The sequence below is a fragment of the Eleutherodactylus coqui genome, chromosome 10, assembly GCF_035609145.1.
Source record: "Eleutherodactylus coqui strain aEleCoq1 chromosome 10, aEleCoq1.hap1, whole genome shotgun sequence".
In the NCBI taxonomy this organism is placed as follows: domain Eukaryota; kingdom Metazoa; phylum Chordata; class Amphibia; order Anura; family Eleutherodactylidae; genus Eleutherodactylus; species Eleutherodactylus coqui.
The window spans coordinates 67657873-67802051 of NC_089846.1; the positions used below are offsets into that span (position 1 = coordinate 67657873).

Below are 144179 nucleotides of genomic sequence, written 5' to 3' on the forward strand. Positions count from 1 at the left end.
CACTCATTGCTTTCAAAGGCAGCAAAAAAAAGGGGGGTGGGTTGGGGGGGAGAAATATCTCTATACAGCAATTTTCCAGTGAAACAACAGATACAGCAATCAAGGATCTGTGGAAAGAAAAAAATAAAATCAATATACTATTACAGACAGGAATTCTCGTACAAAAGGCAATGGATTATATTCCAAGTTTAAACCCTTCGGTTGTAGCGTATCCAGCTCAAAGATCCAGCGTGCTTCTCTAATCTTCAACCTCCTTTCTCCATCCCCACCACGTATATTCAAAGGTTCACAATTAGAGATGAGCGAACGTACTCGTCCGAGCTTGATGCTCGTTCGAGTATTAGCGTGTTCGAGATGCTCGTTACTAGAGGCGAGCACCCACGCGATGTTCGAGTTACTTTCACTTTCATCTCTGAGACGTTAGCGCGCTTTTCTGGCCAATAGAAAGACAGGGAAGGCTTACAACTTCCTCCTGTGATGTTCCAGCCCTATACCACCCCCCTGCAGTGAGTGGCTGGCGAGATCAGGTGTCACCCGAGTATATAAATCGGCCCCTCCCATGGCTTGCCACAGATGCATTCTGACATAGCTCAGGGAAAGTGCTGCTGATGCTGGAGCTGCTATAGGGAGAGTGTTAGGAGTGATTTTAGGCTTCAAGAACCCCAACGGTCCTTCTTAGGGCCACATCTGACCGTGTGCAGTACTGTTGAGGCTGCTTTTTGCAGTGTTGCACTTTTTTTTTTTTTGTATATCGGCCATGCAGAGCATTGCGTCCTCAGTCTGCAGTAATTTTACATAGTATAGGGCCAGTAATGCTGAGGCAGGGACAGTAAAAAACATGAAAGACATATACTGTCTATATAGGCAGTGGGCTTTTCCCAAAAAATTTGGGACAAAAAAATATATTTGGGCTGCCTGTGACCGTCCTGACTGCACTGCGTCTCTGCTGGGGGTAGTAGTCCTAATTAATATGCAGCCAGCTAAGTGTTACAGCAGGCTTGCCCAAAATTCTTTCCTGGCTCTGCGTTGCCCGTTACATCATTGCTGTCATCCTGTCCAGAGGGAAACAGTCTGCACTGCAGTAATTTTACATAGTATAGGGCCAGTAGTGCTGAGGCAGGGACAGTGAAAAACGTGAAAGACATATACTGCCTATATAGGCAGTGGGCTTTTCCAAAAAAATTTGGGACAAAAAAATATATTTGGGATGCCTGTGACCATCCTGACTGTACTGCATCTCTGCTGGGGGTAGTAGTCCTAATTAATACGCAGCCAGCTAAGTGTTACAGCGGGCTTGCACAAAATTCTTTCCTGGCTCCGCTGTGCGTTCCATAAGCGAAGTCAGCCTCCAACCACAGGCCAATAAGCGGCACATTTAATTACAGCGTTCTGTTTCTGCACTACTGGTAATACACCATGCTTAGGGGTAGGAGTAGGCCTAGAGGACGTGGACGCGGGCGAGGACGCGGAGGCCCAAGTCAGGGTGTGGGCACCGGCCGAGCTCCTGATCCAGGTGTATCACAGCCGACTGCTGCGGGATTAGGAGAAAGGCACGTTTCTGGCGTCCCCACATTCATCTCACAATTAATGGGTCCACGCGGTAGACCTTTATTAGAAAATGAGCAGCGTGAGCAGGTCCTGTCGTGGATGGCAGAAAGTGCATCCAGCAATCTATCGACCACCCAGAGTTCTGCGCCGTCCACTGCTGCAACTCTGAATCCTCTGGCTGCTGCTCCTCCTTCCTCCCAGCCTCCTCACTCCATTACAATGAGACATTCCGAGGAGCAGGCAGACTCCCAGGAACTGTACCCGGGCCCCTACCCAGAATGGGCAGCAATGGTTCCTGTCAGCGTGAAAGTGTATGCAAATAATTCCAAAATTATTTACACCGGTCTGTGTCTGCAGTGAATTATACACACAGCGTAGGGCCAACACAGCCACTTATAGCGGGAAAGTGATATACAGTATACAGCCTGCATTCTTTAAAAACAAAACAAAAAAAAAAAAGCTTCTTCGTTGGGCTTGACAAAGACCGAATGTTGAGGTCGAAACGTCGCTACCTGTGAGATGATGCGGTAACTATTCTGCATCCCTATGGAGCCATAAAGTTTATTCGTTTGCACCAAAAATTTGCTGCCTGTTTCATCTATATTCTGATGAGCAGGCAGACTCCCAGGAACTGTTCTCGGGTCCCTGCCTTGAGTGGGAAAAAATGGTTCCTCTCTCACCTGAGGAGTTTGTCATGACCGATGCCCAACCTTTGGAAAGTTCCCGGGGTCCGGGGGATGAGGCTGGGGACTTCCGGCAACTGTCTCAAGAGCTTTCAGTGGGTGAGGAGGACGATGACGATGAGGCACAGTTGTCTATCACTCAGGTAGTAGTAATTGGAGTAAGTCCGAAGGAGGAGCGCACAGAGGATTCGGAGGAAGAGCAGCAGGACGATGAGGTGACTGAACCCACCTGGTTTGCTAAGCCTACTGAGGACAGGTCTTCAGAGGGGGAGGCAAGTGCAGCAGCAGGGCAGGTTGGAAGAGCCAGTGTGGTGGCCAGGGGTAGAGGCAGATCGAATAATCCACCAACTGTTTCCCAAAACCACCCTGCAGAGGCCGAGGTGCTCAAAGGTCTGGCAGTTTTTCACTGAGAGTGCAGACGACCGACGAACATGGGTGTGCAACCTTTGTCGCGCCAAGATCAGTCGGGGAGCCACCACCACCAGCCTCACCACCACCAGCATGCGCAGACATATGATGGCCAAGCACCCCACAAGGTGGGACGAAGGCCGTTCACCGCCTCCGGTTTGCACCACTGCCTCTCCCCCTGTGCCCCAACTTGCCACTGAGATCCAACCTCCCTCTCACGACACAGGCACTACCGTCTCCTGGCCTGCACCCACATCCTCACCTCCACTGTCCTCGGCCTCATCCACCAATGTCTCTCAGCGCAGCGTCCAGCCGTCGCTAGCGCAAGTGTTTGAGCGCAAGCGCAAATACGCCGCCACGCACCCGCACGCTCAAGCGTTAAACGTGCACATAGCCAAATTGATCAGCCTGGAGATGCTGCCGTATAGGCTTGTGGAAACGGAGACTTTCAAAAGCATGATGGCGGCGGCGGTGGCCCCGCGCTACTCGGTTCCCAGTCGCCACTACTTTTCCCGATGTGCCATCCCAGCCCTGCACGACCACGTCTCCCGCAACATTGTACGCGCCCTCACCAACGCGGTTACTGCCAAGGTTCACTTAACAACGGACACGTGGACAAGCACAGGCGGGCAGGCCCACTATATCTCCCTGACGGCACATTGGGTGAATTTAGTGGAGGCTGGGACAGAGTCAGAGCCTGGGACCGCTCACGTCCTACCCACCCCCAGAATTGCGGGCCCCAGCTCGGTGGTGGTATCTGCGGTGGTGTATGCTTCCTCCACTAAACCACCCTCCTCCTACGCAACCTCTGTCTCGCAATCAAGATGTGTCAGCAGCAGCACGTCGCCAGCAGTCGGTGTCGTGCGGCGTGGCAGCACAGCGGTGGGCAAGCGTCAGCAGGCCGTGCTGAAACTACTCAGCTTAGGAGAGAAGAGGCACACGGCCCACGAACTGCTGCAGGGTCTGACAGAGCAGACCATCCGCTGGCTTGCGCCGCTGAGCCTCCAACCGGGCATGGTCGTGTGTGACAACGGCCGTAACCTGGTTGCGGCTCTGCAGCTCGGCAGCCTCACACGTGCCATTCCTGGCCCACGTCTTTAATTTGGTGGTTCAGCGCTTTCTGAAAAGCTACCCACGCTTGTCAGACCTGCTCGGAAAGGTGCGCCGGATCTGCGCACATTTCCGCAAGTCCCACACAGACGCTGCCACCCTGCGCACCCTGCAACATCGGTTTAATCTACCAGTGCACCGACTGCTGTGCGACGTGCCCACACGGTGGAACTCTACGCTCCACATGTTGGCCAGGCTCTATGAGCAGCGTAGAGCTATAGTGGAATACCAACTCCAACATGGGCGGCGCAGTGGGAGTCAGCCTCCTCAATTCTTTACAGAAGAGTGGGCCTGGATGGCAGACATCTGCCAGGTCCTTGGAAACTTTGAGGAGTCTACCCAGATGGTGATCGGCGATGCTGCAATCATTAGCGTCACCATTCCTCTGCTATGCCTCTTGAGAAGTTCCCTGCAAAGCATAAAGGCAGACGCTTTGCGCTCGGAAACGGAGGAGGGGGAAGACAGTATGTCGCTGGATAGTCAGAGCACCCTCATGTCTATATCTCAGCGCGTTGAGGAGGAGGAGGAGCATGAGGAGGAGGGGGAAGAGAGCTTGGCCCACTGCTGAGGGTACCCATGCTGCTTGCCTGTCATCCTTTCAGCGTGTATGGCCTGAGGAGGAGGGGGAGGATCCTGAAAGTGATCTTCCTAGTGAGGACAGCCATGTGTTGCGTACAGGTACCCTGGCACACATGGCTGACTTCATGTTAGGATGCCTTTCTCGTGACCCTCGCGTTACACGCATTCTGGCCACTACGGATTACTGGGTGTACACACTGCTCGACCCACGGTATAAGGAGAACCTTTCCACTCTCATACCCGAAGAGGAAAGGGGTTCGAGAGTGATGCTATACCACAGGACCCTGGCGGACAAGCTGATGGTAAAATTCCCATCCGACAGCGCTAGTGGCAGAAGGCGCAGTTCCGAGGGCCAGGTAGCAGGGGAGGCGCGGAGATCAGGCAGCATGTACAGCACAGGCATGGGAACACTCTCTAACGCCTTTGCCAGCTTTCTGGCTCCCCAGCAAGACTGTGTCACCGCTCCCCAGTCAAGGCTGAGTCGGCGGGAGCACTGTAAAAGGATGGTGAGGGAGTACGTAGCCGATCGCACGACCGTCCTCCGTGACGCCTCTGCCCCCTACAACTACTGGGTGTCGAAGCTGGACACGTGGCCTGAACTTGGGCTCTATGCCCTGGAGGTGCTTGCTTGTCCTGCGGCTAGCGTCTTGTCAGAGAGGGTGTTTAGTGCGGCTGGGGGAATCATCACGGATAAGCGTACCCGCCTGTCAACCGACAGTGCCGACAGGCTTACACTCATAAAGATGAACAAAAGCCTGGATTTCGCCAGACTTTTCTTCTCCACCAGCGGACAGCAGCGATACCTAAACAATACGTAGGCTGCACCCGTGGATGGAAGCATCGTTCTCTCTCTATCACCATCAAAAACGGGGACCTTTTAGCTTCATCAATCTGTGTATTATATTCATCCTCCTCCTCCTGCTCCTCCTCCTGAAACCTCACGTAATCACGCCGAACGGGCAATTTTTCTTAGGCCCACAAGGCTCAGTCATATAACTTTTGTAAACAATGTTTATACGTTTCAATTCTCAATTGAATAAAGCATTGAAACTTGCACCTGAACCAATTTTTATTTTAACTGGGCTGCCTACAGGCCTAGTTACAAATTAAGCCACATTAACCAAAGCGATTAATGGGTTTCACCTGCCCTCTTCGTTGGGCATGGGCAATTTTTCTGAAGTACATTTGTACTGTTGGTACACCAATGTTTTGGGGCCCTCGCCTACATTGTAATCCTAGTAATTTTTAGCCCACCTGCATTAAAGCTGACGTTACCTCAGCTGTGCTGGGCACTGCAGTGGGATATATTTATGTACCGCCAGTGGGTTCCAGGGAGCCACCCATGCTGTGTGTCCACAGGGACTTCACATTAGGGATTTGTACCTGCCAGCGTCTATGTATTAAAAACCCCGGTCAACCTGGGGCATGCAGTGTGGGCCGAAGACCACCTGCATTTAATCGGTCGTTACCTCAGCTGTGATGGGCAATGCAATGGGATATATTTATGTACTGCTGGTGGCTTCCTGGGACCCACCCATGCTGTCGGTCCACACGGAGTTGTAACTGCATGTGTCCACTTCTAAAGAATCCCAGTCTGACTGGGGCATGCAGTGTGGGCCGAAGCCCACCTGCATTTAACATGACATTACCTCAGCTGTGATGGGCAATGCAATGGGATATATTTATGTACCGCCGGTGGCTTCCTGGGACCCACCCATGCTGTCGGTCACCACGGAGTTGTAACTGCATGTGTCCACTTCTAAAGAACCCCAGTCTGACTGGGGCATGCAGTGTGGGCCGAAGCCCACCTGCATTTAACATGACATTACCTCAGCTGTGATGGGCAATGCAATGGGATATATTTATGTACCGCCGGTGGGTTCCAGGGAGCCACCCATGCTGTGGGTCCACAGGGAGTTGTAACTGCATGTGTCCACTTCTAAGGAACCCCAGTCTGACTGGGGCATGCAGTGTGGGCCGAAGCCACTTGCATTTAACATGACATTACCTCAGCTGTGATGGGCAATGCAATGGGATATATTTATGTACCGCCGGTGGGTTCCAGGGAGCCACCCATGCTGTGGGTGCACACGGAATTCCCATTGCGGAGTTGTACCTGCCTGTGACTATTTATAAAAAAACGCGGTCTGACTGGGGCATACAGACACCTTGACAGAATGAATATTGTGTGGCACATAGGTTCCCCATTGCTATGCCCACGTGTGCAGCTCCAGATGGAGGTGGCACAGGATTGGATTTCTCATTGCTTCTGTACAGCATTGTGGGCTATCGCCCCGCCCCTTTTAAAGAGGGTTGCTGCCTAGCCGTGCCAACCCTCTGCAGTGTGTGGCTGCGGTTCCTCCTCATGGCAGACGCACTTATAAATAGACATGAGGGTGGTGTGGCATGAGGGCAGCTGAAGGCTGCGCAGGGACAATTTGGTGTGCGCTCTGGACACTGGGTTGTGCAGGGGGGGGGGGAGCATGTAACCCAGGAGAAGTGGCAGCGGAGTGTCTTGCAGGCAGTGATTGTGCTTTGTTGGAGGTAGTGTGGTGCTTAGCTAAGGTATGCATTGCTAATGAGGGCTTTTCAGAAGTAAAAATTGTTGGGAGGGGGGGCACTCTTGCCGGTATTGTGGCTTAATAGTGGGACCTGGGAACTTGAGATGCAGCCCAACATGTAGTCCCTCGCCTGCCCTATCCGTTTCTGCGTCGTTCCCATCACTTTCTTGAATTGCCCAGATTTTCACAAATGGAAACCTTAGCGAGCATCGGCGATATACAAAAATGCTCAGGTCGCCCATTGACTTCAATGGGGTTCGTTATTCGAAACGAACCCTCGAGCATCGTGAAAATTTCGTCCCGAGTAACAAGCACCCGAGCATTTTGGTGCTCGCTCATCTCTATTCACAATCTATTCTTTGAAATCTAAACTGGCTGATAGTATGGTGGTGTTCCAGGAAACGCTTAGCTACTGGTACATCCCTCCTCTCTTTGCGATTCGTACTCTTATGCTTCGATATATGACTCCTACATTCAGTCAATGTCTCACCAACGTATAACAACTCCTTCTGCTACTCTGTGAATTCTGATGACAATTGAGATAGGACACTTTTTTTTAGATTTGAGAATTTAGGGTTGAATTTCCCCTTGTCCTCTCGCCTTTACACTCCAGCTTTTCTTCTCTGGCCTTGACTATTCAGACTAACCTGTTCCTTGCTTGCTAATTTGTACTAACCTCTTGCGGCTGTTTCCATTTGGCTGAACTTCTTCCTTCCTTTCTATCTCTAACTTTCCACAATAACTTAGCTTGGTACTCACAGTTCTTGTTCCAGCTTCCAACTGCACTGTCTGATCTTAGATGTTCTTTCTATCTTGCCCTGCACCAGACAGACTTGGCTCCTTCCCCACTACCTTTTATACCCTCTCTCACCCAATCTGTGTAAAGGGAATATCCTCCAATCACAGGGGTCCTGGAACCTGGTTATCTAACTAGCCAATCCCTGAGCTAGCTCGGGATAATTGACAAGCATAGCAGAAGGTTAGGGTGTAATCTGCAAAGTCATGCAGGGCTAAGTTGCATGAACACATAAGTTTAATACATTATTGACCATTTAAAGGCATATACACACAATTGAATGAAGTGGCCATAAAATGCTGTAGTACTCAACTCTGCACATAATAGACTTTTGTGGGGACCTTTAGTACGCAAATATGCACAATGTACTGTGTGTTGCATTATTTTCCATACACGTAAAAAAATGGATGAGAGCACATCAATTAAAGTTAATGAGTTCTAACCTCTGTATTGCGCACCAAAATTTTGCACATGCAAAAACACCTGCAAATACATCCGTGTAAAGGAGCCCTCAAGCTGTATTCAGATGATTATGAGTTCCGCCTGAGTAGCTTAAAGGGGTTCTGACATGAATAATTTTTTTATGCTTTAGCAGCCATTGTTCCCTGGTCTGCCTAATGGACCCATGGAACCCATGGGTTAATGGCTGCTAAAGCATAAAAATCTTATACTTACCTTGTCTCCTGTTGTTGTTGACATCGGGGGGTCATCTCCCGGCAGCATATTAGCACTTTCTGCTTAGGTTAAGCAGCCTGACTAGAGCCACCTGATTGGTGCACGCTGTGCAGTCACGTGGTGCCGAAGAGCCAATCAGGTGGCTCTAATCAGCAGCGCTGCTTAACCTAAGCAGAAAGTGCTAGTATGCCTCCCGGCATGCAGTCTTCTTCCTCCAGCAGCCGCGCTGCTCCGGGATCGCGCGCATGCGCAGTGGAGAGGTGCCCTCTGACAGGAGTCAGGACGGGCTGCGTCTCCACTGCGCATGCGCAGCACTCCGGAGTTCAGCCGGACGGACGGGCCGCCCACAGCAAGCACTGCTTGTGACGTGCTCGCTGTGGCGGTCCGTCCATTGACCTCGGAAGTGCCTGACGGACGGACCAGAGCAGGAAGCGGTCTTTTTGACCGCTCCTGCTCTGCTTTAAAGGCACAGAAGAAGATGCCGGCTGGAGGGGACATGCCTGGCGATCGGGCCAGGCCAGGCAAGGTGAGTACAAATTTTTTTTTTTCATGTCAGAACCCCTTTAAGCACAACTCACATCAGACACAATAGACTCCTGTCTGTGTGCGGCTAATATTCCCAGACCCTGCACATTGCATGTGCTAGTCTTGTCCATGGAAATAGGCAAGAATAGAAGAAAACAGGACCCTACAGTAAGATGATGGATCACTATAAAGTCTGGTTTTCTCCACCCACCAAACACATTGCTTTGCCTCACTGGTCTCTCATAGAGCCGAATGTCTGTTTTTTCTTTTTTACTTGAGATTAGGAAAATAATGAAGATTGAGAAACTCAAATTACAAATAAGAACTGATGCATACAAGTCAGATGTCAAATCTTTGGCTTAACACTTTTTTGGGTGTTTGTGTCCCGGCCAAGTGTTTCTGGCTCTGAGCACGAATATATAAATTCACTAGCTGATATACCCGGCTTCGCCCGAGTTAATTTGGTACTGGTGTTTATCTGGTGTTCACACAGAAAATCTTATAAAGTCGTGGTTACTTTAGAGATATTGAGGAAAAACATATGTTCACCATTTTGCATAGTTCTCTGCGTTACCCAGGAAACACCACGTGGAGGCAACCATGCGACGTTTCCTTTATATAAAACTAGCTTACCCATCGCACGTTGCTGCGAAGACAGACAGACATTCATTCGTTTTTGTGTATCTAGATAACAACCAATCACAGCGCAGCTTTCATGTTACCTCAGTGGTATAATATATAACAACCAATCACAGCGCAGCTTTCATGTTACCTTAGCAGTATAAAATATAACAACCAATCACAGTGCAGCTTTCATGTTACCTCAGCAGTAAGAGAAATAACAACCAATCACAGCGCAACTTTTATTCTGCCTCAGCAATATAAAAAATAGCAACCAATCACAGCGCAGCTTTCATGTTACCTCTGCGGTATTATGTATAGCAACCAATCACAGCGCAGCTTTCATGTTACCTCAGTGGTATAATATATAACAACGAATCGCAGCACAGCTTTCATGCAACCTCAGTAGTATAAGAAGTAGCCACCAATCACAGCACAGCTTTCATGTTACCTCAGCAGTATAAGAAATAGCAACCAATCACAGCACAGCTTTCATTTTACCTCAGCATTCTCAATATCCAGCAATTGTCTTGCGAAACGTTCGGCGGATGCATCATTTTGTAGTTGAACACTCATCCCGTTGCTCGTAATGCCTTTTGCTTTCGTGCTTGAGATGGAAATCTAATGATCTTTGTCTGGGGGGCATAACTGTCGACGATGCTTGCACGCGCGCCACCTATCGTAGTATAGATGTACTATGCCTATAATCTTCCCAGGAGTGTACTCAGCAACTTCCCAAAGTCTCATGGCAATTGGATGAATGGTGTAGTAATGCATAAAGGACAGACAGACAGACAGACATTCATTTATATATATCAGGAAGTGAGAGAATTAGATTCCGTACGTAAAATTTGGACGCTAATTCTTTGGCGCTTAGAATTGAATAATCGACTTGGGACCCATTAACTTTTCCTATTTATGACATAATCAATGCTTGTGCCAAATTTCAAGTTTCCATGACATTGGGAAGCGAGAAAATTACATTCCGTACGTAAAATTTGGACACTAATTCTTTGGCGCATAGAATTGAATAATCGAGTTGGGACCCATTAGCGTTTCCTATTTATGACATATTCAATGCCCGTGCCAAATTTCAAGTTTCTATGTGAGAAAATTACATTCCATACGTAAAATTTGGACGCTAATTCTTTGGCGCATAGAATTGAATAATTGAGTTGAGACCCATTAGCTTTTCCTATTTATGACATAATCAATGCTTGTGCCAAATTTCAAGTTTCTATGACATTGGGAAGCAAGAAAATTAGATTCTGTACGTAAAATTTGGACGCTAATTCTTTGGCGCTTACAATTGAATAATTGAGTTGGGACCCATTAACTTTTCCTATTTATGACATAATCAATGCTCGTGCCAAATTTCATGTTTCTACAACATCGGGAAGTGAGAGAATTAGTGGCAATGATGGAAATCGAACGATCTACGTGAGGGGGGTCGTAACTGTCGACGACGCTCGCGCATGCGCCATTTATCATAGAATATTTGTACTATGCCTATAATCTTCCCAGGAGTGTACTCAACAACTTCCCAAAGTTTCATGGTGATCGGATGACTGGTGTAGTAGCGCATAAAGGACAAACAGACTCGCACACAGACAGACAGACAGACACGCATACATTCAATTTTATATATATAGATGACATCAGGAAGTGAGAGAATTAGATTACGTACATAAAATTTGGACACTAATTCTTTTGCGCTTAGAATTGAATAATCGAGTTGGGACCTATTAACCTTTCATATTTATGACGCAATCAATGCTTGTGCCAAATTTCATGTTTCTATGACATTGGGAAGTGAGAGATTTAGATTATGTACATAAAATTTGGACGCTAATTCTTTTGCGCATAGAATTGAATAATAGAGTTGGGACCCATTAGCTTTTCTTATTTATGACATAATCAATGCTCGTGCCAAATTTCCTGTTTCTATGACACCGGAAAGTGAGAAAATTAGATTCCGTACGTAAAATTTGGATGCTAATTCTTTTGCGCATAGAATTGAATAATGGAGTTGGGACCCATTAGCTTTTCCTATTCATGACATAATCAATGCTCGTGCCAAATTTCCCGTTTCTATGACACCGGAAAGTGAGAAAATTACATTCCGCACGTAAAATTTGGACGCTAATTCTTTTGCGCATAGAATTGAATAATAGATTTGGGACCGATTAGCTTTTCCTATTTATGACATAATCAATGCTCGTGCCAAATTTCCCGTTTCTAGGACACCGGAAAGTGAGAAAATTACATTCCGCACGTAAAATTTGGACGCTAATTCTTTTGCGCATAAAATTGAATAATGGAGTTGGGACCCATTAGCTTTTACTATTTATGACATAATCAATGCTCGTGCCAAATTTCCCGTTTCTATGACAACGGAAAGTGAAAAAATTACATTACACACGTAAAATTTCGACGCCAATTCTTTTGCGCTAGAATTGAATAATCGACTTGGGACCTAAGAACTTTCCTATTTATGACATAATCAATGCTTGTGCCAAATTTCTCGTTTCTATCACACCGGAAAGTGTGAAAATTAGATTCCGTACGTAAAATTTGGACGCCAATTCTTTTGTGCATAGAATTGAATAATGGAGTTGGGACCCATTAGCTTTTCCTATTTATGACATAATCAATGCTCGTGCCAAATTTTAAGTTTCTATGACATTGGGAAGTGAGAGATTTAGATTATGTACGTTAAATTTCGACGCCAATTCTTTTGCGCTAGAATTGAATAATCGATTTGGGACCCAATTACTTTTCCTATTTTGGAGATAATCTATGCTTGTGCCAAAATTCATGTTTCTACGACATTGGGAAGTTGGAGAACTTTTGGCGAGTCAGTCAGTCAGTCAGTGAGTCAGTCAGTCAGTCAGTGAGTCAGTGAGGGCTTTCGTCTTTATACATCTAGATGATCTGCAGATTAGTTAAATCTCACTCCTGTGTGCTGAGTCTTCTGACAAGAAAGGAATCGCACACTGCAGCGTAAAGTAAGTGATTTGTAATTATCCCTGGATGGTTTCTGCAGTTTTTACATATTAAGGCTAATTCCACATGGGCGACTGCGATTTTGCTGCGAGAAAATCACGACAAAATCACATCTTTATTCACTGCGATTTGTTAACGTCAGCGATGGTTTTGAGGAATAATCTCGCAGCGCTGCCACCCACGATGAAATCGCATGAGAAAATTATGCAATTTCTTTTATCGCAAAAGTCAATGGGACATTGTAATGTTAGAATCGCATCGCAACGAGCGTTTGCAACGTTGCAATCCAATAAAAGAGGCCTCCATAGGAATACACGTGAGCTAAATAGCACATCGCAGAAAGATACAACAAGCCGCGACTGTTTCTCCTCAAGAACTTATTAGTAAAAACATTGCAGATGGGAATGAAACCATTTTAAATCATTGGTTTCATATTCTGCTTTTTTACGGACTATCATAGCAGGTGAAATTTCCGCAATTTTCATGCCTGTGTGAAACCACCATTAGTGCTCAGCAATTTCATTGCACTTGCATTATGTTAATTGTGTAGGTACGCCACAATATCTACATCTGTACTTTTATTGAAAGGATTTACTTTGTGATGATATTATGGTAATATATTTATCTTGCTTTGCTCATTATTAGAGATGAGCGAGCACCAAAATGCTCGGGTGCTCGTTACTCGGGACGAACTTTTCGCGATGCTCGAGGGTTCGTTTCGAATAACGAACCCCATTGAAGTCAATGGGCGACCCGAGCATTTTTGTATTTCGCCGATGCTCGCTAAGGTTTTCATGTGTGAAAATCTGGGCAATTCAAGAAAGTGATGGGAACGACACAGCAACGGATAGGGCAGGCGAGGGGCTACGTGTTGGGCTGCATCTCAAGTTCACAGGTCCCACTATTAAACCACAATAGCGGCAAGAGTGGGGCCACCCCCCTCCCAAAAACTTTTACTTCTGAAAAGCCCTCATTAGCATGGCATACCTTTGCTAAGCACCACACTAGCTACAACAAAGCACAATCACTGCCTGGATGACACTCCGCTGCCACTTCTCCTGGGTTACATGCTGCCCAACCCCCCGCACGACGCAGTGTCCACAGCGCACAACAAACTGTCCCTGCGCAGCCTTCAGCTGCCCTCATGCCACACCACCCTCATGTCTATTTATAAGTGCGTCTGCCATGAGGAGGAACCGCAGGCACACACTGCAGAGGGGTTGGCACGGCTAGGTAGCGACCCTCTTTAAAAGTGGTGGGGCGATAGCCCACAATGCTGTACAGAAGCAATGAGAAATAGAATCCTGTGCCACCTCCATCTGGAGCTGCACACGTGGGCATAGCAATGGGGAATCTATGTGCCACACACTATTCATTCTGTCAAGGTGTCTGCATGCCCCAGTCAGACTGGTAATATGTACCTTAACAGTAACCGCGTTGGTGGTAATGTGGTGGTGACTGCGGACCTAGTAGCGCGGTTTTATTTTGTTGGTTTTCGGAATGTGGCCAGGATTAAGTGGGCCGTGGCGGGGGGATGTTTTTGAGGCACTACGTGTCCTCTCCACATGTCCGTGGTTATATGCAGCTTAACAGTAACCGCGTTGGTGGTAATGTGGTGGTGACTGCGGACCTAGTAGCGCGTTTTTATTTTGTTGGTTTTCGGAATGTGGCCAGGATTAAGTGGGCCGTGGCGGGGGGATGGTGGGGGGGCTCTCTTGTAGTGTCGGTAAAGGTGAAATTCTTGGACTGCCACCAGACGAACCAATGCAAAGGCATTTGCCAAGAATGTTTTCCCTGTTGGAGGAGGAGGGGGATGTTTTTGAGGCACTACGTGTCCTCTCCACGTGTCCGTGGTTATATGCACCTTAACAGTAACCGCGTTGGTGGGAAATGGCCTCGCCGCCATCATGTCTTTGGGAAGCCTCTGTTTCCACACCCCAGAGACATACCATTAGCAGCGGTATAGGCAGAGCCCATAATTCGTAACATTTCAGCCGTAGCATTAGGACAGGCCCCACTAACATATCACTAGCAGCATTATAGGCGGAGCGCAGTCTTCGTTCAATGTCAGCAATAGTAGCACTCAAGACAGGCCCCAGTAACAATTCCGAAGCAGCAGTATAGCGGGAGCGCAGTCTTCGTTCCATGTCAGCAATAGTAGCACTCAAGACAGGCCCCAGTAACAATTCCGAAGCAGCAGTATAGTGGGAGCGGAGTCTTCGTTCCATGTCAGTAATAGTAGCACTCAAGACAGGCCCCAGTAACAATTCCGAAGCAGCAGTATAGCGGGAGCGCAGTCTTCGTTCCATGTCAGCAATAGTAGCACTCAAGACAGGCCCCAGTAACAATTCCGAAGCAGCAGTATAGCGGGAGCGCAGTCTTCGTTCCATGTCAGTAATAGTAGCACTCAAGACAGGCCCCAGTAACAATTTCGAAGCAGCAGTATAGTGGGAGCGCAGTTTTAGTTCCATTTCAGTAGCTGCAGTATAGCCAAGGCCCAAGTTACATTTATGTAGCTAAAGTGTAGGCCAACCCCACACACACTTCTGTACCATGAGTGCAGGCGAAGAACATACAAATTGCTATGATTACACTGTAGGTGAGGGCCCCAAAAAATTGGTGTACCAACAGTACTAATGTACCTCAGTAAAAATTGGCCATGCCCAACCAAGATGGCAGGTGAAACCCATTAATCGCTTTGGTTAATGTGGCTTAAGTGGTAACTAGGCCTGGAGGCAGCCCAGTTTAACGAAAAATTGGTTCAAGTTAAAGTTTCAACGCTTTTAAGAGCATTGAAACATATAAAAATTGTTTAGAAAAATTAGATGAGTGAGCCTTGTGGCCCTAAGAAAAATTGCCCGTTCAGCGTGATTACGTGAGGTTTCAGGAGCAGGAGCAGGAGGAGGAGGAATATTAGACACAGATTGATGAAGCAGAAATGTCCCCGTTTTGGATGGTGAGAGAGAACGTAGCTTCCATCCGCGGGTGCAGCCTACGTATTGCTTACGTATCGCTGCTGTCCGCTGGTGGAGAAGAGAAGTCTGGGGAAATCCAGGCTTTGTTCATCTTGATGAGTGTTAGCCTGTCGGCACTGTCGGTTGACAGGCGGGTACGCTTATCTGTGATGATTCCCCCAGCCGCACTAAACACCCTTTCCGACAAGACGCTAGCCGCAGGACAAGCAAGCACCTCCAGGACATACAGCGCGAGTTCAGGCCACGTGTCCAGCTTCGACACCCAGTAGTTGTAGGGGGCAGAGGCGTCACGGAGGACGGTCGTGCGATCGGCTACGTACTCCCTCACCATCCTTTTACAGTGCTCCCGCCGACTCAGCCTTGACTGGGGAGCGGTGACACAGTCTTGCTGGGGAGCCATAAAGCTGGCCAGGCCCTTAAAGACTGTTGCACTGCCTGGGCTGTACATGCTGCTCGATCTACGCACCTCCCCTGCTACCTGGCCCTTGGAACTGCGCCTTCTGCCACTACCGCTGTCGGATGGGAATTTTACCATCAGCTTGTCCGCCAGGGTCCTGTGGTATAGCAACACTCTCGAACCCCTTTCCTCTTCGGGAATGAGAGTGGGAAGGTTCTCCTTATAGCGTGGGTCGAGCAGTGTGTACACCCAGTAATCCGTAGTGGCCAGAATGCGTTGAATGCGAGGGTCACGAGAAAGGCATCCTAACATGAAGTCAGCCATGTGTGCCAGGGTACCTGTATGCAACACATGGCTGTCCGCACTAGGAAGATCACTTTCAGGATCCTCCTCCTCCTCCTCCTCCTCCTCAGGCCATACACGCTGAAATGATGACAGGCAAGCAGCATGGGTACCGTCAGCAGTGGGCCAAGCTGTCTCTTCCCCCTCCTCCTCATCCTCCTCATGCTCCTCCTCCTCCTCCTGAACGCGCTGAGATATAGTCAGGAGGGTGCTCTGACTATCCAGCGACATACTGTCTTCCCCCGGCTCGGTTTCCGAGCGCAAAGCGGCTGCCGTTATGGTTTGCAGGGAACTTCTCAAGATGCATAGCAGAGGAATGGTGACGCTAATGATTGCAGCATCGCCGCTCACCACCTGGGTAGACTGCTCAAAGTTTCGAAGGACCTGGCAGATGTCTGCCAACCAGGCCCACTCTTCTGAAAAGAATTGAGGAGGCTGACTCCCACTGCGCCGCCCATGTTGGAGTTGGTATTCCACTATAGCTCTACGCTGCTCATAGCGCCTAGCCAACATGTGGAGCGTAGAGTTCCACCGTGTGGGCACGTCGCACAGCAGCCGGTGCACTGGCAGATTAAAGCGATGTTGCAGGGTGCGCAGGGTGGCAGCGTCCGTGTGGGACTTGCGGAAATGTGCGCAGAGCCAGCGCACCTTTACGAGCAGGTCTGACAAGCGTGGGTAGCTTTTCAGAAAGCGCTGAACCATCAAATTAAAGACGTGGGCCAGGCATGGCACGTGCGTGAGGCTGCCGAGCTGCAGAGCCGCCACCAGGTTACGGCCGTTGTCACACACGACCATGCCCACTTGGAGGCTCAGCGGCGCAAGCCAACGGTCGGTCTGCTCTGTCAGACCCTGCAGCAGTTCGTGGGCCGTGTGCCTCCTATCTCCTAAGCTGAGTAGTTACAGCACGGCCTGCTGATGCTTGCCCACCTCTGTGCTGCCACGCCGCGCGACACCGACTGCTGGCGACGTCCTGCTGCTGCTGACACATCTAGATTGCGAGACAGAGGTTGAGGAGGAGGAGGAGGGTGCTTTAGTGGAAGAAGCATACACCGCCGAACATACCACCACCGAGCTGGGGCCCGCAATTCTGGGGGTGGGTAGGACGTGAGCGGTCCCAGGCTCTGACTCTGTCCCAGCCTCCACTAAATTCACCCAATGTGCCGTCAGGGAGATGTAGTGGCCCTGCCCGCCTGTGCTTGTCCACGTGTCCGTAGTAAAGTGGACCTTGCCACTAACCGCATTGGTGAGGGCGCGTACAATGTTGCGGGAGACGTGGTCGTGCAGGGCTGGGACGGCACATCGGGAAAAGTAGTGGCGACTGGGAACTGAGTAGCGTGGGGCCGCCGCCGCCATCATAGCTTTGAAGGACTCCGTTTCCACAACCCTATACGGCAGCATCTCAAGGCTGATAAATTTGGCTATGTGGACGGTTAACGATTGAGCGTGTGGGTGCGTGGTGGCGTACTTGCGCTCCAACACTTGCGCTAGCGACGGCTGGACTGTGCGGTGCGAGACATTGGTGGATGGGGCCGAGGACAGCGGAGGTGAGGGTGTGGGTGCAGGCCATGAGACAGTCGTGCCTGTGTCCTGAGAGGGGGGTTGGATCTCAGTGGCAGGTTGGGGCACAGGGGGAGAGGCAGCGGTGCAAACCGGAGGCGGTGAACGGCCTTCGTCCCACCTTGTGGGGTGCTTGGCCATCATATGTCTGCGCATGCTGGTGGTGGTCAGGCTGTTGGTGGTGGCTCCCCGGCTGATCTTGGCGCGACAAAGGTTGCACACCACTGTTCGTCGGTTGTCAGGTGTCTCAGTGAAAAACTGCCAGACCTTAGAGCACCTCGGCCTCTGCAGGGTGGCATGGCGCGAGGGTGCGCTTTGGGAAACACTTGGTGGATTATTCGGTTTGGCCCTGCCTCTACCCCTGGCCACCACACTGCCTCTTGCAACCTGCCCTGCTGCTGCCCGTGCCTCCCCCTCTGAAGACCTGTCCTGTGTAGGCGTTGCACACCAGGTGGGGTCAGTCACCTCATCGTCCTGCTGCTCTTCCTCCGAATCCTCTGTGCGCTGCTCCCTCGGACTTACTGCCCTTACTACTACCTCACTGCAAGACAACTGTGTCTCATGGTCATCGTCCTCCTCACCCACTGAAAGGTCTTGAGACAGTTGGCGGAAGTCCCCAGCCTCATCCCCCGGACCCCGGGAACTTTCCAATGGTTGGGCATCAGTGACGATAAACTCCTCTGGTGGTAGAGGAACCACTGCTGCCCAATCTGAGCAGGGGCCCGAGAAAAGTTCCTGGGAGTGTTCCCGCTCCTGAGCATGTGTCATTGTAGTGGAGTGAGGAGGCTGGGAGGAAGGAGGAGCAGCAGACAGAGGATTCGGATTTGCAGCAGTGGACGGCGCAGAACTGTGGCTGGACGATAGGCTGCTCGAAGCACTTTCTGCCATCCAGGACAGGACCTGCTCACACTGCTCATTTTCTAATAAAGGTCTCCCGCGTGGACCCATTAATTGGGCGATGAATGTGGGGACGCCAGAAACTTGCCTCTCTCCTAATCGCGCAGCAGGCGGCTGCGACACACCTGGATCAGGAGCTCGGCCTGTGCCCACACCCTCACTTGGCCCTCCGCGTCCTCGGCCGCGTCCACGTCCTCTAGGCCTACCCCTACCCCTCAGCATGCTGTATTACCAGTGATTTGATTTCCCAGGCAGGAAAGAAATTGGTGCAAGGCTGCACTGAACCGTAGCTGGTTGCGTCTGATTTTTTTACGTTCTCCACGCAGCACACACGTACCCAGAGCCCTTAGGACTGACAGAGGCAGGGCAAATATACTTTCTTCCCTTTTGTTTAAAAGGATAGGCCCACTGCGTCTATTCACTGAATAATAAGTTTAATAACTGACACTGTGTTGCGGCCCTGCAAAAGTGTCACAGAACTTTACTGTTGCAGAGTTATTAACTGTGGCAGAGCAGGTATTTCCCAGGCAGGAAAGAAATTGGCGCAAGGCTGCATTCAACCGTAGCTGACTGCGTCTGATTTTTTCTGAACGTTCAGCGCACAGCACACACGTACACAGAGCCCCGAGTACTGTAAGAGGCAGGCCAAATAGAATTTTTTCCCTGCTTTTTACAAGGAACACCCACACTGCGTGTATTCAATGAATACTAAGTTTAATAACTGTGTTGTGGCCCTGCCAATTTGTCCCAGAACTGCAGTGATGCAAAGTAATTCGCTACCTACAGCAGATCAGGGATTTCCCATGCAGGAAAAAAATTGCCGCACGCCTGCGGTAAAACGTAGCTGACTGCGTCTGATTTTTTCTGAATGTTCAGCGCACAGCACACACGTACACAGAGCCCTGAGTACTGTAAGAGACAGGCCAAATAGAATTTTTTCCCTGCTTTTTACAAGGAACACCCACACTGCGTGTATTCAATGAATACTAAGTTTAATAACTGTGTTGTGGCCCTGCCAATTTGTCCCAGAACTGCAGTGATGCAAAGTAATTCGCTACCTACAGCAGATCAGGGATTTCCCATGCAGGAAAAAAATTGCCGCACGCCTGCGGTAAAACGTAGCTGACTGCGTCTGATTTTTTCTGAACGTTCAGCGCACAGCACACACGTACACAGAGCCCTGAGTACTGTAAGAGGCAGGCCAAATAGAATTTTTTCCCTGCTTTTTACAAGGAACACCCACACTGCGTGTATTCAATGAATACTAAGTTTAATAACTGTGTTGTGGCCCTGCCAATTTGTCCCAGAACTGCAGTGATGCAAAGTAATTCGCTACCTACAGCAGATCAGGGATTTCCCATGCAGGAAAAAAATTGCCGCACGCCTGCGGTAAAACGTAGCTGACTGCGTCTGATTTTTTCTGAATGTTCAGCGCACAGCACACACGTACACAGAGCCCTGAGTACTGTAAGAGACAGGCCAAATAGAATTTTTTCCCTGCTTTTTACAAGGAACACCCACACTGCGTGTATTCAATGAATACTAAGTTTAATAACCGTGTTGTGGCCCTGCCAATTTGTCCCAGAACTGCAGTGATGCAAAGTAATTCGCTACCTACAGCAGATCAGGGATTTCCCATGCAGGAAAAAAATTGCCGCACGCCTGCGGTAAAACGTAGCTGACTGCGTCTGATTTTTTCTGAACGTTCAGTGCACAGCACACACGTACACAGAGCCCTGAGTACTGTAAGAGGCAGGCCAAATAGAATTTTTTCCCTGCTTTTTACAAGGAACACCCACACTGCGTGTATTCAATGAATACTAAGTTTAATAACTGTGTTGTGGCCCTGCCAATTTGTCCCAGAACTGCAGTGATGCAAAGTAATTCGCTACCTACAGCAGATCAGGGATTTCCCATGCAGGAAAAAAATTGCCGCACGCCTGCGGTAAAACGTAGCTGACTGCGTCTGATTTTTTCTGAACGTTCAGCGCACAGCACACACGTACACAGAGCCCTGAGTACTGTAAGAGGCAGGCCAAATAGAATTTTTTCCCTGCTTTTTACAAGGAACACCCACACTGCGTGTATTCAATGAATAATGTATGTCTTCTGGCCCTGCCTACACAATTCTATCCCTGTAGTATTAATGCCGGGTGCAATGCTCTGCACAGCCGGTTTTGAGAAAAAAAAAAAAGAAATGCAACACTGCTAACAGCAGCCTGGACAGTACTGCACACGGATAGATGTGGCCCTAGAAAGGACCGTTGGGGTTCTTGAAGCCTACACTAACTCCTAACACTCTCCCTGCCTAACCCCCACTTCTGTCCCTATTGCAGGGCGCAATGCTCTGCAGATCCAATTTTGGAAAAAAAAAATAAAAATTCTGTGCTAACACAGTACTGCACACTAGTAGATGTGGCCCTAAGAAGGGCCGTTGGGGTTCTTGAAGCCTACACTAACTCCTAACGCTCTCCCTACAGCAGCTCCAGCACGATAGTACTTTCCCTCAGCTAAGTCACAAGGCATGTGTGGCGAGCCGCGGGAGGGGCCGATTTTTATACTCGGGTGACATCTGATCTTTCCAGCCACTCACAGCAGGGGGGTGGTATAGGGCTTGAACGTCACAGGGGGAAGTTGTAATGCCTTCCCTGTCTTTCAATTGGCCAGAAAAGCGCGCTAACGTCTCAGAGAGGAAACTGAAAGTAACCGGAACATCGCGTGGTACTCGTTACGAGTAACGAGCATCCCGAACACCCTAATATTCGCATGAATATCAAGCTCGGACGAGTACGTTCGCTCATCTCTACTCATTATATAATATGTGTTTTTGGTGAGGTTTTATAGCAAATGGGCAACAAACAAAATTGGTCCCCCTGTTTGCCACTTTAAACAGTTTTCCCAGTTTTAGGGCGCGGTCACACGAGCGTAGGCGTATTTACGTTCGCACGTGCGCAGCGTTTAATCGCCGGAAAGAACATTTTTCGGCGATCATGACCAGAGCTAGAAAGCGTATTATCGTTTGTTCCTACTTTGCAAACTATCTTTTCGGCCATCGAATATGCGTTGGCGCGTATTTCGGTCGCATATGTTCCGTTTTTTTTCGGGTTGCCTTTTACGCGCCGTAAAGTCGCCCGTGCGAACGAATACATTGGAAACCAATGCCTCAGATGGTCACGTTTATACGCTTGGGCGCAAAAACGCGCCGTTTATGCGCTCGTGTGAACGCACCCTTAAACTGGTTTTCTGTGAGCCTCTAAAAAAATCTTGCCTCCTTCAGTTGATCCCCATCCTTTTTATTGTGCTTATGCATTTTTTTTTTTTTTGCAATATTGAGATTTTTACCTACTTTCTCCATTATCAGGTACAGGCAGTCATGTACATGATTAATTACTGAACTTTTTGAAATATTTTTCATTTGAAATTGTTGTCCCAAGCTTTTTTTATGCTTGGTGTCTATACATGTGTTGTGCTGCATGCTTTTGCTTTTCCCTCAAAGAGAACCTGTCACCAGGTTAATCATTTGCTGCCTGTACTACAGGCAGGATGAACCTGGATCAGATATGCCCATTTTCTCTATGTATGTTGTATTCTGCAACGCTGCAGCATTTCAGAAAAAAACAATTTAGAAATTGGACATTGAGTTTGGCTCTAGAGTCAAAAAAGTGGGCCATGTCGGGCTCTACCTGCCTGCAGCATGTTGACTGATAGCTATTTCCCTGCAGAGAATCAAGGAAAGAAGCTTCAGTCTTGATGACGCAGGCGGGGAGAACCAGGTACGTCTTACCTCTTTGACTTGAAAACGCATGAAAATGAAACCAATGATTTTCAATGGTTTAATTCTCATTTGCGATGCCTTCACTACACATTCGCAGCGCTAAGAAAAAGCAGTGCCATCGCCCATTGTTTTCAATGGGGCCGGCGGCAGCAGCGCTATCCCTTTTGAAAACATAGGCAGTACATCGCGCTCCCCTCACACAGTTGTGACAGCTATGGCAGGAGACTCCTTTATCCCCGTGGGGACCGCGGGGATGAAGGAACCCTTTGCCATAACTGTGACAGATGTGGCAGAGGTCCGCAAAGCTATGCATTGCTTTCTATGGGGCTAGCGCTGCTGCAGCCCCATTGAAAGCAATGGCTTGCAGGCAAGATCCGCAGCAATAATTTTCGGGGAAGGGCCTAAAATATAACCCCTTTCCCTGTAAATCCTTCCTCAAGCTGTAAAGAAAAAAAAAAAGTAACATACCTAGAAGAGCCATTCGGCTCTTCTCTCCGGCCCCAACAGGCGTCTTCTGGAGGCTAGGGATTGAAAAATCCCTGCCCCCAGAAAGCACTGCCCCTGATTGGCTGAGTGCTGTAACCAATCAGGGGCAGTACCCAGCCATCATTGACAGGTAAGCGCTGCCTGTGATTAGCGATCAGCCAATCACAGGCAGCCCTCAGCAATAAATGAAAAATGTCCTGCACCAGGCTGTTTGAAGTAATAACACAATGTAAATGTATCTTTGATAAGGCCTTTCAGAATTGACAGAGTCCTTATTATACAACATAGCATGTTGATGCGGCTCTTTAAATTTGAATGTGATTACAAAGTCTAATAAATTCATTTTATTTGGCATGGTGTTGTGCAAGTCCTTTTTTTTTTTTATTCAAACATGGAGGAGCACAACATAAAAAAAAGAACATAAGAACTAAACAATACTCATGGGACTTATCAAAGTTCAGCCCATAAAAGGTTAAAGGGGTTGTCCCGCGCCGAAACGGGTTTTTTTTTTTTTCAACCCCCCCCCCGTTCGGCGCGAGACAACCCCGATGCAGGGAGGTAAAGAAAGCTCACCGGAGCGCTTACCTTAATCCCCGCGCTCCGGTGACTTCTCTACTCACCGCTGAAGATGGCCTCTTCCTCCGTGGACCGCAGCTCTTCTGTGCGGTCCACTGCCGATTCCAGCCTCCTGATTGGCTGGAATCGGCACGTGACGGGGCGGAGCTACACGGAGCTACACGGAGCCCCATAGAAGACTGCAGAAGACCCGGACTGCGCAAGCGCGGCTAATTTGGCCATCGGAGGCCAAAAATTAGTCGGCTCCATGGAGACGAGGACGCTAGCAACGGAGCAGGTAAGTATAAAACTTTTTATAACTTCTGTATGGCTCATAATTAATGCACAATGTACATTACAAAGTGCATTATTATGGCCATACAGAAGTGTATAACCCCACTTGCTGCCTCGGGACATCTCCTTTAAATAAATGTACATGTTTAAGGTAGGGTGAGTCTTTCTCACAAAAGTAAGGGTCTCGTGTCCTTTTCCCTCCTTGTTCATACCTCAGACTGAGGTTTGTAGTGACATGGTAGGCCCTAACACTCTCATTCAGGGGTCCTTTGAGAAAATTTGGATACAGGGGCCACTAATGGATTCATTTCGATAGGCATCTGGATGGGAGTTGCAGTGGCTCCTACTGTAGTAGTCCCAGGTATTGGAGGGTGGTATAGTGTGTAGCATAGTGTGGATGTTTCTAGTGGGAAGGAGCTCCAGAAGATGAGCTAACAGTGAAATCAGTATGACTTGCGTTTTATTTGACGTTCCAGACAAAACAAAGCAACGTCCAATACAGTACAATTTTCTTTTACATCAGATTTCAGAGTCTTAGTGACTGGAGATACCACCGTGTAGGTATAGAGTCCAGCAGCACTGACTTGTATAGTAAAGTCCAATTAAGATGGGGAGGAAAAGAAAATGCACAGCCGTATTGGGGTCAATGAACCAAAAAACACCCCAAAGTAATTATTACTAGAGATGAGCGAACGTACTCGGATAAGCACTACTCGTCCGAGTAATGTGCTTTATCCGAGTACCGCTGTTCTTGTCTTGAAAGATTCGGGGAGCGCCGCGGAGCGGGGAGCTGCAGGGGAGAGCCGGGAGGAACGGAGGGGAGATCTTTCTCTCCTTCTCTCCCGTCCGCTCTCCCCTGCTCCCCGCCGCAACTCACCTGTCAGCAGCGGCGCTCCCTGAATCTTTCAAGACGAGCACAGCGGTACTCGGATAAAGCACATTACTCGGACGAGTAGTGCTTATCCGAGTGCGTTTGCTCATCTCTAATTATTACCACTGGAGATACCACCTCACCTCTCTTGTAAATTTTCCCACAACACTCATGCTTCATATCTCGCACCTTTCTCCTTTCCTTGGAATCAGGGAATACACTGTTTCTGGCTGTTCTTTAACCAGCTTTCTGGTACTTTTAGCTTTCTAACTCTTTTAGTTTCTTACTATTCCACCTCTGCTTCACCACTGCACACTCTCTTCAGATCTCTGTACTCCTTAGACTCGCTCAAACTATATCTCAACTGAACTCTCTAGAACTATGCACATGTAATTATAGACTCTGGTTTGGACTTGATGGTTCTCCAGTTACCAATCCGATTTTAGCAGTTTTCAACAAGTTAAACATAATTACACCACACAACAATTATTCTATACCATCTCTGAAACTATGCCAAACTTTTTGCAGTGACAACTTCAGATCACTTCATTTCTGATGCCTTTTCCCGCTGGATGAGGCTCGCAGCGGGATTGCAGACATTAGGAGAGCATTTTTTTTGGGGGGGGGGTTGGAAATACAGATGCTGGACTGGAGAGAACCAATACAACCCTTAAGAGCTAATGGTTTTGCTGCAACATTTTGTAAAAGGTCATGTTCTGGTTCCCGTGTGGTACCAACTTAGTATCTGTTCGCTCTGCAATAATGGGGAGGCATGGGTTCTGGGGCAGGTGCTACAGGTTACAGAAGTGTCTCAGACACTGGCCTGAGGAGTGGGAAGTGATCCTGTGTGGGTGGGCTGAGGATTCGGCTTGAACTGTTTGCCGTCCATGGCTTGGTTTGCCACGTTTTGGGGACATGGCAACAGTCAAACTGGTAAGCACTATTCTTTATATAAACTTGATATGACTGTTGCTTAGCAATGCTTGGCTCTCCCTAGCGGCACTGTTGGCTGAAGCACAGCAACACTGGTAGACTTAACATAGGGACTTTGACCTGGTCTGACAGGTCACTTAATGTATCAAACTCAAATTTTATGATTTTATGGCAATGGTGTAGATGTAACAAATCTAATGGCACAAATCATTCACTGAATTACATGTGAGGCCTGACAAGTGCCTTATATAGTGGGAGGATAATGTTCTTGTTCCTCGCTCCTATACCTCTTTTTATGCACCCCAAGACTTTATTAGCTTTTGCAGCAGCTGACTGGCATTGGTTACTCCAGTTTAGTCTATAATCCACTAGTAGAATCACAGGGGCAGAGCTTTGTCTGACTAAATCAAATTGGAGCCCTTCACAGTGACAGACAGACTAAAATATAACTTTTATTAAAGACTAACATAAAATAATGACTTGGGCTAAGAACAAGACAAACATAAAGACAGAGAATATTACAGTTCGGTGGGTATATGGAGTTATTAGAATCACCCCACCTAGGCTATGATAAAGACGAGACTGAAGAGTCGCTAGTGATGCAACAGATAGTCCGTAATTTAATGAGTAGAATTACGGGTATCAGATATAAGTCTAGGGACACTTTGGTACTGGAGCAAAATTGCTCAAAAAACGTATGGAGATCGCACTGGTTTAATCATCACTTGCGATTAATCAATCCAATGGTCACTAAAGCGGGGCCGCAGTACCTATAAACTATAAGAAGAGTGTCACGCATCAGTGTAGCGACCGTCTGTAACAAAGTGGTCACATTCGGATAGGTTGATGATCACAGGATTTGATAGTTACTTAGCCAATAATATGATTTGAGGAAACCATAAAAGTACCTCAAGTATTTGGCTCAGAGTAGTATCAGTCCATATCATTTGAAAAGAACGGTAAGCTCTCTTTAGTATAAGTATAGCTCAATATGCAACTCATATAACTCAAGAGAGAAGAATGGAAGAACTCTCTTTATGTGAAAGGGTGATTACTGCTCAAGAATAATTACTGCTCGTAGAAATATGATTACTTGCTCAGGAATAATTACTGCTCAACGCGTTTCCCTACTAGGATTGTTGGTAGTTCATCAGGAGCAATTGTATGAGTTATGCCATACGATATGACAGGTTCATTGAGTTGAAGACTGAAGAGAAAGAGAGAGAGAGAAAGTGCCACAATCGTGTCTTGAGACACGAAGGGTTAAATACTTTCTGTCCAATTTTGAGAAAGTGCCACAATCTTGTTTTGGGACACAAAGAGTTAAGAGAAAGTGCCACAATCGTGTTTTGGGACACGAAGGGTTAAATAGTTTCTGTCAGATTTTGAGAAAGTACCACAGTCGTGTTTTGGGACACGAAGGGTTTAAATACTTTCTGTCAGATTTTGAGAAAGTACCACAATCGTGTTTTGGGACATAGAGGGTTATATAATCTCTGTCAAATTTTTGTTGGTGTGGTCATGCAGGCTAGTTAGGAGATGTGCAGGAGATATACTGATTTATAGAGAAATACTGCACATCAACTAACCTCAAAGAATTGAAATGGGATCAGAACTAGAAAGTAGGGGATTATTCAAGACCCATACTTAGTTCATCATCCAATAATCTTTGAACAAGGTCGCTAAATAGCGAAATAATAGCGGTCTGCAACTTGTTCATATAATAAGCTCTATAGATATATAGTAGCCTGGGACTAGTCTATCAAAAAAGAGAGATAGAGTTCCAGGCTACATAGAGCTTTTTTTCAGATCCCTTTCATTCTATCAAGGTCTCTAGGCAGCGCATAGTAGCATAAGCAGAGCAGTGTCTTTGCTGCCTAGATATGAGACCTACATCCAACACACACACATTCAGATAAAATAACAAAAGTGGTAGAGCCTGGAGCTCTGATGGTGAGCTCAGGCATTATGTTTGTGAGCCCAGAGTGCTGCTACTGATATACCAAGAAGCCCTACCCTAAAGGGGGTTGGTGTGGAGAATCAGCCAATCAGATGTTATAGTGGGAGGGGTTAGGACGACTCCACTGATCTAAGGGAAAACAGGGAGAAGAAGTCAGTTTATAATCTGCTGTTTGGCTCAAACTGGGTGTATTAGTGAGGACAAATGTTGCAGCAGCCTCCCTCATAGTCTGATCGACCGTATGTACACATGGATCTTTAAATTTTACTTTAGAAAGATCGCTAACGGCGATCCGTTACTGCGCACGCACGTGCAGCGCTGTGACGTCATCACGTCGGTCATGTGATATGGCACGTCCTGACATTCTGTTGTGTCACATGATCGGCTTCATTCAAAGAAATAGCTTATTAAAAGCAATGTAGATTGCCATGGCAATAGCGGTCATGTGATCTGCACTGCCCAGAAGACACATAAGTGAGACTGGGATGTATATAGTGCAGATTAATTAGATGCTACAGCATAGAATACAGTATACAGAATGCGTTTAGTGAGGATTTATTGGTTGTTAGTTATAAGACACAGAAAGAAATTTATTTAAGTATATATATATATATATATATATATATATATATATATGTACTGTGTGTCGGTAATGGTTATTTTAAGGCTACGTAATGTAGAAAGAGTCATGCATATACTGCATAAATCTAATAATTAGATGGTTTAAAGAACAACCGATGAACGTAGCGTCTTAGATATTGCTCACTTAGCGCAATGACAAGGAAGAATCACATAACATAATAATGGGCTGATTTTTGAATTCCTTTGTAAAACAGCACTCTAAATGCATGATAAAATCAAAATATTGGTATTCTCATAATAGAGCCAATGACTGATAGATGCCGGCTGTATAATCAAAGAGAAGAAAGATTAGCTATAGAGGGATTACAAAAAACAGTTGAAATACATATTCTCATTTAAGCCACTAGGATTAACTGTATTGCTGCCTCTTTGCATAGGAGTTTTTTGTCCGTATCACCGCGACGCCCATGAGTCCTGATAATTTCAATCCCTTGAAATTTCAGTTGTTTTGTTCAGGAATTTCCACATATGGTCTGCTAGGGGGGTCGACTCATGGCGTCTGATGTTCCCTAGGTGATCGAGAATTCTGCGATGAAATTGTCGAATTGTCTTGCCCACATAGTTCATGGGGCAAGAACATGTGGCAAGATAGACTATGTTTTGTGTTCGACAGTTAATGAAGTCTCTGCATGAGTAAACTGTATTAGTAGATGATGACTTAAAAGTATTACCGCGCAGGATAAAAGGGCAAGCGAGGCAGCCCTGGCATGGAAAGCTACCTTGGGGCTTGCTGGAACCAAGCCAAGTAATTTGCCTTTCATTGGGAGAGAGGTGACTTTTCACTAGATGGTCTTTTAAATTATGGCCACGGCGGAATGTTATAGATGGTCTTTCGGGAAGAAAATCATTAAAGGGGTTGTCCCGCGCCGAAACGGGTTTTTTTTTTTTTCAATAGCCCCCCCGTTCGGCGGGAGACAAACCCGATGCAGGGGTTTAAAAAAAACAAAACGGATAGTACTTACCCGAATCCCCGCGCTCTGGTGACTTCTTACTTACCTTGCGAAGATGGCCGCCGGGATCTTCACCCACGGTGGACCGCAGGTCTTCTCCCATGGTGCACCGCGGGCTCTGTGCGTTCCATTGCTGATTCCAGCCTCCTGATTGGCTGGAATCGGCACATGTGACGGGGCGGAGCTACGAGGAGCAGATCTCCGGCACGAGCGGCCCCATTCAGAAGGGAGAAGACCGGACTGCACAAGCGCGTCTAATCGGGCGATTAGACGCTGAAATTAGACGGCACCATGGAGACGGGGACGCTAGCAACGGAACAGGTAAGTGAATAACTTCTGTATGGCTCATAATTAATGCACGATGTACATTACAAAGTGCATTAATATGGCCATACAGAAGTGGATAACCCCACTTGCTTTCGCGGGACAACCCCTTTAAGGTCTTTGTCGCGTTTCAGGATATCCCAATAGTAGTTGAGGATATTCCTTATTTGTATCAAGCAAGTGTCGTAAGTGCCAATAATTCTGGCTTTATTGTCCAAGGAACGGATCTTAGGTTGAAGGAGAGTAGTCCTTTCTTGAGATGATGCAAAGATAAATGCTTGGTCGATGACATTTTTGGGATAATTGCGATTTTTAAAGCGATCATACAATTTTTTACTTTCCATTTCAAAACTCGAATTATCCGAACAATTGCGTCGGAGTCGCAGAAACTGACCTTTTGGTATGCCACGTTTTAATGGTGCAGGATGGAAACTGTCCCAGGTAAGTAAGCTGTTTGTCGCCGTGGACTTACGGAAAAGAGAGGATGTTATCTGTCCCGATGGATCTTTTTTAATTTGGAGATCCAGAAGGGGGAAGCGTAGTGGTATTAATTTCCGAAGTAATCCGAAGATTCAGATCATTATGGTTTAGATGATCAATGAATACCTCAAGGGACGACCGATCGCCATTCCAGAACAGGAGTACATCGTCAATATAACGTATCCACAATGAGATGTTATCTGACCCCATGATGTTATCACTGTTGAAGATCCGTTCCTCCCACCAGCCCAGGTACAGGTTGGCATACGATGGGGCACAAGGAGTCCCCATCGCGGTGCCCCTGAGCTGGTGGAAGTACTTGGCTTCAAACAGGAAAAAATTGTGGTTTAGGATAAATTCAAGGAATTCCAGGACACATTTGTTATGCATATTATATAAAGGTCCTCTTTGATTCAGAAAGAACTCCATCGCCTTAAGACCACCTTGGTGGGGGATGGAGCTATACAACGATTCAATGTCCAGTGAGGCCATAATTGTGTCTGGATTAACAGTAAGGCCATCTAGGGTGCGTAGGACGTCCATAGTGTCCTGGACAAATGATCGTAAAGATGATACAAAGGGTCTAAGTATCCTGTCAACGTATGTGCTCAAGTTCTGGGTAAGGTTATCAACCCCCGAGATGATCGGCCGTCCCCTGAGTGGGTTGAGGCCCTTATGCACTTTAGGAAGTGCGTAAAAGGTAGCTGTAGTCGGTTTTTTGGGATACAGAAATTGATATTCAGTGTTGTCTATGCATCCCAGCTCTAGGGCTTTTTAAAATATTTTTTGTAAGTCACGTGAAAAGCTGTCTGTCGGGTCGTGGGACAACATGCCGTAAGTAGATGTATCACTCAACAGATGTTGGCACATGCCTACGTATTGTTCCCGATCCATTATAACAATATTCCCGCCTTTATCGGCAGCTTTTATGATTATTGCCTTATTGTTTTCAAGATTTTTTAGAGCAAGAGATTCTCCTTTTGTAAGATTAGGGCGGGTAAATTTTGAAGGGTTCAATGCTTTTAATTCTTTAAGGACTAATTTTTCGAATATGTCTATTTCTGGACTATTTAAAGATGGTGGATTCGCTCGACTGGTCGGTTTGAGATTTGTAAAGGGTCCAGTTCCAATAGGTCTTAGATTTTCATCTTCCAGGGCTTCTAGAGCTTGAATAGCTGGCAAGTCAACAAGATCCAAACCAAGCTCTTTCATTTCCTCTCTTTCTTTGATAATAAAGTGTTTCCTCCAACGTAATTTTCGAGTGAAGAGGGAAATGTCCTTCGTCCACACGAACGGATCAAAGCGGGTCGTGGGGATGAAGGACAGCCCCCACTCCAATAGTTCTGTCTCTTGTTTATTAAGATGATATCCTGACAGATTGACAATTTGTAACTTGTCCTCAATTGGAGGACCATTGGAGTTAGAAAGATCTAAACCTAAAGAACTTCCTTGATTGGCCGAGATCGGAATATCAGAGAGAACTGAGGGATGATGGGTCACAGTATTACTTATAGTCATTGTTGGCCTGTTATATCTCGTCTCCCCCGTAAAAAATAGTGGGAAATTGAAGGTTCGGAGAAATTCCCCTCTGCTGCTCTTCTGCCTCTACCCCTACCTCTAATGCGTGGGGTGAATCGGTTTCGATTCTTTCGTTGGTATGGGTGATTGGAGGACGTATAGTCGCTTTCTGATAGTTCTTGTTCGTAAGAACTGATATCAGTCTCCGATCTGGAGTTTTGTTCAGTATATGCGCGATTCTCCTTGAAATCCAGGAGATCATGGCTAAATTGAAGGTGTTTTCTTTCTTTTATCTGATTCGTGAATTTTTCGATATTTGAATGCAGAATTTTTTCTTTGTTTGTAAATTCCGGATCAGACTGAAAGCGTTTTACAGACTCTATCTGGTCCTTCAACCGTTTTTGGTTATGTGCTAGGGTGGATTTTTCCTCCTCCAATAGGAGATTAATCAGGCGTAATGACGACTGCGTAGATTCCAATTCCCATTTCTTTAAGAATTCGGGATTTTGGAGTCTTTTAGGAGGTCGTATGGGGTTACGTAGACCTCTCGGAACGATTTGGGTTTCTGCGTACTTCTGAAGTCCCTGAACCTCCCACCAGTTACGAACGTATTCTCTATAATAGGTGGTTAGATCCTTAAAGCTTTTTTGCATTGAACTATCCTTTGATTGTGCCCTATATTCTCCCTCTGAGAATACAGAACCGGCATCGGTGAGCCAAAGTGCAGAATTTAGATCTTTCGATAGAAAACCTGCCATAGAAACAGACTAGAGAATCACAGGGGCAGAGCTTTGTCTGACTAAATCAAATTGGAGCCCTTCACAGTGACAGACAGACTAAAAGTAAAATTTAAAGATCCATGTGTACATACGGGCGATCAGACTATGAGGGAGGCTGCTGCAACATTTGTCCTCACTAATACACCCAGTTTGAGCCAAACAGCAGATTATAAACTGACTTCTTTTCCCTGTTTTCCCTTAGATCAGTGGAGTCGTCCTAACCCCTCCCACTATAACATCTGATTGGCTGATTCTCCACACCAACCCCCTTTAGGGTAGGGCTTCTTGGTATATCAGTAGCAGCACTCTGGGCTCACAAACATAATGCCTGAGCTCACCATCAGAGCTCCAGGCTCTACCACTTTTGTTATTTTATCTGAATGTGTGTGTGTTGGATCTAGGTCTCATATCTAGGCAGCAAAGACACTGCTCTGCTTATGCTACTATGCGCTGCCTAGAGACCTTGATAGAATGAAAGGGATCTGAAAAAAAGCTCTATGTAGCCTGGAACTCTATCTCTCTTTTTTGATAGACTAGTCCCAGGCTACTATATATCTATAGAGCTTATTATATGAACAAGTTGCAGACCGCTATTATTTCGCTATTTAGCGACCTTGTTCAAAGATTATTGGATGATGAACTAAGTATGGGTCTTGAATAATCCCCTACTTTCTAGTTCTGATCCCATTTCAATTCTTTGAGGTTAGTTGATGTGCAGTATTTCTCTATAAATCAATATATCTCCTGCACATCTCCTAACTAGCCTGCATGACCACACCAACAAAAATTTGACAGAGATTATATAACCCTCTATGTCCCAAAACACGATTGTGGTACTTTCTCAAAATCTGACAGAAAGTATTTAACCCTTCGTGTCCCAAAACACGATTGTGGCACTTTCTCTTAACTCTTTGTGTCCCAAAACAAGATTGTGGCACTTTCTCAAAATTGGACAGAAAGTATTTAACCCTTCGTGTCTCAAAACACGATTGTGGCACTTTCTCTCTCTCTCTTTCTCTTGAGTCTTCAACTCAATGAACCTGTCATATCGTATGGCATAACTCATACAATTGCTCCTGATGAACTACCAACAATCCTAGTAGGGAAACGCGTTGAGCAGTAATTATTCCTGAGCAAGTAATCATATTTCTACGAGCAGTAATTATTCTTGAGCAGTAATCACCCTTTCACATAATGAGAGTTCTTTCATTCTTCTCTCTTGAGTTATATGAGTTACATATTGAGCTATACTTATACTAAAGAGAGCTTACCGTTCTTTCCAAATGATATGGACTGATACTACTCTGAGCCAAATACTTGAGGTACTTTTATGGTTTCCTCAAATCATATTATTGGCTAAGTAACTATCAAATCCTGTAATCATCAACCTATCCGAATGTGACCACTTTGTTATAGACGGTCGCTACACTGATGCGTAACACTTTTCTTATAGTTTATAGGTACTGCGGCCCCGCTTTAGTGACCATTGGATTGATTAATCGCAAGTGATGATTAAACCAGTGCGATCTCCATACGTTTTTTGAGCAATTTTGCTCCAGTACCAAAGTGTCCCTAGACTTATATCTGATACCCGTAATTCTACTCATTAAATTACGGACTATCTGTTGCATCACTAGCGACTCTTCAGTCTCGTCTTTATCATAGCCTAGGTGGGGTGATTCTAATAACTCCATATACCCACCGAACTGTAATATTCTCTGTCTTTATGTTTGTCTTGTTCTTAGCCCAAGTCATTATTTTATGTTAGTCTTGAATAAAAGTTATATTTTAGTCTGTCTGTCACTGTGAAATAATCCACTAGTACCCCCAGGTCTTTTTCCATATCACTTTTCCCTAGCAGTACCCCATTTAGTGTATATTGGTGACATCTGTTTCTCCTGCCCATGTGCATAACCTTACATTTATCAACATTGAACTTCATTTGCCATTTTTCTGCCCAAGCTCCCAGCTTATCTTGGTCTGTTTGTAGCCGTACATTGTCCTCCGTTGCATTGATTATATTGTATAATTTTGTGTCATCTGCAAATATTGATATTTTGGTGTGCAGTCCCTCTATCAGGTCGTTAATAAATATATTGAACAGAATGGGGCCTAATACTGAACCCTGTGGCACCCCGCTAGAGACAGTGGCCCAATCAGAGTACGAACCATTTATTACCACCCTCTGCTTTCTATCATTGAGCCAATTCTTTACCCAGATACACACGTTTTCACCCAATCCGAGCTGTCATTTTATATCAGCCTATTATGCGGCATGGTGTCAAATGCTTTAGAGAAGTCCAGATATACGAGATCAATAGACTCTCCCAGGTCCAGCCTAGAGCTTACTTCGTTTTTCAGTAACAGTTTGCCACAGGATCTAGTAAGAAGGGGTAGGAACTTGTAATCTCCTGCAGTGTGTAAAAAGTTGGGATGTCGTCTTTAGCACATAATTTCATGCGGTTATGGTGCACAACTTTAGAAACCCTGGTTTTCTGGACTTCATATACATCTGTATCTGGATAGGGTATAGCTGTGATGGTATAGTGTTCTGGATCCCATAAAGAATCAAGTTTTCCTGAGCGCTGGAACTTTTTAAACCATACTTTGTCTCCAACTTGAAAGGGTTTGGCTTGTGCATGAAGATGGTAATCATTCTGTTGTCTCTGACGAACTTCATCCATATGCTGACCTACGTATCTGACAATTAAATTCCATACATCTGCAGTTGGAGCTGTTAAGTCCTGCCATCTATTCAGGTTTCTCTTCTATGTAATAATGCAGATGAGTGTGTAGAAATAACGGGTAGCCTCTTTATATAAACATCTACATGTAACTTCTTGATTGCAGGTTGGATTGCTATTCCCTAGCTACAGTTCTCTTGGTGATTCTCATAACCAGCATCTTGGTGAAGTATAGAAAGATGTTGATACAGAGGTCGGAGCTTCCTCCTGGACCAACTCCTCTTCCCATCATTGGTAGTCTACACAAGATGAACTTCAATGATATAGTGAAGTCCTTCCAGAATGTGAGTAAAGCGGGAAGCACATAGTAACTAGAGATGAGCGAGCACCAAAATGCTCGGGTGCTCGTTACTCGGGACGAAATTATCGCGATGCTCGAGGGTTAATTTCGAGTAACGAACCCCATTGAAGTCAATGGGCGACCCGAGCATTTTTGTATATCGCCGATGCTCGCTAAGGTTTTCATTTGTGAAAATCGGGGCAATTCAAGAAAGTGATGGGAACGACACAGCACGGATAGGGCAGGCGAGAAGCTACATGTTGGGCTGCATCTCACATTCACAGGTCCCACTATTAAGCCACAATACCGGCAAGAGTAGGGCCCCCCTCCCAACAACTGTTACTTCTGAAAAGCCCTTATTAGCAATGCATACCTTAGCTAAGCACCACACTACCTCCAACAAAGCACAATCACTGCCTGCATGACACTCCGCTGCCACTTCTCCTGGGTTACATGCTGCCCCCCCCCGCGCACAACGCAGTGTCCACAGCGCACACCAAAGTGTCCCTGCGCAGCCTTCAGCTGCCCTCATGCCACACCACCCTCATGTCTATTTATTAGTGCGTCTGCCAGAGGAACCGCAGGCACACACTGCAGAGGGTTGGCACGGCTAGGCAGCGACCCTCTTTAAAAGGGGCGGGGCGATAGCCCACAATGCTGTGCAGAAGCAATGAGAAATCCAATCCTGTGCCACCTCCATCTGGAGCTGCACATGTGGGCATAGCAATGGGGAACCTATGTGCCACACACTATTCATTCTGTCAAGGTGTCTGCATGCCCCAGTCAGACCGCGTTTTTTTATAAATAGTCACAGGCAGGTATAACTCCGCAATGGGAATTCCGTGTGCACCCACAGCATGGGTGGCTCCCTGGAACCCACCGGCGGTACATAAATATATCCCATTGCATTGCCCATCACAGCTGAGGTAACGTCGTGCTTAATGCAGGTGGGCTTCGGCCCACACTGCATGCCCCAGTCAGACTGGGGTTCTTTAGAAGTGGACACATGCAGTTACAACTCCGTGTGGACCGACAGCATGGGTGGGTGCCAGGAAGCCACCGGCGGTACATAAATATATCCCATTGCATTGCCCAACACAGCTGATGTAACGTCAGCTGTAATGCAGGTGGGCTAAAAAGTAATTGGATTACACTGTAGGCGAGGGCCCCCAAAAATTGGTGTACCAACAGTACTAATGTACCTGAGAAAAATTGCCCATGTCCAACCAAGAGGGCAGGTGAAACCCATTAATCGCTTTGGTTAATGTGGCTTAATTGGTAACTAGGCCTGGAGGCAGCCCAGTTAGAATAAAAATTGGTTGAGGTGAAAGTTTCAACGCTTTAATGAGCATTGAAACGTATAAAAATTGTTTACAAAAATTATATGACTGAGCCTTGTGGGCCTAAGAAAAATTGCCCGTTCGGCGTGATTATCTGAGGTTTCAGGAGGAGGAGCAGGAGGAGGAGGAGGAATATTATACACAGATTGATGAAGCAAAAAGGTCCCCGTTTTTGATCGTGATAAAGAACGATGCTTCCATCCGCGGGTGCAGCCTACGTATTGCTTAGGTATCGCTGCTGTCTGCTGGTGAAGAAGAGAAATCTGGGGAAATCCAGGCTTTGTTCATATTGATGAGTGTAAGCCTGTCGGCACTGTCGGTTGACAGGCGGGTACGCTTATCCGTGATGATTCCCCCAGCCGCACTAAACCCCCTCTCTGACAAGACGCTAGCCGCAGGACAAGCAAGCACCTCCAGGGCATACAGCGCGAGTTCAGGCCACGTGTCCAGCTTCGACACCCAGTAGTTGTAGGGGGCAGAGGCGTCACCGAGGACGGTCGTGCGATCGGCTACATACTCCCTCACCATCCTTTTACAGTGCTCCCGACAACTCAGCCTTGACTGGGGAGCGGTGACACAGTCTTGCTGGGGAGCCAGAAAGCTGGCAAAGGCCTTGGATAATGGTCCCCTGCCTGTGCTGTACATGCTGCCTGATCTCTGCGCCTCCCCTGCTACCTGGCCCTCGGAACTGCGCCTTCGGCCACTAGCGCTGTCGGATGGGAAGTTTACCATCAGTTTGTCCACCAGCGCCCTGTGGTATAGCATCATTCTGGAACCCCTTTCCTCTTCGGGAATGAGAGTGGAAAGGTTCTCCTTATACCGTGGGTCGAGCAGTGTGTACACCCAGTAATCCGTAGTGGCCAGAATGCGTGTAACGCGAGGGTCACGAGAAAGGCATCCTAACATGAAGTCAGCCATGTGTGCCAGGGTACCAGTACGCAACACATTGCTGTCCTCACTAGGAAGATCACTTTCAGGATCCTCCTCCTCCTCCTCCTGCCATACACGCTGAAAGGATGACAGGCAAGCAGCATGTGTACCCTCAGCAGTGGGCCAAGCTGTCTCTTCCCCCTCCTCCTCATGCTCCTCCCCCTCCTCCTCCTCCTCCTCAACGCGCTGAGATATAGACAGGAGGATGCTGTGACTATCCAGCGACATACTGTCTTCCCCCGCCTCCGTTTCCGAGTGCAAAGCGTCTGCCTTTATGCTTTGCAGAGAACTTCTCAAGAGGCATAGCAGAGGAATGGTGACGCTAATGATTGCAGCATCCCCGCTCAGCATCTGGGTAGACTCCTCAAAGTTTCCAAGGACCTGACAGATGTCTGCCAACCAGGCCCACTCTTCTGTAAAGAATTGAGGAGGCTGACTCCCACTACGCCGCCCATGTTGGAGTTGGTATTCCACAATAGCTCTACGCTGCTCATAGAGCCTGGCCAACATGTGGAGCGTAGAGTTCCACCGTGTGGGCACGTCGCACAGCAATCGGTGCACTGGCAGATTAAACCGATGTTGCAGGGTCCGCAGGGTGGCAGCGTGCGTGTGGAATTTGCGGAAATGTGCGCAGAGCTGGCGCACCTTTCCGAGCAGGTATGACAAGTGGGGGTAGCTTTTCAGAAAGCGCTGAACCACCAAATTAAAGACATGGGCCAGGCATGGCACGTGCGTGAGGCTGCCGAGCTGCAGAGCCGCCACCAGGTTACGGCCGTTGTCACACACGACCATGCCCGGTTGGAGGCTCAGCGGCGCAAGCCAGCGGTCGGTCTGCTCTGTCAGACCCTACAGCAGTTCGTGGGCCGTGTGGCTCTTCTCTCCTAAGCTGAGTAGTTTCAGCACGGCCTGCTGACGCTTGCCCACCGCTGTGCTGCCACGCCGCGTGACACCGACTGCTGGCGACATGCTGCTGCTGACACATCTTGATTGCGAGACAGAGGTTGCGTAGGAGGAGGGTGGTTTAGTGGAGGAAGCATACACCCCGCAGATACCACCACCGAGCTGGGGCACGCAATTCGGGGGGTGGGTAGGACGTGAGCGGTCCCAGGCTCTGACTCTGTCCCAGCCTCCACTAAATTCACCCAATGTGCCGTCAGGGAGATATAGTGGCCCTGCCCGCCTGTGCTTGTCCACGTGTCTGTTGTTAAGTGGACCTTGGCAGTAACCGCGTTGGTGAGGGCACGTACAATGTTGCGGGAGATCTGGTCGTGCAGGCCTGGGACGGCACATCCGGAAAAGTAGTGGCGACTGGGAACCGAGTAGCGCGGGGCCGCCGCCGCCATCATGCTTTTGAAAGCCTCCGTTTCCACAAGCCTATACGGCAGCATCTCTAGGCTGATCAATTTTGCAATGTGCACGTTTAACGCTTGAGCGTGCGGGTGCGTGGCGTCGTATTTGCGCTTGCGCTCAAACTGTGGTGCTAGCGATGTCTGGACGCTACGCTGAGAGACATTGCTGGATGGGGCCGAGGACAGCGGAGGTGAGGGTGTGGGTGCAGGCCAGGAGACGGTACTGCCTGTGTCCTGAGAGGGGGGTTGGATCTCAGTGGCAGGTTGGGGCACAGGGGGAGAGGCAGTGGTGCAAACCGGAGGTGGTGAACGGGCATCGTCCCACCTTGTGGGGTGCTTGGCCATCATATGCCTGCGCATGCTGGTGGTGGTGCCTCCCCAGCTGATCTTGGCGCGACAAAGGTTGCACACCACTGTTCGTCTGTCGTCAGGCGTCTCTGTGAAAAACTGCCACACCGTAGAGCACCTTGACCTCTGCAGGGTGGCAAGGCGCGAGGGGCCGCTTTGGGAACCAGTTGGTGGATTATTCGGTCTGGCCCTGCCTCTACCCCTGGCCACCGCATTGGCTCGGCCTGTGCCCACACCCTGACTTGGGCCTCCGCGTCCTCGCCCGCCTCCACGTCCTATAGGCCTACCCCTACCCCTCAGCATGGTGTATTAGCAGTAGTGCAGAAACAGAACGCTGTAATTAAATGTGCCGCTTATTGGCCTGTGGTTGGAGGCTGACTTCGTTTACGGAACCCCAGGAAATAATTTGGCGCGCGCCTGCTGTAACACTTAGCTGGCTGCATATTTATTTGGAGAACTACTACCCCCAGCAGACACGGACCCAGAACACTGAGCACAGTGACAGGCAGGCCAAATAGATTTTTTTCAAATATTTTTTTGAAAAGGACCACTGCGTATATTCAATCTATAATATATGTCTTCTGGCCCTGCCTACACAATTCTGTTCCTGGACTGTGTCACGGAACTGCAGTGTTGCACTGTTATTAACTGCAACAGACCGGTGATTTCAGAGCCAGGAAATAATTTGGCGCAAGCCTGCTGTAACACTTAGCTGGCTGCGTATTTATTTGGAGAACTACTACCCCCAGCAGACACGGACCCAGAACACTGAGCACAGTGACAGGCAGGCCAAATAGATTTTTTTTCAATATTTTTTTGAAAAGGACCACTGCGTATATTCAATCTATAATATATGTCTTCTGGCCCTGCCTACACAATTCTGTTCCTGGACTGTGTCACGGAACTGCAGTGTTGCACTGTTATTAACTGCAACAGACCGGTGATTTCAGAGCCAGGAAATAATTTGGCGCAAGCCTGCTGTAACACTTAGCTGGCTGCGTATTTATTTGGAGAACTACTACCCCCAGCAGACACGGACCCAGAACACTGCGCACAGTGACAGGCAGGCCAAATAGATTTTTTTTTCAATATTTTTTTCAAAAGGACCACTGCGTATATTCAATCTATAATATATGTCTTCTGGCCCTGCCTACACAATTCTGTCCCTGGAGTATTACTGCAGGGCGCAATGCTCTGCAAGGCCGATATACCAAAAAAAAAAAAAAAAAAGTGCAACACTGCTAAAAGCAGCCTCCACACTACTGCACACGGTTAGATGTGGCCCTAAGAAGGACCGTTGGGGTTCTTGAAGCCTACAATAACTCCTAACACTCTCCCTGCCTCCACACTTCTGTCCCTGGACTATTACTGCAGGGCGCAATGCTCTGCACGGCCGATATACCAAAAAAAAAAAATGTGCAACACTGCTAAAAGCAGCCTCCATACTACTGCACATGGTTAGATGTGGCCCTAAGAAGGACTGTTGGGGTTCTTGAAGCCTACACTAACTCCTAACACTCTCCCCACAGCAGCTCCAACACGATACCACTGTCCCTCAGCTATGTCACAACGCATCTGAGGCGAGCCGTGGGAGGGGCCGATTTTTATACTCGGGTGACACCTGATCTCCCCAGCCACTCACTGCAGGGGGGTGGTATAGGGCTTGAACGTCGCAGGGGGAAGTTGTAATGCCTTCCCTGTCTTTCAATTGGCCAGAAAAGCGCGCTAACGTCTCAGAGATAAAAGTGAAAGTAACCCGAACATCACATGGTACTCGTTACGAGTAACGAGCATCCCGAACACGCTAATACTCGAACGAGTATCAACCTCGGACGAGTACGTTCGCTCATCTCTAGTCGTGCAGGGCTGGGACGGCACATCGGGAAAAGTAGTGGCAACTGGGAACCGAGTAGCGCGGGGCCGCCGCCGCCATCATGCTTTTGAAAGCCTCTGTTTCCACAAGCCTATACGGCAGCATCTCCAGGCTGATCAATTTGGCAATGTGCACGTTTAACGCTTGAGCGTGCGGGTGCGTGGCGGCGTATTTGCACTCGCGCTCAAACAGTGGCGCTAGCGACGTCTGGATGCTGCGCTGAGAGACATTGCTGGATGGGGCCGAGGACAGCGGAGGTGAGGGTGTGGGTGCAGGCCAGGAGATGGTAGTGCCTGTGTCCTCAGAGGGGGGTTGGATCTCAGTGGCAGGTTGGGGCACAGGGGGAGAGGCAGTGGTGCAAACCGAAGGTGGTGAACGGCCTTCGTCCTACCTTGTGGGGTGCTTGGCCATCATATGCCTGCACATGCTGGTCGTGGTGGCTCCCCAGCTGATCTTGGCGCGACAAAGGTTGCACACCACAGTTCGTCGGTCGTCAGGCGTCTCTGTGAAAAACTGCCACACCGTAGAGCACCTTGACCTCTGCAGGGTGGCATGGCGCGAGGGGGCGCTTTGGGAAACAGTTGGTGGATTATTCGGTCTGGCCCTGCCTCTATCCCTGGCCACCGCACTGGCTCGGCCTGTGCCCACACCCTGACTTGGGCCTCCGCGTCCTCGCCTGCGTCCACGTCCTCTAGGCCTACCCCTACCCCTCAGCATGGTGTATTACCAGTAGTGCAGAAACAGAACGCTGTAATTAAATGTGCCGCTTATTGGCCTGTGGTTGGAGGCTGACTTCGCTTACGGAACGCCAGGAAATAATTTTGCGCAAGCCTGCTGTAACACTTAGCTGCCTACGTATGAATTAGGAGGACAACTACACCCAGCACAGACCCAGTACGCTGAGGACAGTCACAGGCAGCCCAAATAGATTTTTTTTCCCCAAATGTTTTTGCTAAGGCCCACTGCCTATATACACTGTATATGTCTTCTGTCCCTGCGTCACCACTACTGGCCCTGGAGTATGTCAAATAACTGCAGAGTGTTGCACTGTGGACTGGAATACAGCGGTGATTTAACAGCCAACACAGAGCCAGGAAATAATTTTGCGCAAGCCTGCTGTAACACTTAGCTGGCTGCGTATGAATTAGGAGGACAACTACACCCAGCACAGACCCAGTACACTGAGGACAGTCACAGGCAGCCCAAATAGATTTTTTTCCACAAATGTTTTTGCTAAGGCTCACTGCCTATCTATATATATAAAATTGAATGTATGTCTGTATGCGTGCGTGCGTGTCTGTCTGTCTGTTTGTCCTTTATGCGCTACTACACCATTCATCCGATCGCCATGAAACTTTGGGAAGTTGTTAAGTACACTCCTGGGAAGATTATAGGCATAGTACAACTATCTTACGATAAACGGCGCGCGCGGGCGCGCGAGCGTCGTCGAAAGTTACGCCCCCCCCCCACGTAGATCGTTTGATTTCCATCACTGGATGTCTGACAGCTAAAGCTGCATTGTGATGTCATTAAGGCTCTATTATAACACGTACAGAGCCACGTAGATCGTTCGATTTCCATCATTGCCACTAATTCTCTCACTTCCCGATGTCGTAGAAACATGAAATTTGGCACGAGCATTGACTATGTCATAAATAGGAAAAGGTAATGGGTCCCAACTCGATTATTCAATTCTATGCGCAAAAGAATTAGCGTCCAAATTTTACGTACGGAATCTAATTTTCTCGCTTCCCAAGGTCATAAAAACTCGAAATTTGGCGTGAGCATTGATTATGTCATAAATAGTAAAAGCTAATGGGTCCCAACTCCATTATTCAATTCTATGCGCCAAAGAATTGGCGTCCAAATTTTACGTGCGGAATCTAATTTTCTCGCTTCCCAATGTCATAGAAACTCAAAATTTGGTGTGAGCATTGATTATGTCATAAATAGTAAAAGCTAATGGGTCCCAACTCCATTATTCAATTCTATGCGCAAAAGAATTAGCGTCCAAATTTTACGTACGGAATGTAATTTTCTCACTTTCCGGTGTCATAGAAACGTGAAATTTGGCACGAGCATTGATTATGTCATAAATAGGAAAAGCTAATGGGTCCCAACTCGATTATTCAATTCTATGCGCAAAAGAATTAGCGTCCAAATTTTACGTACGGAATCTAATTTTCTCACATAGAAACTTGAAATTTGGCACGGGCATTGAATATGTCACAAATAGGAAACGCTAATGGGTCCCAACTCGATTATTCAATTCTATGCGCAAAAGAATTAGCGTCCAAATTTTACGTACGGAATCTAATTTTCTCGCTTCCCAATGTCATAGAAACTCGAAATTTGGCACGAGCATTGAATATGTCATAAATAGGAAAAGCTAATGGGTCCCAACTCGATTATTCAATTCTATGCGCAAAAGAATTAGCGTCCAAATTTTACGTACGGAATCTAATTTTCTCACATAGAAACTTGAAATTTGGCACGGGCATTGAATATGTCACAAATAGGAAACGCTAATGGGTCCCAACTCGATTATTCAATTCTATGCGCAAAAGAATTAGCGTCCAAATTTTACGTACGGAATCTAATTTTCTCGCTTCCCAATGTCATAGAAACTCGAAATTTGGCACGAGCATTGAATATGTCATAAATAGGAAATGCTAATGGGTCCCAACTCGATTATTTAATTCTAGGCGCAAAAGAATTGGCGTCCAAATTTTACGTACGGAATCTAATTTTCTCACTTCCCGATGTAATAGAAACTTGAAATTTGGCACGAGCATTGATTATGTCATAAATAGGAAAAGTTAATGGGAAGTTGTTGCGTACACTCCTAGGAAGATTACTGGCATAGTACAACTATCCTGCGATGGGTGGCGCGCGTGCGAGCGTCGTCGACAGTTATGCCCCCCCAGACAAAGATCGTTTGATTTCCATCTCAAGCACAAAAGCAAAAGGCATTACGAGCAACGGGATGCGTGTTCAACTACAAAATGATGCATCCACCGAACATATCACAAGACAATTCTAGGATATTGAGAATGCTGAGGTAAAATAAAAGCTGTGCTGTGATTGGTTGCTATATATTATACCGCTGAGGTAAAATGAATGCTGCGCTGTGATTTGTTGCTATTTTTTATATTGTTGAGGCAGAATAAAAGTTTCACTGTGATTGGTTGTTATTAGAGATGAGCGAACGTACTCGTCCGAGCTTGATATTCGTGCGAATATTACGGTGTTCGGGATGCTCGTTACTCGTAACGAATACCATGCGGTGTTCCGGTTACTTTAAGTTTCCTCTCTGAGACGTTAGCGCGCTTTTCTGGCCAATTGAAAGACAGGGAAGGCATTGCAACTTCCCCCTGTGACCTTCAAGCCCTATACCACCCCCCTGCTGTGAGTGGCTGGGGCGATCAGATGTCACCCGAGTATAAAAGTCGGCCCCTCCCGCGGCTCGCCTCAGATGTCTTGTGAGTTAGCTGAGGGAAAGTGCTGTTCTATTGGAGTTGCTGTAGGGAGAGTATTTGTAGTGAGTGTAGGCTTCAAGAACCCCAACGGTCCTTCTTAGGGCCACATCTACGTGTGTGCAGGCTGCTGTTAGCAGTGGAGAAATTTATTTTTTTCCTCAAAATCGGCAGTGCAGAGCATTGCACCCGGTATTAGGGACAGAAGTGGTGCTTAGGCAGGGAGAGTGTTAGGAGTGAGTGTAGCCTTCAAGAACCTCAACGGTCCTTTCTAGGGCCACATTTAACTGTGTGGAGTACTGTGCAGGCTGCTGTTAGCTGTGTTGCTTTTTTTTTCTTCTCAAAATCGGCGGTGCAGAGCATTGCACCCTCCATTGATACTACAGGCACAGAATTGTGTAGGCAGGGCCACAACACAGTTATTAGTCATTGAATAGACGCAGTGGGCCTTTTCTTTTTTAACAAAAGGGAAAAAAGTATATTTGCCCTGCCTCTGTCAGTCCTAAGGTCTCTGGGTACGTGTGTGCTTCGTGGAGAACGTAAAAAAATCAGACGCAACCAGCTACGGTTGAGTGCAGCCTTGCGCCAATTTCTTTCCTGCCTGGGAAATACCTGCTCTGCCACAGTTAATAACTCTGCAACAGTAAAGTTCTGTGACACTTTTACAGGGCCGCAACACAGTTATATTAGTCATTGAATAGACGCAGTGGGCCTTTTCTTTTTTAACAAAAGGGAAAAAAGTATATTTGCCCTGCCTCTGTCAGTCCTAAGGGTTCTGGGTACGTGTGTGCTGCGTGGAGAACGTAAAAAAATCAGACGCAACCAGCTACGGTTGAGTGCAGCCTTGCGCCAATTTCTTTCCTGCCTGGGAAATACCTGCTCTGCCACAGTTAATAACTCTGCAACAGTAAAGTTCTGTGACACTTTTGCAGGGCCGCAACACAGTTATTAAACTTATTATTCATTCACTAGAGGCAGTGGGCCTTTCCTTTTTAAAAAAAGTTAAAAAATTATATTTGGCCTGCAGGCTTGCGCCAATTTCTTTCCTGCCTGTGAAATCAAATCACTGGTAATACAGCATGCTGAGGGGTAGGGGTAGGCCTAGAGGACGTGGACGCGGCCGATGACGCGGAGGGCCAAGTGAGGGTGTGGGCACAGGCCGAGCCAGTGCAGTGGCCAGGGGTAGAGGCAGGGCCAGACCGAATAATCCACCAACTGTTTCCCAAAGCGCCCCCTCGCGCCTTACCACCCTGCACCGGTCAAGGTGCTCTACGGTGTGGCAGTTTTTCACAGAGACGCCTGACGACCGACGAACAGTGGTGTGCAACCTTTGTCGCGCCAAGATCAGCTGGGGAGGCACCACCAACAGCATGCGCAGGCATATGATGGCCAAGCACCCCACAAGGTGGGACGATGCCCGTTCACCGCCTCCGGTTTGCACCACTACCTCTCCCCCTGTGCCCCAACCTGCCACTGAGATCCAACCCCCCTCTCAGGACACAGGCACTACCGTCTCCTGGCCTGCACCCACACCCTCACCTCCGCTGTCCTCGGCCCCATCCAGCAATGTCTCTCAGCGTAGCGTCCAGACGTCGCTAGTGCCACTGTTTGAGTGCAAGCGCATGTACGACGCCACGCACCCGCACGCTCAAGCGTTAAACGTGCACATTGCAAAATTGATCAGCCTAGAGATGCTGCCGTATAGGCTTGTGGAAACGGAGGCTTTCAAAAGCATGATGGCGGCGGCTGCCCTGCGCTACTCGGTTCCCAGTCGCCACTACTTTTCCCGATGTGCCGTCCCAGGCCTGCACGACCATGTCTCCCGCATCATTGTACGCGCCCTCACCAACGCGGTTACTGCCAAGGTCCACTTAACAACAGACACGTGGACAAGCACAGGCGGGCAGGGCCACTATATCTCCCTGACGGCACATTGGGTGAATTTAGTGGAGGCTGGGACAGAGTCAGAGCCTGGGACCGCTCACGTCCTACCCACCCCCAGAATTGCGGGCCACAGCTCGGTGGTGGTATCTGCGGCGGTGTATGTTTCCTCCACTAAAGCACCTTCCTCCTCCTCCTCCTCCAACGCAACCTCTGTCTCGCAATCAAGATGTGTCAGCAGCACGTCGCCAGCAGTCGGTGTCACGCGGCGTGGCAGCACAGCGGTGGGCAAGCGTCAGCAGGCCGTGCTGAAACTACTCAGCTTAGGAGAGAAGAGGCACACGGCCCACGAACTGCTGCAGGGTCTGACAGAGCAGACCGACCACTGGCTTGCGCCGCTGAACCTCCAACCGGGCATGGTCGTGTGTGACAACGGCCGTAAGCTGGTGGCGGCTCTGCAGCTCGGCAGCCTCACGCACGTGCCATGCCTGACCCATGTCTTTAATTTGGTGGTTCAGCGCTTTCTGAAAAGCTACCCCCACTTGTCATACCTGCTCGGAAAGGTGCGCCAGCTCTGCGCACATTTCCGCAAATCCCACACGCACGCTGCCACCCTGTGGACACTGCAACATAGGTTTAATCTGCCAGTGCACCGACTGCTGTGCGACGTGCCCACACAGTGGAACTCTACGCTCCACATGTTGGCCAGACTCTATGAGCAGCGTAGAGCTATAGTGGAATACCAACTCCAACTTGCGCGGCGCAGTGGGAGTCAGCCTCCTCAATTATTTACAGAAGAGTGGCCCTGGTTGGCAGCCATCTGCCAGGTCCTTGGAAAATTTGAGGAGTCTACCCAGGTGGTGAGCGGCGATGCTGCAATCATTAGCGTCACCATTCCTCTGCTATGCATCTTGAGAAGTTCCCTGCAAAGCATAAAGGCAGACGCTTTGCGCTCGGAAACAGAGCCGGGGGAAGACAGTATGTCGCTGGATAGTCAGAGCACCCTCCTGTCTATATCTCAGCGCGTTCAGGAGGAGGAGGAGGAGCATGAGGAGCTTGGCCCACTGCTGACGGTACCCATGCTGCTTGCCTGTCATCCTTTCAGTGTGTATGGCCTGTATGGCGTGTATGGCCTGAGGAGGAGGAGGAGGAGGAGGAGGATCCTGAAAGTGATCTTCCTAGTGCGGATAGCCATGTGTTGCGTACAGGTACCCTGGCACACATGGCTGACTTCATGTTAGGATGCCTTTCTCGTGACCCTCGCGTTACACACATTCTGGCCACTACGGATTACTGGGTGTACACACTGCTCGACCCACGCTATAAGGAGAGCCTTTGCACTCTCATTCCCGAAGAGGAAAGGGGTTCGAGAATGATGCTATACCACAGGGCGCTGGTGGACAAACTGATGGTAAACTTCCCATCCGACAGCGCTAGTGGCAGAAGGCGCACTTCCGAGGGCCAGGTAGCAGGGGAGGCGCAGAGATCAGGCAGCATGTACAGCGCAGGCAGGGGAACATTCTCCAAGGCTTTTGCCAGCTTTATGGCTCCCCAGCAAGACTGTGTCACCGCTCCCCAGTCAAGGCTGAGTCGGCGGGAGCACTGTAAAAGGATGGTGAGGGAGTACGTAGCCGATCGCACGACTGTCCTCCGTGACGCCTCTGCCCCCTACAACTACTGGGTGTCGAAGCTGGACACGTGGCCTGAACTCGCGCTGTATGCCCTGGAGGTGCTTGCTTGTCCTGCGGCTAGCATCTTGTCAGAGAGTGTGTTTAGTGTGGCTGGGGGAATCATCACGGATAAGCGTACCCACCTGTCAACCGACAGTGCCGACAGGCTTACACTCATCAAGATGAACAAAGCCTGGATTTCCCCAGACTTCTCTTCTCCACCAGCGGACAGCAGCGATACCTAAGCAATACGTAGGCTGCACCCGCGGATGGAAGCATCGTTCTCTCTCACCATCCAAAACGGGGACATTTCTGCTTCATCAATCTGTGTATAATATTCCTCCTCCTCCTCCTCCTCCTCCTCCTGCTCCTCCCCTGAAACCTCACGTAATCACGCCGAACGGGCAATTTTTCTTAGGGCCACAAGGCTCACTCATATAATTTTTCTAAACAATTTTTATACGCTTCAATGCTCTTAAAAGCGTTGAAACTTTAACTTGAACCAATTTTTCGTTAAACTCGGCTGCCTCCCGGCCTAGTTACCACTTAAGCCACATTAACCAAAGCGATTAATGGGTTTCACCTGCCATCTTGGTTGGGCATGGCCAATTTTTACTGAGGTACATTAGTACTGTTGGTACACCAATGTTTTGGGGCCCTCACCTACAGTGTAATCATAGCAATTTGTATGTTCTTCGCCTGCACTCATGGTACAGAAGTGTGTGTGGGGTTGGCCTACACTTTAGCTACATAAATGTAACTTGGGCCTTGGCTATACTGCAGCTACTGAAATGGAACTAAGACTGCGCTCCCACTATACTGCTGCTTCGGAATTGTTACTGAGGCCTGTGTAGGCTGCTACTATTACTGAAATGGAACTAAGACTGTGCTCCCCCTATAATGCTGCTAGTGATATGTTAGTGGGGCCTGTCGCTAATGCTACGGCTGAAATGTTACTAATTCTGGGCTCTGCCTATACCGCTGCTAATGGTATGTCTCTGTGTGGAAACAGAGGCTTCCCAAAGACATGATGGCGGCGAGGCCATTTCCCACCAACGCTGTTACTGTTAAGGTGCATATAACCACGGACACGTGGAGAGGACACGTAGTGCCTCCAAAACATCCCCCGCCACGGCCCACTTAATCCTGGCCACATTCCGAAAACCAACAAAATAAAACCGCGCTACTAGGTCCGCAGTCACCACCACATTACCACCAACGCGGTTACTGTTAAGGTACATATTACCAGTCTGACTGGGGCATGCAGTGTTGGCCGGAGCCCACCTGCATTAAGCACGACATTACTACCTCAGCTGTGTTGGGCAATGCAATGGGATATTTCTATGTACCGCCGGTGGCTTCCTGGCACCCACCCATGCTGTGGGTCCACAGGGAATTATAAATGCATCTGTTTCCACTTGTAAAGAACCCCTTGTCTGACTGGGGCATGCAGTGTGGGCCGAAGCCCACCTGCATTAAGCACGACATTACTACCTCAGCTGTGTTGGGCAATGCAATGGGATATTTCTATGTACCGCCGGTGGCTTCCTGGCACCCACCCATGCTGTGGGTCCACAGGGAATTATAAATGCATCTGTTTCCACTTGTAAAGAACCCCTGTCTGACTGGGGCATGCAGTGTGGGCCGAAGCCCACCTGCATTAAGCACGACATTACTACCTCAGCTGTGTTGGGCAATGCAATGGGATATTTTTGTGTATCGCTGGTGGGTTCCAGGGAGCCACCCATGCTGTAGGTGCACACGGAGTTTAACCTACATGTGTCCACTTGTAAAGAACCCCAGTCAGACTGGGGCATGCAGTGTGGGCTGAAGCCCACCTGCATTAAGCACGACATTACTACCTCAGCTGTGTTGGGCAATGCAATGGGATATTTCTATGTACCGCCGGTGGCTTCCTGGCACCCACCCATGCTGTGGGTCCACAGGGAATTATAAATGCATCTGTTTCCACTTGTAAAGAACCCCAGTCAGACTGGGGCATGCAGTGTGGGCCGAAGCCCACCTGCATTAAGCACGACATTACTACCTCAGCTGTGTTGGGCAATGCAATGGGATATTTTTATGTACCGCCGGTGGGTTCCAGGGAGCCAACCATGCTGTCGGTCGACAGGGACTTCACAATAGGGACCTGCCTGTGTCTATGAATTAAAAAGCCCGGTCTGACTGGGGCATGCAGAGACACCTTGACAGAATGAATAGTGTGTGGCACATAGGTTCCCCATTGCTATGCCCACGTGTGCAGCTCCTGATGGCGGTGGCACAGGATTATATTTCTCATTGCTTCTGTACAGCATTGTGGGCTATCGCCCCGCCCCTTTTAAAGAGGGTCGCTGCCTAGCCGTGCCAACCCTCTGCAGTGTGTGCCTGCAGTTCCTCGTCATGGCAGACGCACTTCTAAATAGACATGAGGGTGGTGTGGCATGAGGGCAGCTGAAGGCTGCGCAGGGACACTTTGGTGTGCGCTGTGGGGGGGAGGGGGGTGGTTGGGCAGCATGTAACCCTGGAGAAGTGGCAGTGGAGTGTCATGCAGGCAGTGATTGTGCTTTGTTGGAGGTAGTGTGGTGCTTAGCAAAGGTATGCCATGCTAATGAGGGCTTTTCAGAAGTAAAAGTTTTTGGGAGGGTGGGGGGCCCACTCTTGCCGCTATTGTGGCTTAATAGTGGGACCTGTGAACTTGAGATGCAGACCAACATGTAGCCCCTCGCCTGCCCTATCCGTTGCTGTGTCGTTCCCATCACTTTCTTGAATTGCCTAGATTTTCACACAAGGAAACCTTAGCGAGCATCGGCGAAATACAAAAATGCTCGGGTCGCCCATTGACTTCAATGGGGTTCGTTATTCGAAACGAACCCTCGAGCATCGCGAAAAGTTCGTCCCGAGTAACGAGCACCCGAGCATTTTGGTGCTCGCTCTTCTCTAGTTGTTATTTCTCTTACTGCTGACGTAACATGAAAGCTGCAGTGTGATTGGTTGCCATATATTATACCGCTGAGGTAACATGAAAGCTGTGCTGTGATTGGTTGCTATATATTATACTGCTGAGGTAACATGAAAGCTGCTGTGCTGTGATTGGTTGTTATATATTATACCGCTGAGGTAACTTGAAAGCTGCGCTGTGATTGGTTGTTATCTAGATATATAAAAACGAATGTATGTATGTCTATCTTCGCAGCAGCGCGCGACGTGTACGCTAGTATTCATTAAATATGTCTTCTGTCCCTGCCTAACCACCACTTCTGGCCCTGGAGTATGAATAATTACTGCAGGGCGCAATGCTCTGCACGGCCGATATACAAAAAAAAAAAATGTGCAACACTGCAAAAAGCAGCCTCCACAGTACTGCACACGGTTAGATGTGGCCCTAAGAAGGACCGTTGGGGTTCTTGAAGCCTAAAATACTCCTAACACTCTCCCTATAGCAGCTCCAGCACCAACAGCACTTTCCCTCCTCTATGTTAGAACGCATCTGTGGCGAGCCGCGGGAGGGGCCGATTTATATACTCGGGTGACACCTGATCTCGCCAGCCACTCACTGCAGGGGGGTGGTATAGGGCTTGAACGTCGCAGGGGGTCGTTGTAATGCCTTCCCTGTCTTTCTATTGGCCAGAAAAGCGCACTAACGTCTCAGAGATGAAAGTGAAAGCAACTCGAACATCGCGTGGTATGCGTCACGAGTAACGAGCATCTCGAACACGCTAATACTCGAACGAGTATCAAGCTCGGACGAGTACGTTCGCTCATCTCTAATAGTAACGCTTCTTAAAGAAAGTTAGTAGATAAGTGGAAGAAATTAAGGTAGCACTCATGTAATGTCAGAACTGAAGTGACTCATTCATTAATGTACTATTTCTGCTCTTTCAGTCTTTCTGAAGAAGACAATCGCACAGTCAGACCTTGCCTTAAAAATTACTTGAGGACCACCTTATAGGGGTTATCTGTGGCTTTTTTTTTTTATTGATGTCCTTTTCTTAGGATAACTCTGTTTGCCAGAGCTGCTGTGCATTGAACCTAGAACAGTTCTGTATATTGTGCAGTGGCCTGAAAAAATACTGCAAGCTCACTCCCATTTACTGAGTAGTTTATCCATAGCTATAAAAATGCATATATGACAAAATGCCATTATAGTTTACTCAATAGAACTTCCCAGGGAAAAGAATTCTCCATGGTTATCTATGGAACATTATCAAAGTATCCAATCAGATCATAACTTGTCATGTAGAATTAATTCTGTTTTCTCTCCTAGTTGTCAAAAATATATGGTGACATATTTACAGTTTATGAAAGGAGTCAACCAGTTATCGTGTTATGTAGTTATAAGGCCATCAAAGAGACTTTCATTGATAAATCAGATGAATTCTGTGGCTTATCCTACATTCACGGACTTTACCAAAGGAGGGGGTGAGTAATGAATCAGGCATAGATTACATTTATTGGATCCTGGTATATCAGTTACTTTTTCTTTCATCACACTTGAAGGATGGTTAGACACTTCCCTCTTATTAGGGTTCCAGCAGAATCAAACAAATAGGGATAGTGATGAACATAAACCAATGATCTGCATTTAAAGGGGTTGTCTACTTTTCCACTTTGAACAATTTATTTACACCAGCAAGCTGATCACTAGATGTTTCACTCCTTGAATGCTGAGCCATCAACTGCAATCTGTGGGAAAACCTGATACCAACTGTTCAGCTCCCCCGCAGCAGCACAACCGCAGAGGAAATTAAGTATTGTACATCAAATCAATGGGCTGTCCATTGTACAGTTTTGATGGGTCCTTCAAAGCAAAATACACTCTTGCTAATTGAGGAGGTTCTGAAAGGGACTTCCTCTCTCTTCACTAAGCATTCCTTAATAGGGTATTTTGTCTAATGGCCATAGGAAGGTTTTAAGCAGATAATTTCGACCACAGTAAATAGATTTTTATATAAATCAAAGTTAATAAGCAGGAATGTTTTTCAGAAATCCCACATTTTGATTGAAAAAATAATTATTTTGAGGATGCAGCAGTTTATTTGGCATTGTCAGTGATATTCTTGACTATTCCTTCATCACTGTGGGTACATGAGGTCTATATGTATTATAATAAAGACTTATTGGTGACTTTCATATAACTAAGAAAGGATTTACTTTTACATTAACTTTTTTATTGTATCACAGAGTTTGTATTCAGTAATGGTGAAAAATGGAAGGAACTGAGACGTTTTTCCACGCAAACACTGGGTAATTTTGGAGTTGGAAAACGTAGCTTTGAGGAGAGGATACAGGAGCAGGCCCAATATCTGACTGATGTGCTGAGAAAAGCAAATGGTAAAGTTTAATTATTAATATACCTCATGTACTTGTTTCCCCTGACCTTAGGCATTCCAGATTTCAAGATAAGACTTATATTTTCAAATTATTTACTTAATATAATAATTACTAACATTTACATTCCAAGATGATTGCTGATGATTTTTATTCCTTGAAAAAAATGGATGTTGAACACCGGGCCAGCATGATACTAAATTGTGCTTTATGTGGAACCTTTTGTCGGCAGTCGGCACTCTTTATATAATGTTATCATACACTGTACAAATAGTGCCAGGTAAACTGTACACAGCACGGTGTCAAATAATAGTGCTATACACTGAGCTACCACTGCATTAGAAACATCTACTCAATAACGGGTTGGTCCATCTTTTAGGGCAATCAAGACTTTCAGATGTTGGGGAAAAGATTCCAAAAATCGTGTTCCGCCAATCATTCGCTATAGATCCAAGCTTATCATAGAATCATGGAATAGTAGAGTTAGAAGGGACCTCCAGGCTCATCTGGTCCAACCCCCTGCTCAGTGAAGGATCACTAAATCATCCCAGATGACAGATATTTGTCCAACCTTTGTTTGAACACTTCCATTGAAGGAGAACTCGCCACCTCCCGTGGTAACCTGTTCCACTCATTGATTACCCTCACTGTCAGAGGGTGTTTGCTAATATCTAATTTGTGTCTCCTCCCTTACAATTTCATCCATTTGCTACTAGTTTTTCCTTGTGCAAATGAGAATAGAGCTGATCCCTCTGTACTGTGACAGCCCTTCGGATATTTGTAGACAGCTATTAAGTCTCTGCTTAGATTTTTTTTGTAAGCTAAATATTCCCAGATCCTTTAACTGTTTCTCGTAGGACATGATTTGCAGACCGCTCACCATCTTGGTAACTCTTTTCGGAACTTGCTCCAGTTTGTCTATGTCTATTTTAAAGTGGTCTGACTAAGGAAGAGTAGAGGGGAATAATTACCTCACGTGATCTATGCTTCTCTTAATACATCCTAGAATTGAGCTTGCCTTTTTAGCTGCTGCATCACATTGTTGACTCATGTTCAGTTTATGATCTATTAGTATACCCAAGTCTTTTTCACATGTGTTGCTGTTTGGACCAATTCCTCCCATTCTGTATGTGCTTTTTTCATTTTTCTTGCCCAGATGTAGGACTTTGCATTTCTCCTTGTTAAATACTATTCTGTTAGTTGCTGCCCACTGTTCAAGCTTTTCTAGATCTTTTTGAATACTCTCTCTCTCTCTTTCCTAGTGTTAGCTATCCCTCCTAGCTTTGTGTCGTCTGCAAATTTGATCAGTTTCCCCTCAATTCTCTCCTCCAGATCATTTATGCAAATGTTGAACAACACTGGGCCTAGGACAGAGCGTTGTGGTACCCCACTTGATACATTCTTCCACTTAAATGTGAAGCCATTTATGATCACTCTTTGAGTATGATCACTCAGCCAGTTGTGAATCCACCTAACAGTTGCCTTGTCAATCACATATTTGGTCATTTTTTCAATAAGTATGGTATGAGATACTTTGTCAATTGCTTTACTAAAGTTAAGATATACTATATCCACCACATTTTCCTGATCAACTCAGTCGGTGATCCTGTCATAGAAGGAAATTAGATTTGTATGGCATGACTTGTTTGTTACAAACTCATGCTGCCTCTGGTTAATTACTCCATTTTTATCTAAGTACTTGCATACAGGCTGTTTACTTTGTTTAAAGATCTTTCCCGCTATAGAAGTCAGGCTCACAGGTCTGTAGTTTCCAGGATCCACCTTCTTCCCTTTTTGAAGATAGCGACAACATTCGCCCCTTTCCAATCTTCTGGGACTTCTCCTGTTCTCCAGGAATTTTCAAAGATTATGGCGAGTGGTTCAGCAATAACCTCCACTGCTTCCTTTTAGTATCCTAGGATGTAATTTATCTGGACCTTGAGACTTGAATTCATTTAAGTTAGCTAAGTGTTTCCTCACCATCTCTCTGCTTGTAGATAGCCTGCATTCTTTTATTCCCTCAATAGCACAGGGAAGATCAGTTGATGTTCCATCTACTTTCTGAGAGAAAACAGATACAAAATAGGAATTTAAAAGTTCAGCCTTCAGAAGATCATTCTTAACCAATAACCATTTTCATCTTCAAAGCATCCAATAACCTCTTTAAATTTTCTTTTGCTTTTGGCATACCCCCAAATCCTTTTTTATTGCTTTTGGCCTCTGTTTCAAGCCTCAATTCATTAGGTTTAGCTGTTCTGACACTTGCCCTACAGTTTCAGTAGACCACATTATATTCTTCTTTAGATATTCCCTTCTCTTTCAATTTGATCAATATATTTTTCTGTTTTTAACATATGTGCACGTTCTGTGTTCATCCATCCTGGTCTCTTTAAATGCTTCCCATTCTTGCTTCCTTTAGGGATTGTTAATGATTGTGCTTTAAGAATCTCATTTTGCAATATTTCCCAACCTTCTTGGATATTTATGTTCATAAGAACATCCAGCCATTGGATTCTTCCTACCCTCTTTATGATTTCATTAAAATCTGCCTTTCTGAAATCCAACTTTGAGGTCTGAGTTTTCTCAGGTCTTACTCTACTTTTTATCCAAAATTCAAGGATAGCATGATCACTGCCTCCTAAGATCCCAGCCACCCTTATTTTCTCATCCATTTCCTCCCTGTTGGTAAGAATTAGGTCCAAGATAGCAGATACCCTTGTTTTCTCCTCTATCTTTTGGAAGATAAAGTTGTCAGCAAGAGCAGATAAGAATTTGTTGGATCCATTACTTTTACCTGAGAGAGATTTCCAACAAATGTCTGGATAGTTAAAATCTCCCATAATCATTATGTCATGCTTTTTTGAGAGCTTGGCCATTTGATGTAGAAAGATTTGATCAATATCTTCTACTTGTCGAGGTGACCTATAGGAAATACCTACAATGGTGTCCTTTCTGTTCTCTCCTTGTATTCTTACCCAAACAGTTTCTACAGCACTACAATGCTCTGAAGCTTGAGTCACTGTGGAGATTAATGTTTTCCTAACATACAACACAATACCTCTTCCCCTTTTTTAGGTCTGTTTCTTATAAATAAGTTGTATCCTTCAAGCCTTGTATTCCAATCATTTGTATCATTCCACCAAGTTTCCGTGATGCCCATGACATCATATTTCTCTTCCTGCGAAATTTAATTTTTTGTTAGCCATTAAAAGGTATCATATCTACAAGCCATGATAAGACTCTGCTTCTGTGAACCTTGAGCTATTGATTTGCTTATTTTTATTTGTGGTTTTAGGATCCCCAATAGATCCCAATTACCCTTTACTATGTTCTGTGTCCAATGGAATCTGCTCTATTTTGTTTAGCAACCGGTTTAAATATGAAGATGAAAATTTCCAAAAAGTTGTGAAATATATTTAAGACAATCTCCGACTCATGAGTTCATGCTGGGGAGCAGTAAGTATAACCTTAGATTTCAAAGGAATATCCAAATTGTTGCATTTCAGGTTTCTGCCCATGCAGTTGCCATAGTCCTGTGCATGAAGCCTATGGTTTGCCATATGTAGCCTCCATGAGAACGCTTACTTTATTATTATTTTATCTTGACGCCACCAGGAAGTCCTGGTGGAGCCAAGATTGACGGGGGTGATGCCCCCTGATGCTGATTGGATACACAGCAGGGTGGCCTGTAGGTCCTGGAAGCCATTATAATTTGCTGAAAAAGGCATACAGCAGCACCAGCTCCAACTCCAAGGGGCTTCCTCGTCACCGACCCAGAAGGAGTAACCACCCTCAGTGTTGTAGCGCAGCACGGGCTGAGGCGGGGGAAGGCGCCGTGAAGCGCCTTTTCCTGCACTGGCGGCACAGCCCCAGAAAAAGCCCCCCCCCCACCTCTCCCACCCGATGTAACTTTCAAATAGCGGCTGTTGCAGGGAGGCCACAGGGCCATGGGGAGAAACACTCAAAACCGGCGGCTGCACAGTCCAGCAGCACACGCCGACGGCGGGCCAGAAGCGCCTCACACCCCCCTCCCCGATGTAACTTTGAAATCGCGGCCGCTGCAGGGAGGCCACAGGGCCAGTGGAAGAGACACTCACAGCCGCTGGCTGCACCGCCAAGGAGCACAGAAGGGATCACACAGCTGTGTAGCCCAGTCGCTTGCATGGATGAGAACACCAGGGACCCAACATTGTTAGGGGACTGCCATATGGACTGTGACTCCCTAAAGCAGGGAGCCAATAGTGGACAGTGACACCGAGCTAGGTAACAGGGGCGCAGCACAGCAGCAGGTAAGAGAGGGGGAGCTCGGCTCACTTACATGGGACGCCACTTCAGCCCCTCATCCATTGCGGCACCTTGTAGAACCTTTAGCTATTCCACCAATCGGGAGCTAGGTGTGTGACAGGGGCGTTTTCCCTGTCAAACCTCTAGCTTCCGGTGGCGTCAAGATACGATAATACCGCTTACTTGCTATTCCTCTTGGTTAACTGTTGACAGAACTATATTGCAGAGCAGGCTGTATTTATTTGCACAAAAAAGTAGAAGAAAATTAATGTACTTTGAATCAAAATTAACAATCAGTTTTTCAGCTTATTTACGGTATTTTTATGCTTTCCCCTTTCTGATTGTTTTCGTCTCTATTGTGTGTCCCTACTAGTTTGTCACCTGTTGCGTCCTAAGAACGTGCAACCTCAATAACATAAATCAACGGCACAACTGTGCAAAACGAAACAAAAACTAAAGGGGAATGCTCTCCCTATCATCCCCTAACCCGGGAGGGGGACCTGCCTACTCGGCAGACCGACCGCGCTGATAAGTGCGAGCCTGCACTCGAACCTGGGCCACTGACCAGTCCCTCACTGGGGGCCCTAGCACAAAACAGAATGAGACACAAAACCAAACAGTAAAGAACTTAGCTTCAAATGAAGAGCTTCCAACATAGGACTGAAGTGAATTGACCAGCACAGGAGTAACAGTTAGCACTGCTTAAATAGGAGCAGAGCTACTTAGCACCAGGTGCTGACTGACATTAATCTTGCAACCACCAAACCTCTCAGCTCCAGGAGAGGTAGGAATGCTACTAAACCCTGGTCTGGCCTGAAAGCAAGGTGGAAACCTCAGAACGGCTGCAACATCACCCTTATGTTTTTCCCATTCACTAGCCAGAGGTCTTTGGCTGGCTTTGCCCCACTGTTGCTCATTTCCAGTAGGCCACTGCATGAATGCTCCTAGCATCACTGGCTGCCGAGAAACCGTATTTCATTATTGCTATTTTGCAGGAAAAGAACCAATGCAGCAACATAGGGGAAACTTTACTAAGCTAGGCATTTCCTGCGCTAGGTTTAGGCCGTATTTACACAACCAATATTCTCAGGTAAGTTTTGTGCATTGCGAGACACACACAAATCAAGCGAAAATAGACTCCATTGTTTGCAATGTCTAATATGGGCGATTTTTCAGAAAAGTCACAGCATGTCCTATTTTTGTGCGAGTCTTGTCACATCACATAAAAAACATTCTGTGCCTTGCGAGTCCCACCAGAAAATATCAGCCGTGACTTGCTATTGCCCATGTAAATATGACCTAAGTAACACTTCCCTCTGCGTGTGGCGCACTGAATACATGAAGTACAAGCCTCTTCATGTATTCTGTGCATCTCCAGCACCTACATGCTTCTTCACAGAAATTTATACCAGTTTGTGGCATAAATTATACATAAATCTGTCAGTCCAGGGTGGCTATGCTCCCTCATGGCACACCCCACTCACTTTTCAAAAAGTGTCGGGGCCAATCCCAGATGTGCAACTTTTGTGCAGCAGTATTCTTGAGTACAGCCTTTTATAAATGTCCCCCCATGGTCTAACAAATCTATGTGACCTACGTCAATCGTGCTTGCTTGTTTGGGAATCCATGAGTTCTTGCCAACACCATATACTGCTTTTTTTGGTAACAATAATTTTTATTACATTTCCAAATTTTTAGCAAGGAACTATAAGCCAACTACAACATAATGTGATTACAATATCAAACAATACACCATGATTCCATAAATGTTGTTTTGAATTATAAGAACTCTCAGATTATGTATGAACATCTTCATCCAAGAAATTGCTAATTAATAATGGCCTGGCCAGAGCCAACCTGCTTAAGGATGAAATCGGATGGGAGGGAAATCGGGATATGGGGCGGTGGAGGGGGGTGTCCTTTCTCGTAGGGTCAGTGTCTGGAGGTGCAGTACAGGGCTATGAGGTTGTGTTTATAAATGGTGACATACAGTATTTGAGGGTAGAGATGAGCGAACGTACTCGTTCGAGTATTAGGGTGTTCGAGATTCTCGTTACTCGTGACGAGTACCACGCGATGTTCGAGTTACTTTCACTTTCATCTCTGAGACGTTAGCGCGCTTTTCTGGCCAATAGAAAGACAGGGAAGGCATTACAACTTCCCCCTGCGACGTTTAAGCCCTATACCACCCCCCTGCAGTGAGTGGCTGGCGAGATCAGGTGTCACCCGAGTATAAAAATCAGCCCCTCCCGCGGCTCGCCACAGATGCGTTCTGACATAGAGGAGGGAAAGTGCTGTCTTGCTGGAGCTGCTATAGGGAGAGTGTTAGGAGTATTTTAGGCTTCAAGAACCCCAACGGTCCTTCTTAGGGCCACATCTAACCGTGTGCAGTAGTGTGGAGGCTGCTCTTTGCAGTGTTGCACATTTTTTTTTTTTTTGGTATATTGGCCGTGCAGAGCATTGTGCCCTGCAGTAATACTCCAGGGCCAGAAGTGGTGGTTAGGCAGGGACAGAAGACATATATTGTGAGGCAGGGACAGAAGACATATTTATTGAATACTAGCGTACCCGTCGCGTGCTGCTGCGAAGATAGACATACATACTTACATTCGTTTTTATATATATAGATAACAACCAATCACAGCGCAGCTTTCAAGTTACCTCAGCGGTATAATATATAACAACCAATCACAGCACAGCAGCTTTCATGTTACCTCAGCAGTATAATATATAGCAACCAATCACAGCACAGCTTTCATGTTACCTCAGCGGTATAATATATGGCAACCAATCACAGTGCAGCTTTCATGTTACGTCAGCAGTAAGAGAAATAACAACCAATCACAGTGCAACTTTTATTCTGCCTCAACAATATAAAAAATAGCAACAAATCACAGCGCAGCATTCATTTTACCTCAGCGGTATAATATATAGCAACCAATCACAGCACAGCTTTTATTTTACCTCAGCATTCTCAATATCCTAGAATTGTCTTGTGATATGTTCGGTGGATGCATCATTTTGTAGTTGAACACGCATCCCGTTGCTCGTAATGCCTTTTGCTTTTGTGCTTGAGATGGAAATCAAACGATCTTTGTCTGGGGGGGCATAACTGTCGACGACGCTCGCACGCGCGCCACCTATCGTAGGATAGTTGTACTATGCCAGTAATCTTCCCTGGAGTGTACTCAACAACTTCCCATTAACTTTTCCTATTTATGACATAATCAATGCTCGTGCCAAATTTCAAGTTTCTATTACATCGGGAAGCGAGAAAATTCGATTCCGTACGTAAAATTTGGACGCCAATTGTTTTGCGCTTAAAATTGAATAATCGAGTTGGGACCCAATAACTTTTCCTATTTATGACATAATCAATGCTCGTGCCAAATTTCAAGTTTCTATGACATTGGGAAGCGAGAAAATTAGATTCCGTACGTAAAATTTGGACGCTAATTCTTTTGCGCATAGAATTGAATAATCGAGTTGGGACCCATTAGCGTTTCCTATTTGTGACATATTCAATGCCCGTGCCAAATTTCAAGTTTCTATGTGAGAAAATTAGATTCCGTACGTAAAATTTGGATGCTAATTCTTTTGCGCATAGAATTGAATAATCGAGTTGGGACCCATTAGCGTTTCCTATTTGTGACATATTCAATGCCCGTGCCAAATTTCAGGTTTCTATGTGAGAAAATTAGATTCCGTACGTAAAATTTGGACGCTAATTCTTTTGCGCATAGAATTGAATAATCGAGTTGGGACCCATTAGCTTTTCCTATTTATGACATATTCAATGCTCATGCCAAATTTCGAGTTTCTATGACATTGGGAAGCGAGAAAATTAGATTCCGTACGTAAAATTTGGACGCTAATTCTTTTGCGCATAGAATTGAATAATCGAGTTGGGACCCATTAACTTTTCCTATTTATGACATAATCGATGCTCGTGCCGAATTTCAAGTTTCTATGACATTGGGAAGCGAGAAAATTAGATTCCGTACGTAAAATTTGGACGCTAATTCTTTTGCGCATAGAATTGAATAATCGAGTTGGGACCCATTAACTTTTCCTATGTATGACATAATCAATGCTCGTGCCAAATTTCACGTTTCTATGACACCGGAAAGTGAGAAAATTACATTCCGTACGTAAAATTTGAACGCTAATTCTTTTGCGCATAGAATTGAATTATCGAGTTGGGACCCATTAGCTTTTCCTATTTATGACATAGTCAATGCTCGTGCCAAATTTCATGTTTCTACGACATCGGGAAGTGAGAGAATTAGTAGAATTAGTGGCAATGATGGAAATCGAACGATCTACGTGGCTCTGTACGTGTTATAATAGAGCCTTAATGACATCACAATGCAGCTTTAGCTGTCAGACATCCAGTGATGGAAATCAAACGATCTACGTGGGGGTGGGGGGGGCGTAACTTTCGACGACGCTCGCGCGCGCGCCATTTATCGTAGGATAGTTGTACTATGCCTATGATCTTCCCAGGAGTGTACTTAACAACTTCCCAAAGTTTCATGGCGATCGGATGAATGGTGTAGTAGCGCATAAAGGACAAACAGACAGACAGACACGCACGCACGCATACAGACATACATTCAATTTTATATATATAGATAGGCAGTGGGCCTTTGCAAAAACATTTGGGGAAAAAAATCTATTTGGGCTGCCTGTGACTGTCCTCAGTGTTCTGGGTATGTGCTGGGTGTAGTTGTCCTCCTAATTCATACGCAGCCAGCTAAGTGTTACAGCAGGCTTGCGCAAAATTATTTCCTGGCTCTGTGTTGGCTGTTAAATCACCGCTGTATTCCAGTCCACAGTGCAACACTCTGCAGTTATTTGACATACTCCAGGGCCAGTAGCGGTGACGCAGAAAGAGAACAGATATATTAATTGAATATAGGCAGTGGGCCTTTGCAAAAACATTTTGGGAAAAAAATCTATTTGGGCTGCCTGTGACTGTCCTCAGGGTTCTGGGTCTCTGCTGGGTGTAGTAGTCCTCCTAATTCATACGCAGCCAGCTAAGTGTTACAGCAGGCTTGCGCAAAATTATTTCCTGGCGTTCCGTAAGCGAAGTCAGCCTCCAACCACAGGCCAATAAGCGGCACATTTAATTACAGCGTTCTGTTTTTGCACTACTGCTAATACACCATGCTGAGGGGTAGGGGTAGGCCTACAGGGTGTGGACGCGGGCGAGGACGCGGAGGCCCAAGTCAGGGTGTGGGCACAGGCCGAGCCAGTGCGGTGGCCAGGGGTAGAGGCAGGGCCACACCGAATAATCCCCCAACTGTTTCCCAAAGCACCCCCTCGCGCCATGCCACCCTGCAGAGGTCAAGGTGCTCTACGGTGTGGCAGTTTTTCACAGAGATGCCTGACGACCGACGAACAGTGGTGTGCAACCTTTGTCGTGCCAAGATCAGCTGGGGAGCCACCACCACCAGCATGCGCAGGCATATGATGGCCAAGCACCCCACAAGGTGGGACGAAGGCCGTTCACCGCCTCCGGTTTGCACCACTGCCTCTCCCCCTGTGCCCCAACCTGCCACTGAGATGCAACCCCCCTCTGAGGACACAGGCACTACCGTCTCCTGGCCTGCACCCACACCCTCACCTCTGCTGTCCTCGGCCCCATCCAGCAATGTCTCTCAGCGCAGCGTCCAGACATCGCTAGCGCCACTGTTTGAGCGCGAGTGCAAGTACGCCGCCACGCACCCACAGTCGCCACTACTTTTCCCGATGTGCCGTTACAGCCCTGCACGACCACGTCTCCCGCAACATTGTACGTGCCTTCACCAACGCGGTTACTGCCAAGGTCCACTTAACAACAGACACGTGGACAAGCACAGGCGGGCAGGGCCACTATTTCTCCCTGACGGCACATTGGGTGAATTTAGTGGAGGCTGGGACAGAGTCAGAGCCTGGGACCGCTCACGTCCTACCCACCCCCCGAATTGCGTGCCCCGGCTCAGTGGTGGTATCTGCGGCGGTGTATGCTTCCTCCACTAAACAACCCCCCTCCTCCTCCTCCTCCTATGCAACCTGTGTCTCGCAATCAAGATGTGTCAGCAGCAGCACGTCGCCAGCAGTCGGTGTCACGCGGCGTGGCAGCACAGCGGTGGGCAAGCGTCAGCAGACCGTGCTGAAACTACTCAGCTTGAGAGAGAAGAGGCACACGGCCCACGAACTGCTGCGGGGTCTGACAGAGCAGACCCACCGCTGGCTTGCGCCGCTGAGCCTCCAACCGGGCATGGTCGTGTGTGACAACGGCCGTAATCTGGTGGAGACTCTGCAGCTCGGCAGCCTCACGCACGTGCCATGCCTGGCCCATGTCTTTAATTTGGTGGTTCAGCGCTTTCTGAAAAGCTACCCACACTTGTCATACCTGCTCGGAAAGGTGCTCTGGGTCAGCGCACATTTCCACAAGTCCAGGACGGACGCTGCCACCCTGCGGACCCTGCAACATCGGTTTCATCTGCCAGTGCACCGATTGCTGTGCGACGTGCCCACACAGTGGAACTCTACGCTCCACATGTTGGCCAGGCTCTATGAGCAGCGTAGAGCTATTGCGGAATACCAACTCCAACATGGGCGGCGTAGTGGGAGTCAGCCTCCTCAATTATTTACAGAAGAGTGGGCCTGGTTGGCAGACATCTGCCAGGTCCTTGGGAACTTTGAGGAGTCTACCCAGATGCTGAGCGGGGATGCTGCAATCATTAGCGTCACCATTCCTCTGCTATGCCTCTTGAGAAGTTCCCTGCAAAGCATAAAGGCAGACGCTTTGCACTCGGAAACGGAGGCGGGGGAAGACAGTATGTCGCTGGATAGTCAGAGCACCCTCATGTCTATATCTCAGCGTGTTGAGGAGGAGGAGGAGGAGGGGGAGGAGCATGAGGAGGAGGGGGAAGAGACAGCTTGGCCCACTGCTGAGGGTACACATGCTGCTTGCCTGTCATCCTTTCAGCGTGTATGGCCTGAGGAGAAGGAGGAGGAGGATCCTGAAAGTGATCTTCCTAGTGAGGACAGCCATGTGTTGCGTACAGGTACCCTGGCACACATGGCTGACTTCATGTTAGGATGCCTTTCTCGTGACCCTCGCGTTACACGCATTCTGGCCACTACGGATTACTGGGTGTACACACTGCTCGACCCACGGTATAAGGAGAACCTTTCCACTCTCATTCCCGAAGAGGAAAGGGGTTCGAGAATGATGCTATACCACAGGGCGCTGGTGGACAAACTGATGGTAAACTTTCCATCCGACAGCGCTAGTTGCCGAAGGCGCAGTTCCGAGGGCCAGGTAGCAGGGAAGGCGCAGAGATCAGGCAGCATGTACAGCACAGGCAGGGGACCATTATCCAAGGCCTTTGCCAGCTTTCTGGCTCCCCAGCAAGACTGTGTCACCGCTCCCCAGTCAAGGCTGAGTTGGCGGGAGCACTGTAAAAGGATGGTGAGGGAGTACGTAGCCGATCGCACGACCGTCCTCGGTGACGCCTCTGCCACCTACAACTACTGGGTGTCGAAGCTGGACACGTGGCCTGAACTCGCGCTGTATGCCCTGGAGGTGCTTGCTTGTCCTGCGGCTAGCGTCTTGTCAGAGAGTGTGTTTAGTGCGGCTGGGGGAATCATCACGGATAAGCGTACCCACCTGTCAACCGGCAGTGCCGACAGGCTTACACTCATCAAGATGAACAAAGCCTGGATTTCCCCAGACTTCTCTTCTCCACCAGCGGACAGCAGCGATACCTAAGCAATACGTAGGCTGCACCCGCGGATGGAAGCATCGTTCTCTATCACGATCAAAAACGGGGACCTTTTTGCTTCATCAATCTGTGTATAATATTCCTCCTCCTCCTCCTGCTCCTCCTCCTGAAACCTCACATAATCACGCCGAACAGGCAATTTTTCTTAGGCCCACAAGGCTCAGTCATATAATTTTCGTAAACAATTTTTATACGTTTCAATGCTCATTAAAGCGCTGAAACTTGCACCTGAACCAATTTTTATTTTAACTGGGCTGCCTCCAGGCCTAGTTACCAATTAAGCCACATTAACCAAAGCGATTAATGGGTTTCACCTGCCCTCTTGGTTGGGCATGGGCAATTTTTCTGAGGTACATTAGTACTGTTGGTACACCAATTTTGGGGGGCCCTCGCCTACAGTGTAATCCAATTAATTTTTAGCCCACCTGCATTAAAGCTGACGTTACATCAGCTGTGTTGGGATATATTTATGTACCGCCGGTGGGTTCCAGGGAGCCACCCATGCCGTGGGTCCACAGGGAGTTGTAACTGCATGTGTCCACTTCTAAAGAACCCCAGTCTGACTGGGGCATGTAGTGTGGGCCGAAGCCCACCTGCATTAAGCACGACATTACCTCAGCTGTGTTGGGCACTGCAATGGGATATATTTATGTACTGCCGGTGGCTTCCTGGCACCCACCCATGCTGTCGGTCCACACGGAGTTGTAACTGCATGTGTCCACTTCTAAAGAACCCCAGTCTGACTGGGGCATGCAGTGTGGGCCGAAGCCCACCTGCATTAAGCATGACATTACCTTAGCTGTGATGGGCAATGCAATGGGATACATTTATGTACCGCCGGTGGGTTCCAGGGAGCCACCCATGCTGTGGGTGCACACGGAATTCCCATTGTGGAGTTGTACCTGCCTGTGACTATTTATTAAAAACCGTGGTCTGACTGGGGCATGCAGACACCTTGACAGAATGAATAGTGTGTGGCACATAGGTTCCCCATTGCTATGCCCACGTGTGCAGCTCCTGATGGCGGTGGCGCAGGATTATATTTCTCATTGCTTCTGTACAGCATTGTGGGCTATTGCCCCGCCCCTTTTAAAGAGGGTCGCTGCCTAGCCGTGCCAACCCTCTGCAGTGTGTGCCTGCGGTTCCTCCTCATGGCAGACGCACTTATAAATAGACATGAGTGTGGCGTGGCATGAGGGCAGCTGAAGGCTGCGCAGGGACAATTTGGTGTGCGCTGTGGACACTGGGTCGTGCAGGGGGGGGGGGGGGTTGGGCAGCATGTAACCCAGGAGAAGTGGCAGCGGAGTGTCATGCAGGCAGTGATTGTGCTTTGCTGGAGGTAGTGTGGTGCTTAGCTAAGGTATGCATTGCTATTGAGGGCTTTTCAGAAGTAAAAATTGTTGGGGGGGGGGGGCCCACTCTTGTCACTATTGTGGCTTAATAGTGGGACCTGGGAACTTGAGATGCAGCCCAACATGTAGCCCCTCGCCTGCCCTATCCGTTGCTGTGTCGTTCCCATCACTTTCTTGAATTGCCCCGATTTTCACAAATGAAAACCTTAGCGAGCATCGGCGATATACAAAAATGCTCGGGTCGCCCATTGACTTCAATGGGGTTCGTTATTCGAAACGAACCCTCGAGCATCGCGATAATTTCGTCCCGAGTAACGAGCACCGGAGCATTTTGGTGCTCGCTCATCTCTATTTGAGGGACTTCTATTTTGGAAAGGGATAGTCTAATTGATGGGGTCCAAATTTTCTGAAAACCATTGTGTCTGTCTTTGACTATTGATAATTTTTCATTAATTAAATACCAATCTATTCGGTGGTTTAGCTGCCAAGAAATCCAGATCCCTGGGATTCTTATGTATATTGCAGTAGGGTACTATATATTAATGACTAGACTCTCATCTAGTGATCTTAACTCTGGGGCATGACCACAGAATGTGGAGTGCGTCACCCGGGGATGAAAAGCAGCTTGGGGAGTAGCCTGGCACTGCATCAGCTATTCGGGTGGGAGCCAAGTACTAACTTTAAATGATGTTTCCAGCATTCATGTATTATGGTCTCTTCTATTGGTGGTTTTTCAGAGACAGGACTAATCTTCATCTGAGAGGGCACTATCTATATTTTTCCCCCAGAGTGATATATATGTTAATTGTGTACAATATGATGAATAGACAAGTCCAGAATATATCTGTAAGATAAGGACCTTGGCCTGTGGGTACCTGAGGCAATAGGATTTAAAAGTGTTAAAGTCAAAGAGGATTTTGTATTTTTAAGGTAAGAGGATATAAAGTGTTTTGATTCTAAGTATTGGAATATTTCAGAGGACGGCAGATTATATTTTCTCTGAAGGGTGGGAAACAAGGAAACACCCCCCCAGCGAAAGCCATTGTCAGTCCGGGCTTTAACCCCTTGAGTGGCAGGTTTCATATCACCCTGTCGTATCCATCAGGGCAGGTTTTTTAAATGGGCCAATCATTTAATTTCAACTAATTTTCCCCTCTTCATCCTGACAGCATACACCTGGAGGTTGCTGCTGGACACCTGTTGGGACAGGTAGCAGAAAATACAAAAGGCAACTCCCATCACCAGCTCACCAGTGTCTTCCTGTCCCTACAGAACAGTCTTAACGGTCCCTCTCTGTTGGGCTGGCAATGTCTGCACGAGTGAGACAACGTAAGAGGGCCCCTCACCCGCAGGACCATACCATACAGCAACTTTTATTCTCCCAGCATGTTGCCCATGGGGTTCGCTGGCTGGAGGAACAGGATCCCCGGTACCTGGCCCTACAGCGCTCCTCCTTCCATGGTTGTCCCTCTCTTGGGGTTGGGGGGGGCGCAGGAGCGGCGTCGGATCCAGCAGCAGGCGTCTGGTGTGGCGCTGGGCGCGCAGTGGCAGGAGGCAGCAGCCTCTGGCTTCCCTCTCGGCGCAGGAGCAACAGTAGACTCCAGCAGGTGAATGCAGAATGTCCCCTGGGTCCGGCGCGGCGGAGTGACTTCGCCGTGCCACACGAGGGGCGGAACCATGGTCAAGGGTGTGTGTATGGAGTCGGGAAGGCGCCAAATTCAAAATTTAAAGACCAATTTTCCTTATGCTGCTGTCTGTCTGGATTCTGAATGCAGGATGTCAGCCAGGGAAGATACTGAGGGCAGTTTACTTGTAAGTAAACCTCTATTGCGGGTTTTCTGACATGTATTGTTTGAATGTTACTGGAATTTCTGCCTATCTCTGTTTTTTATAGGACAGAGATACGCAAAAAAAAAAATGAGATGTGAAAAAACGGGTTCGCAAGTGTCCCGTTTGTATGCGGAGGCTGGAGGATGGCCAAGCCAAACCGCTTTGTGTGGATTGTATGGCCAAGGTGGTCAGAGAGGAAGGCTCCTCGGCCATGGCGGAGATTCGTGCGGTAATCCGCGAAGAAATAGAGGCATCTCTCTCCAGTCTTCCCCTCCCCCCTTCCAGCTAAAAGAGCGAGGCATATGCTTATGGAAGACTCCGATTCAGAAGAGAGTCTCCTGGAAGACTCCCCTTCAGAATCTGCATCACCGACGGAAGATGCTAAAAAGTATTTCTTCTTATCAGCAGACATGGGCCAACTGCTGAGCGCAGTTAGGCGCACTATGCGAGTAGAGGATGAGGCTCCGCAACAGTCCTCACTCCAGGACAGCCTGTTCCAGGGTCTTCAACCACAACCGAAACCGACATTTCCGGTTAACGACATCCTGAAGCAGCTGATCTTATCAGAGTGGAGGCAGGCGGAATATAAATTCTCCCTTTCCCGGAATCCACGAGTCCAAGGCCTGGCGGTGAACCTTCTAGGTTGGACAGAACAACGGACACTCTTCGTCACAGCCTTCCCTGTAAAGGGTCCAGAGAACCTTGAGGCAGATCTCCTCAGCCGCAAACAGACCCAGGGGAGTGGACACTTCACCCACAGGCATTCCGTCTAATTACAGAAGAGTGGGGGACACCACAGGTGGACTTGTTTGCCTCCCAGGAGAATGCCAAATGCCCCCGTTTCTTCTCCAGGGGAGCAGACAGGCATTCCCTGGGAATAAATGCTCTTTCTCAGACGTGAGACTGGGATCTTGCTTATGCCTTCCCACTCATACCTCTAATCCCACTCGTCTTGAGGAAAATCCGGGGGTCTCCAGGCTCTGTTATCCAAGTTGCTCCTTTCTGGCCCAAAAGACCCTGGTTCCCACTCCTGGCCGCTCTCTCGACCCAGGACCCTCTCCATCTCCCTCAGAGAGATGATCTCCTGCAGCAGGGTCCTCTGTTATGCCCAGAGGTCCGAAGGTTCAGACTGGCGGCCTGGAAACTGAACGGGTAAAATACCTGAACCAGGGTCTGTCAGGTAGAGTAGTGTTTACCTTATGTAAGAGTCATAAGAAATCTACCAGGAAGATTTATGTCAGGATTTGGGATACCTTTTCAAGGAGGCTGAGTCATAGCATCCATGATCTAAGTCCTAATACCCTCAAGGTCCAGGTAGCCACCTTGGGAGCCTTTTTTGACCCCCCCTTATGTGATCATAGGCTAATCAGAAAATATCTTAAAGGGTTGGTTAGACTTCACCCCTTCGTTAGGGAAACAATGCCCCCCTGGGACCTTAATTTAGTACTGCAGGCACTCTGTGAACATCCCTTTGAGCCCCTGGAGGAGCTCTCAATTAGGATCCTTTCCTACAAGGTAGCCTTCCTGGTTACTATCACGTCCTCTAGACGGATTGGGGAGATTCAGTCCCTCTCCATTAGGACCCCCTACATGACTGTATTTCCAGACAAGGTAGTATTCAAACCTGACCCCTTTTTCCAGCCCAGAGTCCTTACGGATTTTCATAGGGAACAGGTTATAGTCCTTCCCTCCTTCTGCCAGGATCCTCGTAACACCAAGGAACAGCGGTTCCATAACTTAGACGTCAGGTGGGCAGTCTTAAAGTATTTGGAGGCCACTAATTCCTTCAGGAAATCTAACAATCTCTTGTTTAATTTCAGGGTGCGAACAGAGGAGGGGCCACTACTAAGGACTCCATAGCACAATGGGTCAGAAGGGCTATCGAAGACACGTATTAGTGCCAAGGGATTCCACACCCCCCCCCCCCCCCGGCAACCTTTAAAGCCTACTCCACCAGGGTGGTCGCTTGTTCCAGGGCAGAGAGAGCCCAGGCAAAAGACCAAATTTGCAAGGCCGCCACCTGGTCCAGTACTCACACGTTCACTAAGCACTACCGCCTGGACTTGGAAGCCGGACAGGATATGGCCTTCTGGCGTAAGGTACTACAGGTGGCAGTCCCCCCCATCCTCCTTCCTAAAAAAGCCCTCATGTTGTTGGCATTCTCCAGGTGTATGCTGTCAGGATGACGAGGGGAAGACAGGAATTAAGTCCTACCTGTTAATTCCCTTTTTTGATGTCATCCTAGCACAGGGGCTTTTCCCTCCCCTTTTGAGTCTTATGTTCACATGAAGTAACGTACTGTAATTTATGATTTTCATATTAGGAAACATTTGTTGAGCAAAGCCGGGTCACTGTAGTTACTTGGTACACACTGGTGAGCTGGTGATGGGAGTTGCCTTTTGTATTTTTCGCTTCCTGTCCCAACAGGTGTCCAGCAGGCAACTTCCAGGTGTATGCTGTCAGGATGACATCAAGAAAGGGAATTAACAGGTAGGACTTCATTCCTGTCTTTCAGTTGCGTTCTAAGAGCCATAACGTTTAAATTTTTTCATTGACGCAGCCATATTAGGGCTTGTTTTTTTTGCAGGACAAGTATTTTCTGATGGCATCATTCTTGGGTATATATAATGTATTGCATAACTTTTGTAAAAAAATTTGTAGGAAGATTGAGGGAAAAAAAAGAAATTCTGCCCTTTGTTTTATTTGGATTGCATTTTTACGGCGTTCATCGAGCAGACTAAATAATGTGATAACATGATTCTCTGAGTCAACACGATTCCGGCGATACCAAGTTTATAGTTTTTTATGTTTTGCTATTTTTGTACATTTAAAACTTTTTTTTTTCTTAAAGGTTTGCTTTTGTGTCGCCACATTCCAAGAGCTGTATAATTTTTTTTCCCATTGCCAGAGCTCTAAAAGGCCTTGTTTTTTGCAGGATGAACTCTAGTCTTCATTTATCAGATTTTTAGGAACATGTAAAATTTTGATCGCTTTTTATTAAAGATGAGCGAACACCAAAATGCTCGGGTGTTCGTTATTCGAAACGAACTTCCCGCGATGTTCGAGGGTTCGTTTCGAATAACGAACCCCATTGAAGTCAATGGGCGACCGGAGCATTTTTGTATTTCGCCGATGCTCGCTAAGGTTTTCATGTGTGAAAATCTGGGCAATTCAAGAAAGTGATGGGAACGACACAGCAACGGGTAGGGCAGGCGAGGGGCTACATGTTGGGCTGCATCTCAAGTTCACAGGTCCCACTATTAAGCCACAATACCGGCAAGAGTGGGCCCCCCCCCCTCCCAACAACTTTTACTTCTGAAAAGCCCTCATTAGCAATGCATACCTTAGCTAAGCACCACACTACCTCCAACAAAGCACAATCACTGCCTGCATGACACTCCGCTGCCACTTCTCCTGGGTTACATGCTGACCAACCCCCCCGCACGACCCAGTGTCCACAGTGCACACCAAGTTGTCCCTGCGCAGCCTTCAGCTGCCCTCATGCCACGCCACACTCATGTCTATTTATAAGTGCGTCTGCCATGAGGAGGAACCGCAGGCACACACTGCAGAGGGTTGGCACGGCTAGGCAGCGACCCTCTTTAAAAGGGGTGGGGCGATAGCCCACAATGCTGTACAGAAGCAATGAGAAATATAATCCTGTGCCACCGCCATCAGGAGCTGCACACGTGGGCATAGCAATGGGGAACCTATGTGCCACACACTATTCATTCTGTCAAGGTGTCTGCATGCCCCAGTCAGACCGGGCTTTTTAATTCATAGACACAGGCAGGTACAACTCCCTATTGTGAAGTCCCTGTGGACCGACAGCATGGGTGGCTCCCTGGAACCCACCGGCGGTACATAAAAATATCCCATTGCATTGCCCAACACAGCTGAAGTAGTAATGTCGTGCTTAATGCAGGTGGGCTTCGGCCCACACTGCATGCCCCAGTCAGATTGGGGTTCTTTACAAGTGGAAACAGATGCATTTACAACTCCCTGTGGACCCACAGCATGGGTGGGTGCCAGGAAGCCACCGGCGGTACATAAAAATATCCCATTGCATTGCCCAACACAGCTGAGGTAGTAATGTCGTGCTTAATGCAGGTGGGCTTCGGCCCACACTGCATGCCCCAGTCTGACTGGGGTTCTTTAGATGTGCTTTCAGATGCATTTATAATTCTCTGTGGACCCACAGCATGGGTGGGTGCCAGGAAGCCACCGGCGGTACATAAAAATATCCCATTGCATTGCCCAACACAGCTGAGGTAGTAATGTTGTGCTTAATGCAGGTGGGCTTCGGCCCACACTGCATGCCCCAGTCTGACTGGGGTTCTTTACAAGTGGACACATGTAGGTTACACTCCGTGTGCACCTACAGCATGGGTGGCTCCCTGGAACCCACCGGCGGTACATAAAAATATCCCATTGCATTGCCCAACACAGCTGAGGTAGTAATGTCGTGCGTAATACAGGTGGGCTTCGGCCCACACTGCATGCCCCAGTCTGACTGGGGTTCTTTAGAAGTGGACAAATGTAGGTTACACTCCGTGTGCACCTACAGCATGGGTGGCTCCCTGGAACCCACCGGTGGTACATAAAAATATCCCATTGCATTGCCCAACACAGCTGAGGTAACGTCAGCTGTAATGCAGGTGGGCTAAAAATTAATTTGATTACACTGTAGGCGAGGGCCCACAAAAATTGCTGTATCAACAGTACTAATGTACATCTAAAAAATTGGCCATGGCCAGCCAAGAGGGCAGGTGAAACCCATTAATCGCTTTGGTTAATGTGGCTTAAGTGGTAACTAGGCCTGAAGGCAGCCCAGTTTAACGAAAAATTGGTTCAAGTTAAAGTTCCAACGCTTTTAAGCGCATTGAAACTTTTAAAAATTGTTCAGAAAAATTATTTGAGTGAGCCTTGTGGCCCTAAGAAAAATTGCCCGTTCATCGCGATTACGTGAGGTTTCAGGAGGAGGAGCAGGAGGAGGAGGAGGAATATTAGACACAGATTGATGAAGAAGAAATGTCCCCGTTTTGGATGGTGAGAGAGAACGTAGCTTCCATCCGCGGGTGCAGCCTACGTATTGCTTACGTATCCTTGCTGTCCGCTGGTGGAGAAGAGAAGTCTGGGGAAATCCAGGCTTTGTTCATCTTGATGAGTGTTAGCCTGTCGGCACTGTCGGTTGACAAGCGGGTACGCTTATCTGTGATGATTCCCCCAGCCGCACTAAACACCCTCTCCGACAAGACGCTAGCCGCAGGACAAGCAAGCACCTCCAGGGCATACAGCGCTAGTTCAGGCCACGTGTCCAGCTTCGACACCCAGTAGTTGTAGGTGGCAGAGGCGTTACGGAGGACGGTCGTGCGATCGGCTACGTACTCCCTCACCATCCTTTTACATTGCTCCCGCCGACTCAGCCTTGACTGGGGAGCGGTGACACAGTCTTGGTGGGGAGCCATAAAGCTGTCCAGGCCCTTAAAGACTGTTGCACTGCCTGGGATGTACATGCTGCTCGATCTCTGCACCTCCCCTGCTACCTTGCCCTCGGTACTGCGCCTTCTGCCACTAGCGCTGTCGGCTGGGAATTTTACCATCAGCTTGTCCGCAAGGGTCCTGTGGTATAGCAACACTCTCGAACCCCTTTCCTCTTCGGGAATGAGAGTGGGCAGGTTCTCCTTATAGCGTGGGTCGAGCAGTGTGTACACCCAGTAATCCGTTGTGGCCAGAATGCGTGCAACGCGAGGGTCACGAGAAAGGCATCCTAACATGAAGTCAGCCATGTGTGCCAGGGTACCTGTACGCAACACATGGCTGTCTTCACTAGGAAGATCACTTGCAGGATCCTCCTCCTCCTCCTCCTCAGGCCATACACGCTGAAAGGATGACAGGCAATCAGCCGGTGTACCGTCAGCAGCGGGCCAAGCTGTCTCTTCCCCCTCCTCCTCATGCTCCTCCTCCTCCTCCTGTACGCGCTGAGAAATAGACAGGAGGGTGCCCTGACTATCCAGCGGCATACTGTCTTCCCCCGCCCCCGTTTCCGAGCGCAAAGCAGCTGCCTTTATGCTTTGCAGGGAATTTCTCAAGATGCATAGCAGAGGAATGGTGACGCTAATGATTGCAGCATCGCCGCTCACCACCTGGGTAGACTCCTCAAAATTACCAAGGACATGGCAGATGTCTGCCAACCAGGCCCACTCTTCTGAAAAGAATTGAGGAGGCTGACTCCCACTGCGCCGCCCATGTTGGAGTTGGTATTCCACTATAGCTCTACGCTGTTCATAGAGCCTGGCCAACATGTGGAGCGTAGAGTTCCACCGTGTGGGCACGTCGCACAGCAGTCGGTGCACTGGCAGCTTAAAGCGATGTTGCAGGGTGCGCAGGGTGGCAGCGTCCGTGTGGGACTTGCGGAAATGTGCGCAGAGCCGGCGCGCCTTTACGAGCAGGTCTAACAAGCGTGGGTAGCTTTTCAGAAAGCGCTGAACCACCAAATTAAAGACGTGGGCCAGGCATGGCACGTGCGTGAGGCTGCCGAGCTGCAGAGCCGCCACCAGGTTACGGCCGTTGTCACACACGACCATGCCCGGTTGGAGGCTCAGCGGCGCAAGCCAGCGGTCGGTCTGCTGTGTCAGACCCTGCAGCAGTTCGTGGGCCGTGTGCCTCTTATCTCCTAAGCTGAGTAGTTTCAGCACGGCCTGCTGACGCTTGCCCACCGCTGTGCTGCCACACCGCGCGACACCGACTGCTGACGACATGCTGCTGCTAACACATCTTGATTGCGAGACAGAGGTTGCGGAGGAGGAGGAGGGTGCTTTAGTGGAGGAAGCATACACCTCCGCAGATACCACCACCGAGCTGGGGCCCGCAATTCTGGGGGTGGGTAGGACGTGAGCGGTCCCAGGCTCTGACTCTGTCCCAGCCTCCACTAAATTCACCCAATGTGCCGTCAGGGAGATGTAGTGGCCCTGCCCGCCTGTGCTTGTCCACGTGTCCGTAGTTAAGTGGACCTTGCCACTAACCGCATTGGTGAGGGCGCGTACAATGTTGCGGGAGACGTGGTCGTGCAGGGCTGGGACGGCACATCGGGAAAAGTAGTGGCGACTGGGAACTGAGTAGCGCGGGGCCGCCGCCTCCATGATACTTTTGAAGGACTCCGTTTCCACAACCCTATACGGCAGCATCTCAAGGCTGATGAATTTTGCTATGCGGACGGTTAACGTTTGAGCGTGCGGGTGCGTGGCGGCGTACTTGCGCTTGCGCTCCAACAGTTGCGCAAGCGACGGCTGGACGGTGCGCTGAACTACACTGGTGGATGGGGCCGAGGACAGCGGAGGTGAGGGTGTGGGTGCAGGCCATGAGGCGGTAGTGCCTGTGTCCTGAGAGGGGGGTTGGATCTCAGTGGCAGGTTGGGGCACAGGGGGAGAGGCAGGGGTGCAAACCGGAGGCGGTGAACGGCCTTCATCCCACCTTGTGGGGTGCTTGGCCATCATATGTCTGCGCATGCTGGTGGTGGTGAGGCTGTTGGTGTTGGCTCCCCGGCTGAGCTTTGCGCGACAAAGGTTGCACACCACTGTTCGTCGGTCGTCAGGCGTCTCTGTGAAAAACTGCCCGACCTTAGAGCACCTCGGCCTCTGCAGGGTGGCATGGCGCGAGGGGGCGCTTTGGGAAACAGTTGGTGGATTATTCGGTCTGGCCCTGCCTCTACCCTTGGCCACCGCACTGCCTCTTGCAACCTGCCCTGCTGCTGCCCGTGCCTCCCCCTCTGAAGACATGTCCTGTGTAGGCGTTGCACACCAGGTGGGGTCAGTCACCTCATCGTCCTGCTGCTCTTCCTCCGAATCCTCTGTGCGCTCCTCCCTCGGACTTACTGCCCTTACTACTACCTCACCGATAGACAACTGTGTCTCATCGTCATCGTCCTCCTCACCCACTGAAAGGTCTTGAGACAGTTGCCGGAAGTCCCCAGCCTCATCCCCCGGACCCCGGGAACTTTCCAATGGTTGGGCATCAGTGACGATAAACTCCTCTGGTGGGAGAGGAACCACTGCTGCCCAATCTGAGCAGGGGCCCGAGAACAGTTCCTGGGAGTGTTCCCGCTCCTGAGCATGTGTCATTGTAGTGGAGTGAGGAGGCTGGGAGGAAGGAGGAGCAGCAGACAGAGGATTCGGATTTGCAGCAGTGGACGGCGCAGAACTGTGGCTGGACGATAGGTTGCTCGAAGCACTTTCTGCCATCCACGACAGGACCTGCTCACACTGCTCATTTTCTAATAACCGTCTCCCGCGTGGACCCATGAATTGTGCGATGACTGTCGGGACGCCAGAAACGTGCCTGTCTACTAATCGCGCAGCAGACGGCTGCGATACACCTAGAACAGGAGTTCGGCCTGTGCCGACACCCTGACTTGGCCCTCCGCGTCCTCGGCCGCGTCCACGTCCTCTAGGCCTACCCCTACCCCTCAGCATGCTGTATTACCAGTGATTTGATTTCACAGGCAGGAAATAAATTGGCGCAAGACTGCAGGCCAAATATTATTTTTTCCCTTTTTTGAAAACGAAACGCCCCACTGCCTCTAGTGAATGAATAATCTAAGTTTAATAACTGTGTTGTGGCCCTGCTAATGTGTCACAGAACTTGAGGGTAGCAGAGTTATTAACTCTGGCAGAGCAGGTATTTTTTTCCCAATTAAGGAAAGCAAATGGCGAAGCCAGCAGTAAACCGTAGCTGGGTGCGTCTGATTTTTTAACGTTGTACACGCAGCTCACACGTGTCCACAGCCCTTAGGACGGACAGAGGCAGGACAAATAGATTTCTTTTCCCTTTTTTTACACCAAAAGGACCCACTGCGTATATTCAATGAATAATAACTGTGCTGTGGCCCTGCCTACACAATTCTTTCCCTGTAGTATCAATGGAGGGTGCAATGCTCTGCAGAGGCGATTTTGAGAAAAAAAAAAATATGCAGCACTGCTAACAGCAGCCAGCACAGTACTGCACACGGTTAAATATGGCCCTAGAAAGGACCGTTGAGGTTCTTGAAGGCTACACTCACTCCTAACACTCTCCCTGCCTATCCAACACTTCTGTCCCTAATGCCGGGTGCAACGCTCTGCAGAGGCGATTTTGAGAAAAAAAAAAAAAAGTCACTGCTAACAGCAGGCAACACACAGGTATTACTGGCCCTAATAAGGAACTTTGGGGTTCTTGAAGCCTACACTAACTGCTATTTCTCTCCCTACAGCAGCTCCGGTACCAGCAGCACTGTCCCTCATCTAACTCACAAGGCATCTGAGGCGAGCCGCGGGGGGGCCGACTTTTATATTCGGGTGACATCTGATCTCGCCAGCCACTCACAGCAGGGGGGTGGTATAGGGCTGGAACAACACAGGAGGAAGTTGTAATGCCTTCCCTGTCTTTCAATTGGCCAGAAAAGCGCGCTAACGTCTCAGGGAAGGAAGTGAAAGTAACCCGAATACCGCATGGTGTTCGTTACGAATAACGAACATCCCGAACACCCTAATATTCGCACGAATATCAAGCTCGGACGAATACGTTCGCTCATCTCTACTTTTTATTCCATTTTTTTCTAGTGGCAAGATTAACAAAATCTGTAATTCTGGCATGTTTTTTATTTTTATTTTTCACTGCATTCTCTGAGCAGTATAAATATATTAAAGTAATTCTACAGGCCAGTACGATTATGCCAATACCAAATTGTAATAGTTTTTTTTCTTTTTCGCGACTTTTTCACAGTTTAAAAAAAAAAAAAAAAAAGGTAATAAAAGTTTAAATCACCCTCCTTTTGCCATATCTATAATAAAAAAATCTAAATCATGAAAGAAAAATACATATTTGGTATCGCCGCTTCCGTAAATGTCCGATCCATCAAAGTAGTGCATTATTTACCCCGCATGGTGAACGTAGTCCGAAAAAAAATAAAGAACGCCAGAAATGCACTTTTTCAGTCACCCTGTCTCCCAGAAAAAATGCAATAAAAAGTAATCAAAAAGTCGTATGTATTTTGAATAAGTACTAACATAAACTACAGAACCTCGCAAAAAATGAGCCCTCGCTCAACTATGTTGACAAGAAAATAAAAAAGTTATTGCGCGGAAGATGCAGCAGAAAATAATTTTAAAAAATTGACTTTGAAAAAAATAAAAGTACTACAGCAAAAAAAAACTATACAAGTTTGATATCGTAGTAATCGTAGTGACCCATAGAATAAAGTTATTGTGTCATTTTTGTTGCAGTTTGTGCGTCATAGAAGCAAGACGCACTGAAAGATGGTGGAATGACATTTTTTTTTTCATTTTACTCCACTTAGAATTTTGTAAAAGTTTTTCAGAACATTATATGGTACTTTACATAGCACCATTTAAAAATACAACTCTTCCCGCAAAAAAACAAGCCCTCATACAGCGACGTCGGTGAATAAATAAAGGAGTTATGATTTTTTAAACAGAGGAAAGAAAAAAAGAAAAGGGAGAAAAAAAAGTGGCTGCGTCAAGGGGTTAAATAATGTACTAACTTCCTGCTCTGGGTCATTTTTTACAAAGTAAATGGAGAAAAGTGTTTTTATTTTTATCTTTTTAATAATTTTTTAACCTTTTTTTAACTTTAAAAAAATTTTTGGTCGCTTTGAGGGACTTCCACAGAGACCCATCAGAACCCCCTGATCACATTCCAGGGGTCCGATAGTGACAGCCCTTTATATGCTGCAGTCGCATAGACCGCGGCATGTAAAGGGTTAACACAGATAGGTTTTCTCTATTCTCTGCTGTGTAAGAGCTGGTGCCTGGCTATCCTCTGACAGCCAAGCACCAGCTCTTCCTGCCATAGACACCATAGGCTGGCTTCTGACAAGTCAATGGTCTCCATGGCAACCTGTAAACAAAGCAGTGCAGGAGTTTGAAAATAAAAGCAAGAGATTGCCGTCAGATTGTCAATCTCTCTGCTTCTTTTTTCAAAGTCCTGCACTGCTCTGTGTGGGTCTGTGCAGGCAGAGCACAATGCCACAGCTTATGGCATTGTGCTCTGCAGGTCCCATAGTCAAACATAGCCCGGAAATCTTCCGGGCTATATCAGTATGAGCAGTGGAGCTCGTCCCGGAAAATTTCTGGGCGTGCCACTCAAGGGGTTAAAGGATTGAGGCAAATCATTGCCTGGGTTTTGAAGAAATCGCATGAGAAGTAAGTGGGGAGAGATTAGGTTTCCAGAGTATTTAAGATTGTGGGTCTATGTATTGGTGAGGTCCATAGAATTTAATCTACAATAAGTGGGTAGACTTTGGTTGCCTCTAAGGACAGCCAGAGTGGGGCATTATTAGTAGTGTGGAGAAGAGCTAACTGGGCTATCTGTGTTGCCTGTTACTTTCATAAGTTTGGTACACCCAATCCTCCTTGCAGTCTGTGCTTAGAGGTACCACGTGCAATTCTAGGAACAGAATTCTTTGAAATAAAGCAAAGGGACATTGGTCGGAATGTTTTTAAAATGTGCTCTGGGATATGAACTGGAAGGGTTCTAAAGAAATATAGGAGTTTAGGAAGGAATGTCATATTCAAAGAATTTTCTGTTGCATCCTAAGAACGTGCAACCTCAATAACATAAATCAAAGGCACAACTGTGCAAAAGGAAACAAAAACTAAAGGGGAATGCTCTCCCTATCGTCCCCTAACCCGGGAGGGGCCCTGCCTACTCGGCAGACCGACCGCGCTGACAAGTGCGAGCCTGCACTCGAACCTGGGCCACTGACCAGTCCCTCACTGGGGGCCCTAGCACAAAACAAAAGAAGAAACCAAACCAAACCAAACAGTAAAGAACTTAGCTTCAAATGAAGAGCTTCCACCACTCTGTGTTGCTCTGACGCTGTCCAACATAGGACTGAAGTGAATTGACCAGCACAGGAGTAACAGTTAGCACTGCTTAAATAGGAGCAGAGCTACTTAGCACCAGGTGCTGACTGACATTAATCTTGCAACCACCACACCTCTCAGCTCCAGGAGAGGTAGGAATGCTGCTAAACCCTGGTCTGGCCTGAAAGCAAGGTGGGAACCTCAGAACGGCTGCAACAGTACCTCCTCTTCAAGGAGGGGCCCCAGGACCCTTAAGATCAGGACGACCAGGGTTTGATCTGTGAAATTTTTTGACTCGACGGGAGTCCAAAATGCTCCTCCCCATCCGTTAGCACAGGAGCCAGGGGTGGAGGGTCATTCCCAGGATCGATGAATCTTTTGAGCAGAGATTTGTGGAAAACATTGTTAATTTTCATCGCCCTGGGAATTTCTAACCGGAAGGCCACCGCGTTAATCTTCTCAATTATTTTAAACGGACCGATAAATCGCAGGCCCAGTTTAGCGGATGGTTGTTTGAGTTTTATATTTCTGGTAGACAACCAAACCAAGTCTCCAACATGGAATTCCGCCCCCTCTGGGCGGTGACTGTTAGCAACTAGAGATGAGCGAACGTGTTCGTCCGAACTTGATATCCGTGCGGATATTAGGGTGTTCGGGATGTTCGTTATTCGTAACGAACACCATGCGGTGTTCGGGTTACTTTCACTTCCTTCCCTGAGACGTTAGCGCGCTTTTCTGGCCAATTGAAAGACAGGGAAGGCATTACAACTTCCTCCTGTGTTGTTCCAGCCCTATACCACCCCCCTGCTGTGAGTGGCTGGCGAGATCAGGTGTCCGCCTAATATAAAAGTCAGCCCCTCCCGCGGCTCGCCTCAGATGCCTTGTGAGTTAGATGAGGGACAGTGTTGTTTGTACCGGAGCTGCTGTAGGGAAAGAATTGGTAGTTAGTGTAGGCTTCAAGACCCCCAAAGGTCCTTATTAGGGCCACTGATAGCTGTGTGTTGGCTGCTGTTAGCAGTGGCAATTTTTTTTCTTTCTCAAAATCGCCTCTGCAGAGCGTTGCACCCGGCATTAGGGACAGAAGTGTTGCATAGGCAGGGAGAGTGTTTAACCGTGTGCAGTACTGTGCTGGCTGCTGTTAGCTATGCTGCATATTTTTTTTCTTCTCAAAATCGCCTCTGCAGAGCATTGCACCCTCTATTGATACTGCAGGGAAAGAATTGTGTAGGCAGGGCCACAACACAGTTATTATTCATTGAATATACGCAGTGCGGCCTTTTGCTTGTAAAACAAGTGAAAAAAATTCTATTTGACCTGCCTCTGTCCGTCCTAAGGGCTGTGGACACGTGTCGGCTGCGTGTGCAACGTTTAAAAATCAGACGCACCCAGCTACGGTTTACTGCTGGCTTCGCCATTTGCTTTCCTTAATTGGGAAAAAAAATACCTGCTCTGCCAGAGTTATAATAACTCTGCTACCCTCAAGTTCTGTGCCACATTAGCAGGGCCACAGCACTGTTATTTGGGCCTTTCGTTTTCAAAAAAGGGAAAAAATTATATTTGGCCTGCAGTCTTGCGCCAATTTATTTCCTGCCTGTGAAATCAAATCACTGGTAATACAGCATGCTGAGGGGTAGGGGTAGGCCTAGAGGACGTGGACGCGGCCGAGGACGCGGAGGGCCAAGTCAGGGTGTGGGCACAGGCCGAGCTCCTGATCCAGTTGTGTCGCAGCCGACTGCTGCGCGATTAGGAGAGAGGCACGTTTCTGGCGTCCCCACATTCATCGCCCAATTAATGGGTCCACGCGGGAGACGGTTATTAGAAAATGAGCAGTGTGAGCAGGTCCTGTCCTGGATGGCAGAAAGTGCTTCGAGCAACCTATCGTCCACCCAGAGTTCTGCGCCGTCCACTGCTGCATATCCGAATCCTCTGTCTGCTGCTCCTCCTTCCTCCCAGCCTCCTCACTCCACTACAATGACACCTGCTCAGGAGCGGGAACACTCCCAGGAACTGTTCTCGGGCCCCTGCTTAGATTGGGCAGGAGTGGTTCCTCTCCCACCAGAGGAGTTTATCGTCACTGATGCCCAACCATTCGAAAGTTCCCGGGGTCCGGGGGAAGAGGCTGGGGACTTCCGCCAACTGTCTCAAGAACTTTCTGTGTGTGAGGAGGACGATGACGATGAGACACAGTTGTCTTGCAGTGAGGTAGTAGTAAGGGCAGTAAGTCCGAGGGAGCAGCGCACAGAGGATTCGGAGGAAGAGCAGCAGGACGATGAGGTGACTGACCCCACCTGGTGTGCAACGCCTACACAGGACAGGTCTTCAGAGGGGGAGGCACGGGCAGCAGCAGGGCAGGTTGCAAGAGGCAGTGCGGTGGCCAGAGGTAGAGGCAGGGCCAGACCGAATAATCCACCAACTGTTTCCCAAAGCGCACCCTCGCGCCATGCCACCCTGCAGAGGCTGAGGTGCTCTAAGGTCTGGCAGTTTTTCACAGAGACGCCTGACGACCGACGAACAGTGGTGTGCAACCTTTGTCGCGCAAAGCTCAGCCGGGGAGCCAACACCAACAGCCTCACCACCACCACCATGCGCAGACATATGATGGCCAAGCACCCCACAAGGTGGGACGAAGGCCGTTCACCGCCTCCGGTTTGCACCCCTGCCTCTCCCCCTGTGCCCCAACCTGCCACTGAGATGCAACCCCCCTCTCAGGACACAGGCACTACCGTCTCCTGGCCTGCACCCACACCCTCACCTCCGCTGTCCTCGGCCCCATTCACCAGTGTAGTTCAGCGCACCGTCCAGCCGTCGCTTGCGCAACTGTTGGAGCGCAAGCGCAAGTACGCCACCACGCACCCGCACGCTCAAACGTTAACCGTCCGCATAGCAAAATTCATCAGCCTTGAGATGCTGCCGTATAGGGTTGTGGAAACGGAGTCCTTCAAAAGTATCATGGAGGCGGCGGCCCCGCGCTACTCAGTCCCCAGTCGCCACTACTTTTCCCGATGTGCCGTCCCAGCCCTGCACGACCACGTCTCCCGAAACATTGTACGCGCCCTCACCAACGCGGTTACTGCCACGGTCCACTTAACAACGGACACGTGGACAAGCACAGGCGGGCAGGGCCACTACATCTCCCTGACGGCACATTGGGTGAATTTAGTGGAGGCTGGGACAGAGTCAGAGCCTGGGACCGCTCACGTCCTACCCACCCCCAGAATTGCGGGCCCCAGCTCGGTGGTGGTATCTGCGGAGGTGTATGCTTCCTCCACTAAAGCACCCTCCTCCTCCTCCTCCTCCGCAACCTCTGTCTCGCAATCAAGATGTGTTAGCAGCAGCATGTCGCCAGCAGTCGGTGTCGCGCGGTGTGGCAGCACAGCGGTGGGCAAGCGTCAGCAGGCCGAGCTGAAACTACTCAGCTTAGGAGATAAGAGGCACACGGCCCACGAACTGCTGCAGGGTCTGATACAGCAGACCGACCGCTGGCTTGCGCCGCTGAGCCTCCAACCGGGCATGGTCGTGTGTGACAACGGCCGTAACCTGGTGGCGGCTCTGCAGCTCGGCAGCCTCACGCACGTGCCATGCCTGGCCCACGTCTTTAATTTGGTGGTTCAGCGCTTTCTGAAAAGCTACCCACGCTTGTCAGACCTGCTCGTAAAGGCGCGCCGGCTCTGCGCACATTTCCGCAAGTCCCACACGGACGCTGCCACCCTGCGCACCCTGCAACATCACTTTAAGCTGCCAGTGCACCGACTGCTGTGCGACGTGCCCACACGGTGGAACTCTACGCTCCACATGTTGGCCAGGCTCTATGAACAGCGTAGAGCTATAGTCGAATACCAACTCCAACATGGGCGGCGCAGTGGGAGTCAGCCTCCTCAATTCCTTTCAGAAGAGTGGGCCTGGTTGGCAGACATCTGCCATGTCCTTGGTAATTTTGAGGAGTCTACCCAGGTGGTGAGCGGCGATGCTACAATCATTAGCGTCACCATTCCTCTGCTATGCATCTTGAGAAATTCCCTGCAAACCATAAAGGCAGCTGCTTTGCGCTCGGAAACGGGGGCGGTGGAAGACAGTATGCCGCTGGATAGTCAGGGCACCCTCCTGTCTATTTCTCAGCGCGTACAGGAGGAGGAGGAGGAGCATGAGGAGAAGGGGGAAGAGACAGCTTGGCCCGCTGCTGACGGTACACCGGCTGATTGCCTGTCATCCTTTCAGCGTGTATGGCCTGAGGAGGAGGAGGAGGAGGATCCTGCAAGTGATCTTCCTAGTGAAGACAGCCATGTGTTGCGTACAGGTACCCTGGCACACATGGCTGACTTCATGTTAGGATGCCTTTCTCGTGACCCTCGCGTTGCACGCATTCTGGCCACAACGGATTACTGGGTGTACACACTGCTCGACCCACGCTATAAGGAGAACCTGCCCACTCTCATTCCCGAAGAGGAAAGGGGTTCGAGAGTGTTGCTATACCACAGGACCCTTGCGGACAAGCTGATGGTAAAATTCCCAGCCAACAGCGCTAGTGGCAGAAGGCGCAGTACCGAGGGCCAGGTAGCAGGGGAGGTGCGGAGATCGAGCAGCATGTACATCCCAGGCAGTGCAACAGTCTTTAAGGGCCTGGACAGCTTTATGGCTCCCCACCAAGACTGTGTCACCGCTCCCCAGTCAAGGCTGAGTCGGCGGGAGCACTGTAAAAGGATGGTGAGGGAGTACGTAGCCGATTGCACGACCGTCCTCCGTGACGCCTCTGCCACCTACAACTACTGGGTGTCGAAGCTGGACACATGGCCTGAACTAGCGCTGTATGCCCTGGAGGTGCTTGCTTGTCCTGCGGCTAGCATCTTGTCAGAGAGGGTGTTTAGTGCGGCTGGGGGAATCATCACAGATAAGCGTACCCGCCTGTCAACCGACAGTGCCGACAGGCTAACACTCATCAAGATGAACAAAGGCTGGATTTCGCCAGACTTCTCTTCTCCACCAGCGGACAGCAGCGATACGTAAGCAATACGTAGGCTGCACCCGCGGATGGAAGCTACGTTCTCTCTCACCATCCAAAACGGGGACATTTCTACTTCATCAATCTGTGTCTACTGTCTAATATTCCTCCTCCTCCTCCTCCTGCTACTCCTCCTGAAACCTCACGTAATCACGCTGAATGGGCAATTTTTCTTAGGGCCACAAGGCTCACTCAAATAATTTTTCTAAACAATTTTTAAAAGTTTCAATGCGCTTAAAAGCGTTGGAAGTGTAACTTGAACCAATTTTTCGTTACACTGGGCTGCCTCCAGGCCTAGTTACCACTTAAGCCACAATAACCAAAGCGATTAATGGGTTTCACCTGCCCTCTTGGCTGGCCATGGCCAATTTTTGGGATGTACATTAGTACTGTTGATACAGCAATTTTTGTGGGCCCTCGCCTACAGTGTAATCAAATTAATTTTTAGCCCACCTGCATTCCAGCTGACGTTACCTCAGCTGTGTTGGGCAATGCAATGGGATATATTTATGTACCGCCGGTGGCTTCCTGGCACCCACCCAGGCTGTGGGTCCACAGGGAATTATAAATGCATCTGTTTCCACTTGTAAAGAACCCCAGTCTGACTGGGGCATGCAGTGTGGGCCTAAGCCCACCTGTATTACGCACGACATTACTACCTCAGCTGTGTTGGGCAATGCAATGGGATATTTTTGTGTACCGCCGGTGGGTTCCAGGGAGCCACCCATGCTGTAGGTGCACACGGAGTGTAACCTACATGTGTCCACTTGTAAAGAACCCCAGTCAGACTGGGGCATGCAGTGTGGGCCGAAGCTCACCTGTATTACGCACGACATTACTACCTCAGCTGTGTTGGACAATGCAATGGGATATTTCTATGTACCGCCGGTGGCTTCCTGGCACCCACCCATGCTGTGGGTCCACAGGGAGTTTAACCTACATGTGTCCACTTCTAAAGAACCCCAGTCAGACTGGGGCATGCAGTGTGGGCCGAAGCCCACCTGTATTACGCACGACATTACTACCTCAGCTGTGTTGGGCAATGCAATGGGATATTTTTATGTACCGCCGGTGGGTTCCAGGGAGCCACCCATGCTGTCGGTCGACAGGGACTTCACAATAGGGAGTTGTACCTGCCTGTGTCTATGAATTAAAAAGCCCGGTCTAACTGGGGCATGCAGAGACACCTTGACAGAATGAATAGTGTGTGGCACATAGGTTCCCCATTGCTATGCCCACGTGTGCAGCTCCTGATGGCGGTGGCACAGGATTCTATTTCTCATTGCTTCTGTACAGCATTGTGGGCTATCGCCCCGCCCCTTTTAAAGAGGGTCGCTGCCTAGCCGTGCCAACCCTGTGCAGTGTGTGCCTGCGGTCCCTCGTCATGGCAGACGCACTTCTAAATAGACATGAGGGTGGTGTGGCATGAGGGCAGCTGAAGGCTACGCAGGGACACTTTGGTGTGCACTGTGGGGGGGAGGGGGGGCGGTTGGGCAGCATGTAACCCAGTAGAAGTGGCAGTGGAGTGTCATGCAGGCGGTGATTGTGCTTTGTTGGAGGTAGTGTGGTGCTTAGCAAAGGTATGCCATGCTAATGATGGCTTTTCAGAAGTAAAAGTTGTTGGGAGGGGGGGGGCCCACTCTTGCCGGTATTCTGGCTTAATAGTGGGACCTGTGAACTTGAGATGCAGCCCAACATGTAGCCCCTCGCCTGCCCTATCCGTTGCTGTGTCGTTCCCATCACTTTCTTGAATTGCCCAGATTTTCACACATGAAAACCTTAGCGAGCATCGGCGAAATACAAAAATGTTCTGGTCGCCCATTGACTTCAATGGGGTTCGTTATTCGAAACGAACCCTCAAACATCACGGGAAGTTCGTTTCGAATAACGAACACCCGAACATTTTGGTGTTCGCTCATCTCTATTAGCAACTCACTTTTTCCGCTGCACTGCTCGCCGTAACTCTTTCTGGACCTCGGCCATAATAGGCCCAGAAGAATCCGGCTGCCCCAGTGCCAGAGCCGTAGCAACACACTTCTTCAATTTTTGAACCGTCTCAGGATCCATCTTAAAACCCTCTTGGGTATAAGCTTTGAGCGTTAGTCTCTCAGGAAGGGGCATGCGTCTCCTGGGGAACTCGTAGTCAGGGAGAAGTTCAATAGCACAATCTCCCTGTCTGTGCGGTGGTAATTTGTCTGCCACCACTGGGGGAAGCCCCTCAGAGAGGTCGGCGATGACTTCCGGCAGCTCTTCTGTCTGAGTAGAAGCTATATCAACAGAGACGCAACCGGATAGACAACCAGGGCTCCATTCAACAATGTCCCCCTTCTCCCAGTCTACTACCGGGTTGTGTAGACGTAGCCAAGGCAGCCCCAAGACTACTTGCGAAGGGAGGGATTCTATGACATATAATGTTATAATCTCCCTGTGGAACAGCCCAATTTTTAAACGGACGTTAGGCACACAAAACCTCAGACTTCTCTGCGATAGTGGAGCAGCATCAATGATGGATACGGGAATGGGAAACTCCAGAGCCTTCATCTCTAAGCCTAAACGTCTGACCGTCTCCCGATGTATTAAATTAATATTAGCTCCACAATCCAGAAGGACTCTTATGGGGCTACCCACACTATCAGACAGGATCTCAGCAGGAAGCACCAGTCTGGAGGGTGATATCCAGGCAATTTGATGGCCTAGTGGGGTCCCCTCAGTAATCTCCTGCTCATCAAGTCCTGGCTGGCAATTATGACGGGGACAGCACTGAGCCATGCGACCAATGTGGTTACAGGAAAAGCATCGACCTTAACACTGTACTTTGTTCCCATTCCTAGCCCCGGCAGCCAGAGACCCCAACTGCATGGGCTCCTCCACATCCGCAAATAAGAAGCCAGAATCTATGGAGAGTTCCTGATGCCTCTCCCTGATCCGTCTCCCAGCTTTGATAGCCAGAGACATGGCCTCATCAAGACTGTGGGGTACTGGATAACCTACCAGTACATTCTTGATTTTATTGGATAGACCCCAATGGAACTGGCTCTTTAAAGCAGGGTCATTCCACTGGGTTTCTGCTGCCCAACGTCGAAACCCAGCACAATAATCTTCGACAGAGGAGTCTCCCTGTTGTAAACGTCTGATATTCCCTTCAGCCACCGATATCTTGTCTGGGTCGTCATAGATTAGACCCACTGCAGCAAAAAAGTCATCCACTGAGTCCAAGGCCTCAGACGTTGGGGGTAATGAAAAAGCCCATGCCTGCGGCGCCCCCTGCAGTCTGGACATGACAATGCCCACCTTCTGGGCGTCGTCCCCTAAAGACACTGGACGCAGTCTAAAGTAGAGCTTACAGGCATCCCGAAAGGATCCGAATTTCTGCCTATCACCAGAAAAACGGTCGGGTAGCTCAATTTTTGGTTCCTTGCTGGGAACCTGCAGTGCAGTTTGTCACTGTTTTATCTCAGCGAGCTCAGCAGCCAGCGTGCCAAGCTGGTGCGACAAAACCTCAAGGGGATTCATAGTAACAGCACAGAATCTCCCTGAGAGAGGTAAGGGCTGGTCAATCTGTTGCGTCCTAAGAACGTGCAACCTCAATAACATAAATCAAAGGCACAACTGTGCAAAAGGAAACAAAAACTAAAGGGGATGCTCTCCCTATCGTCCCCTAACCCGGGAGGGGGCCCTGCCTACTCGGCAGACTGGCCACGCTGACAAGTGCGAGCCTGCACTCGAACCTGGGCCACTGACCAGTCCCTCACTGGGGGCCCTAGCACAAAACAAAAGGAGAAACAAAACAAAACCAAACAGTAAAGAACTTAGCTTCAAATGAAGAGCTTCCACCACTCTGTGTTGCTCCGACGCTGTCCAACATAGGACTGAAGTGAATTGACCAGCACAGGAGTAACAGCACTGCTTAAATAGGAGCCGAGCTACTTAGCACCAGGTGCTGACTGACATTAATCTTGGAACCACCACACCTCTCAGCTGCAGGAGAGGTAGGAATGCTGCTAAACCCTGGTCTGGCCTGAAAGCAAGGTGGAAACCTCAGAACGGCTGCCACATTTGCTTGTCCTATCCATGAGATATGGCAGTGGTTCCAACTTTCCGGGAGCAGACTGAGCTTACGGAGTAGAGGGATAAAATTTTGGGTATATAAAGATGTATAAGAATTATGTAGTCTTATGCCCAGGTAGTCCAGTGATCCTGAAAGCCATTGAAAGGTTAAATTAGATTGAAGTTGGGAGACCAGATTTGGAGGTAGGATGAGATTCCAAATACCAGTTTTTAAGTGATGAATCTTTATATTCAATCACAGAGACAATTATGCAGATAATAAAGTCTCACAGAGCTCCATATTCCCCGCCTTACACTGATCTCTAGGATTTATGTAGCACAGGAAGAGGAAGCTGTATGGAATGATGAGATTAATCTTTTGAGTACCCTATACTATCAGGGATCTTAAAACACGGACATGTAAACACACCATCGGGAATTCAGTGGTTGTAATAGACGCGTGTTTTGTGCGCGCATATGCATGCACATAAACACGCTCATGTGAAGGCTACTCTAAATGCATGAGTATGCTTCTAACTACAGGAGAAAGGGGTGGAAACATTTTTCGGGAGCCTTGATGACATTCAGGTGTGTAGTTGTGTAAAATGTGTCTTAGTTTATTTAAACTGATTTTAGTCATTGTTCTTTTTTTTTTTTTTAGCTATACAACATATACCCAAATATCATGGGATACATACCTGGACCTCACCATGAACTCAAGGAAAACTTTACTGCCATGGCTGACTTTATCAGGAAGAAAGTGGAGAGAAACATGAAGACTTTAGATAGTAATAACCCAAGAGATTTTATAGACTGTTTCCTCATCAAAATGGAGAAGGTACAAAAAACTATTAAATATCCGTCCCTTACATTATCAAGCAGTACTTTCTATCATTGTATATACTACCGTATATCCTCTAATCGGCATCTTTTCTTCAAGGAAGGGAAGAATAAAGCAACGTTTTTCAATTCTGATTCTTTGGTGATGAGTTTAATGTTGTTCTTTGGTGGAACAGGATTAGTGACCGCTACCCTGGAATACACAATGTTACTTCTCATGAAATACCCAAATGTAGCAGGTATGTAACTAAGGTCAGAAAGATCTGTGCATTTAAAAGATTTTTCAGAATCAGAAAAAAATTGGCAACTATGTCTAAAACCAGCACCACATCTGTCCACAGGTTGTATGTGACTTAACTGCTCAGCTCCATTCACTTCAGAACACCTGACCTGCAATACCTGGACCGGTATTGGGATGTTTCTGGAAGAAAGCCAACATGTTTATCTAACCCTGGACAACTACTTTTAAAATTAGAAACAGCAACAAGATGAAATCCTGGGTCAGGCGTGAGTTATACCTTCCAATTCCTTATTGCTTAGTCCATAAAATCACAGAAGCATACAGCAGTGACTAACAATCAGCAATATAAATGAAAGACCAGTTTACAGAGAGTGTCGGTCAACGTTTTAGAATACCCAGAGAAACTATCAAAATTGGGATTATTCACCCTAGAAATAAGACTGTTAAGGCGTGACCAAATAACTATGTATAAATACATTAGGGGACAATGCAAGGATCTCTCCTATAATTTATTCATACCCAAGACTATGACTGTAATAAGATGGCATCCTCTACGTCTAGAAGAAAGGAGGTTTCATCACGAACATAGAAGGTTTTTTTTTTTTTACTGTAAGAGTAGTGAGACTGTGGAACTCTCTGCCTGAGGACGTGGTATGGCAAAATCAATAGAGGGGTTTAAGAGGGGATTAGATGTCTTTTTAGAGCACTATGACATTACAGGATATAGACATTTAATAGCCAGAAGGGTTGTTGACCCGGGGATCTTCTGACTGCCGGACTTGGAGTCAGGAAGGAACTTTTCTCCAGAGTGCTGATCCAGGGATTATTCTAACTGCCATTATGGAACTGCAAAGGAATCCCCCCCCCCCCCAACATGATGTAAATTGGCTTCCGCCTTGTTGTTTGTTTTTTTGCCTTCCTCTGGATGAACATGAAGGGGGGGAGGGAGGGTGAAAACAGGCTGAACTGGATGGACATTTGTCTTTTTCAGCCTAGCATACTATGTTACTATATTTTCAAGCGTAAGGATGAAAACAATGGGCTGCCAGCAACCCCTGCAGTGACTTTCGGGGAAGGGCTTGAAATATATGCCCTTCCCTGAAAATCATCCCTGGTTTGTGTAAAAAAAAATATATATATATATTACAATATATATATATTCACCTCTCTGCCACTGCCGTGTAGACATTCCCCCCGGGGAGTAAAGAAATGGGAGCATTTGTGGGGGTTCTCCATCATTTTGGCTGCTCAGGGGCTCTACAAGTGTGCTATGAGGTCTAAAACCTCTTCAAGCAAAATTTCTGTTCTTAAAGCCACAGGCTGCTTCTTCGGGTTTGGGAACCGTTGTACAGACATAAGATTAAGGTCACATTGGGTATGTTTCTAAACATAGCACAAACATAGGTATCCATTTTGGGGTGCAAATCCTCATTTTCATGTGCAAGATAGAGAAAAAAAACTGTCTTTAAAATGACATATTTGCAAAAATATGAAATTTTATTTTTTCTCCTCCAAAATGGTTGGGTTAAAATACTCATGACGCCCCTCACTGAATATATTAAGGGGTGTAGTTTTCAAAATGGGGTCATTTTGGGGGGTAGCTATCATTCTGAGACCTACGAACCTTTGCAATCTTGACTTGGTGTAGGAAAACAAAATGCTTCTCAAACTTTTTATAATTAATGTTAAATTTCTATATCTCCTAAATGGTTAAAAATCCTAAAGTTTTTTAAATGTGCTTCCAGAATGAACAGATGGAAATATATATCTTATCGAAAATTTTTACAGTATGTTTGCACATATTTCACATATTGCAGTTGAAAATGTGAAAAAATTAAAACCTTTTCCCAATCTTGGTGCTCTTAACAAATATACACAAATCATATTGGCCTATTTTTACCACCTAAATGAAGTACAATGTGAGGCGAAAAAAATGTCAGAATTACTGGGATATGCAAAGCTTTACAGAGTTATTCTATGTTAAAGTGACACATGCCAAATTTCCAAAATTTGGCCTGGTCATTAGGGTGCAAACAGGCTTGGTCACTATGGGCCTAAAAAAGATACTGGTCATGTTCTCTTTAAAACCAAACACGGATGTCCTTATAAGACAGGCTGATAAGAAAGCTCTGTCTGTTGTTCTTATGAACAGGGATCTCTATATTGCCCAAAATGAGTCCCTCCTTCCTGATTCCATCACTTATACACATTTAGACACCAAGATTTAAAAATACTGTTGCAAAATGTTGTTGCATTAGATATGCTGTATTTACCTCTAAGGAGTATGAGTATTTGCTCAATATCTAATTCTCCCTATTTTTCATTCTTTGTCCAAATTGCTTCCTGCCACCGATGAGATCCATGATGGTGGGGATCGGTTCTTTAAATGAACAACTAAGAGAATGGCTTGATTCCTTACTTCCAACTTTGGTAGTAAACTGTCTGGGATATTTACAGGAAACCAAATATTTGTTATACATTATCTTTCACATAATGCGATATATCAACAGTTTCCATGCCTGACGTGTTATAAAATAGCTCTATACCTGAATTCCTCAATACACTGGTTTGAGAGCAGTTGGCTATATGTTAAAAAGTCATTCTACATACATCCAGGGATATATACAGTTACAGGGATATATCAAAGTTTTGAATTATTTGTTAACTCACAACTATTTTTTATTTAATCACATTTTTTTTCCCCGGCAAACAGGTGCTTCTATAGAAGGTCACTAGAGATGAGCGAGTATACTCGCTAAGGCACATTACTCGAGCGAGTAGTGTCTTAACCGAGTATCTCCCCGCTTGTCTCTAAAGATTTGGGGGCTTGCGGGGGGACAGGGAGCGTCGGGGGAGAGTGGGGAGCAACGGAGGGGAGATCTGTCTCTCCCTCTCTTCGCCCCACTCACCCCTGCTCCCTGCCGCAACTCACCTGTCACCGGCGCCGGCCCCCGAATCTTTAGAGACGAGCGGGGAGATACTCGGCGAAGGCACTACTCGCTCGAGTAATGTGCCTTAGCGAGTATACTCGCTCATCTCTAGAGCTCACTTATCACCATCACTTCAAATGTATTTCTTGCATGGTGAGAGGAGCAATTTATTTTTTGTTTAGGTACAGTTACTATGTAGACGATATTATCATTTGGTCCTGTGGAAAGGTGACCCTGCCAGACTTTACAAAAATTAGCATTCAAATTAGAGATGATTGTTTTATATATCTATAATTGGAATCAACGCAATATTATTTTTTGGACCTTTCCCTGTACTCTGATGGCTTAGGCCTTATTAAGATGAGCGTGTTTCTCTGCGTACATTTGTGCGCACAAAACCGTGCCTCTATTAGAGCCATTGGTTCCCTATGGTGTGTTCACATGTCCGTTTCTACAGACATGCAAGCATGCGCACCTGCAAAAGATAGGACATGTGTGCAGTATGGGTCTGTGCCGCATGTAAATTTTCCCCGCGGGGAGTCCCCTCATCACTGAACACCGTGACAGTGATCTGGTACCCAATTTGTCCAGCAGGTTTTGGGGTATTCTGTAGCTTCCTAATTATGTAGTATGGCATGCGCATGGCTTATAATAACCAGTCAGACACAAGATGTAAGTCTCAGATCTAAAACTGCGTCTGGGCGTACAATGCTTAGACCCTCAGTTTTATTAAAACACATAATACCTGCCCTTTATGGGCGTATAACATATTACATACATGGTCCATGAGCATAATTATTGGGTCTCCAGCTAACTGAGTCCCCCTCCCCTCCTTCTAGTGTCCATCTATGTAAGACCATGAGGTCCTTTGTTCTAGGAGTTGAGGAGGGGGGGAAGGTGTGAGATGCCCAAGCTGTTATTCCCAGCCAGCAGAAGACCTAAGCAATTTTAACCCTAGAGAGGCTGCACTAGAGCTTTCCATGAGGCTAATTTTATAGCACACATCTTTCACCATGCCATTGTCCAGCAATTACCATAATGAAATGATGCGGCCATCAGCCTCTACAGAGTTAAATCACTACAGCTGCGTAATACGTCTAGTTTATACAAATCAATAGATATTTCACGCTAACTAATCATCATTTCTACTACAATAGCACCGCTAGAGTGTTCTGTAATGATGGCACTTCCTGTGGGGAGTAAAGAATCCCCTGCAACTGCTGTCACAGCTGTAACAGCTGTGGCAGAGGATCGGGATGTTCTGCCATTGCTCTCAATGGGGCCGCCACTGCTGCCGGCAGCCCCATTGAAAGTAATGGGCTGCCAGCAACCCCTGCATTGATTTTCTGGGAAGGGCTTTAAATATAAGCCCTTCCCCCAAAATCATCCCTAGCTATAGTAAGAAATAATAAAAAATATATATATATACACATATATACTCATCTCAACGCTGCTGTCGGGCCTCAGGCACGTCTAGCCGCTTGGTCCCCCTGCACTGCTCTGAAGCTCTTTCAGCAGACAGGGATTTAAAATCCCCGCCTTCTGAATGGGCTGCATCTAATTGGCTGAGCGCTCAGCCAATCACAGGCAGCGCTCAGCCATTCATTGAATGACAGCTGAGCGCTGCCTGTGATTGGTCACAGCGCTCAGCCAATCACAGCCAGCGCTTGTCCATTTATTGAATTCACACAAGCTAGGAATGATTCACACAAGCTAGGAAAGATTTTCAGAGAAGGGCTTATATTTAAAGCTCTTCCCTGAAAATCAATGCAGGGGTGCCGGCATCCTATTGCTTTTAATGGGGCACGCAGCTTCGTGCACGTGTGTTTTGGCACGTGCTTGGACGCGCGGATTTGTGTGCACACTTGCACGTGCAAAACAATGTTCATGTGTACCAGGCCTTAGTTGGTAACATTACATCTCGGTCTTACTGCAAGCCTGCAGCATGTGACCCTTTATTGAATGCAATATCTTGCCATTGAATGCATACAGTAAAAGCGGTGCCAGTTGGAGAATTAATATAGGTAAGAGTAGCTGTACAACAGAAATGCTATATCTTGGAGGAAGAAAGTGCTGTGTCAGATAGGTCAGCAGCTAGAGCATATCCTTGGTGGATGATAGAGCTAAGAAGATTGCACGTAGTAAATCCAAAATGCAGTTAGTACAATATACTAAACGTATTTTCATAACCACGTATAGCAGAGAGTATAGCCAGATCAAGAAGATCATTAATCGATATTTACCTGTATTATGGCAGAGCGATACTCTCAGAGAGATATTGCCAAATGGTTGCAATTTGAGATCCATTCTGTCTCCTAGTAATTTACCACAATTGAGGCAAAGTGAATCCTGGATGAAAAATTAAGGTTTAACCCCTTAAGGATATTGCCTATTTTGGCCATAGAGAGACAACAATTTATTGGGGATTTTCATCTCTACTTTTGAAAAGACATATCTTTAAATCTTTAGCAAACATGGCCATGTGAGGACTTGTTTTTTGTGTGGCAAACTGTAGTTTTTATCGGTACCTATTGTTGTGAATGCATAATGTATGGAAAACTTATATTGTTTTTTTTTTTTAAGGTTGGGGAGAAAACGCATCAATTTTACCATTCAAAGTCTCATAACTTATTTATTTTTTCTATTGATGGTTTGTTTTTGGTATGACAAGATGTAGTTTCTATTCGCACTATATTTGGTACATACAGCATTTTTGATCATTTTTATTTAGTTTTTTTTTAGGGAAACAAAATGAACAAAATAAGCTGTTTGGCTCTATTATATTTTAAATTATTTCCATTTCCATGCTATAGCATTATGTCATACTGCATTCTGACAGGCAGCCTATCAAGCCACCCCACAGCATTCGAGGGCTTTAAATGCCGCTGTCAGAATTGACAGCAGCATTTAAAGGGTTAATAGCTGCGATCGGCCGAACAACCGATCATGGCTATTGCCCGCGGGTGTCAGCTGTAATAAACAGCTGACGCCCGCGCTGTATGCAGAGAGATCGCCCCGCAACCTCTCTGCATACATACTCAGTCGGTCTAGGACGTAAATGTACGTCCTGGAGCGGGAAGGGGTTAAACTACCGTACTTACAGATTTTGTAAGTAATTACATTACAGATTTTTTTCTTTTCTCTCCTTCCTTAGTATATTGATATTTTTTTATATTTTTGCTCACAACTTTTTTTTAAGTATTTCTTTTTTTTTTAAAATTTATGTACATGTATAATTTGTTTCCAACTGCACACATGAGGTGGAGTGTTTTTTGCTATTTAAACTTCCTGTGTCAATTTGGAGTTTATGGTCATAATTAATTTCTTCCGCTTGAAACACGTTGACCGACCATATCCGTAAGCTGGTCTTTCATTTATAAAGCTTGTTATTACATCACTTGCTAAGCAATAAAGAAATTGAAGTTATAACTCGCACCTGACTCAAGACTTCATCTTGTTGCTTTTCCTCTGTTGCAGTATATTATGTCCTGGACATGCCCTAAGTGAGCAGGTCAATTACATTGTTTTTCTTTAATTTTTTTAATAAGGAGGATATTGAACAATTTGCTGTATACAAAAAATATAGATTTTTTTTCTTTTTTCTTCAGAGAAGGTCTACAGTGAGATAGACAATATAATTGGCCAACATCCAGCAGAATTCGAGGACAGATTCAATATGCCTTACACAGAAGCAATAATAATAATAATCTTTATTTGTATAGCGCCAACATATTCCGCAGCGCTTACATAGACAGGGGGAATACAGAAAGACAAAAGTACAAAAACTTACAGAACCACGGTTACAATCGTAATCAGTTGATGGAAACAATGAGCTCCAACGAGCTTACATACTACAAGTAATGGGGTGATACAGAAGGTAAAATGGCTGGAGATGTGCACAGTATGGCGAGGTGGAGAATGAGGGATGCTATTGTTAGGGATAAAATCCATGTTACGTTAATATGCTGTGGGGCTCCAAATCAGAGCTGGTTATGCCGGCCACCATGAGAAAGCAATAGACACAGGCATCACGGTCGTGTCTTAGAGCAATCTGAGTTTATTGTGTACATTGTCTTTCTTATACAAAAAATAGTAGGCGTGTCAGAGGTTGAACTGCTTTACAGAGGTCGACCTGTTTTACTGGTACATAATTTTGTCTTCTCTATAAACAATGCTTTATTTGTTTGTATGTAGACATCGTGTCTGGTATCCTGATTATCATCACACTCTACATTAACAAAGCATTCCATACAACCTTTTGATCAGTGTAACGAGATAAACAAGCTCTTGGAGACATGATGGACGCTTAAGATTACACCTGTACTTAATGTAATTAAGTACTAAGCTAAATGTACGAGCATTTAGCAGACCTTTTCATAGGACACAGAATAGAGTGTACAATTTAGGCCTACAGCCTCCGGAAACGTATATTACAGATGGATGAAATGTATACATATATAAGTTTTCATGTTCATAACCCTCACACTATATACAGACAATGGTCAGACATTTAGCTATGCGACGGCAGGATCAGTATGACTACAGGAGCAGTTTATGACGGCTAGCAGGGATTGCAGTCAATAGTTTAGGGAGCATGTTATCAGGCAGCGTATAGAGGAATTTGTTTAGAGAATGCAGTATGCCTCCCTGAAGAGGTGCGTTTTTAGAGCACGCCTGAAGTTATTGGAGTCCTGGATTGCCCGGGTATCTTTTGGTAGTGCGTTCCAGAGGACTGGTGCTGCTCTGGAGAAGTCTTGGAGGCGGGAGTGAGAAGTTTGAATTAGAGGGGTGTGCAGTCTAGTTTTGTTTGCCGAGCGGAGAGCCCGGGCTGGGTGATGGATTGAGATGAGGGAGGCAATATAGGGGGGCACTGCGCTGTGGAGGGCTTTGTGGATGAAGGTAGTAAGTTTAAATTGAATTCTGCATTTAACAGGCAGCCAGTGCAGTGACTGGCACAGGGCAGAGGTGTCTGAGTAGCAGCTGGACAGGAATATGAGCCTGGCTGCTGCATTCAGGATGGATTGGAGAGGGTAGAGTCTGGTGCAGGGGAGGCCGATCAGCAACGAGTTGCAATAATCGAGCCGTGAGTAGATGAGGGCAACAATAAGCGTTTTCAGTGTGTCTATGGTGAGAAAAGAGCGGATTCTTGCGATGTTCTTGAGGTGCAGTTGACAGGTTCGGGCCACAGATTGGATGTAGGGGGTAAATGAGAGATCGGAGTCGAATATGACCCCAAGGCAGCGGGCATGCTGTTTGGGAGTTATGGTGGTGCCACATACTGAGATAGAGATGTCAGGATGAGGTCCGTTAGTGGAAGGAGGAAACACCAATAAGTCCGTTTTAGAGAGGTTTAGTTTTAGGTAGAGAGAGGACATAGTGTTAGAGACAGCGGACAGACAGTTGGTGATGTTTTGGAGGAAAGGTGCAGAGATGTCACGGGAAGAGGTGTATAGCTGGGTGTCATCAGCATAGAGGTGGTATTGGAGGCCAAAGGTCCTGATGGTTTGTCCAACAGGGGCTGTGTAAATAGAGAAAAGGAGGGGGCCGAGGACCGAGCCTTGGGGGACCCCAACAGCAAGGGGAAGAGAAGGAGAGGTAGAGCCGGCAAAGGAGACACTGAAAGAGCGGTCAGATGAGTAGGAGGAGAACCAGGAGAGAGCAGTGTCCTTTAGGCTCATGGAGTGAAGCATACTGAGGAGGAATTTGTGGTCGACAGTGTCAAATGCTGCAGAGAGGTCGAGGAGGATCAGTAGGGAGTAATCACCCCTTGATTTGGCTGTCAGTAGGGTGTTTGATACCCTTGTAAGGGCAGTTTCTGTCGAGTGTTGGGGTCGGACGCCAGACTGTAGTGGGTCAAGGAGAGAGTTATCTGATAGCTTACAAGGTGGGAGTAAACCAGCCATTCTAGTAGTTTGGAGATGAAAGGGAGGTTAGAGATGGGTAGGTAATTGGCAACGTCAGTCGCATCAAGAGTCGGCTTTTTTAGCAGTGGGGATATGATGATGTGTTTGAAAGAAGACGGAAAGATGCCAGAGGTCAGAGAGAGGTCGAATATAGTGGTGAGATGGGAGATGACCACTGGGGAGAGGGATCGGAGGAGGTGTGAGGGGAGAGGGTCGCTAGCGCAGGTGGTGGGGCGAGCAGAGAAGAGCAATTTGGAGACTTCTTCCTCTGTCGTTAATATATGAGGTCCAGAGATTTGCTGATGTAGCACCACTGGCTCTTCCTCATAAATTGATTATGGATACTAGGATTCACAACTATAAATTTAAGAAGGTAAAAATCAACTTGGACTAGGGAAAGAAATAATTAAAATGTATAATAAGTTTACTCAGCAATGTTTTCTAACCACAGGGAACAATTTTCACTCTGGTTCTTACAGCGGCACACAATGACAAGATACAGTTCAAGAACCCGGAGAATTTTGACCCAAACAACTTTTTGGATGAAAATGGGAAACTCTTGAAGAAAGAGGCCCTGATGCCGTTTTCTGCAGGTGAGGATGACCTTGAACTAGATGGCAAATTGGGTGGATTATAAGGTTAAAGATGAGCTGGCAGCTCTCCTGACTTGTCTGCTTTAATGAATAGTTAATAGACAACTTGGAGATACAATTCTCCTTTTCAGTAGGGGGTGTCCTACAGTCAGACACTCAATACTGATTGGACAGCGTCAGAGTGTGGAGGTGTCCCAATTTGGAGACAAGGAGACAAAACACTTTGCAGTTATTTTAGTGTCAAACAATCTTAATGCAGTCTCAAGAAAGCAGCATAAAGTAAATGTGTGCATGTTTTATGAAACTGTTATTACTATGTACAAGTATCATGAGTTGAGGAATACCCTGTTTTCCCAAAAATAGGACAGGGTCTTATATTTTTCCAAAAGATTTTACTTTGCTTTAATTCCTCCTTTCTGGAGCCATTTTTCATTGCTGTCTTTCACCAGCGCCTTTTAAGAGCTATAAACTTTTTTTTCATTTTTTATTTCCTTCAGAATACAAGTATGTAGCTTGTTTTCTGCGGGACAAGCTGTATTTTTCAATGGTACCATTTCATATACTATATAATGTGCTCAATATTTTAAAAATCGTTTAAGTGAAATGAAATGGAAAAAGTAAGCCCAAAAAATCATAGCACAGTTAGACTTTTTACCGCATTAACCCTTTCCAATCCACTTTCTGACATCTTCCAACATTTTGATTGAAGCCTGTACAGCTCTGATGTCGGAAGACGTCTCGCAGGGTATTCTTACTGTATATTACTTGCCGTTTTGTTACCGGGGGCCTCTTTGGCATGTCACATACTGCAGTACTGGCTCTAGCCAAAAGATGGCGCCATTGTAAAAAATGGCAGAAAGAGAAATCCCCCTAGGAAACCCTGGATCCAAAGTTGGATTGCAAAGGGTTAATGGTGCAGTAGTAATGACTTCTTAACTTTATTCTGCAGATCAGTATGATCATGGCGCTACCATATTTATATCATTTTTAAAAAATATATTTTACTACCTTTAAAAAAATATTGCGTGCTCAGTTTTTGAGCCTGTGTCAGATATTGAATCGGAAGTGTATACCTATCCATGGGAACCCAGTGCTCAACCTCCTCTATAATTAAATCCCTGGGTGATCAGCTTCTATTTTTAGGGGTATCTGTGGACAACCCCAAAGTGTAATATTACATGGCACCTAATAAAATGAATGTGTGTATAATGTAATGCAGAATATACAGTATCATCTATCATAGATGTTCTTCTACTTATTCACTGTCATGTCTTTTCAGGAAAGAGAATATGTCCAGGCAAAAGTTTGGCAAGCATGGATCTCTTCATCTATATCACCACACTACTGCAGAACTTCACAATCAAGTCACTGGTGCCTCCTGAGAAGATCTCAGTCACTCCAGTGGGAGTTGGGATTGGACACGTTTCTCCCAGCTTTGAGATATGTCTTCTACCCCATACATGTTCTCAAGATTAACTCATAATAACATGCATGAATCTGAGATATTGTGAGAAGAGGAAAGCATTTATTGGTGCAGGAAAGGCATAGAGAAGAACTGCAATCTTTCAATTAATACTCTTTATTATTATAGGATATAAAAGATGTTGTATGACATTAGAAAGAGGAATCCACTTGGTTCCGGACACAATGACACTCTTGTCCATGGACTGTCTTCAGTATAGCAGCTTAGTTCAAGTGAATGGGATTGAGCAGCAAACATCAGACACATAGACACAGCCTATGGAGAAGAGCATTGCTTTTCTGAAAAAAGAAACTCCATCATACCCTACACCAGGATGACTGTCTGAAAACCATATTCCTGGACCCTTCCCTTCTGTGTTATAGGCAACTCCCAAATTTGAGGAACTTAATAAATCAGGAGTGCATTGCCCTCTGATACACAAAAAGGAACTTATCCCTGCAATGTAAGGAGCTGGAAGACTTGCTCAAATGTACTGACCGTGGACAGGATACAAATCCCCAACACACAGCAGGACTATAAGATATGGGGACATTCACATGTTCCACGTCTGATGTTGTGTACCTGATCCTCTGCAGTAAATGTCCTGTTGGGGGGCTTTATGTAGGAGAAACAGGACAAAAACTGAAGGTGAGGATGAGATCTCATTGCTAAACAATTAATGAGAAAAAGACAGAATTACTTGTGGCCGAGCACTTTTCTAGTCATGGACACAACATAGAACACATGAAAGTTATTAAACTTAAAGGCAATTTCAAATCACAAAGCCATAGAATTTGTGAGTATAAATTTATAGCAACTTTTGACAATTTCACCAGAGGGTAAAATTATTCAAGAGGATTCATGTGTGACTGGAAAGTATGAGACATCTATAGGACAGTTAACACTGCTGGCCTGACGACCCCCTAACACTAAATCAGGTACCATAAAACCTTCACATGTTAATCAGTGGACTATTTACATATTTATTTACTTCTCTACTCATCCTGTTGTGGTATTAATTTAAGTGCAAATTAATCACATCCATATCTGTGCCTTGTCATAACTGTGACAAACTGTCATAACTATACCCTAAACTGCAGCCCCCAGTGATGGAACTCAGCGCTGAAGAACTGGCTGCCTACTTCAAAAAGAAAACTGATGACATCCGTTAGAAATAACTTCCCAATCCCAGACTAGCCCTGACCCTTGTCTTGTCAGCACTGCATCTAGCTCCTGCTCACTGTCTGTACTCAGACCAACGTCAGGGGAAGAAGTCTCCAAATTGCTCTTTTCTGCTCGCCCCACCACCTGCGCTAGCGACCCTTTCTTATCACACCTCATCTGATCCCTCTCCTCGGTGGTTATCCCCCACCTCACCACTATATTCAACCTCTCTATGACCTCTGGCATCTTTCCCTCTTCTTTCAAGCACGCTATCATATCCCCACTGCTAAAGAAGCCAACTCTTGACGCGACTGATGCAGCCAACTACCGACCCATCTCTAACCTCTCCTTCATCTCCAAACTACTAGAATGCCTTCTTTACTCCCGTCTTGTAAGCTATCTTTCAGAGAACTCTCTCCTCGAGCCCCTACAGTCTGGCTTCCGATCCCAACACTCGACAGAAACTGCCCTTACAAGGCTATCCAACGACCTACTGACAGCCAAATCAAGGGGCGATTACTCCCTACTGATCCTCCTCGATCTCTCCGTAGCATTTCACATGGTTGACCACAAACTCCTCCTCAGTATGATTTGCTCCATTGGCCTAAAAGACACTGCTCTCTCCTGGTTCTTCTCCCACCTATCTGACCGCTCTTTAAGCGTCTCCTTTGCCGGCTCTACCTCTCCTCCTCTTCCACTTGCTTTTGGGGTCCCCCAAGGCTCTGTCCTCGGCCCCCTCCTTTTCTCCATCTACACAGCCCCTATTGGACAAACATTCAGGAGATTTGGCCTTCAATAACACATCCATGCTCACGACACCCAGCTATACACCTATTCCCGTGACATCTCTGCATCTTTCCTCCAAAACATCACTGACTGTCTGTCCGCTGTCTCTAACACTATGTCCTTTCTCTACCTAAAACTAAACCTCTCTAAAACTGACCTGCTGGTGTTTCCACCCTCCACTAACGGACCTCAATTGGACATCTTCATCTCAGTGTGTGGCGCCACCATAACTCCCAGACAGCATGCCTGCTGCCTTGGGGTCATATTCGACTCTGATCTCTCATTTAGCCCCTACCTCCAATCTCTTGCCTGAATATGTCAGCTGCACCTCAAGAACTTCACAAGAATCCGCTCTTTCCTCACCGTGGACAAAGCTTATTATTGCCATCATCCACTCTCAGCTCGATTATTGCAACTCAGTGCTGATCAGCCTCCCCTGCACCAGACTTCACCCCCTCCGATCCATCCTGAATGCAGCAGCCAGGCTCATCTTCCTGTCCAGCCGCTACTAGGACACCTCTGCCCTGTGCCAGTCACTGCACTGGCTGCCCGTTAAATACTGAATTCAATTTAAACTTGCTACCTTCATCCACAGAGCCCTCAACAGAGCAGCGCCCCCCTATATTGCCTCCCTCATCTCAATCCATCACCCAGCCCGGGCTCTCCGCTCTGCTAACGAAACTAGACTGCACACCCCTCTAATTCGAACTTCTCGTTCCCGCCTCCAAGACTTCTTCAGAGCAGCACCGGTCCTCTGGAACGCACTACCAAAGGCTACCCGGGCAATCCAGGACTCGAATAACTTCAGGTGTGCTCTAAAAACGCACCTCTTCAGGGAGGCATACTGCATTCCCTAAACAAACCCCTCTGTATGCTGCCTGATAACATGCTCCCTCACCTACTGACTGCAATCCCTGCTAGCCATCATAAACTGCGCTTGCAGTCATAGCGATTCTGCCATCACACGGCTAAATGTCTGACCATTGTCTATGTGTATAGCGTCCCTCATTCTCCACCTCACCATACCGTGCACATCTCCAGCCCCTTTACCTTCTGTATCACCCCATTACTTGTAGTATGTAAGCTCGTTGGAGTAGGACCCTCACCCCTATTGTTTCCATCAACTGATTACTATGTAACCGTGGTTCTGTAATTTTTGTACTTTTGTCTTTCTATATTCCCCCTGTCTGTGTAAGTGCTGCGGAATATGTTGACGCTATACAAATAAAGATTATTATTATGTGTGTATATATGCATGCCCCTTCGGATCTATTTCATTATGCCTAAGGAAGAATCCTTAGAGATTTGAAAGCTCGCTATAACATCATGTATTTTTGTTAGCCATAAAAAGGTATCATGTCTACAAGATTACTTGGTTTCTCTTGCTGGGAACAATAACTTTTTGAAAAAAAACTGACATTTTTAGTGTTATTTGAGCCCTTTAAGACTATAATAGTATTTAAACCATGTTTGGTTTGAGATTGTGAAGGAAACGTTCATGGACACACTATCGTATTAGAAGTAATTCTCAAATACGTGGAGTGTAATTGAACTGAAAAGCAAAGGCAATTTAGGATATGGCTGGTGGTACAGGCAATTGAGGGGCCAAAACTCGTACTGTTTCTAAAAATAATAAAGGGGAAAAAAGCAGACTGATATCTTTAGCATCATTAAACGCCTTTAGGAGTGCAGCGAGCTGGAGTTGGCGGGAGTAGCTTGCGTGGGTGTGCCAACTCTGGCCTTGTCGCGGTCGTAACTACTCTGCCTAATATAGTGGCTTGTGCAGTAGGTGGTATTCTGATAAGACTGTTGGCGAGTGCACTTGAGGACTAGTATAAATGATGCCATTACCTTTTGATAAATGCGTTGTGGTGAGGGAATGACGAGTCCATAAAAGTTTCAGTAAAACCAAAGGCACACAGTTTACTTGAACTTGAGAGCTGGAGTACAAGATTCACACTGCTCTTGCAACAAACAATAAATTCTCCAGCAGATGCAGGGCTATATATTAATTCCTCGACCCTCTGCCAAAGGATGAGATGAATGGCCAGATGAAGTTAAGTGATTGCTGTGCTAGCAGGTTATTTATAGTGGAATGAGTGGAACTGTGCAGACTGTCCTATGAAGACACTGACTTCTGACTGTGCAAGGACAAGTTTAACTCACAGTTCCGATGATTGATTTCCTCTTATTGTACGCAGGGTCTGCCCTGGCTCAGCTCCCTTCTGGCAGGGTGAAGAAGACTCCGTTACTGCTCTGGGCTCTGTCAGATTCCTGGTCTTGGCTCCTACACCTCTCTAGCACTTGCTGACTCCTTTCCATCTCTGCTCCTCTTGACAGCCTACACTCTCTACTCTTACTCCGTGCTGACTCACTTCCTGTACCACACCTTCATGCTTTCGCAAGCTTCACTTCACTCCTCCCTCTTGGGTCACAGGGCCAGATCTCTCCAATCTCTTAAAGCCTTCCGCGATAGAGCAGCGAACCAATCAACAGGCGTGCTGTTGCTAGGCAGAACACTCTCAAACCGTTATGCAGGGAAAGACTGTCTTTTCTCCTGAAGGGTGCCTTCTATATCCCCCTAAGGACTCATACAGAGATCCCTAGGACCTATAAACCCTTTGCCTACCCTGTAGGACTCTACAGGAGTTCAATAGTATTTTGTCCATGTTTGGTGTGAGAATGGTCCAAGATGTACTATTTTAGATGAAATCCTCATATACATTACGTGATATTAGGGTACAGGCGGTGGCACTGCTTTTGAGGACATAGTCAGGAGCCAAAGCTCTTCTCTGGGCTGCCACCCACCCACTAACTACCAGTTGCTGCAAGGAGATGACAGATTTTGGTTACAGCTCACATGTTTAAGGACTGTAGTCCAAAAGTCAGTATCAAGGCATAAACATTTGAATGTACAGATTGCTTGCGAGCCCACAAGCTAAAATCCAGCACCATCCAGAACATTTATTAACAGGTCTATGCCAGAATTGTGGGGTAGAAAAGTCACGGAGTCTTGCACAAGCCTGGCATGCACAAAAATCATCTGACTTATCTTCCTCTACACTGCCACTTCTTTTGAAAAATGAGCAGGGCTAATTTTCACCACAAACTGATGTAAATTATGCTAGGAATGTGCACCTGGTTGGGACCAGGCATACATTTCTATGAAGGTGCACAGAGCTGTTGAGGATGTGCTGAATGCAGGAAGAGGCTTGCTTGCCTGTCCTAAGATGAGCTCATCGATGACAGAAACCTTCCATTAAGCAGAAGGGCTTGCGCCTCCTCATGTATTCAGTGCATCATTTGCTGGGGAAAATCTTACTAAGCCCAGCAAAGGAAATGCCGGGCTTAGTAAATTTCCCCCATGTGAATACAACACAATATAAAAATCTCAGCCTTTTTGAGTTCACACTAAAATAGAAATTGCAGTTAACCCCTCCATGACCAAATGTCATTGATGCTTCTGTGTCCAGGTCACATTCTGTAGTACTGGTATTCCCACTTTCCAAAAATCATAACTTTTTGATTTTTATAGCAACATAGCTACATGAGGGCTTGTTTTTTTACAGAATGACCTATAGTTTTTCTTGTTACCATTTTAGGGTGCAAATGACTTTTTCATCCCATTATATAAATTTTTTCTTGGAGATTGGGTGACCAAAAATAAATGCACTTTTGGCATTACTACTTCTTTTTATCTGACAGTGTTGTTTTGTTTTAAGAAGCAAGATTTGGGTTCAGATATGGCTTTAAAGAGAGTAAGACAAAATGGAAAGTTTAACATAAATAATTTATTTGAATTAAGTGATAATCAAGCCTGGAGATGAATGACAATTATAACTATCCTTTTGTATGTTTTATATATAAAAATCATTAATCTTGAAACTTACATCACAAAATATAAATATAGCAAATTACATCTCATCATTATCTATATATAAAGACAAGCTGATATACCCGGCTTCGCCCAAGTTAATTTGGTACTGGTGTTTATCTGGTGTTCACACGGAAAATCTTATGAAGTCGTGGTTACTTTAGAGATACTGAGGAAAAACATATGTTAACCATTTTGCATAGTTCTCTGTGTTACCCAGGAAACACCACGGGGAGGTAACCAAGCGACGTTTCCTTTATATAAAATGACATCAGGAAGTGAGAGAATTAGATTTGGATGCTAATTCTTTTGCACTTAGAATTGAATAATTAAGTTGGGAACCATTAACTTTTCCTATTTATGACATAATCAATGCCCGTGCCAAATTTCAAGTTTCTATGACATCGGGAAGTGAGAGAATTAGATTTCGTACGTAAAATGTGGATGCTGATTCTTTTGCACTTAGAATTGAACAATTGAGGTGGGACTAGAGATGAGCGAGCACCAAAATGCTCGGGTGCTCGTTACTCGGGACGAACTTTGCGTGATGCTCGAGGGTTCGTTTCGAGTAACGAACCCCATTGAAGTCAATGGGCGACCCGAGCATTTTTGTATTTCGCCGATGCTCGCTAAGGTTTCCTTGTGTGAAAATCTTGGCAATTCAAGAAAGTGATGGGAACGACACAGCAACGGATAGGGCAGGCGAGGGGCTACATGTTGGGCTGCATCTCAATTTCCCAGGTCCCACTATTAAGCCACAATAGCGGCAAGAGTGGGCCCCCCCCCCAAAAAAAAACTTTTACTTCTGAAAAGCCCTAATTAGCATGGCATACCTTGGCTAAGCACCACACTACCTCCAACAAATCACAATCACTGCCTGCATGACACTCCACTGCCACTTCTCCTGGCTTACATGCTGCCCAACCGCCCCCCCTCCCCCCCACAGCGCACACCAAAGTGTCCCTGCGCAGCCTTCAGCTGCCCTAATGCCACACCACCCTCATGTCTATTTAGAAGTGCGTCTGCCATGAGGAGGAACCGCAGGCACACACTGCAGAGGGTTGGCACGGCTAGGCAGCGACCCTCTTTAAAAGGGGCGGGGCGATAGCCCACAATGCTGTACAGAAGCAATGAGAAATAGAATCCTGTGCCACCGCCATCAGGAGCTGCACACGTGGGCATAGCAATGGGGAACCTATGTGCCACACACTATTCATTCTGTCAAGGTGTCTCTGCATGCCCCAGTCAGACCGGGCTTTTTAATTCATAGACACAGGCAGGTACAACTCCCTATTGTGAAGTCCCTGTCGACCGACAGCATGGGTGGCTCCCTGGAACCCACCGGCGGTACATAAAAATATCCCATTGCATTGCCCAACACAGCTGAGGTAGTAATGTCGTGCTTAATGCAGGTGGGCTTCGGCCCACACTGCATGCCCCAGTCAGACTGGGGTTCTTTACAAGTGGAAACAGATGCATTTATAATTCCCTGTGGACCCACAGCATGGGTGGGTGCCAGGAAGCCACCGGCGGTACATAGAAATATCCCATTGCATTGCCCAACACAGCTGAGGTAGTAATGTCGTGCTTAATGCAGGTGGGCTTCGGCCCACACTGCATGCCCCAGTCTGACTGGGGTTCTTTACAAGTGGAAACAGATGCATTTATAATTCCCTGTGGACCCACAGCATGGGTGGGTGCCTGGAACCCACCGGCGGTACATAGAAATATCCCATTGCATTGCCCAACACAGCTGAGGTAGTAATGTCGTGCTTAATGCAGGTGGGCTCCGGCCAACACTGCATGCCCCAGTCAGACTGGTAATATGTACCTTAACAGTAACCGCGTTGGTGGTAATGTGGTGGTGACTGCGGACCTAGTAGCGCGGTTTTATTTTGTTGGTTTTCGGAATGTGGCCAGGATTAAGTGGGCCGTGGCGGGGGATGTTTTGGAGGCACTACGTGTCCTCTCCACGTGTCCGTGGTTATATGCACCTTAACAGTAACAGCGTTGGTGGGAAAAGGCCTCGCCGCCATCATGTCTTTGGGAAGCCTCTGTTTCCACACCCCAGAGACATACCATTAGCAGCGGTATAGGCAGAGCCCAGAATTAGTAACATTTCAGCCGTAGCATTAGCGACAGGCCCCACTAACATATCACTAGCAGCATTATAGGGGGAGCACAGTCTTAGTTCCATTTCAGTAATAGTAGCAGCCTACACAGGCCCCAATAACAATTCCGAAGCAGCAGTATAGTGGGAGCGCAATCTTAGTTCCATTTCAGTAGCTGCAGTATAGCCAAGGCCCAAGTTACATTTATGTAGCTAAAGTGTAGGCCAACCCCACACACACTTCTGTACCATGAGTGCAGGCGAAGAACATAGAAATTGCTATGATTACACTGTAGGTGAGGGCCCCAAAACATTGGTGTACCAACAGTACTAATGTACCTCAGTAAAAATTGGCCATGTCCAACCAAGATGGCAGGTGAAACCCATTAATCGCTTTGGTTAATGTGGCTTAAGTGGTAACTAGGCCTGGAGGCAGCCCAGTTTAACTAAAAATTGGTTCAAGTTAAAGTTTCAACGCTTTTAAGAGCATTGAAGCATATAAAAATTGTTTAGAAAAATTAGATGACTGAGCCTTGTGGCCCTAAGAAAAATTGCCCGTTCAGCGTGATTACGTGAGGTTTCAGGAGGAGGAGCAGGAGGAGGAGGAGGAATATTAGACACAGATTGATGAAGCAGAAATGTCCCCGTTTTGGATGGTGAGAGAGAACGTAGCTTCCATCCGCGGGTGCAGCCTACGTATTGCTTACGTATCGCTGCTGTCCACTGGTGGAGAAGAGAAGTCTGGGGAAATCCATTCTTTGTTCATCTTGATGAGTGTTAGCCTGTCGGCACTGTCGGTTGACAGGCGGGTACGCTTATCTGTGATCATTCCCCCAGCCGCACTAAACACCCTCTCTGACAAGACGCTAGCCGCAGGACAAGCAAGCACCTCCAGGGCATACAGCGCGAGTTCAGGCCATGTGTCCAGCTTCGACACCCAGTAGTTGTAGGGGGCAGAGGCGTCACGGAGGACGATTGTGCGATCGGCTACGTACTCCCTCACCATCCTTTTACAGTGCTCCCGCCGACTCAGCCTTGACTGGGGAGCGGTGACACAGTCTTGGTGGGGAGCCATAAAGCTGTCCAGGCCCTTAAAGACTGTTGCACTGCCTGGGCTGTACATGCTGCTCGATCTCCGCACCTCCCCTGCTACCTGGCCCTCGGAACTGCGCCTTCTGCCACTAGCGCTGTCGGATGGGAATTTTACCATCAGCTTGTCCGCCAGGGTCCTGTGGTATAGCAACACTCTCGAACCCCTTTCCTCTTCGGGAATGAGAGTGGGAAGGTTCTCCTTATAGCGTGGGTCGAGCAGTGTGTACACCCAGTAATTGGTGAGGGCGCGTACAATGTTGCGGGAGACGTAGTCGTGCAGGGCTGGGACGGCACATCGGGAAAAGTAGTGGCGACTGGGAACTGAGTAGCGCGGGGCCGCCGCCACCATCATACTTTTGAAGGACTCCGTTTCCACAACCCTATACGGCAGCATCTCAAGGCTGATAAATTTGGCTATGTGGACGGTTAACGCTTGAGCGTGCGGGTGCGTGGCGGCGTACTTGCGCTTGCGCTCAAACACTTGCGCTAGCGACGGCTGGACGGTGCGGTGCGAGACATTGCTGGATTGGGCCGAGGACAGCGGAGGTGAGGGTGTGGGTGCAGGCCAGGAGACGGTAGTGCCTGTGTCGTCAGAGCGGGGTTGGATCTCAGTGGCAGGTTGGGGCACAGGGGGAGAGGCAGCGGTGCAAACCGGAGGCGGTGAACGGCCTTCGTCCCACCTTGTGGGGTGCTTGGCCATCATATGTCTGCGCATGCTGGTGGTGGTGAGGCTGTTGGTGGTGGCTCCCTGGCTGATCTTGGCGCGACAAAGGTTGCACACCACTGTTCGTCGGTCGTCAGGCGTCTCTGTGAAAAACTGCCCGACCTTAGAGCACCTTGGCCTCTGCAGGGTGGCATGGCGCGAGGGTGCGCTTTGGGAAACAGTTGGTGGATTATTCGGTCTGGCTCTGCCTCTACCCCTGGCCACCGCACTGCCTCTTGCAACCTGCCCTGCTGCTGCCCTTGCCTCCCCCTCTGAAGACCTGTCCTGAGTAGGCGTTGCAAACCAGGTGGGGTCAGTCACCTCATCGTCCTGCTGCTCTTCCTCAGAATCCTCTGTGCGCTCCTCCCTCGGACTTACTGCCCTTACTACTACCTCACCGATAGACAACTGTGTCTCATCGTCATCGTCCTCCTCACCCACTGAAAGGTCTTGAGATAGTTGCCGTAAGTCCCCAGCCTCATCCCCCGGACCCCGGGAACTTTCCAATGGTTGGGCATCAGTGAGGATAAACTCCTCTGGTGGGAGAGGAACCACTGCTGCCCAATCTGAGCAGGGGCCCGAGAACAGTTCCTGGGAGTGTTCCCGATCCTGAGCATGTGTCATTGTAGTGGAGTGAGGAGGCTGGGAGGAAGGAGGAGCAGCAGACAGAGGATTCGGATTTGCAGCAGTGGACGGCACAGAACTGTGGGTGGACGATAGGTTGCTCGAAGCACTTTCTGCCATCCAGGACAGGACCTGCTCACACTGCTCATTTTCTAATAAAGGTCTCCCGCGTGGACCCATTAATTGTGAGATGAATGTGGGGACGCCAGAAACGTGCCTCTCTCGTAATCGCGCAGCAGTCGGCTGCGATACACCTGGATCAGGAGTTCGGCCTGTACCCACACCCTCACTTGGCCCTCCGCGTCCTCGGCCACGTCCACGTCCTCTAGGCCTACCCCTACCCCTCAGCATGTTGTATTACCAGTGATTTGATTTCCCAGGCAGGAAAGAAATTGGCGCAAGCCTGCTGTTAAACGTAGCTGGCTGCGTATGATTTTTGTTAACGTTCTGCACCCACCACACACGTACCCAGAACGCTGAGGACTGTCAGAGGCAGGCCAAGTAGAATGTTTCCCATTTTTGGTTAAAGAAAAGGCCCACTGCTTATATTCAATCAATAATATATGTCTTCTGGCCCTGCAAATGTGTCACAGAACTGCAGGGTTGCAGAGTTATTAACTGCAGCAGAGCGGTGATTTTTCCCAGGCAGGAAAGAAATTGGCGCAAGCCTGCTGTTAAACGTAGCTGGCTGCGTATGATTTCTGTTAACGTTCTGCACCCACCACATACGTACCCAGAACGCTGAGGACTGTCAGAGGCAGGCCAAATAGAATGTTTCCCTTTTTTGGTTAAAGAAAAGGCCCACTGCGTATATTCAATCAATAATATATGTCTTCTGGCCCTGCAAATGTGTCACAGAACTGCAGGGTTGCAGAGTTATTAACTGCAGCAGAGCGGTGATTTTTCCCAGGCAGGAAAGAAATTGGCGCAAGCCTGTTGTTAAACGTAGCTGGCTGCGTATGATTTCTGTTAACGTTCTGCACCCACCACACACGTACCCAGAACGCTGAGGACTGTCAGAGGCAGGCCAAACAGAATGTTTCCCTTTTTTGGTTAAAGAAAAGGCCCACTGCCTATATTCAATCAATAATATATGTCTTCTGTCCCTGGAGTGTGTCACAGAACTGCAGAGTGTTGCACTGTTATTAACTGCAACAGAGCGGTGATTTCAGAGCCAGGAAATAATTTGGCGCAAGCCTGCTGTAACACTTAGCTGGCTGCGTATGATTTTGGAGAACTACTACCCCCAGCACACACGGACCCAGAACACTGAGCACAGTGACAGGCAGGCCAAATAACTTTTTTTCCAATATTTTTTAGAAAAGGCCCACTGCGTATATTCTTTTTTTTTTTTTAAATCCGATTTTTATTGGTATTTAACAATTTTTTAAACAACATTACATAATGTTCTCCACACTTTGTGACACTCTGAGATTCCATCTTAACAAACAATCAGACATGTTATGTAGGAAATATAGGACTATAGCGGCAGCAGTCCGAAATCACTTAATTATAGTCCATCGCAGAGCATCTGTGGAAGTTAAACATTTAAAACAAACCTAGTATTGTGAAGAAAGTAAACCACTAGAGGATAGGGATGGGGGGGGGGGGGGGGGGGAGGAGAAAGAGGGGAAGATGGGGGGGGGGGAGCGGACTGAGACACTTTTTAGCCTCTGATCAGGAGCAGCGGCAAGATCCACATCAAAGACCAATGCCCGGTTTTGCCCCCACTCTCTGGAAAACATGTAAGATACGAGGGTCTCTTCCTCTTACTCTCACCTGTCTTTTTCTCAGATATGACTATCAGACTAAACCTGAATCTCTCACTGGAATCGTATCCGCCTCCAAGGGGTCCATATCTTGTTAAAGCTGTTGTGTGAGCCTTTGCTCCAGCTATACAATTCCTCCAAGTTGTAGATTGCGTCCACTTTCATTCTCCACTGAGAGAGGGTCGGGGGTGTCTTCTGCATCCAAAGCACTGGTATCAGCGCCTTAGCTGCGTCTAACAAAAATGCTATCAGCTAGAGATGAGCGAACGTACTCGTCCAAACTTGATGCTCGGGCGAATATTAGCGTGTTCGGGATGCTCGTTACTCATAACAAGTACCACACGATGTTTCGGTTACTTTCAGTTTCCTCTCTGAGACGTTAGCGCGCTTTTCTGGCCAATTGAAAGACAGGGAAGGCATTACAACTTCCCCCTGTGACGTTCAAGCCCTATACCACCCCCCTGCTGTGAGTGGCTGGGGAGATCTGATGGCACCCGAGTATAAAAATCGGCCCCTCCCGCGGCTCGGCTCAGATGCCATGTCAGTTAGCTGAGGGAAAGTGCTATATCGGTGGAGCTGCTGTAGGGAGAGCGTTAGGAGTTAGTGTAGGCTTCAAGAACCCCAACGGTCCTTCTCAGGGCCACATCTACTAGTGTGCAGTACTGTGTTAGCACTGTATTTTTTATTTTTTTTTCAAAATTGGATCTGCAGAGCATTGCGCCCTGCAATAGGGACAGAAGTGGTGGTTAGGCAGGGAGAGTGTTAGCAGTGAGTGTAGGCTTCAAGAACCCCAACGGTCCTTTCTAGGGCCACATCTATCCGTGTGCAGTACTGTCCAGGCTGCTGTTAGCAGTGTTGCATATTTTTTTTTTTTCTCAAAACCGGCTGTGCAGACCATTGCACCCGGCATTAATACTACAGGGATAGAATTGTGTAGGCAGGGCCAGAAGACATACATTATTCATTGAATAGACACAGTGTGGCTTTTCCTTTGAAAAACAAGGGAAAAAATTCTATTTCGCCTGCCTCTGACAGTCCTCAGGGCTCTGGGTACGTGTGTGCTGCGTGCAGAACGTTAAAAAAAATCAGACGCAGCCAGCTACGTTTTACTGCAGGCTTGCGCCAATTTTTTTCCTGCATGGGAAATCCCTGATCTGCTGTAGCGAATAACTTTGCATCACTGCAGTTCTCTGACACATTTGCAGGGCCACAACACAGTTATTAAACTTAGTAGTATTCATTGAATACACGCAGTGTGGCTTGTCCTTTGAAAAACACGGGAAAAAATTCTATTTTGGCTGCAGGCTTGTGCCAATTTTTTTCCTGCATGGGAAATCCCTGATCTGCTGTAGCGAATAACTTTGCATCACTGCAGTTCTCTGACACATTTGCAGGGCCACAACACAGTTATTAAACTTAGTAGTATTCATTGAATACACGCAGTGTGGCTTGTCCTTTGAAAAACACGGGAAAAAATTCTATTTTGGCTGCAGGCTTGCGCCAATTTTTTTCCTGCATGGGAAATCCCTGATCTGCTGTAGCGAATAACTTTGCATCACTGCAGTTCTCTGACACATTTGCAGGGCCACAACACAGTTATTAAACTTAGTAGTATTCATTGAATACACGCAGTGTGGCTTGTCCTTTGAAAAACAAGGGAAAAAATTCTATTTTGGCTGCAGGCTTGCGCCACTTTCTTTCCTGCCTGGGAAATCAAATCACTGGTAATACACCATGCTAAGGGGTAGGGGTAGGCCTATAGGACGTGGATGCGGGCGAGGACGCGGAGGCCCAAGTTAGGGTGTGGGCACAGGCCGAGCCAGTGCGGTGGCCAGGGGTAGAGGCAGGGCCAGACCGAATAATCCACCAACTGTTTCCCAAAGCGCCCCCTCGCGCCATGCCACCCTGCACAGGTCAAGGTGCTCTACGGTGTGGCAGTTTTTCACAGAGACGCCTGACGACCGACGAACAGTGGTGTGCAACCTTTGTCGCGCCAAGATCAGCTGGGGAGGCACCACCAACAGCATGCGCAGGCATATGATGGCCAAGCACCCCACAAGGTGGGACGATGCCCGTTCACCGCCTCCGGTTTGCACCACTGCCTCTCCCCCTGTGCCCCAACCTGCCACTGAGATCCAACCCCCCTCTGAGGACACAGGCACTACCGTCTCCTGGCCTGCACCCACACCCTCACCTCCGCTGTCCTCGGCCCCATCCAGCAATGTCTCTCAGCGTAGCATCCAGACGTCGCTAGCGCCACAGTTTGAGCGCAAGCGCAAGTACGACGCCACGCACCCGCACGCTCAAGTGTTAAACGTGCACATTGCAAAATTGATCAGCCTAGAGATGCTGCCGTATAGGCTTGTGGAATCGGAGGCTTTCAAAAGCATGATGGCGGCGGCTGCCCCGCGCTACTCGGTTTCCAGTCGCCACTACTTTTCCCGATGTGCCGTCCCAGGCCTGCACGACCACGTCTCCCGCAACATTGTACGTGCCCTCACCAACGCGGTTACTGCCAAGGTCCACTTAACAACAGACACGTGGACAAGCACAGGCGGGCAGGGCTACTATATCTCCCTGACGGCACATTGGGTGAATTTAGTGGAGGCTGGGACAGAGTCAGAGCCTGGGACCGCTCACGTCCTACCCACCTCCAGAATAGCGGGCCACAGCTCGGTGGTGGTATCTGCGGCGGTGTATGCTTCCTCCACTAAAGCACCTTCCTCCTCCTCCTCCTCCAACGCAACCTCTGTCTCGCAATCAAGATGTGTCAGCAGCACGTCGCCAGCAGTCGGTGTTATGCGGCGTGGCAGCACAGCGGTGGGCAAGCGTCAGCAGGCCGTGCTGAAACTACTCAGCTTAGGAGAGAAGAGGCACACGGCCCACGAACTGCTGCAGGGTCTGACAGAGCAGACCGACCGCTGGCTTGCGCCGCTGAGCCTCCAACCGGGCATGGTCGTGTGTGACAACGGCCGTAAGCTGGTGGCGGCTCTGCAGCTCGGCAGCCTCACGCACGTGCCATGCCTGGCCCATGTCTTTAATTTGGTGGTTCAGCGCTTTCTGAAAAGCTACCCCCACTTGTCAGACCTGCTCGGAAAGGTGCGCCAGCTCTGCGCACATTTCCGCAAATCCCACACGCACGCTGCCACCCTGCGGACACTGCAACATCGGTTTAATCTGCCAGTGCACCGACTGCTGTGCGACGTGCCCACACAGTGGAACTCTACGCTCCACATGTTGGCCAGACTCTATGAGCAGCGTAGAGCTATAGTGGAATACCAACTCCAACTTGCGCGGCGCAGTGTGAGTCAGCCTCCTCAATTATTTACAGAAGAGTGGCCCTGGTTGGCAGCCATCTGCCAGGTCCTGGGAAAATTTGAGGAGTCTACCCAGGTGGTGAGCGGCGATGCTGCAATCATTAGCGTCACCATTCCTCTGCTATGCATCTTGAGAAGTTCCCTGCAAAGCATAAAGGCAGACGCTTTGCGCTCGGAAGCAAAGCCGGGGGAAGACAGTATGTCGCTGGATAGTCAGAGCACCCTCCTGTCTATATCTCAGCGCGTTCAGGAGGAGGAGGAGGAGCATGAGGAGGATGAGGAGGAGGGGGAAGAGACAGCTTGGCCCGCTGCTGACGGTACCCATGCTGCTTGCCTGTCATCCTTTCAGCGTGTATGGCCTGAGGAGGAGGAAGAGGAGGAGGAGGAGGATCCTGAAAGCGATCTTCCTAGTGAAGACAGCCATGTGTTGCGTACAGGTACCCTGGCACACATGGCTGACTTCATGTTAGGATGCCTTTCTCGTGACCCTCGCGTTACACGCATTCTGGCCACTACGGATTACTGGGTGTACACACTGCTCGACCCACGCTATAAGGAGAGCCTTTGAACTCTCATTCCCGAAGAGGAAAGGGGTTCGAGAATGATGCTATACCACAGGGCGCTGGTGGACAAACTGATGGTAAACTTCCCATCCGACAGCGCTAGTGGCAGAAGGCGCAGTTCCGAGGGCCAGGTAGCAGGGGAGGCGCAGAGATCATGCAGCATGTACAGCGCAGGCAGGGGAACATTCTCCAAGGCCTTTGCCAGCTTTATGGCTCCCCAGCAAGACTGTGTCACCGCTCCCCAGTCAAGGCTGAGTCTGCGGGAGCACTGTAAAAGGATGGTGAGGGAGTACGTAGCCGATCGCACAAGCGTCCTCCGTGACGCCTCTGCCACCTGCAACTACTGGGTGTCGAAGCTGGACACGTGGCCTGAACTCGCGCTGTATGCCCTGGAGGTGCTTGCTTGTCCTGCGGCTAGCGTCTTGTCAGAGAGGGTGTTTAGTGTGGCTGGGGGAATCATCACGGATAAGCGTACCCACCTGTCAACCGACAGTGCCGACAGGCTTACACTCATCAAGATGAACAAAGCCTGGATTTCCCCAGACTTCTCTTCTGCACCAGCGGACAGCAGCGATACCTAAGCAATACGTATTATGCACCCGCGGATGGAAGCATCGTTCTCTCTCACCATCCAAAACGGGGACATTTCTGCTTCATCAATCTGTGTATAATATTCCTCCTCCTCCTCCTGCTCCTCCTCCTGAAACCTGACGTAATCACGCCGAACCAGCAATTTTTCTTAGGGCCACAAGGCTCACTCATATAAATTTTCTAAACAATTTTTATACGTTTCAATGCTCTTAAAAGCGTTGAAACTTTAACTTGAACCAATTTTTCGTTAAACTGGGCTGCCTCCAGGACTAGTTACCACTTAAGCCACATTAACCAAAGCGATTAATAGGTTTCACCTGCCCTCTTGGTTGGCCATGGCCAATTTTTTGGATGTACATTAGTACTGTTGATACAGCAATTTTTGTGGCCCCTCGCCTACAGTGTAATCATAGCAATTTCTATGTTCTTCGCCTGCACTCATGGTACAGAAAGGTGTGTGGGGTTGGCCTACACTTTAGCTACATAAATGTAACTTGTGCCTTGTCTATACTGTAGCTACTGAAAAGGAACTAAGACTGTTCTTCCCCCTTTAATGCTGCTAGTGATATGTTAGTGGGGCCTGTCCTAATGCTACGGCTGAAATGTTAGTAATTATGGGCTCTGCCTATACCGCTGCTAATGGTATGTCTCTGGGGTGTGGAAACAGAGGCTTCCCAAAGACATGATGGCGGCGAGGCCATTTCCCACCAACGCTGTTACTGTTAAGGTGCATATAACCACGGACACGTGGAAAGGACACGTAGTGCATCAAAAACATCCCCCGCCACAGGCCACTTAATCCTGGCCACATTCCGAAAACCAACAAAATAAAACCGCGCTACTAGGTCCGCAGTCACCAACACATTACCACCAACGCGGTTACTGTTAAGGTACATATTACCAGTCTGACTGGGGCATGCAGTGTGGGCCGAAGTCCACCTGCATTAAGCACGACATTACTACCTCAGCTGTGTTGGGCAATGCAATGGGATATTTTTATGTACCGCCGGTGGGTTCCAGGGAGCCACCCATGCTGTAGGTGCACACGGAGTTTAACCTACATGTGTCCACTTGTAAAGAACCCCAGTCTGACTGGGGCATGCAGTGTGGGCCGAAGCCCACCTGCATTAAGCACGACATTACTACCTCAGCTGTGTTGGGCAATGCAATGGGATATTTTTATGTACCACCGTTGGGTTCCAGGGAGCCACCCATGCTGTGGGTCCACAGAGAATTATAAATGCATCTGAAAGCACATCTAAAGAACCCCAGTAAGACTGGGGCATGCTGTGTGGGCCGAAGCCCACCTGCATTAAGCACGACATTACTACCTCAGCTGTGTTGGGCAATGCAATGGGATATTTTTATGTACCGCCGGTGGGTTCCAGGGAGCCACCCATGCTGTAGGTGCACACGGAGTTTAACCTACATGTGTCCACTTGTAAAGAACCCCAGTCTGACTGGGGCATGCAGTGTGGGCTGAAGCCCACCTGCATTAAGCACGACATTGCTACCTCAGCTGTGTTGGGCAATGCAATGGGATATTTTTATGTACCGCCGTTGGGTTCCAGAGAGCCACCCATGCTGTGGGTCCACAGAGAATTATAAATGCATCTGAAAGCACATCTAAAGAACCCCAGTCAGACTGGGGCATGCAGTGTGGGCCGAAGCCCACCTGCATTAAGCACGACATTACTACCTCAGCTGTGTTGGGCAATGCAATGGGAAATTTTTTGTACCGCCGGTGGGTTCCAGGGAGCCACCCATGCTGTAGGTGCACACGGAGTTTAACCTACATGTGTCCACTTGTAAAGAACCCCAGTCTGACTGGGGCATGCAGTGTGGGCCGAAGCCCACCAGCATTAAGCACGACATTACTACCTCAGCTGTGTTGGGCAATGCAATGGGATATTTTTATGTACCGCCGGTGGGTTCCAGGGAGCCACCCATGCTGTAGGTGCACACGGAGTTTAACCTACATGTGTCCACTTGTAAAGAACCCCAGTCTGACTGGGGCATGCAGTGTGGGCCGAAGCCCACCTGCATTAAGCACGACATTACTACCTCAGCTGTGTTGGGCAATGCAATGGGATATTTTTATGTACCGCCGTTGGGTTCCAGGGAGCCACCCATGCTGTGGGTCCACAGAGAATTATAAATGCATCTGAAAGCACATCTAAAGAACCCCAGTAAGACTGGGGCATGCTGTGTGGGCCGAAGCCCACCTGCATTAAGCACGACATTACTACCTCAGCTGTGTTGGGCAATGCAATGGGATATTTTTATGTACCGCCGGTGGGTTCCAGGGAGCCACCCATGCTGTAGGTGAACACGGAGTTTAACCTACATGTGTCCACTTGTAAAGAACCCCAGTCTGACTGGGGCATGCAGTGTGGGCCGAAGCCCACCTGCATTAAGCACGACATTACTACCTCAGCTGTGTTGGGCAATGCAATGGGATATTTTTATGTACCGCCGGTGGCTTCCTGGCACCCACCCATGCTGTGGGTCCACAGAGAATTATAAATGCATCTGAAAGCACATCTAAAGAACCCCAGTCAGACTGGGGCATGCAGTGTGGGCCGAAGCCCACCTGCATTAAGCACGACATTACTACCTCAGCTGTGTTGGGCAATGCAATGGGATATTTTTATGTACCGCCGGTGGCTTCCTGGCACCCACCCATGCTGTGGGTCCACAGGGAATTATAAATGCATCTGTTTCCACTTGTAAAGAACCCCAGTCAGACTGGGGCATGCAGTGTGGGCCGAAGCCCACCTGCATTAAGCACGACATTACTACCTCAGCTGTGTTGGGCAATGGAATGGGATATTTTTATGTACCGCCGGTGGCTTCCTGGCACCCACCCATGCTGTGGGTCCACAGGGACTTCACAATAGGGAGTTGTACCTATTAAATTAAAAACCGCGGTCTGACTGGGGCATGCAGACACCTTGACAGAATGAATAGTGTGTGGCACATAGGTTCCCCATTGCTATGCCCACGTGTGCAGCTCCTGATGGCGGTGGCACAGGATTATATTTCTCATTGCTTCTGTACAGCATTGTGGGCTATCGCCCCGCCCCTTTTAAAGAGGGTTGCTGCCTAGCCGTGCCAACCCTCTGCAGTGTGTGCCTGCGGTTCCTCGTCATGGCAGACGCACTTATAAATAGACATGAGGGTGGTGTGGCATGAGGGTAGCTGAAGGCTGCGCAGGGACACCTTTGTGTGCGCTGTGGACACTGGGTCGTGCGGGGGGGTTGGGCAGCATGTAACCCAGGAGAAGTGGCAGCGGAGTGTCATGCAGGCAGTGATTGTGCTTTGTTGGAGGTAGTGTGGTGCTTAGCCAAGGTATCCATTGCTAATTAGGGCTTTTCAGAAGTAAAAGTTGTTGGGAGGGGGGGGGGCCCACTCTTGCCGGTATTGTGGCTTAATAGTGGGACCTGTGAACTTGAGATGCAGCCCAACATGTAGCCCCTCGCCTGCCCTATCCGTTGCTGTGTCGTTCCCATCACTTTCTTGAATTGCCCAGATTTTCACACATGAAAACCTTAGCGAGCATCGGCGAAATACAAAAATGCTCGGGTCGCCCATTGACTTCAATGGGGTTCGTTACTCGAAACGAACCCTCCAGCATCGCGATAATTTCGTCCCGAGTAACGAGCACCCGAGCATTTTGGTGCTCGCTCATCTCTACTATCAGCCTATCTCTCAGTGGGTGGAACGCAGGTGAAGGTTTCCACAGAAATAACATCTCTGCCGTAGGGGTTGTCCCGCGCCAAAACGTTTTTTTTTTTTTTTTAACCCCCCCCCCGTCCGTTCGGCGCGAGACAACCCCGATGCAGGGGTTAAAAAAACAACCCGCACAGCGCTTACCTGAATCCCGGCGGTCCGGCGTCTTCATACTTACCTGCTGAAGATGGCCGCCGGGATCCTCTGTCTCCGTGGACCGCAGGGCTTCTGTGCGGTCCATTGCCGATTCCAGCCTCCTGATTGGCTGGAATCGGCACGTGACGGGGCGGAGCTACACGGAGCCGGCATTCTACACGAGCGGCCCCATAGAAGACTGCAGAAGACCCGGACTGCGCAAGCGCGGCTAATTTGGCCATCGGAGGGCGAAAATTAGTCTGCTCCATGGGAACGAGGACGCCAGCAACGGAGCAGGTAAGTATAAAACTTTTTATAACTTCTGTATGGCTCATAATTAATGCACAATGTACATTACAAAGTGCATTATTATGGCCATACAGAAGTGTATAGACCCACTTGCTGCCGCGGGACAACCCCTTTAATAATAAGCTGGGTTTAATTTGTTGCAAGGCTTTTCCTATTTCTTCCCAATATGTGGAGATGCTTGGGCACTCCCACCAGATATGCCTAAATGACCCTACGCCTATATCGCATCGCCAACACCTATCGTGTGGGGCAAGTTTATAAGCACACAACCACTGCGGGGTCTTATACCAGCGGACTAAGAGCTTATAGTGACTTTCTTGTAACAGAATGCACGGGGACACCCCAAACGCCGTTTGGAGGATTAATTTTGTATCAATGGGGGAAAGGGAGACATTCAATTCTTTCTCCCATGATTTGAGAAAGTTGGGTTTGTAGACTGTAGGGGGTGTTATGATTTTTTTCCGAAGTAGCGTTATCGCTTTTTTGTTAAAGGTGTCTCGGTTAAGAAGTTTTTCGAATGGAGTGTCTGGTCGAGTGGAACTAAATTTTTTCTTAAATTCCTCAATCATATATGTTAGGTGGGCTCTTTGTAAAAAGGATAGCGGATTCTGGGGTAGTAAGCTTGTTATGATATCATCAGATTTTTTATGTGCTTGAGCTTGTAAATCTTTTATTTTTAATGAGGCCAGGTCTCTCCAAATGAGTCTTGTCATCTCGTCCGTTGGTCTTCCCAGAATCTTATTGAGGAGATTAAGTGGGGTTGCTGGGGATGGTGTGGGTGCTAAGCTTGATCTCAGTTTGTCCCATACTTCCATGGGGCCCCTCAGTAGAGGGCTAAACTTTTTGGATCTATAAATGCCTCTTCTGGGAAACCATAGATCCTCTACTAGTGTGTTTCTGTGTGTTTCTGTTGCTAAGGAATGCAATAGGGTATCTCCAGAGGTAGAAGCTAATTCCCACCAGTAATTCAGTTGGGAAGCCAAGTAATAGTCATGGACACATGGCATCCCGATCCCTCCCTCTTCTTTTCTTCTTACCATAAGGCTATATGCTAATCGTGGCATTCTCTGCCTCCAAACGTATCCTGAGAAGGCTGACCGTATTGTTTTGAAGAAGGCCCGGGGGAGTGCAATCGTGCTTAGGTTGTCGCTGTGCAGGTTTAGAGGAGAGCTGTGCTAGTATGCGACCATCTAGCTCTCCTTCTTGGCCACGCCCCCGACCGTATTGTTTTGAAGAAGGCCCGGGGGAGTGCAATCGGAAGCATTCTGAGTTTATACAGAATCGTAGGAAGGACATAAGAGTTTAGCACATTTTTTCTACCGAACCACGATATGAACGGCATGTCATATGTGTGGAGAAGATGCTTGACTTGTGATAGCAGTGGGACATAGTTGTGTTTATATAGATCCTCAGCTTCTTTAGTAATAGTAATCCCTAGATAGTCGACTGACGAGTTGGACCATTTGAAGGGTGAGTCTGTGCTTAGCGTTTTAAATTTGCTTGGGGGGAGAGTGATGTTGAGTATGGTGGACTTTGAAAAATTGATTTTGAAGTTGGAGATTTTTCCGTATTCTTCTAGTAAAGTTAGTAGGTGTGGGATGCTCCTTTCTGGGTCAGAGATGACAAACATCACATCATCTGCGAAGGCCGCTGTATGTATTTCCTTGGAGCTTGTTTTGAGACCTTTTATGTTAGGGTTTAGTCTCACTCCCTGTAGGAGGGTCTCCATCGATAGGACAAAAAGGGTCGGGGAGAGGGAGCATCCCTGGAGGGTGCCATTTCTAATATTAAATGGAGGTGATAGTAGGTTATTTATTTTTATTCTGGCGTATGGTTCTTGATATAGCGAAAAGATCGCTGAAATAAATAGCGGTGGGAGGTTAAAATGAGAGAGTACTTTTTTCATGTAAGTCCAGTTCACCCTATCAAATGCCTTCTCGGCGTCGGTGCTGATCAGAACTAAGGGGATTTTCTGGGTTTGTGCGTATTTCGTTGCGTGGAGAAGTCTATAACAATTGTTTCTACCCTCTCTACCTTTAACGAAGCCTGTTTGTTCGTTATTTATCAAGGAGGGGATCAGATTCTCCAACCTTTTTGCAAGCAATTTCGCCCAGAGTTTAACGTCTACGTTAATCAAGGATATCGGTCTGTAACTACTACAGAGTTCGGGATCCTTGTTTTCTTTGTATATAAGCGTTAAGTGTGCTTCCTGCGCCTGTTTGGTAAGCGTATCTCCGGACAACAGTGCGTCAAAAAGGTTTTTTAGTTTTGGGATTAGAATCTCTCTAAAGGTTTTATAATAAGTACCTGGTAGACCGTCCGGCCCAGGACTTTTCCCAGCGGGGCATTGCATTACTATCTCTTCTACTTCTTGCGTGGATATGGGAGCCAGGAGGGATTTAGATGCACTTTCTTCTAGTTTTGGTAAATGGACTGTGTTCAGGAATTTGTCAATATGTTTTTCTATCTCCGAATGGCTTTTAGTAGAGTTTTGTTCTTTAAGGTTATATAGATTTGCATAGTATTGTTGGAAGTTTTCTGCTATTTCGTGAGAAGAAGAGGTCGGTTTGCCTCTGTGGTCTTTAATTGTGGCGATGGCGTTCCTAGACTTTATTTTCTTGATTTGGGATGTGAGAAGCCTGCTTCCTCTGTTGCCGTGTGCATAAGTTATATGTTTAAAATATAGAAGTTTCTTGTTATGTCTGGCCTCCAGATGGTTTTTAAGTTCGCGTCTAAGCTCTATCAAATCCTTTTGTTTATCTGAAGCTTGCGAGAGTTTTGCCATTTGTTCAAGTTTTGCAATTTTCGACAAAAGGGTATCAATTTCTGCTTGGCGCTGCTTTTTGATTCTGGACCCTAACGCTATGAAAAGGCCTCTTATATAAGCTTTGTGCGCTTCCCACACCACTGGATATTTCAGTCCCTCTGTATCATTTAGTAGAAAATATTCCGCCAATTGTTTGGATAGATGCGCTTTTTCTTCCTCTGAATCTAGGAGAGAAATATTTAGCTTCCAGCTCCACTCCCGGGCCCGTCTCTTTTGATTTTAATATCCGCATGGGTAGGTGCATGATCGGATAATGTAATCGCTTCCATATGCGCCTTTTCGACTTTTGTTAATAGGTTCTGGGATACAAGGATGTAGTCGAGCCTATGATACGAGGAGTGCATTTGAGAAAAGAAGGAGTAGTCTTTTAAAGAGGGGTTAAGGGATCGCCACGTGTCCTACTAGGACCCAGGATCTACCTGTAGAGGAATCTAATAAGGGGTTTAGGACTGTGTTTAGGTCTCCCCCTAGAATTATGAATCCTTCTGCAAATTCTCTCAATATATTTAGTTGGTCTATCAGCCAGTTGACTTGGTTGGTGTTTGGTGAGTATATGTTGGCTATTGTTAATTTAACATTATCTACGGTGCCTTTAATAAGCAGTACTCTGCCTAATTCATCTGAGTATTTAGCTTTTAGGTTAAATGCCAAGGATCTGTGAAGGAAGATGGAGACCCCCTTGGAGGCGGAGGTCGGGTGAGAGTTATGGAAATTGTGACTGAATTGTCGCCCTGGTAAGTTAGGGCATTTGTTCGCTTTGTAGTGTGTTTCTTGTAATAAAAGTACCTTAGATTTGTACTTTTTAATTAATTGTGAGACGCTATATCTTTTCTGTGGTGTATTAAGACCCCGGACATTAAATGATGTGAACCTTACCGCTTCCATGTTGTCTTCGCTGGTGCTGGTCTTGAGATCTTGCTTGGGTAGTTGTTCGGGCGGGTGCAGGAGCGACCGAGACTTGATAGGTTTTGCGACAGAGGGGTCAGTAGGGGTCCGGAATCACTCGAATAATTCTGTCCGTCTGAGAGTTAGGGTCTGGATGTCCGTGTGGAAGAATTTGGCGAAAGGTCAAGTTGGGTAGGCTGTGCAGATTTAGGGGGGGGGGGGGGGGTAAGAGCGAGAGAAGAAAAAAGGGAGAAAGGGAAAGGGAAAGGGAAAAGGAGAGACAAGTTTAACACTGAGAGACAAACAATTAATGGACCACGTGGTTAATAAGATTGGTTGGTACACGCTGAGTCCAACAAAAAAAAACAAAAAAAAAAAACAAACACAGTCCTCCTTACCAAGGGACGGCTAGTTTCTGTCCCGTATAGAGATCTAACCGTCTGGTCGAGGCGGTTAGGGTGGTAGTTTAATAAACTTTGAACTATAGCTTCGAGTGGGGTTATAAAAAGGGAAAAAATACAAAAGAAAACGTAAAAAAGGGAAAATAAGTAGCCTGGTCGGAGGGGCACGATCGGTCTCCTTCTCTAAGTGGGGATTCAGGTGGTCCATCAGGTGGACGTCTTGACATCTTAATAAAACAAGGGTGGTATGAGGAGGTGTATCCGGAAAGGACTATGTCCTTGTAAAAAGGGTATTTTCAGCATGTTCTGTAATTCAGGTGTCTCCAGAAGTGTTATCCTCTCTGTTTTTCTTTTTTTGCTTGTTTCTGGGGGATTTGGCATGGTTGACTGTGCGCCAGTGTTCTGGAGCGGGAAGAGGCGGGAGACCCGGGAACTCCGGTAATGGGAGCCAGTTAGGGAGCTCAATAGGGTCTATATCTAGATGTTTCCAGATATTCTGGAGGTCTTCCGGGGTGCGTATATTTAATCCTTTCCCTTTGTAGGTGACGCCCACACCAAACGGGAACAGCCACGCATAGCGGATGTTTTTTGCTTTGAGTGCCTCCAGTAAAGGTTTTAGCAATCTTCGCTTCGCCAGGGTTGATGGCGAGAGGTCTTGGAATAGTTGAATCTGTTCGCCTTCATATGTTATGTTTCTGGTATTCCTAGCTGCGTTCAATATTGCTGCTGTGTCAGGGAAAGCCAGAAGTCTGCAGATGATATCTCTGGGGGGGTCGCTAGTTGCGGATTGTGGCCTTAGAGCTCTGTGGATCCTCTCTATAATTATTGAGGCAGCTCTGTCCCCTCCTATCAGATCTGCGAAGATCTCTCGGGCGATTTTTTCAAGAGTGTCCTGTGCCCAAGACTCTGGCAGGCCCTTTATACGAATATTTTTGAGCCTGCTCCTATTCTCCATGTCTTCCTGTGTGAGGAGTATTCTGTTAATATGCAGGTGCTGCTCTTTCACTACTGTAGCAAGCTCACTAGAGTGCGTAGTTATAATGGCGGCAGAGCTCTCTAATTCTTCTACGCTCCTCCCCATGCTCCTCACCTCTTCCTTGATTTCTGTAAGTTCGGCCATCACTGGTTTGATTGTTTTCAGCAGTAGGTCTTTCATAAAACCTTTGGAAAGAGGTTCGTCCTCTTCTCCCTCTGAGGAGCTCTCTCTCTCCCTTGCTGAGGATGATGCTGCAGCTGCTGCCAGCGCCATCTTGCCCGCTCCGTGCGGGGAGTGGGAGCTCCGGTCTTTCAGAAACCTCTGCATATCTGTCTGGCTCCGGGCAGGTCGAGGTGTCCCCTGCTGTTCTCCTCCCTTTTCCCTGGTGATTTTCCCCATTTTACTTCAGATTGCCGCTGTTAGGAGCCGGGTTCTGTGCCTTAGTGAGGGAGCGCTGTGTTCATGCAGCCATCACAGTCCGCGGCCAGGCTCCGCCCCCCAACTGTGTATATTCAATCAATAATATATGTCTTCTGTCCCTGGAGTGTGTCACAGAACTGCAGAGTGTTGCACTGTTATTAACTGCAACAGAGCGGTGATTTCAGAGCCAGGAAATAATTTGGCGCAAGCCTGCTGTAACACTTAGCTGGCTGCGTATGATTTTGGAGAACTACTACCCCCAGCACACACGGACCCAGAACACTGAGCACAGTGACAGGCAGGCCAAATAACTTTTTTTCCAATATTTTTTAGAAAAGGCCCACTGCGTATATTCTTTTTTTTTTTTAAATCCGATTTTTATTGGTATTTAACAATTTTTTAAACAACATTACATAATGCTCTCCACACTTTGTGACACTCTGAGATTCCATCTTAACAAACAATCAGACATGTTATGTAGGAAATATAGGACTATAGCGGCAGCAGTCCGAAATCACTTAATTATAGTCCATCGCAGAGCATCTGTGGAAGTTAAACATTTAAAACAAACCTAGTATTGTGAAGAAAGTAAATCACTAGAGGATAGGGATGGGGGGGGGGGGGAGGAGAAAGAGGGGAAGATGGGGGGGGGAGCGGACTGAGACACTTTTTAGCCTCTGATCAGGAGCAGCGGCAAGATCCACGTCAAAGACCAATGCCCGGTTTTGCCCCCACTCTCTGGAAAACATGTAAGATACGAGGGTCTCTTCCTCTTACTCTCACCTGTCTTTTTCTCAGATATGACTATCAGACTAAACCTGAATCTCTCACTGGAATCGTATCCGCCTCCAAGGGGTCCAGATCTTGTTAAAGCTGTCGTGTGAGCCTTTGCTCCAGCTATACAATTCCTCCAAGTTGTAGATTGCGTCCACTTTCATTCTCCACTGAGAGAGGGTCGGGGGTGTCTTCTGCATCCAAAGCACTGGTATCAGCGCCTTAGCTGCGTCTAACAAAAATGCTATCAGCCTATCTCTCAGTGGGTGGAACGCAGGTGAAGGTTTCCACAGAAATAACATCTCTGCTGTTAATAATAAGCTGGGTTTAATTTGTTGCAAGGCTTTTCCTATTTCTTCCCAATATGTGGAGATGCTTGGGCACTCCCACCAGATATGCCTAAATGACCCTACGCCTATATCGCATCGCCAACACCTATCGTGTGGGGCAAGTTTATAAGCACACAACCACTGCGGGGTCTTATACCAGCGGACTAAGAGCTTATAGTGACTTTCTTGTAACAGAATGCACGGGGACACCCCAAACGCCGTTTGGAGGATTAATTTTGTATCAATGGGGGAAAGGGAGACATTCAATTCTTTCTCCCATGATTTGAGAAAGTTGGGTTGAGAAAGAGTGTCCTTTTGAAGAGCAATCAGTTTTTCGTGAACACAGTTTAGAGAGACGGCATCCTGCATTTCCTCCATGGTGGGGATGCATTTAGATCTCCATTTTCTTGCTATAAGTATTCGTGAGGTGTGGAGTATGTGGCACGTTATTACTCTGAAGCTCCTAGGTATATTTCCTATGCCCAATAGTAACAGGGCTAGTTCTGGTTCTAGATCCCCAGGGGTGGGGAATAGACCGGGTATGCATTGTGAGACCTTGCTCCAGTAGTGGCGTAAGAGGGGGCAAGACCAAAATATGTGGAATAATGATCCGGTTCTCCCACAACCTCTCCAACAGAGGGGAGACATCTCCCCTTTCATCTGCGACAGCCTTAATGGAGAGCAATACCATCTCATCAGGAGTTTCTGGTACTGTTCCCAGTGCGAGGCACAAGAGGTAGATCTGTGAGCCCATCTCATGGCCTCGCACCACATCTCCTGAGAGAATTTTTTGTTCAGGTCTTTCTCCCAGTTCAGGAAAATGATTGTTTTCTTAAAGGATTGTGTGCCAGATAAGCAGGTGTAGATTGTTTTAGAAAGTTTTTTTTGTAGTGGTATATTTGCATTTAGTAAATCATTTAAAGGATTTGGTAGGGTGGAGAAGGTGAGCTTGTGGGCTCTTAAGAAATTACAGATACGTAAGTAGGAGAAGTACTCCAGTGGAGGGACTGCAAATTTTTCTTGTAACTGCAAAAAGGAGAGTAAACTGTTGCCCAGGTACAGGTCTGAAATTTTCATAGATTCTCTGTAAGGCCAGTTATTTAAACAGAGATCCGGGATTAAGAATTTTAGTAAAAGAATGGGAAGTAGGATTTTTGTAGATGTGCTCGGATCAGGGTTTAATCCTGATCCCATAGCGTTCCATGCTTTAAGTGTCGCTTTAACTGGAGGAGGATGCCGTGGGGCCACCTGGGGAGTGATTGAGTTTGCTAGGAGATATACTTTCCAATTGGATATGCCCGTTAGCTTGCATTCAATGGAGGCCCATGTTTTATCCGCCTCCATGTTGCACCAGTGCCTGCTCTGGTCAATTAGGAAAGTATTGTGATAGTTCTGTAGATTGGGGAGGCCCATCCCGCCGAATTTCAGAGGTCTGTTTAGGATAGAGAATGCTACTCTGGGTCTCGCTCCTTTCCATATGAATTCGTTCATTTGTTGGTGGAATGATAGGAATATGGAGTTTGGGATGGGCACAGGGATGGTCCTGAGGAGGTATAAAACTCGAGGGAGAATGAGCATTTTGTACAGGGTCACCCTGCCCATCCAGCTAGGCTCGAACTTGGCCAGGCGGTCTAGTTCTTCTTGTATTAGTATTTTTAGCGGGGGAAAGTTTGTTGAAGGCAGGTCAGCAATTGAGGGGGTTAGAAGTATGCCTAGATAGGGCAAGGAGGAGGGGCACCATTGGAATGGGAAGGAAGTTCGCAAGGATTTTTCGTCTATTTTAGATAGGTTAATGCCCATCATTTGTGATTTGGTAGAATTTGCTTTATAGTAGGAAATGGCACTGAAATGTTGCAGAGTAGACATCACCTGGGGGAGAGAGGTTTTCGGGTTTGTTAGGGTTAAAATTACATCGTCGGCAAATAGGTTTATTTTGTGCGTGTCTTTTCCTATGGGAATACCCTCAATATGTGGGTTGGACCTAACTGCCTCCGCCAATGGCTCCATCATCAATGAGAATATGAGAGGAGATAGCGGGCAGCCTTGGCGTGTGCCATTAGAGATTTGGAACGATTTAGATAGGACACCGTTGGTTAGGACCGAGGCCGACGGGACAGTGTAGAGGGCGGTCATAGCTGTGAGAATCGGTCCGGAAAAGCCGAATCGTTCCAGCACTCGGCTCATGTACCCCCAGTGCACCCTGTCGAATGCCTTCTCCGCATCCAAAGCGAGGAGCAGAGAAGGCATTCGTGCTGCGCCAGCTTTGGCTATGAGGTTAAATCAGACGTCTTGTTCCGTCCGGGGCTTGTCGCCCTCTTGTGAAACCCACTTGGTCATTTTTAATAAGCTGGGGTAGAATAGGAAATAATCGGTTGGCTATTATTTTTGCGTAGAGTTTGATGTCTGAGTTTAGAAGAGAGATAGGGCGGAAGTTGCTAGTAAATTCAGGGGACTTGCCCTCCTTTGGGATAGTAACTATGGTTGCTTTTAGGTTTTCGGGGGGGATTTTACCTGTTAACATTATGTGGTTAAAGAAGTCGCATATATGTGGAAGCAGAATGGGAGAGAAGAGTTTGAGGTATTCGTTCGAGAAGCCGTCGGGGCCTGGGGACTTGCCCGGTTTTAGAGCGCGGATGGTTTGTTCTATTTCTTGTGGCGTGATAGGTAGACACAGCTCTTGAGTTTGAATTTGCGAGAGAGATGGAAGGGATAGTTTGGATAAAAATGTATCAATTGCTAGGGCATTAGGTTGGGGGGTGAGTTTATCTTGGCTTAGATTGTAGAGAGAGTTATAGTAATTACTGAATTCGTCAGCGATTTCTTGTGGGCTAAAAACCTTTTTGTTTGTTGTCTGAGAGGTTAGGTAAGGAATTCTTGAGTTTGCTTTGGTTGCTTTGACTCTGTTGGCCATTAGCTTGCTCGCCTTATTGTGAGAGTGATAGTGTTGCATTTTAAGTCTTTTTATGTGGCTCTCGTAATCTATTGAAAGGTGCGCTTGTAGTTCTGTCCTTGCTTTTTTTAATGGGAGTAAGTTTCCCAGGGAAGGGTCTGCCTTGTGTATCGCAGCCAAGGTAGAGATTTTTGTTAGTAGGTCAAGTGTTGTTAAATTACGTTGCTTATTGTAATAAGCTGTCTGCTGAATGAGAAGACCCCTTACAAATGCTTTATGTGTATTCCATAGCGTTGAAGGGCTGATGGATGGGTGGGCGTTTAGAGCAAAGAATTCAGAAAGCATTTTCTCCGTAGAGTTGGAATTATTTTTAAGAGACATTACATAGGTGTTGTTTCTCCAAATAAAAGTGTTTGAGGGTGAGTGGGATAGTCGGAGGGATAAGGAAATTGGAGCATGGTCTGACCAGGTGATGTCTCCTATTTTGCACTCTGTTACCATTGGTAGTAACCATTTTGTTTTTAGGAACATGTCGATGCGGGAATAGGTGTTGTGTCTGTGGGAGAAAAAGGTGTAATCTCTCTCTGATGCGTGTTTACACCTCCATACATCATACAGGTCTTCTTTTCGAAGCCAATCATAAAGATAAGGGGGAGCTCTGTCCCTTTTTGATGTAGAGTCCAAGTCTGGACTGTGGATAGTATTAAAGTCCCCGCATATTAAAAGCTTACCTTTGGTTATGTGCGAAATCTGTTTGCACAGATCATTTAGAAAGGCAAGCTGAGCAGTATTTGGGGCATAAACATTCACTATGGTGAAGATCATGTTATTAATTGTACAAACTAAAGCGACATATCTTCCCTTTTCGTCCAGAATCTCCTTCTGTAGCTGGAAAGCAACCGTCTTTTTTATTGCAATAAACACGCCTGCTTTCTTCTTTGGCCGTTAGCGTAGAAGATTTGGGGAAAGTCCCTGTTGGTCAGTCTAGTAGAGTCATTTTTTTGAAAATGGGATTCCTGAACGCAAACCACCTCCGCTTTTGATCTTTTAATTTCTCTCCATAAGAGAGACCTTTTGAATGGGCTGTTCAAGCCTTTTGCATTGAGGGATAAAATCTTCAAAGCCATCTGGGCTGAGGTGGTTCAGCGCTAAGGAAACCGTGTCGGTGTCGCAGTCTTTTTACATAGCAAACGATATTATAAAGAGATAACAGAGCTATGCAGCTTGTAAAAGATAAGCAATTAGGTACCTTGTGGGGGATAACAAACATCTGGGTGAGTAAAAGCATAGGAAAAAACATTATCGTGCAGTGTGTCAGACTGCGCAAACTTGGGGAAAGTCTGCAGAAGTATGGTGGCATAACCTGTCCTTGTAGAGCCGGAAATCAGCGACGTAGGCATTCTAGGTTGCATCTCTCCACTCCTGCGCGATCTTGAAGGACTGGTTGTTGCTCTTGGGCAGGGTTTGGACCGCTTGTGCTGGGCAAGGGATGTTCCATTCTTCTAGTAGCTCCAGCCCTTTATCCAGTGTGGCAATGACATGGGTTCTCCCGTTCTTTGTGACAATGATTTTAGTTGGGAAGCCCCATTTGTATCTTATTTCGTGGTTTCGTAACTCAGAAGTTATGGGGAGGAATTTTTTCCTTGCTGCTATTGTAGCTTGGGAGAGATCAGCGTAGAGTGTAATGTTCTGGAAAGGAACTGGCAATGTAGGTATTTGTCTCGAGGCTCGCATAAGTTGCTCTTTAATGTGGTAAAAGTGTATCCGTGCGATTGTGTCTCGCGGGAAGGTTGGAGGAACGGATTGGGCTCTTGGTAGTCTGTGTGCTCGGTCTATTATAAGGTCAGAGGCTGAGCATTGTGGAATGATCGCTTGGATTAGACTTTTCAGAAATGCAATAAGTTCTGAGGGAGGTGTCGATTCAGGAATACCTCTAAACTTAATATTATTTCTGCGATTTCTGTCCTCTATGTCCGCCAGTTTGTTTCGCAGGGATTCTACTTCTTCTTCCAAATTGTTATGAGAGTCCACTAATGTATTATGGGCTGAGGGCAAATTCTTCCATTTTACGCTCTGTATGGTGCACTCTTTCTCCTAGCTCGTCTACGGTTGCATTTATGCCTGCAAGGCTATTAGCGATATCTTTTTGTATTGAGGTGTGGAGCGCCAGCATTGCTTCTTTTATAAATATCTCAGAAGCGGCATGGTTATGAGCTGGCATATCTTTTAGGGTCGATTCAATTATGTGGTCGGAGTCAGATGAATAGCGGGCTCGCTGTTTTTGCGGGCTAGGGGAGTTTGAGTTACTCTCCATCGCTCCTGGATTAGGAGGGGAGTGTTGGGCACCCCTTTTGCTACTTGCTGTCGCTGGGTCAGTAGTGGGAGTACTGTTTTGGCTCCTGCGAGCTTGATCTGGATGTTTTTTGGTGGGTGGGGGAAGCCCTTTAGTGGACAGTTTACGCGGAGGAGAGTGTGGGTGCATCTGAGATACTCTGTTCCCCGTTTCCCTGCGGAAGCTTGGGATATGGGAGACATTTTTATTGCTTTTTTGGATGATACTCCTTGCAGTGTGTGGTGGTTCAGCCCTTGTTTCAGGTAAGGCATTACTGGAGAGATGAAGTTTATCTTGTGGTAAGACATGGTGGGAGGGCTCTTTATTGGCATAAGCCTGAATGGCTGATAGAGAGTGCCCACCGATGTCTAATGCAGTGGATGCCTGGTTAGAGAGGCTCTCAGCTAAGGCAGAGTGTGGGGAGAGTGTTTCACCCACCTGTGAGTCCTGAGCCCGTTCCTGCTTGTCAGCGGTGTCAGCGGTGCTTGTAATGAGCGGCGCAGGGGAGAGATCCTCGCCCGGCACTGTGGTAGCAGGGGAGCTGCGATGAGCGCTGATCCAGCCTCCGTCCCTCCTCCCTCTCTGCATTGCCGACAGAGGACCCTCAGGAGAGCTTATGTCGGCGGGGGAGGCTCCGGATTCTCGGTCCGAGCTGTCAGCAGTAGACGCAGTCGGGGCGCTCTGCTGGAAGATCGCGGTAGGAGAAGCGGGAGGGGTTTCGGGTCTCCGGTTCTGGCGGTCGGCAGCGCTGTCCCCTCGGGTCGGGCTTGCAGGCAGCACTCGTGGGGAAGAAGAGGGGGCAGATCATGTGCCCGGCGGCAGGTCAGGCAGGCTACGTCCTCTGCCGCGGTTTATGTCCCCATCGGCATTTCTCTCTTTGGCGTTCGGGGACTTCCTCCTCTCCCCCAAGCGCGGGAGTGCAGGGCCGCCATCTTTTGGGTCATCTCCTCGTCCTCTGGTGGAGTAAAAGTCAGTAAGCTTCTTTGGAGATAGTTTCCTTGCCCTTCGAGGCATGCTAGGATGAGTTCACTACCTTCAAGGGTGGAATAGTGGTCTTTAAGGCTGTTTTTTTTGTTGCTTAGGTTGTCGCTGTGCAGGTTTAGAGGAGAGCTGTGCTAGTATGCGACCATCTAGCTCTCCTTCTTGGCCACGCCCCCGACCGTATTGTTTTGAAGAAGGCCCGGGGGAGTGCAATCTGAAGCATTCTGAGTTTATACAGAATCGTAGGAAGGACATAAGAGTTTAGCACATTTTTTCTACCGAACCACGATATGAACGGCATGTCATATGTGTGGAGAAGATGCTTGACTTGTGATAGCAGTGGGACATAGTTGTGTTTATATAGATCCTCAGCTTCTTTAGTAATAGTAATCCCTAGATAGTCGACTGACTAGTTGGACCATTTGAAGGGTGAGTCTGTGCTTAGCGTTTTAAATTTGCTTGGGGGGAGAGTGATGTTGAGTATGGTGGACTTTGAAAAATTGATTTTGAAGTTGGAGATTTTTCCGTATTCTTCTAGTAAAGTTAGTAGGTGAGGGATGCTCCTTTCTGGGTCAGAGATGACAAACATCACATCAACTGCGAAGGCCGCTGTATGTATTTCCTTGGAGCTTGTTTTGAGGCCTTTTATGTTAGGGTTTAGTCTCACTCCCTGTACCAGGGGCTCAATCGATAGGACAAAAAGGGTCGGGGAGAGGGGGCATCCCTGGAGGGTGCCATTTCTAATATTAAATGGAGGTGATAGTAGGTTATTTATTTTTATTCTGGCGTATGGTTCTTGATATAGCGAAAAGATCGCTGAAATAAATAGCGGTGGGAGGTTAAAATGAGAGAGTACTTTTTTCATGTAAGTCCAGTTCACCCTATCAAATGCCTTCTCGGCGTCGGTGCTGATCAGAACTAAGGGGATTTTCTGGGTTTGTGCGTATTTCGTTGCGTGGAGAAGTCTATAACAATTGTTTCTACCTTCTCTACCTTTAACGAAGCCTGTTTGTTCGTTATTTATCAAGGAGGGGATCAGATTCTCCAACCTTTTTGCAAGCAATTTCGCCCAGAGTTTAACGTCTACGTTAATCAAGGATATCGGTCTGTAACTACTACAGACTTCGGGATCCTTGTTTTCTTTGTATATAAGCGTTAAGTGTGCTTCCTGCGCCTGTTTGGTAAGCGTATTTCCGGACAACAGTGCGTCAAAAAGGTTTTTTAGTTTTGGGATTAGAATCTCTCTAAAGGTTTTATAATAAGTACCTGGTAGACCGTCCGGCCCAGGACTTTTCCCAGCGGGGCATTGCATTACTATCTCTTCTACTTCTTGCGTGGATATGGGAGCCAGGAGGGATTTAGATGCACTTTCTTCTAGTTTTGGTAAATGGACTGTGTTCAGGAATTTGTCAATATGTTTTTCTATCTCCGAATGGCTTTTAGTAGAGTTTTGTTTTTTAAGGTTATATAGATTTGCATAGTATTGTTGGAAGTTTTCCGCTATTTCGTGAGAAGAAGAGGTCGGTTTGCCTCTGTGGTCTTTAATTGTGACGATGGCGTTCCTAGACTTTATTTTCTTGATTTGGGATGTGAGAAGCCTGCTTCCTCTGTTGCCGTGTGCATAAGTTATATGTTTAAAATATAGAAGTTTCTTGTTATGTCTGGCCTCCAGATGGTTTTTAAGTTCGCGTCTAAGCTCTATCAAATCCTTTTGTTTATCTGAAGCTTGCGAGAGTTTTGCCATTTGTTCAAGTTTTGCAATTTTCGACAAAAGGGTATCAATTTCTGCTTGGTGCTGCTTTTTGATTCTGGACCCTAACGCTATGAAAAGGCCTCTTATATAAGCTTCCCACACCACTGGATATTTCAGTCCCTCTGTATCATTTAGTAGAAAATATTCTGCCAATTGTTTGGATAGATGCGCTTTTTCTTCCTCTGAATCTAGGAGAGAAATATTTAGCTTCCAGCTCCACTCCCCGGGCCCGTCTCTTTTGATTTTAATATCCGCATGGGTAGGTGCATGATCGGATAATGTAATCGCTTCCATATGCGCCTTTTCGACTTTTGTTAATAGGTTCTGGGATACAAGGATGTAGTCGAGCCTATGATACGAGGAGTGCATTTGAGAAAAGAAGGAGTAGTCTTTTATAGAGGGGTTAAGGGATCGCCACGTGTCCACTAGGCCCATGTCTGCTAAGGTTTTGTTTAGCTTTTGGATTTGTTTTTGAGGGACCCAGGATCTACCTGTTGAGGAATCTAATAAGGGGTTTAGGACTGTGTTTAGGTCTCCCCCTAGAATTATGAATCCTTCTGCAAATTCTCTCAATATATTTAGTTGGTCTATCAGCCAGTTGACTTGGTTGGTGTTTGGTGAGTATATGTTGGCTATTGTTAATTTAACATTATCTACGGTGCCTTTAATAAGCAGTACTCTGCCTAATTCATCTGAGTATTTAGCTTTTAGGTTAAATGCCAAGGATCTGTGAAGGAAGATGGAGACCCCCTTGGAGGCGGAGGTCGGGTGAGAGTTATGGAAATTTTGACTGAATTGTCGCCCTGGTAAGTTAGGGCATTTGTTCGCTTTGTAGTGTGTTTCTTGTAATAAAAGTACCTTAGATTTGTACTTTTTAATTAATTGTGAGACGCTTTATCTTTTCTGTGGTGTATTAAGACCCCGGACATTAAATGATGTGAACCTTACCGCTTCCATGTTGTCTTCGCTGGTGCTGGTCTTGAGATCTTGCTTGGGTAGTTGTTCGGGCGGGTGCAGGAGCGACCGAGACTTGATAGGTTCTGCGACAGAGGGGTCAGTAGGGGTCCGGAATCACTCGAATAACTCTGTCCGTCTGAGAGTTAGGGTCTGGATGTCCGTGTGGAAGAATTTGGCGAAAGGTCAAGTTGGGTAGGCTGTGGAGATTTAGGGGGGGGGGGGGGGGGGGAGAGCGAGAGAAGAAAAAAGGGAGAAAGGGAAAGGGAAAGGGAAAGGGAAAAGGAGAGACAAGTTTAACACTGAGAGACAAACAATTAATGGACCACGTGGTTAATAAGATTGGTTGGTACACGCTGAGTCCAACAAAAAAAAACAAACAAAAAAACAAAACAAAACACAGTCCTCCTTACCGAGGGACGGCTAGTTTCTGTCCCGTATAGAGATCTAACCGTCTGGTCGAGGCGGTTAGGGTGGTAGTTTAATAAACTTTGAACTATAGCTTCGAGTGGGGTTATAAAAAGGGAAAAAATACAAAAGAAAACGTAAAAAAGGGAAAATAAGTAGCCTGGTTGGAGGGGCACGATCGGTCTCCTTCTCTAAGTGGGGATTCAGGTGGTCCATCAGGTGGACGTCTTGACATCTTAATAAAACAAGGGTGGTATGAGGAGGTGTATCCGGAAAGGACTATGTCCTTGTAAAAAGGGTATTTTCAGCATGTTCTGTAATTCAGGTGTCTCCAGAAGTGTTATCCTCTCTGTTTTTCTTTTTTTGCTTGTTTCTGGGGGATTTGGCGTAGTTGACTGTGCGCCAGCGTTCTGGAGCGGGAAGAGGCGGGAGACCCGGGAACTCCGGTAATGGGAGCCAGTTAGGGAGCTCAATAGGGTCTATATCTAGATGTTTCCAGATATTCTGGAGGTCTTCCGGGGTGCGTATATTTAATCCTTTCCCTTTGTAGGTGACGCCCACACCAAACGGGAACAGCCACACATAGCGGATGTTTTTTGCTTTGAGTGCCTCCAGTAAAGGTTTTAGCAATCTTCGCTTCGCCAGGGTTGATGGCGAGAGGTCTTGGAATAGTTGAATCTGGTCACCTTCATATGTTATGTTTCTGGTATTCCTAGCTGCGTTCAATATTGCTGCTGTGTCAGGGAAAGCCAGAAGTCTGCAGATGATATCTCTGGGGGGGGGGGGGGGGGGTCGCTAGTTGCGGGTTGTGGCCTTAGAGCTCTGTGGATCCTCTCTATAATTATTGAGGCAGCTCTGTCCCCTCCTATCAGATCTGCGAAGATCTCTCGGGCGATTTTTTCAAGAGTGTCCTGTGCCCAAGACTCTGGCAGGCCCTTTATACGAATATTTTTGCGCCTGCTCCTATTCTCCATGTCTTCCTGTGTGAGGAGTATTCTGTTAATATGCAGGTGCTGCTCTTTCACTACTGTAGCAAGCTCACTAGAGTGCGTAGTTATAATGGCGGCAGAGCTCTCTAATTCTTCTACGCTCCTCCCCATGCTCCTCACCTCTTCCTTGATTTCTGTAAGTTCGGCCATCACTGGTTTGATTGTTTTCAGCAGTAGGTCTTTCATAAAACCTTTGGAAAGAGGTTCGTCCTCTTCTCCCTCTGAGGAGCTCTCTCTCTCCCTTGCTGAGGATGATGCTGCAGCTGCTGCCGGCGCCATCTTGCCCGCTCCGTGCGGGGAGCGGGAGCTTCGGTCTTTCAGAAACCTCTGCATATCTGTCTGGCTCCGGGCAGGTCGAGGTGTCCCTTTTCCCTGGTGATTTTCCCCATTTTGCTTCAGATTGCCGCTGTTAGGAGCCGGGTTCTGTGCCTTAGTGAGGGAGCGCTGTGTTCATGCAGCCATCACAGTCCGCGGCCAGGCTCCGCCCCCCCCACTGCGTATATTCAATCAATAATATATGTCTTCTGTCCCTGGAGTGTGTCACAGAACTGCAGAGTGTTGCACTGTTATTAACTGCAACAGAGCGGTGATTTCAGAGCCAGGAAATAATTTGGCGCAAGCCTGCTGTAACACTTAGCTGGCTGCGTATGATTTTGGAGAACTACTACCCCCAGCACACACGGACCCAGAACACTGAGCACAGTGACAGGCAGGCCAAATAACTTTTTTTCCAATATTTTTTAGAAAAGGCCCACTGCGTATATTCTTTTTTTTTTTTAAATCCGATTTTTATTGGTATTTAACAATTTTTTAAACAACATTACATAATGCTCTCCACACTTTGTGACACTCTGAGATTCCATCTTAACAAACAATCAGACATGTTATGTAGGAAATATAGGACTATAGCGGCAGCAGTCCGAAATCACTTAATTATAGTCCATCGCAGAGCATCTGTGGAAGTTAAACATTTAAAACAAACCTAGTATTGTGAAGAAAGTAAACCACTAGAGGATAGGGATGGGGGGGGGGGGGGAGGAGAAAGAGGGGAAGATGGGGGGGGGGGAGCGGACTGAGACACTTTTTAGCCTCTGATCAGGAGCAGCGGCAAGATCCACGTCAAAGACCAATGCCCGGGTTTGCCCCCACTCTCTGGAAAACATGTAAGATACGAGGGTCTCTTCCTCTTACTCTCACCTGTCTTTTTCTCAGATATGACTATCAGACTAAACCTGAATCTCTCACTGGAATCGTATCTGCCTCCAAGGGGTCCAGATCTTGTTAAAGCTGTCGTGTGAGCCTTTGCTCCAGCTATACAATTCCTCCAAGTTGTAGATTGCGTCCACTTTCATTCTCCACTGAGAGAGGGTCGGGGGTGTCTTCTGCATCCAAAGCACTGGTATCAGCGCCTTAGCTGCGTCTAACAAAAATGCTATCAGCCTATCTCTCAGTGGGTGGAACGCAGGTGAAGGTTTCCACAGAAATAACATCTCTGCTGTTAATAATAAGCTGGGTTTAATTTGTTGCAAGGCTTTTCCTATTTCTTCCCAATATGTGGAGATGCTTGGGCACTCCCACCAGATATGCCTAAATGACCCTACGCCTATATCGCATCGCCAACACCTATCGTGTGGGGCAAGTTTATAAGCACACAACCACTGCGGGGTCTTATACCAGCGGACTAAGAGCTTATAGTGACTTTCTTGTAACAGAATGCACGGGGACACCCCAAACGCCGTTTGGAGGATTAATTTTGTATCAATGGGGGAAAGGGAGACATTCAATTCTTTCTCCCATGATTTGAGAAAGTTGGGTTTGTAGACTGTAGGGGGTGTTATGATTTTTTTCCGAAGTAGCGTTATCGCTTTTTTGTTAAAGGTGTCTCGGTTAAGAAGTTTTTCGAATGGAGTGTCTGGTCGAGTGGAACTAAATTTTTTCTTAAATTCCTCAATCATATATGTTAGGTGGGCTCTTTGTAAAAAGGATAGCGGGTTCTGGGGTAGTAAGCTTGTTATGATATCATCAGATTTTTTATGTGCTTGAGCTTGTAAATCTTTTATTTTTAATGAGGCCAGGTCTCTCCAAATGAGTCTTGTCATCTCGTCCGTTGGTCTTCCCAGAATCTTATTGAGGAGATTAAGTGGGGTTGCTGGGGATGGTGTGGGTGCTAAGCTTGATCTCAGTTTGTCCCATACTTCCATGGGGCCCCTCAGTAGAGGGCTAAACTTTTTGGATCTATAAATGCCTCTTCTGGGAAACCATAGATCCTCTACTAGTGTGTTTCCGTGTGTTTCTGTTGCTAAGGAATGCAATAGGGTATCTCCAGAGGTAGAAGCTAATTCCCACCAGTAATTCAGTTGGGTAGCCAAGTAATAGTCATGGACACATGGCATCCCGATCCCTCCCTCTTCTTTTCTTCTTACCATACGGCTATATGCTAATCCTGGCCTTCTCTGCCTCCAAACGTATCCTGAGAAGGCTGACCGTATTGTTTTGAAGAAGGCCCGGGGGAGTGCAATCTGAAGCATTCTGAGTTTATACAGAATCGTAGGAAGGACATAAGAGTTTAGCACATTTTTTCTACCGAACCACGATATGAACGGCATGTCATATGTGTGGAGAAGATGCTTGACTTGTGATAGCAGTGGGACATAGTTGTGTTTATATAGATCCTCAGCTTCTTTAGTAATAGTAATCCCTAGATAGTCGACTGACTAGTTGGACCATTTGAAGGGTGAGTCTGTGCTTAGCGTTTTAAATTTGCTTGGGGGGAGAGTGATGTTGAGTATGGTGGACTTTGAAAAATTGATTTTGAAGTTGGAGATTTTTCCGTATTCTTCTAGTAAAGTTAGTAGGTGTGGGATGCTCCTTTCTGGGTCAGAGATGACGAACATCACATCATCTGCAAAGGCCGCTGTATGTATTTCCTTGGAGCTTGTTTTGAGACCTTTTATGTTAGGGTTTAGTCTCACTCCCTGTAGGAGGGGCTCCATCGATAGGACAAAAAGGGTCGGGGAGAGGGAGCATCCCTGGCGGGTGCCATTTCTAATATTAAATGGAGGTGATAGTAGGTTATTTATTTTTATTCTGGCGTATGGTTCTTGATATAGCGAAAAGATCGCTGAAATAAATAGCGGTGGGAGGTTAAAATGAGAGAGTACTTTTTTCATGTAAGTCCAGTTCACCCTATCAAATGCCTTCTCGGCGTCGGTGCTGATCAGAACTAAGGGGATTTTCTGGGTTTGTGCGTATTTCGTTGCGTGGAGAAGTCTATAACAATTGTTTCCACCTTCTCTACCTTTAACGAAGCCTGTTTGTTCGTTATTTATCAAGCAGGGGATCAGATTCTCCAACCTTTTTGCAAGCAATTTCGCCCAGAGTTTAACGTCTACGTTAATCAAGGATATCGGTCTGTAACTACTACAGAGTTCGGGATCCTTGTTTTCTTTGTATATAAGCGTTAAGTGTGCTTCCTGCGCCTGTTTGATAAGCGTATCTCCGGACAACAGTGCGTCAAAAAGGTTTTTTAGTTTTGGCATTAGAATCTCTCTAAAGGTTTTATAATAAGTACCTGGTAGACCGTCCGGCCCAGGACTTTTCCCAGCGGGGCATTGCATTACTATCTCTTCTACTTCTTGCGTGGATATGGGAGCCAGGAGGGATTTAGATGCACTTTCTTCTAGTTTTGGTAAATGGACTGTGTTCAGGAATTTGTCAATATGTTTTTCTATCTCCGAATGGCTTTTAGTAGAGTTTTGTTCTTTAAGGTTATATAGATTTGCATAGTATTGTTGGAAGTTTTCCGCTATTTCGTGAGAAGAAGAGGTCGGTTTGCCTCTGTGGTCTTTAATTGTGGCGATGGCGTTCCTAGACTTTATTTTCTTGATTTGGGATGTGAGAAGCCTGCTTCCTCTGTTGCCGTGTGCATAAGTTATATGTTTAAAATATAGAAGTTTCTTGTTATGTCTGGCCTCCAGATGGTTTTTAAGTTTGCGTCTAAGCTCTATCAAATCCTTTTGTTTATCTGAAGCTTGCGAGAGTTTTGCCATTTGTTCAAGTTTTGCAATTTTCGACAAAAGGGTATCAATTTCTGCTTGGTGCTGCTTTTTGATTCTGGACCCTAACGCTATGAAAAGGCCTCTTATATAAGCTTTGTGCGCTTCCCACACCACTGGATATTTCAGTCCCTCTGTATCATTTAGTAGAAAATATTCCGCCAATTGTTTGGATAGATGCGCTTTTTCTTCCTCTGAATCTAGGAGAGAAATATTTAGCTTCCAGCTCCACTCCCGGGCCCGTCTCTTTTGATTTTAATATCCGCATGGGTAGGTGCATGATCGGATAATGTAATCGCTTCCATATGCGCCTTTTCGACTTTTGTTAATAGGTTCTGGGATACAAGGATGTAGTCGAGCCTATGATACGAGGAGTGCATTTGAGAAAAGAAGGAGTAGTCTTTTAAAGAGGGGTTAAGGGATCGCCACGTGTCCACTAGGCCCATGTCTGCTAAGGTTTTGTTTAGCTTTTGGATTTGTTTTTGAGGGACCCAGGATCTACCTGTTGAGGAATCTAATAAGGGGTTTAGGACTGTGTTTAGGTCTCCCCCTAGAATTATGAATCCTTCTGCAAATTCTCTCAATATATTTAGTTGGTCTATCAGTCAGTTGACTTGGTTGGTGTTTGGTGAGTATATGTTGGCTATTGTTAATTTAACATTATCTACGGTGCCTTTAATAAGCAGTACTCTGCCTAATTCTTCAGAGTATTTAGCTTTTAGGTTAAATGCCAAGGATCTGTGAAGGAAGATGGAGACCCCCTTGGAGGTGGAGGTCGGGTGAGAGTTATGGAAATTTTGACTGAATTGTCGCCCTGGTAAGTTAGGGCATTTGTTCGCTTTGTAGTGTGTTT

General features: G+C 47.3%; 1 pseudogene; it reads left to right on the forward strand.

Annotated features, from left to right (window-relative positions):
* Window positions 1-34712: 34712 nt before the first annotated feature.
* On the forward strand, window positions 34713-101597 carry LOC136581082 (cytochrome P450 2F2-like; annotated as a pseudogene).
* The last annotated feature ends 42582 nt before the right edge of the window (window positions 101598-144179 follow it).